Genomic DNA, 134,457 nt, shown 5'->3' on the forward strand with positions numbered 1-134,457 from the left:
TAATAGGAATAAGTGTAATAACCATAACATAACCAAAGAATGGCTAAAATGCCTCTTTTCTCCTACCCTGTGACCTACTGTTTGGGCCCCCATCAGTCTCAGGGGTATTTTTCTCCCCACCCCCAACTGAATAGGAAAAACATTTTTCTTTTGCAAACTCTTATTTTGCAAAGGTGACAAATTTGCTGTGTTCTTTTGTTCCCTTTTGGGAGTTTTGTGCCTGTTTCAAATGATGAAATCCTTCCTTTGTATCCCTCAGCCACTGGAACAGAAGCCACTTGATGCTGATAACTTTTAGAAAGGCAAGGCACTCAGAAGGGTGGGTGCTGCCATCACCTGCCCAGTTGCCCAGCATGGAAAGACCAAGTCAGGTGGAGGATTGGAAGCACAAGACAGAACAGTGCACTGCTGGAAGAGCTCCAGCTGGCTGTTAGTCCCTGCTTCAGGGCATCTTCCTGTCTGAAGGCAAAGAAGAAGTTATAAGGAAGCTGTGGTTTTAAGAAGTTCACTGCAGACCTCAAGAGAAGAAGGATGCTTTGAGAATAAATTTTATTATCAATAAGTAAAGGGATTTATTTTCCCTCTTACACTTAGTCCATGTTTTATATACCAATATTTCTAATTACATGGACATACACCACTAATGCTGACTTTTCAGAATGCTGGAAACTCACTGATTTTGCTGGAACATGTTCAGTAGTGAGGCGATTAAGCGTCCCTGCAATGAACAGATTTGCTCAACCACTGGCCTCAACCACTTGAGAGCCTCTACAACAGAAGCAAATACTGAGACCTGTTAAAATAATGCAACTTCAAGCAAACATAATTGCTTCAGTTACCAGGTTGGAGGTGTCACCAGCAATTCACTTTCAAAGGAGTAGAATTCTTTTAAAACCCTTCACTGGTTTGGCCTGGACAGATTGAAAACAAAGCCAGGAGAGAGATTACCTTTTGCACATGGCAAGACATTGCTGACTGCAAGAGTAACTCACAAGAGAAAAAACAATCCCACCCAGTCAAGTTTCATGAAAAATTTTTATTAAAAGAGCATTTTAAAACTAACTACAAAAATGTTCAGAGAAATGGTTTCACATTAAACTATTCCAGAAGAAAAGGACATAACATTTATTATTTTTATATATTACTTATATATATTATATATTTTACTCATACATTACTTATATATATATTATTATATATTACTATTGCATTACTTTATATTAAATAAAATCATTATATGTATATTTTATATATAAATATATATTAATATTTTTAACTACGTATTACTTATATTACTAACATGTATTACTATGATATGACATTATTACTATATAATAATGTATCATCAAGAGTGATCTACATGGTGGATTGCAGCTGGTTCCATAGTTTAACATTAAGCAATCATAGCATTTCAAACCCATCATAAAAGTCCTTATTTCAAAGCTTCCATTTCCTTTAGGAATCCAGACGAGTTCTTTTCCTTGGACGTGCCTCCTCCTCTTCATCCTCATCAGTAAAATTAAATATTTCAAATATACATTTCTGCCAGTTGGAAAAGGAAAAAAAAAGAAATGTATCATATTAAAAAAAATACAAATGAGCAATTGCAGTACACAACACCCAGCCAACCTGTGCAGGACACATAAGCCTGCCAGTAGCAAGTTTCTGGGTGATGCCTTTTGCATTCCAAGACCCTTTTGTCTGGAGAGTGGTTTTGAACCTCAACTTGAGCTTCCTTGCTCATCTGATCTGACCACAGAATTGTTTCAAAATCACTTTGTAAACTCCCAGCTTCAAATGCACAGATCCAATGTGCAGTTCTGCAGGAGAAGCAAGATTAACCTGTGCCCACCAGATTACCAAGAGACTCCAGTCCCACCTAAGCATTTCTTAAACCTTCCCCCAAATTAGTCAGAGTTTCACTAGGCAGATATTTGGCTGCATTTATCTCTAACTAAGACACCCTGCCCACAGGTCATTGCTGACCGTGCCACGTTATACCCGGCAAAGCACCATGAGGCTGCTGCGCTGTCCTACACGAGGGCAACAGCTTCCATACAAGTTCTCCCACCTTGACAGGTGACATCACTGTGGTCAGGGGTGTGGATGTTGCATTGGAGACATTGAAGGTTTGTGGTGATGTCGGAGCTGCCTCCTCTTCAACTTTACTGCCCCGGGGTCCTTCATCCGCCTCGGAGACTGTTTCATCTCTGACAAATATCTTGCCAGGCAACATGGAGAGGACACTGCAAGAAACAAAGGACGAGTGATTTGAGCTTTGCCTGATGCTTCAGACTTAGCCAGACTCAGAAATGGCTTCCAGAGCTTTCAAGGGAATTCAGCATGTTGCAGAAGGCAATCCAGCTTGATCTCCAGTTCCATCCTCACTGTAAACTTCACCAACCCAGCTGACAGTGAGGCAAATGGAATCCTAACTTGGAGGGACAGAGCAAGATCCTGCTCCACATAAAGGGCGAGTTTCTGAATGGAACACTTAATCTAGTGACCCATAGCAGCTCTACTACATGAGGCCACAAGAAAAGGCAGATGAGGGTTTACTGCAAATTAAGAGGGTTTTCATCAAAAATGAAACCCAACCCCAATCCCAGCCACCTTCTTCTGCTGCCCTTCTGGAAAAGAAAAACAACCAGCAGTCTTGTGCAATGGTAGTCACTGGCAGCCTCAGAAGACAGAAATTGGGCCATACCTGTTCAATGTCTGGCTTTGACAGTTTTTTTCTTGCTCGTATTTTGCCTTCAGTCCCTGGAACGTGCGAACATATTGGATGGAGTCCAGCTTGTCAGAGAAATTCTCAACTATATGTTCGATAAGAGACTGGATGTCTTCCTGCAGAAGAACAAAACAGGGTTTTAGTCTCCAATATTCACATTCATAAGGTCAGAAAGCTTTTGAGTTTTGTTTGGAAAGCAACTAAGCCCTTCTCCAGAGCCAAAATATTCTTGTCAAGAACAAATGGGAAACAGGCAGATTTATCCTTAAAAAAAAAGCTGAGATCTAGAAAGAGTTATTGAGCTTCCCATAGAAACAGACAATAGACTCAGCAATGTCCCAATTTTACTTGTGACCCTTCCACCAAACCAAGATGTTTCCTATCTGGGAGAGCTGCCTTTTGCCTCTCAACCTGAGAGTCCATGCATGTGTCAGTGCTGAGGCTGCTGCTGAACTTACCACCCGGATGAATTCAAACAGCTCCAGCAAGGCAGAGTTGAGCAAGTTGTACCTAGTCCCATTGTCCAACAGAGCATTTACAACTGGCTCAAAGAGGTTTCCCAGAATGATGTACCGGTTGTAAATATCGTCTTTCAGGCCAATCATCCTCCTCATAAAACGAAGAGCAGCTGTGTGAAGAAAGACATTCAAGCATTTACTAACCCCATGCCAGGGCTCCAATCCGCTCCTCGTGGAAGAACTGAAAATTCTGGTGTTATCCCAAGAGGAAAATGCACCCCTAAAGCAAGAGCATTAAGAAGCACTTGGGGAAAGTGCAGAAGCAGCATTTGCTGACAGATCCCCTTTTCTTTCCTTCTTGGACTTTGCTGGGTATTTGAAGGTCATCAGGGACCATTGATTTCTTTCTCAGGTCCAGCAGCAATACACTTAAGCATGTGTGAAGTTCAACTGTTCACTCCCTCCTGTGCTTTTCTCTGCTCCCCTCCCAGAACCAGCCCCAAGTCTTTAACTATCCTACTTCACAGAATTTCATTCCCTCTCCACAAGGAGCACCAGATTTAGGACCTTCTTAAAGAAGGACACAATTTCCATGGAAATGAGAAAAGACATCTCATCACTAAGGATCCTTATTGTCAGGAAGACCTGAAAAGATCCCTGAGGACTTCAAAAGAGACCACAATCCTCCTCCCACCAGGAACTGCAGTGGTCTACGCTCACAGACAGCTGCTACCTTTCTTGCCAAATTACTTCATGGTAGCCAGTAAAACACAGGAAATCAACAGGACTTCTAAGTTCAAGTGTAGACACTGGTACTCTGGTGCACCTTCCACACAGGACACACAAAGCCTTGATGAAGGAAATCACAACAGCTCCATACTCACACAAGGCCAGAAATTTGTGTTTGGATTTCAACAATACCAGGATTCTTCTTAGCAGATCTTTGCTTGTAACATACTTCTTCATGTGATACCTGTGCCGTCGCACACAAAAAGAAAGCACCTCCAAAACTAAAGCAAGTACTTCTGCTGTTTGATAATCATCTACAAGAAAAAGGAATGTATTCAGTTATACCAAAGAAAGAAATAATGTACTGTCGTGTACACTGAGCTCCGTTGATATTACAGTTTGTGATGTGTTTTTAGTGGATTTTTATCTTACTGGATTGCTTTAGGAAGCAGCACGTTGGGTCAGAACAAAACAACAAATACAACTGTGGCTTTTTTCCCCATTACAGCCAATATTCTTTAAAATCAGACTAGGAAAACTACTACATGACTCACAATAGACATCAAGAAAGTACATCTGTGCAAAGCACAGCATTCACAGCTGCAAGAAAGGGCAATGAAAACTCCTGCCAGTAGAACCACTGTCCTTGGAGGAACAACAGTTTGTAGCAGGAATATTCCCAGCTGGCATCAGGAGCCTATTGTTGTTCTCAGGACTATAACTCCCATCAAAACATTTCAGGATTAAAGGGGGAAAAAAATCGTCATTACCTTTGTCTGATGTATCAGCCAGAAGTGGGGCAGTAAGAACATGAATGCAACGGTCGTAGAAGAAATCGAGAAACTCAAATATTTCTAAATTCTAAAACAACAGTAACTGCATTAAACTCTGGCAATCACATATAATCTTTTAAATATGAAAGAGCAGTAGCAGAAGAAACAGCCTAGGAAGAATTCTACTGACTCCCTCAGTTCTGCCTGTATCTTTTATTTAGGCCTGCAGCACTGTCTTCACTCAAGCAAGATTGACTTATTTATTTTGGGAAAAATCTGTGAGACAGCCAACCAACCTAGCTATCACCAAAAGGCTCCCCAGCATGGATGTAAATATAAACACATCAAATGCAGAAACTCCTCAATGACTCAAAGTGCTTTACCAAGTGACCTTAAACCACTCTGACATGCAGTTTCTTCTGCAGCCAGAACAACCTGCAAACCTTTTGACTGGTATTCTGGGACATTACAATGTATTAAAACATTGATTTGGTTTCACACAGACTCTACTGGACTCTCTTCTTTCAGGATTTATCATCCAGCTAGATGGAGCTACAGTTAGACAAGAGCTATGGCACTGCCACAGGGGACTGCTTGGTTTCGTGCCTGCACAGTGCCCCAGACACACTAGGGCACACTTTCATTAAGCAAAATTCACTTCTGTTTTGCTTATTTAAACTCACTACCAGACCACACTCCACCTAATAAAAAAACCCCTAAAACTGTTTATTCTCTGCCCACGATAATAGCAATAGAGACTCTCAGGCTTTTAACTTTGCTGAGACAGTGATGTGTCTTCTGCCCTTCGTGTTCACTTACACTAACGCGTTCCCGCATATTCTCTGGATCAATCAGAATAAGCAAAATCTTCTTTAACTGATTATCTCCTCCAAGTCCAGCGTCAGAGTTGTTGATCAGCTGCTCAATGATCACAATGAGGAGTTGGTTGTTCTGCAAAAAACCAAACCAACCAACAAAGAAAACACAAAATAATTACTAGCAGGAATGGAATGAGTTCCCCAGTTTCTGTAATTTTTTAAAATAAAAATTAAAAGGAAACAGAGAAATTGAGACTTTGCCTCATTATTTCCCTGTTTGCCCTAAAACTAGTATGTTAACAATCTCCAAACCACTTTTACTTACATTGTCCCTCTGATGGGCCTCTTGCAGTACAAAGTCGTGGATCGTGAAAGGATTAAAGTATCCTACATAACACAATATATCTGCAGCAACAGATCTTACTTGCAGATCATTCATTCCCTAAGACAAAAGAGATTAATTTGCTAGAGTATATCACATTTGGTATTTATTATCAAGTGAAGATTCAAAGGAGAGGCACTTAAAAATCTGGACAATGTTTCATTACAAAAGTTTCTAGGAGAAACACAGTAAAACAGTTACAGAAGAACAACAAGAACCCAGACAAATCTTTTCCCACTCTTTCCCTCCTTTGGAAAGGACACAAGGTTTTCTGTGAACTTGAGAGCCCTAATTTAGGCCAGAAACATTCACATCAGCCTACTTGCTAAAATATCTCAGACACTGATCTTTTCTACCTGTTATCCACAATTCATTTGGTACAAAAGGACCAGCTGTACAAATCAAGGTGTACAACAATTTCTCTGCTCATTTGCAGGCAACAAGAATTCAGATAGGATTGTGTCTGACGAAAAAACCAATCAAGCTGCCACATCAAGAAGAGTCTCTTTCAAGGTTCACACCACCTTGTCCCAAGGACTGCACTGCCCACAGACTTCTCCATCATGCAAAGTAAAAATAATAAGAGCAATCAAGCCAGGCTACTCCAGAGTAGAACTGTGGGCAGCTTTTGGAGGCTGAACATCACAAGGAACTTCCACTCTCAGCAGAGCAAAGCTCTCCCATCAGACTTAGACGAGGTAGGTCCAAAACACTGGTGAAATCACTAAGACCTTTTCTAGTTTTATTAAAATCAGCTGTACATTTTCACTTACCATTAACCTTTCAAGAGTTGGAAGAATTTCAAACTTTGCCAAAGTGTTGAGAAATTCACCTCTATTCGCAGGTAATGCATAAGAAAAGGCAAAGAATTCCCTGAAAAACTTCACCTAGTGCACAAGAAAAAAATAAGGCCAGGTTTATTTGAGTCAGAAAACTCTCGGAAAGGAGGAAACAGTTCTGCGGTCTTGGAGGTGTTTCTGGAGAATCAGCCAGGACACCCTCCCTTTAACACAAACTGTAACTATCAGAACAGTTTCACTCTTTCTATTTCATCTCTTTCATTTAAAGCATTCAAGGAAACACCGAGAACACTGGCTTACCAATTCACGTAGTTGCTCATCAGCTGTAGCTTCATCATTCAATTTTGCAAAAATTTCAGAGAAAAATATCTCATCTTTCTGTGGAACACACAAAAAGAACACAACTTACACAGTGCCTCTGGAGAGTGAAAATAAGTCTTTCTAGGATCCTCCACTGCACAAAGTCAAACTCTCCACACTGCCATTATTTTTATCCCAAAGAAAGCAAATGCCAGAGTACACATTCAGCAGGATCATTTCCAGTGTATTGTTTCACCACTTCCCGTGTGCCCCACAAGCAGCTCTGGGAGACCAGAGCCACAGGTGAATCTGAGCAGAGGAGATGATCCCTTAAACTGACCCCTAAATTCGTCTCTACGGAGGGTGGCAATTCCTTTCCTTCTGTGCTGTTCCACCCCAGGGCTTTGCAGCTCTTTTCAACCTCATAGATTCCCTGTGGGATCTGCCACACACCCCACCCCCAGCAAAAGGACAGAAAAGGGCAGTCCAAAGCTGTGCCAGGCTCCCTCCTTGCACCTTGCATGGAACCTTCCAGGGAAGCAACCCATGCACTTCTGCACTAGAAAGTGCCCACCAAGAGACAACATTGACCTTGCTGCACCCACGCTGTTCACACTACACTATGAACAACCCACAGGATCAGTTTCCCTCTTTTGGATCTGTAGCATTGCAAGGCATCTTTTCAGTCCACCTCTGCAAGGGGGACAAGATTAACAGGTTACAAGTTGGCTGCAGACACGTCCTCCTTATCGTACTCACAATAAAACCTTCTCTCCCACTTGCAGGAGCTCTGCTTTGCCAAGATGGGAAACTTTTGGGACTATTCTTTGCTTCTCAGATTCATATCCTCTGCTGCCAAGGCTCACTTAAGGATATATAGGACAACATTTTATTTCTTGTAAAGCATTTTGGTTACCCCGTTGCTTCAGACTCCAAGAAAACCAGGGTGAACATCATCATCTCTCAAGTGTTTGGGTGCTCTCTGCCCTCTCTGCACATGTATTTCTTTGTACCCCTTCACACGGAAAACAGTGTAACAAATGCCCCTAACAGAGAATAACAAATGTTGCTTGTTCCTGAAATACCTACACAAAACCAGTTCCAAAGGTGTATGTTGCTTGGCAATCACAGAGAAGGACTTTAAACTCTTTACAACCCATTAAAAAGTATTAAGATACTCACTTGAAATCTACCGTTTTGAAAGTACAGAATGCAAGGCATCAGAAAGAAGGGGAAGCATTCAAACATTGTGCAAATGAAAGGGATTAACTTAGACAGTGTTCACCAGCTGTAACCCATTTCCAAACCACAGCCAGAGGGATCTATACAGATCCCATCTAGGCCACACTGAAACCCGCTTACCTGCAAGACTTTTAAAATCTCCTCTTCGCTGCGTCTGACGAATGCAGTGAGGGTAGAAAGAAAACCCTCTTCCAAGTCAGATGAATTCTGCGAGATGATGGCATGAATGTATTGTGCCCTGAATGTCTGGCGGATTTTGTGCCTGATTTCAGGGTCTCTTGTAGGAATAACTTCCTGAAGCTTTGCTGTTTTCATCAAGAACTCCCTGAGGCTTTCTGGCTGAGCCAAAGACGGATCATATTCAAGGCATCCAGCAACATTCAGAATACACTCGTCAGAAAACATCACCTCAAACAGAGCATCTTCATCCAGGTACAAGATTCCTCTCACAATGTCAAACAAAAGACGCAAGCCTTCAGTGTCCTTTAAATTCTCGCAGACTTGGAAAAGCTGCAGCAGTTTGGGAATATAGCCTTCCTTTTTCAAGGCCAGGGCTAGCTTTTCCTTACCAACGCGTGAGCGGCCAACAGAGCTCACGAGGTCTGCGATCTCTCCAAGTCTGTGGACTTCACAGCTGGGAAGGTCCATCAAAGGAATACTTGCACTCATTTCTTCAGGTGTTCCTCTTCCGACTCAAGAAGGTCCTAGGCGACTTCCACTGAACAACGCCAATGCCAAAAAAAGGGAATGGGAGGGAAGCAAGACAGGAGCAGATGCTGCACTGACCTGCTGCTGCGCTGGCCTCCCACTGCTCTGCCCCTCCAACTGCCACAGGTATTCCAAGGCCTTATGGTGTCAGCTGGACCAGAGCCTTCTGATTGGTCCATCCCTCAACATTCTGGATTACTGGGCTCATGACAGCCAACGGTCACAACCAACCGACTCCTTCTCGTTGTTGACCTTTTAGGAGTTCTACAGGAACTTCCAGTACCTTCAGGGGGTCAGTAAGGAAGCTGGAGAGGGACTTTTCCCAAGGCAGGCAGGGATAGGGGGAATGGCCTTAAGCTGTCTCTGGACTGCAAGGGTGGTAAGGCACTGGCACAGGTTGCCCAGAAAGGCTGTGGATTCCCCATCTCTGGAAGTGTTCAAGGCTAGGCTGGATGGGGCCCTGAGCAGTCTGGTCTAGTGAGTGCCATCCCTGCCCATGGCAGAGGGCTTAAAACCAGATGATCTTTAAGGTCCCTTCCCACCAAAACCATTCTATCATCCTATGATCTGGAAGAGAGATAGAAACAGTAGTAACTGTATCATGGCTCTTACCCCCTCCTGGCTCTGTAAGAGCAGCAGTTTTTATCTTTTCGGGGAGCACAAAGGGTAATTTGTGTTTGTGCAACATGTTAGAAATTTCAAATGCTATCCAGCAAAGGTAAGTGCTCTTTTTCCATCAGTTAATTTAATGCTGCCACGTGGCTCTTCATACCACACTCCCCAAGGGCCACACTGGCCCTTCCAGCACAGGGCACAGGCTGCTACACACAGAAACACCACCACCCAGGAAAAATCCCACCAGCCCATCAGGGCTGGAAAGCCTTTTGAAATCAGAGATGGCAATGAACAGGCCTAGTGTTTCCCCATTGAGGGTGTGTCCCAGCTTCTTCTACCCATGGAAAAATGCATCTAAAACATGCATGGAATAAGTCCTGTGGGAAACAAAGCAGAAGGTTTTGTGGAGGCCTTTGGAAAACAGGAAGCCATGCACAGGCACAAGTTGTGATACTTTTGCTGGCCAGCATCTTTTTAATAGAGAGTTTTTACTGGAAGATGTTGATCTATTTTTAGCAAATTAATCAGGACAGAAGTCATTTTTGAGGAATATCTCATTTGGACTTGAAGCTGTGAGGTTTCTCTTCATATTTCTGGTACCTTGCTTCCTTTCTCCTCTGGAAACACTTTTTCTTTAAAAAAAAAGAAAGGAATTAAATGTTAGAAATGAGAGAGAGCAGAATTAAAATGTTTCAAGCCTGGTCATTTATTTTTTTTTGTTTTCATTTTATGAAAATTCTCAGCACTGAATTTTCATCTCAATTAAAACTTCCTAAAACCAAGAAAAATGTTTCTACCTACTCTATTAAAAATGTTCAGTTTTGTTTGTTCTAACCCATCTTAACATGGTTAACAGAAGGAGGGTTGCAGAGTCCAGGCATACCACCCTGAGGAACTGAGGAGGGCACTAGAGAGCCCCTAAGCCTATTTGGGCTAAGCTTCAACACCATCATCAATACTAGCATTTCATTAGATATTTTCTCATGTTATCATTAGCTGTAGTACTGTAGCTGTACTATCATTACAATTAATTTGTTTTACCTAGAATAAGAAATTCCAAAAAAACACACATTCCAGCCTCAAAAAATCCATTTCCCCCCCCTCTTTTTAGTCATTGTGATCTATGTACCTTCTAGCTACAAACATTTCTACCCTGAAATCCCTATAGAGGAAATCTGCTAGATCCCAAGTTTCTCTCTTTGCATTTTTGCAAAATTATAACACAACAGGGTGGACAGAAAAAGCCCGAGGGAGCACATATTGGGCTGGGTGCCCAGAGAGCTTCACCTCTCCCTAGGCCTTTTGGACTGCTTTAATGCCCAGTACACTGAAGAAAAAAACCCTCTCACTCCAGTCGAACATAACTGCAAGCACAAAAACCTGTGGCAGGGCTGGTAAGACTAGTAAAGCTCATGATTTTGTACTAAGCTGCAGTGCAGTCAAGTGCATTTTGTTGCATAAGATAGAACACGTCAAGATCTTGAACTGGCACAGAAAAATGGGTGAAAGTTTCTGATTTAGTAGAAGCTAAGGAAGGTGCACGTTGCCAGAAAATTGTAGTTATCCATTTTGCTCCAGCCTCAATGACAGTGGTTAAAAGCCTTCCCAGGTCTTAGAGCAGCACTGTGTGCTACAGCCAAATGGCAGAAGAGCCTTTGGGTATTAAACAGATCAAGAAATTTTAAAGGTAGCACTTTTTGACAGTTTGCATGTCACATTTTCTGCCCTTTGCATTTAAATGGCACCTAGGAACAGACTAAAGATGAATATACTTAAATTTTACAATAACCTATTTCAGCCTTTATGCCTTCCTAGGAGCATCATCTTCCTTAGAAAGGGACTTATGCCATATATTTATTTCTGAGGGAAAAAATTTACTTTATGCTTGGTGAACATCAATCCTCCAGCGGGTCCCCTTCATACACACCTTGTTGTCAGTTTGCAGCCACTTAAGAGAAGAGCTGGGGAAGAGACTTGGGCATTTAATCAGTGGATGTGTAAGGTTACAGGAAAGCAATTTGTGAGAAAAGGAGAGCAGGCCAGGCTGACCAGCAGCCGCCAAAGGGACTGGCAGAGTGGGTGCCCTGATGGCAGAGAATCTGGAGCATAGCTGGGACATGAGCAGGACACCTGAAGGAAATTCATGTGGGATGCAGGGTGGTACTCAGCCTACATCAGTCCCAGCGAGCCAGTGTTTGGGGGGAAATTATCAGAACAAAGTAAACTCAGTCTTTTTACCTACATCACAAAACCCTTCCCAGAAGTACTAAAGCATTAATTAAATTGCTGTCTTCAGTCATTCGATTTTAAAGACAAACTTCTTTTCTGGGAATATTGTCTTTTAACATCCCTAGTATATCAGAGCAGCCTGCTTTATATAATTAAATCAATCTCACAGCAATTTCCAGACTGGCTGTGCAGCACAGCAGTCCCTGGGCAATCCACACCTTATTCAATGTCTGCTCTTCGCTTAGACTGCACTCAGTGATGGTGTAAGGAATGCTTTGACTCAGAGAAGAGACAGAAAATTGCAAAATGCATCCTTTCCTGACCATCTGACCTCCCTCCCTTCCCAGTGATGCAGCCTCAGGTTCAAAGGCCCCATGGCAAACATCATTCCCTCATCTGAGATGTGTGAGCAGGGTTTACTAAAATCCAGACACAAAAGGCAATCACATACACCTGAGGTAGCCCAGCTTTTCTGCAGCTGTTGCACAGCACAGTTGGAATAAATAAAAACTGCCTTGAAATTAGCTGGAAGTGTATCTGTGTACACACTAACAAGGGATCTTGCCTCTCTGACTTAAATAGTTTTCAGTTTATTTCCCTCACTTCTCAAATTCAGAGAGAGACCATTTAAATCAAATACTACACTTCAAATCATGTCCCTTCTTGAAACTAAAGAAAACAAATCCCTAGCTGTTATTTACTTCCCAATTCCTTTGCAGGTACTGCAGTCCTTGTTATTCAAACATAATCACAAGAGGAAAAACAAATCTTCTTCATGTAATTATATTTCAAACACTTCACTTTCAGGTCATTAAATCTCTGGTATCTTCCTCCCACTCTCCCAGCACCCTCTTCTGTTGTTGCTCTCCAATGGCTGCTGTCTATGTGGCAAGCCTTCCTGGCTGGGGAGCCATTAATACCGCAGATATCATTATATTGCCAGTAATGAAACACTCAGTAAGGTGCCCAAGCAGCTGAAATTATTTCTTCCAAACGGTAATCTCTTGAATTTATTGACTATGGACTTGAAATGACACTTGTTGTTGTGCTGTTTGCTCATTGCTCCCAAGAAAAACCATCACAGTCTTTTTTTAAACTTTTTTTCCTATAAAATCCTGTCAATTCTTTTTTCTTTTTCTTCCCCCCCCCCCCCCCACCATTCTACTGCTCCTTTTCTCCTCTCCTCTAGTCATTCATGAGCACCTCAAGGGAAGGTCAGATCAATGGTGAGAGTGAGAGTGCAACAATCTGACACCTGTCACTGCCCTATCACAACGAACTACAAACCAGCACAAGTCACCTGCATTCTTCCATAAAATGAGGGAAAATACCTCCAACCCCAGAGATCTTCTGAGAATTCCCCTGAAGGCATTAAACCAGTGCCTTAAAGAAAGTTTCAGTTCTAGATCATGAACTTTTTTTTTTTTAAAAAGCAATTTTTCAGAAGAAAACTCTGAAAACATGACCAGGGATAGAGATCAGGAGGATTACGATTATCAGGACCAAAACATGTGTACTTCCAGAGTTATTTTGCCAGAGGGCATTTATGTTCTTGTCCTGAGCTTTCATGGGTATCTTCCAACATGGTGCTGATGGCGGACAACACGGCATTCCTTACAAGCACAGAGCAGCTTCCCATAACTGAGTGACATCTGGTTCCTGCAGTGTCTTGCAAAAGCAAAAGGAGACTATTGTTACAGTGCTGATACTGCAACACTTGAGTGGCTTGTAAAACAAGGTGATTTAAAAGTGCCTGAATCCACAGTAACATATCAAACAAGGTGTTGGTTTGAAGGAGAACAGTATTCATGCAGGAGCAAATCCCCTGCCTGCTCGAGTGCACCATGGATTCTGGAGGAATTGCACAGGCTTCACTCGGACAATCCAGCTCCCAGTTTGTTTAAGTAAACACGCATTCAGCCCAAACAATAATGTTTTCTTCTTGACGTGGCTAAGCATCTTCGCAAAGTGGATTAATTAGGTAGTTAGCAGTTTTCCCTGATTGTTGATAAACTCCAAAGCTGAGAGGACAGTCAGCAGTTAAAGCACTGCGGCATGTTTGTGTGTGTGAAATGAGGGAGTATACAAACAACGTCTCCGAAATCAGGGGGATTGGTTTGATTTTTATTGAAGAATGGTGATGCTCAGAAGGATTTGCACAGGCAGCTCTGATGTTCTGGTTTTCTGACTGGAGTCAGCTCACTACCTCCATAACAGAGAATGTCACTGATTTCCATTCTTCAAAATTAAGGATTGACAAATGTGAAAGAAGTGAGCTGAAATACCCTCTGAAAGATGACAAAAACCAAGGCAAAGTCTACAAAAATCACTGTTCTGTACTTACTTTTTTCTTTTTTAAAACTGTGTATACTCGTAAAACATTGTGACCAGCTGTTGTTCTTAGACATAAAGTGCTTATCACTGTTATGATCAAAATGATAATGAGCACACTGACATCAACACAAGGCTAGAGAATCAATAGATAGAACACGATTGCCACAGTGAGTTTCCAAAACTCAATCCTACTATTTTCAAATCCTCTCTGCTTGAAAACAGAAGAACAGCACAGGCCTCAGAGAATGGCACAGGACTCCAGGATCTGGGCTGCTCTGGTTGACATTGTGAGAATCCATCCTAGGAAGTTAAAAAAAAAACAAACGAAACCAAACAAACCAACCAAAATCCTTCTTAATGACTACACAAATTTGAAGTTAAGAACAACGTTATCTTGAATTTACAGTGACTTAATTCCCATTAACAGCAGAACAAAATTGATTCTCCTTTACAGTCAAGCCTTTTTATGGTAATCCATCAAAATAATAGAATCATAGAATCAGCCGCGCTGGAAAGGACCTCCAAGATCATCAAGTCCAACCCTTGATCCACTACTACCGTGGTTACTAGACCACGGCACTAAGTGCCACATCTAGTCTCATCTTAAAAACCTCCAGGGACAGAGAATCCACCATTTCCCTGGGCAGCCCATTCCAATGTCTGATCATCTTCTCTATAAAGAATTTCTTCCTAATATCTAACCTAAACCTCCCCTGGGCAGAGCTTATGACCATGCCTTCTTGTCTTACTGATAGCTGCCTGGGAGAAGAGACCAACCCCCTTTCAGGTAGTTGCAGAGAGTGATGAGGTCTCCCCTGAGCCTCCTCTTCTCCAGGCTAAGCAAACCCAGCTCCCTCAGCCTCTCCTCATAGGACTTCTGTTCAAGTCCCTTCACCAGCCTTGTTGCTCTTCTCTAGACCTCCTCCAGCACCTCCACATCCTTCCTGAACTGAGGGGCCCAAAACTGGACACAGTACTCGAGGTGTGGCCTCACCAGTGCTGAGCACAGGGGAAGAATCACTTCCCTGGCCACACTGTTCCTGATCCAGGCCAGGATGCCATTGGCTTCTTGGCCACCTGGGCACACTGCTGGCTCATGTTCAGCTTCCTGTCAATCAGGTCCCTTTCTGCCTGGCTGCTCTCCAGCCACTCTGTCCCAGCCTGTAGCGCTGCAGGGGGTTGTTGTGACCAAAGTGCAGGACCCGGCACTTGGCCTTGTTGAACCTCATCCCGTTGGAATCAGCCCAACTCTCCAGCCTGAACAGGTCCCTCTGCAGAGCCCTTCTGCCTTCCAGCTGATTGACACTCCCCCCCCCAGCTTGGCGTCATATGCAAATTTGCTAATGGTGGACTCAATCCCATCATCTAAATCATTAATAAAAATGAGGTAGTAATATTTAAAGGCCCCTTTTACTACTGCAGTAGGAAAGAGTCTCTGGGGCTGAATAAAAATAAAACCATGGTCAGCCTATAGCTGTTCATCTGGTTCATGGTTTCTCATCAAGAAAGCAACTGAGGTGCCTGAGTATTTTAAGAACTGCAGCATAATCTTGATTTATGTGTGAGAATTGAGAGCAGAATTGGAGAAAACTTGAATTTTGGCAAAGCTGTTGGAAAGGAGAGGTGTTCAACAATGAAAAATGCAACATCTATAGACTTAAGGGTCATGGGTATATCTTTAGACTAAAGTATGCTATGGCCACACAAGTTGTGCTTTTTGAGAACCAGATACCACAACTGAAGTAGGGTTTCCATAGAAAGACAATGAATATATTTTCTTAAAGTATTAATCATAATGCTTTTGTTCAGCAACGCTTGTCCTACAGGGACATGTAAAATCTCCATCTGAGGCCAGGGCCCCTGTCTGGTATGTCATCAAAAGCAAGGGCAATGAGGATTTGTTCAAACTGTAGATGTCAATGCAGTGTTGAGGTATGTAAGCTGGTGCAGATGTTAGAAGTAAACTGACCATTGTAACGTGCAGCTTGTGAGAAGCTGAATAAAAGGTCCACGTGAGCTCATCCTGATAGTAATACAGAATTTATCCTACAGCAACCCATGATGACAGTCTTAAGTATATTTCAGCAAAAGTTCCATGTGCATCCCAACTAAAATAGAAAGAGATGAAAGCTGAAACAAGAGTGAGATGATCTCATACATGGACCCAGGAACTCAGATGACAGAATGCTTTCACCCAGCACAATCCCTCTTGGCTGCAGCTGAAATGGAATTAGCACTTCCTCCAGGAGCAAGGATGTCTCACACAGGTTTGAAGGCCGTGCTTCTCAGCGTAACTTTTCCCCCTCAGAAGAGTTATGTTCACAGAGATGTTCATTGAAAAAGTGTAATTAGTATTTCTATGTAAGCACTCTATTCACAATTATTTCTCAAACCTTTTGTTAAAACTATTATTCTTTCACTCCGAAGTAGAAATAGATTCAATCAAGCTATCTGATAATTCACAATATAAAATTTCAAGTCTTGGAAAGAAAAAAGGTACAGCCTGTGTCAGAAGTACAAATTTACAACCCTTGCAATAAACCTATTCACCCTGCAGCCAGCACACAGAAGCAGCATTTATTTACCCTTTTGATGTACAAATAAAGCCTGAGAACACTTCTCATATCCATTTTTATGTCTCTATACCTATTACTTGCAGTGATTCACATTGGCTGAAATGAGGTTGAATCAAAAGTTTCGTTGGTGCTTCTTTGACAAACATCTCACAGATTTCTCCCTTTCAATATCCTCAGCCTTAAAAAGACAACTGATGTTAAACAGATTGAGGACCACACCTGTTTCAGTACATTTCAGTATCATGTATAAAGAACACTCACACTCTAAGAAACCTCAAGAAAATGAGAAGTAACAAGTGTTTTGGACTAAAAAACTGGAAATTATAATTTTTTTGTTGATACTCGAGAATTTTTTTATAGAACAGTATGAACATTGAACCCCATCTTTACTCATCAGACAACATGCTTGCATTTTTCACTGGGAATAAAGACACTTCAGGAGACAATAAATTATTCACTTATAATCAAAGGGGAAAAACCCCAACAACCAGTCTTACCTTCTTTTCAAAGGATATGCCAACATTCCTGCCTGCAAATTCTGTTTTTTCAGTGCTTCCCACAACTGTTTCTTGAGTGACTTCTTCATTGGATGGATCTGCCTTCATCTTGGGTTGCTCTTTGCAGTGTTTCTGCTCTAACGCCACATGCACACAGTAGGAATTCCTCAATGCTGATTTTAAAATAACAGGTTGTCTTTTCCAGTGTTTTTTTCTGTATAGACACAATAGAAATATTGAACTGGTTAGTTGTGCTGCTGTCACTCAGACAATGGAGGTATCAGTGAGAAACACAATACCAATAATTAATGTTTGCAGTGGAAAAAGGCACATCAAATTGACTTGTAAAGGTCTGCAGTAGCATTACTAGCAATTGGCATCTTAATAAGTAATTAGATGATCATGCAGCATACTTAAGTGATAATGCAAAAATAGATAATTTATGGGAGAAAAAATACTAGGCTGGGTAATTGACACTGTGCAATACACATGGTCTGCACTGAAGTTTGCCACATTCATTCATTCTGAGGGTGCCCCCCAGAAACCACCAGACTTCCTGCATCTGCACTTCAACAGCTCCTGCCCTGAGGGACTCTTTTACATTGTGGCAGCTATTCAATGAAAATCCCCAAACAAATAAAAATTCATGTTTTATGAACACGTGGCCTGCCTCTGCCACAAAAAAACAACCAAACAAACAAACCCACCAAGGTTTCTTCAGCACAACCCTCTAAATGTTCAAGACTGATCTCTCACAAAGTAAATCTAATGGCAGCTGAAGGCTTCAAAAACAGGCCTTGCCCATATCTTTTCTGTACAGAATCTATCCAGGTGGATTTTTACCACATATGGATAGCACAGAACGACTTTAGCAAAACTGTAGGACTCCCTGGTTCCACTTTACAGTAACAGGTTTGTCAAGCTGTAAGTCAGACTTCTCCTGTGCAAAGAACTCCAGGCTGTCAAAATGCCTGCAGTGTTGTAAATATAAATGTCTGCTGAGAAATGAAACTACTGTATGAAAGTACCTATATTTTTTTTCCTGAGTTCCAACCTTCTCTCTGCCTTCCCACCCTCCCCCTGCATTTATCCCCCAGCTTGAGTTTAAAAATGTCATGAGCTGAGCAGAGGGCATAAGCTGTCTTCATCTAAATGCAAGAGGCAACTCCTCCTTTAGCACATGTGTGTTTCACAGATAGGAATTGCAGGGAAGACAAAAATTCAATAAAATAACCTTAAATGTTCTCATCATCATTATGGGGTAACTCTTTGTCATGATGATAAAAGGACATCAAGATTGAAATTCTTGGAAGTAGAATGACAGCTACAATAGAGTACATGCATCATTCCAACCTTAATAATTCCAAATTGTAAGAGTTTCAGACCAGGGTGCTTCAGCGTGTTGTTTGAAAGCACCCTCCCTATAAATCCAGACAAAAGCTTGGGATACGCTCCTTCCAATCTAAACTCATCAGTGACAATACAAAGAAGGAACTGAAGAGAAAAACAACTGTGGGAATAAAAAAAAAAACTAATAAAAAATTGTCCGTAGCACCAAAAATACTCAGTTTTTAAATCAAAATTCTGCTTATGATTAGAAAGCCACCAACAATTATGTTGTGTCACTGAGCCTTTCTAGCACAGGAGAGGCATTCCTAGGAAGAAGACTTTCCTCAGGACTAAGAATTCGTTCTTTACTGTCATCCTACCTAAAAAAGAAAACTGTTTTTAAGACCTAATGTGCAGCACAGCAGCCTGTGCTGTTTGGAAAATCCTCAGAAAGTTCAGACATGAACTTTTGACGGGTAAGACATGAAAAGTCTTGTCTGTCAGACAAATTCAGAGTTGATGGAGAGTGTTCTGTGCTTTACAGAAGAGCCTCACCAGTGCACAGGATCTGACCGGCGACAATCCGTGGGGCACAGTGACATCCCAGTAAACTGAACCATTTCAGCAGGTGTATTCCTAGGATTTATTCAGGGAGGACTACTCACATGACCTCTGAAATACCCACGGAAGAATCCTAAACACAAGTATGAAAGCTCAAGATTTCACTTATTTAAGGGTATATTTGAAAAGTTGATTTTTCTTTCCCTTCCCCTAAATAGAGAGAACCTACAGGAAGTTCAGGAATTCCTCCCAGTCTCCGTCATTAAACACGTCTTCCTCCCAATGTCTGCATGCACAGTATACACAATTTCAAAGCACAAATCCCAATTAGTCCAGCACAGATATAATTTCGATGCTCTCTGCTTCTGAATATCAGATTATGTGAAAATTTAAGCTGCTCTTCTGACCTCAGAGATAAACAGATTATCTTTTCCAAGTGCACAGGTTATGGCTATTCATATTCATGCCCTCTGCGACAATCACAAGTAATAACTGCAATCAGATCATTACAGGAGAGCGGGCTGGGGGACAGGATGTGCTGAAGTCCAGCCTCCTTGGGAAAAACAAAGTCACGTTACCATGTGCATAAGAAACGTTAAATTTTGATTGTCTAATAGCTGATGATAATTCTAGAAACTCTTTTCTCAGTTTTATAGCCTCTGTTTCCTCAGCCTCTCTCCCTGGATCCAGTTCTCAGCCCACACAGCGGTACCAGGCCTCACGCCTCAGGCGCAGAACTGATGTGAACACACTGGAAATCCGACTAGGTTTCCCATTAAGTTTTCAGCAAGAAAGAATGTCATAAACCTGTCCTTGCCAATGCTGCAAGGACTGACAAGAGCTGAGCACATGCGGAGGGCACTTTGCCGTCCGGGACCATTCGCTGTCTGGAAATCAGCTTCTGAGCATGTTAGAGGGGACTTGTCAGCCTGAAAAAAGTGTGCCAAAGTGTGATTTACTCGGGTCTGGCAGATAGCAAAAGCACTGTATATCATCCCTTGGTCCATGCACACTCTAAATTAGCTCAAGTGCTTAGAAAGTTATCTTACAGCTGCAGGAGTAGGTAAGTGAAAGCAGAGGAGCACTTAGACGATGACCATGAAAAAACATGTCTCAGACACTGCTTTATTGTGAACATGAATTACTGTGATGATCCATTCATTCTGGATGTTTTCTGTATGAAAACAAATTATTCACCACCAATATACAACATCTATATGGATTAAAGAGGAGTAAACACTGGATAACTAGCTTGTCTCTTCAGCACAATTCTTTGGAGACAAGAAGAGTGGCAAATAAACTCTCAAGATCATCTACTAAATAATGCATCTTTGTATAACTAAGTATATTTCAGTCAGAAGACTTCAGCTTTTCGACTTTTTAGACAACTTTCAGAATAATTATCTGAGAATTCCAATTTGGACATTGCACCCAGCATGATTTTTTATTTTGTTTATTTTAAACTTATGACTGGATAAATGAATTTCTATTGTCTGATCAGGGCAGAATGATTTCTGAAACTTATGAGTACTAAACTATCATGGTGTTCACTGTTATATATATATTTTCCTCATTGATTAAAACCTTACATTTCTACAGCCATAGGATCATTTATTTTACTAGGAAACTATCACCAACAATTCATTTTTCACTAGTTTTGTAGAGTGTGCACTTGGCAGCACTTGGAAATCACATTAGGTTAAAAATGACAAAACAGAGGCCTAGGGGCTTTGACAGGAAGGGAAAGACAAGAGAAACCATGGACATAATGCCCCTTAGGCAGGTGGTCTCCTGCTCCAAGGGCACTCACACATCCCACATTACCATGCTGATGTGGTTGCTGCCTCCTCTTCCACCTCACACTACTGCTGCCCCCTCAAATTGCAGGATTTTTCGTACTAACACCTCGTACTCCCTTCAGCAGTAACTGCACTGGTGAATATACAGTCACAGAAGCCAACCGTGGAAAAGGTGTTATTAAGAATGTTATTTACAGATTGAATTATTGTCTCTTACAGACATATCCCATCAACCCAGTTAAATTCACAGAGCCTAGCAGAAAACAGGGAATACTGGTGAGTCACAGGTGCTCCAGCATTAACTATCTCAGACCACAAGAACTGTGTTTCATAAACTTATTACCCTTGAAGTTTCAAAGCCAGGTAATAATTTGCTGGGCTTCCCAGGCATAAGGCACAAGCAATCCAGACCAGTCAGCTTCAAACAACATCTTCATTATAAAGCAGCAGAACAAATGAATGGTGAAAACATATGATTGCAACGAGACAAATACATAGCAGGCAGGAGAACAAAGAAAGTTCTTCCTGTTTTCATTACTTTTGTTACAAAACTGATTCTTTGGAGCACAATATGTTTGCATGCTCTGCTGAGCCAAGTGGAAAAGGCTTAGGAGAGGCTCCCAGAGCCCTGTCTAGGAGGCTGTGCAGAAGCATCACCTCACAAGTACCCATGTCATTATTTGGCCAGGATGCTGGGACTTCCCAGGTTCCTTCTGCAGGGCATGTCAGCCAGGTACAGTCACAGCCCGCAGGAGACACCACAGCTGCAGCTATGCCCTGTCCCAGGATACAGGAGCTGTTCTGCATTCTGCACAGAGGCAGAAATACTAACAGAGTGTGCTGTGCCTACATCCAGCTGTGAAAAGGTCCCATCTGTGCATCCTTCACAATTTTCCACATCAGAAGAAAAGCAGATTTTAAAGTACTATCAAAGCTGTTCATATAAATAACTCTTCTAACAGGCAGCCTGCCTGCAGTTTTATTTCACCTCCAGCTCGTAGCTGAAGCATTACCATAGTCACAGAACTGCTTTCTTGCTGTTCTGGTGTATGACAGTGACTGGAAACACAAGTGCTATTGAAAAGTGATGTTCTGTAAATCACCTGCATTACCAGTAAACCCTGAAACTTCTAAAACAACTGCAGAATAAGGAAGACATGTGCCCTTCATGTCTAAAGATCCAGCCAAGCTCCAATATTCTCCAATAAACCTGTTTTCCAAAGAAAACAAGAAGGCTCAGAAAACTCAGGCCTGCCTTGAGTGCTGGTGCCCAACAACCACAATACCCAGTGTTGTCACTCGATATCCCTGTGCTGAATCCAACCCCTGCCAGGCAGGTCCTGGCTGCAGAGGGAGAAGAGATGAAGCTAATTCAGTTTTCTGCACTGCATCTCTGCACGACACATCTCTCTACAAGACTTCTTCTTCTGTACAGACAGTGTATCTGCAAGGCAGATAGAAAAGAGCAAAAAAGCTGAGGATCTATAGATCTATAATTAATAGCCAGTAAGATCAGAAAGAAAGAGATACCCCAATATGATGACACTAAAGAAAAAGAAAAGTATATGTCAGCTGCTTAACAGGGAAAGTGAGCAAACATGTAAGAGAAAGCTGGAATGTTGAGCACTGAACTACTGAAATACAAACACTAGCCAGCCATCCTTAGGAAGCTGTGTTGGAGAGTGGGTAAGAATCTAGCCACAAAGACATTATTTCAGAGCCAGCTAGTTAAATAGCAGCTCAGCTATGTTTCCAGTGCTGTGTTTGAGATGACTCTGGTGTACCAGACACCCTTTGCCTTCCTGTCAGATGCACTCTGGCTTAGAGAACTTAGGAGTTAGAAATGAGTATTACTGGGACTGTTCTGTGGTCATGCAAGAAACTGAGAGATGCACTTGTCCTTAACGACCTTCCCTCAGCAGACTTACAAATACCAGCCTCTGACATGCTTATCCTTACAAGCATTTAGGAAATTTGGGGGCAAAATCACAGTCCTCCAGTGACTCTCCAGCTATTCCTTTCCTGCTCCTTCCCTACATCTCATAGAAGACAGCAGGCACAGATTTTCAGCCTTACTGTCTGGTGTCTGTCTGGCGGTGGAAAGACAAGGTAAAACCTAACCAGCAACTTTAAACTCCCCTTGCCAAGGAAACTGCTGTTCAGAAGGGATGGAAATTGCAATGAGAGCTTATCTGAAGCACAGCCAGTAACGGAAATGAAATTAAATATAACCGTTATGGGTTTGATCTTTGATTTTATTTTTAGGTAACATGGAACAGTATGCAAAACTAAACATGCTACTTTCAATTTGAATAAGGCTATAAAATCTGTATCATAACTTTAGGGAGGAAGAACAGAACACTAAAATAATCTATCACCAGTTATCTATTTAAATAAAGACTGCATTCCTAATTGTTTCCTACCATTTTATAGCAATTGGCCCTTCACTGAACTTAAACAAATGAGAGCATTGAAAATACAGCTATTAAGAGAGATTAATAACAGCTTCTTATCTCTTATCCCAGGAGCCCAAGACATTCTCCCATTATTGCTATTCCTCTCTTCATGCAGAATTAAAGAAAAGGGCATGAGAATGTGGGAAATGTAAGCAGTTTCCAATTGTAAAGATATGGCAAAACAGGCAATAACATTTTGTTTCAAAGCGTAGCTTGTTTAGTCCAGTGAAATTATTTTGGCCTTTAAAATTGTAATTCCACTTAAAACTAGAGGTCACTGAGCATCCAAGCTGCCATGCAGCAGTAGGACAATCAGGTGCCTTCCAGTGCTTGCAAAGCTCAGTGTTAGCAGATCCTCTGACTAGTGCTGATGTCTGGTTTCAATGTTCTCTTTCATCAATATTTATTATTAAAGAATATAATCCCTCTCTACGGCTTCTGTAGCCACAGTATTTTAGGTAGTTAGAATTTCCAACAAGTGAGATTTCTTCAGAGCAAGGTCAGAACAGTGCTAACAAAACTTAATTGCTCTGAATATAAATAACTGCCTTCCAAATCTGTACAACTTCCCTTTATTGAAGGAAATAAACAGTAAGCAGTTATCAAACAGATATCAGATGCTACCGTGTGAGATAAATGCTGAGACTTATATAGAGCCAACTATCTATTTTGGAGGTCACTTGATGTTTACCCGGAGAAATCTTGACAATTTTTCTATGAGGAGTACAGCTAATGCAATACAATACATCTAAAAAGGAGAATGTTCAAAGCAAATTAAATCTCTTTGCTGCTTATTATAAATCAAGACAAGGTTGTCACCCCTCTTGAATCAAGGTTAATCTACTCATAGCCATTAAATTCACACACATGCATTATCAAGGATCTATTTTACAGCTTCCCACTGCAATAATTTGAAGCATTACCAGCTGAAGTGGGAGCAGCATGACATTTCATATCACAGATGTGGAAAAGCCAGAAAGGATTTGTACTGTTATCTCTGGTTTTCAGGCTATGCTTTTAGCTGTACAGGAACAAGATCAGTAGGAATTGATTAGCAATACATAGCAAGGCAAAGCTGTAAAAGCATGGACAAACAAGACATTCTGGCACACTACTGGCTTTTTTTCTCAGATGATGGAGAATATTTCTGCACAGCAACAGAAGTGTTAACCTAGCTCCTCAAAAAGCATAGGTAAAAGGTGACCAAGCTAAGCTTCGCCATTTCCAAAGACTGGAAATTAGTGAATGCTGAAGCCAAGCCTGCATCATCCTTGCTAACAAGCTGAAATTTTATTCCATTTAGTAGATTTTGCTGCACTAACTGACACATCCCTAACTAAAAGAAGCCAAGTTTTCCTGTGAAAAATTCTGAACCGTAGAGGAAAATCAGAATCCTATTCCACTCTTCATATTTCCAGGAATCAACAACAAAATCCTAGCAGTAGTAAAAGGTATTTGTTTTGGGAAGAGAAGACAAACTACTATGTAGCTTTGCAAACTGAGTAAATCAACAGCAGTTTTACACCACTTGAAGATCTGCCCTTCTTCCTCTGCCTTGCAGGCTGCAAACAGCTGGGCAGTTTGTGAGAGCCTCGCAAATATCTGTCAATCTCAGAAATCTAAGGAAAAGCAATGGCAAACATAAGATAAATGCAGACTTAAAAACTGTCTCCTCCACAATCAAAGAGGATTGCTTTAAGGCGTCCAGGCTAAGTGCATTTAGTGACCTGCTAGCATTTGCTGCAAAAACCAGCTGCATTTGAAATATTAAGCCTCAACTTTGATTAACTACACAGTAATCTACGAGGGCAGCTGCTCTAAGACACTGAACAGATTTATCTTTAAAAAGAAAGCAAACTGTTTCCTCCAACGAAGTTTTTTAAAAAAGACCCTTGACATATATACCTTTGAAAACAGGTGGAGAAGTAGAAAATACACAGATCAGACTCATAGAGAGATGAGGCACTGTCTCTTCTTTTTTTTTGTAGCAGGAGTAAACAGTGTAAATTTGAGACTAATTGTCCTACTTTAATGTTACAAGAGGTATTGTTGGTGCCCAAGATTAAACTCAAAGCAGTGGCATGTTTAGCACACGCAGTGCATGACTGAATGGAAAGCCAAATTGGAGGCCAAGTTGTTTATCTTACATTTAACAAAACTCACAAGATCCTCCAAGATCCATCCTGCATGAAATGGCTGTACCGATTATGTGAACACTCCCTAGGAGCACTCACGTGGCTGCAGAGTGAACAGACAGGGACTGGATTCACAGCAGCAGGCACTCAGAAATTGAAATGCACCATTCACAAACAATCCACTAAATCAGTTTTAAAAGAAGCTGCAAAAGAGATTTCAGTGAACCGGAAGTTCAGTGAGTTCATCTATTGACACACACTTTCCAAAGCAGCATTTTCACAGATTAAAGCAGCACCACCCTCAGTATATTACAAAGGTGTAACTACTTGGCAGCAAATCACACATTTTTGCTAAGGAAGATGACTGAGGCTTTTTCTGAAGACCTGCATACTTTAAATGGGATGAAGATTAAGCTCCTTAAATTCACATTGAAGAACAATAGCACATTCAAACATCCCACATAATGTCTCAGCTCACACAGCCAAAGGACCCAGAGTTTCCTCACAGGGATCTGGTGAACACAAGGACCCCCAGGAGAGCTGAGGGAGGGGGACCCTGGGACAGAGCACACAGGAACACGCATGGCCTTGGCACAGCCAGGAGCTTCAGAAAGACTCTGCTTCCAAGGAGGCTCTGCCTCTACTTCTGTCCCCTCTGTCAGAAGACACTAAATGGACATGATTTGGAACTGCACTTTTAGCCAGACTCCAACATGTTTCAGCCCAGGTGAAATAACTGAAACTATATGGAAACATATGACCCACATACCTGGGCTCCTTTTTGTGGTAGCTTTCCTTAACCCATAACAGACACATCCCTGCTAAGAAGTCCTGCTGTTTTTGAACTAGAGAAGATTGGCATTGGTTCAAAAGACTCCCTCAGGCACTTTTTCCACAATTTCTCAATCCAAAATTTCACTGGCACATTTTCTCTGCCAATTGTGTGCTCACGGTACAGTCTTAACCTGCTCACACATTGGTGAAAGGACAACTGCAACAAGAACTATCCATCATTTAATGCAACAAGGCAGAGGTGACACCAAGACTATCAGATGTATACAGGTACTGTGGCCATGTCTGCTCTTGTACAGACTGAATCTCAAAAATTGGTGGTCTTTCCACCCACAGCTTTGCTGAGTGACTAATTAGGCTAAGTGGACTGCTGGGCTACAAGCAGAAATGCCAAACTAAAAAGAGGTTCATGGAGCTTTCCCTTCCAATGGCATTTCTCTTATAAATGAAGGGAGAATCTACTCAAACTGGAAGGGAACAGTGTCTAAATGTAAATACGGATAAAGACACATGGAACAAGAGGCAGCTGTCTGGAACTACTCAGCACCAACTCAGTCAACATGACAGGCTTCTGACTGTCTAACAAAGTGTAAAGAATGGCCAATTCTCTGCCAAGATTTACCTTTAAATGGATCTGAGTGTAGCCTGAAGTGAACTACACCATAACTCTACAGCAGTGATGAGGCTGAGGCAGGGAGGAGAGCAGCAAGCTTTTCAACCAGGAGGAAAGGACACAGCTGCACAGCCAGATGCCAGTTAGAAAACCACAGTGGCATGTGACATGGTCATTAGAGGCCAACCAGATGTCTAAACAGTATGAGAAGCACTACACAAAAAGAAACATGCTCTCGAAAGAGCCCAAATCATATTTGTTGTTTATCCCCATTTCTGCATGAAGCCTTCTGAGCTGGGATTTATGCACACCTGGTAAGGTGATAGTTAAAGCCACACAAAAGAAGAAAAAGGCTTCTGATGATTTCCTGGAAAAACCCAGCACCTGGGAAGACATTCCCAGAAACTGAAAAAAGGATTAAAATGAAGAAAGGAGTGATATGGATATAACACAGCCTTTTTCCATTAACATCCTGGTTGCCGGAAACTCGGGAAGTGGATCTTTGGGCCTATTTCATCTGTCTATCATCCCAAAAATTAGTTTATTGACTACAGCCACTCAAACTGCCTAAAGAAAAAGGTATAAGAAGATATTGGACATAAGCAAAAATGGGGGAGAAGTTCCATCAACATTGAGGAGGTAACCGAGGGACTACTTTTTCTCCTTCCACCTTCTTGGAATGCTGCAGGGTGAGCGATTGCCTTATACATATACACTAATTTTACTTTTGCTCCATAGTACTTTAAAATTTTTACTTATTCTTTGTTAGTTCTTTTGCTTTGGGGCGGGTGCTTAAGTTTTTGCTTTACTTATTATTTGTAAGATGTCTTACTTATTTGTAAGTTGCTTTTGCTTTAGGGTGAGCGCTTAAGGTTTTGCTTTAAGTTTGTAAGTTATTTGTAAGCTATTTTAGAGCATGTGCTTTGTGAGTGGCTTTGCTTGAGAGTTTTTTCCTTGGGTTTTGCAGTATTAATATTCTTTGGAAGTTGCTTTGCCTTAGAGCATGTGCTCCTGCCCGGCCTTGTTGTTGTTGCTACCTGGCTTTAGTATAACTTTGGCAGTTAAACGTTGTCACCGATGACACAAACCCTGTAAGTTGTCACAAACTTGTATTAATAAAGGTGTTATTTCGTGAACTGTTAGAGTGAGTCCATTTTTATGTGCTGACAGTTTCGTCGACTGCAAAATAACTCACAGGAGAAACCTGCTAAGGGGTTTTCCTACCACTGTTAAGTGCAACCCTTATATAACAAGGTATCAAATGCCCTGTCCGTCTAGGTGAATCTGTTAAGTGAAGGGTCTCATTAGGTGAGGCACTAACAGACTGTTTTGGACATTAAAGGCTTTGATATTCTGGGAAGGACACTGAGAGACAAAAAAATAAATTAATACAGGTTGGATAGAAAATTCTTTTTTTCTGCTGCTTTTCATATGACAACACCTTAACCTCTTTGAGGAACTGAGAGAATTTTAACCTTCCTTTCTGAAACAGGCAAAGGGAGATCAGGTCTTCAGCATCCTGAATATCCCCCTTATTCCCATAGTTCTACACCAACTCTTTCACTCAGTCAGGCCCAACTACAACATTCCTAATCCCCGCTGCCTGTTCAGAGTCACAGCGTGCTAATCCCAGAATCTGCAGTACTGAAGATAATACAAGTTGGAGAGAAGAAAAGTAATTCAAAAGACTAAAATACTGATGAGGTTTTAAATACCATTATCTGTCAACATTATCTTAATTTCACAGGGTGCACACGCAGGCACTGTAAGAATCTCTTTCCCCTTGGAAAAGGTTATAACTTGCTTTAACGTTACAGGGATTTTCTTAATCTTTCCTCAGTACATTGGAATGATCCTATAAATTTCCTGATTTATCTTGCAAATTAATTCTGCAAATATGGCTCTAGAGACTGATTCTCCCTATGCCTGCACTCTGTTTAATTATGCTCAAGGAAAAGCAGCAGCAGCTGAGGACAGAATGCTGCTGTTCCCTGTCAGAGAAGCGTTCACCATCCCTAGGAGCAGGAGTAAATGCACTGCAAGTGCCAGGGCACTGCAAGGGGAACAGCAGGTCCAGATACTTTAATGCTTTTGTTCTCTAGATATTTCCAAGTCTTGGAATAAATCATGGAGGAGAGGCAAATGCTGTTAGGTGCCCCAAACAGTTCGTCTGACATTTTGGAGCTTGGTAAAAACCCACATGACTAAAAGCTACAATCAGCAGCTTGGCATTGGGCCATCCAGCCATTACATTTGGTCCCATCAGACACTATCCCTGTAACAGAGCTATCTGCACCGTAGGAGCAAAACATCTTTTCTGGTGCAATTTTCAAAGTCACCGGAAGTTTTAATTGAAGAAAACTTCTGTTGCAGATCATCTGCTTTGGTGGGGTCCCAGGGTCTTCAGTCTGACCTGTAGCCTGCCCCCTTTCCCTCATACACAGAAGTTTCAATTGTTCACATTGATATTCTGTGCAATTCATCTGCTGACAAATCACCCTTTGATATTGCTGATGGTTAAACAACTTTGTCTCTACCTGCTCCCAGCAAAAGCAAACAACCGTTTTTCTTCCATGTGCTCAGGTTTTTTGGTTGTTTGGCTCCAATGAAGCCTTTCACAGTCACCTATAATTTTGCTTGTCCTGCAGTCCTGAAGGCACAAACTGAGTAGGTGCCATTCTGCTTTTGGGTTTGTTTTTTTTTTACTTGACTGAGTGGCTGTCTGAAAAATGTTTTTAGCTTATGTTCTTCTCCTGGGAAAAATGGGGCTCTGCGAGCATAAGATAAAACACTGAAGTGCACAGTTTGCTTTTTTTCCTCCCCCCTAAACATAAATCATTTCCTGTGAATACTCTTTCCCCAAAGGAAAAGACAGCCCAACAATGAATTAAGGTCTGACACGTGAAAGCACAGCAACACATTTTGGAAAGGCAGCTTCTGATGTTGAGCAAATTAATATGAGTGTAAAATTCAGAACAGAATCTGTCCCTGGTCACTAGCTCCTATTTGTTCAGTTTTGTCCTGAGGCTGATTGTAGTTCTCCTGTTCTGTGAGCCAAATTTCTACAGATCTTTTTCAGAAAATTAAGTAATTTGATTCCACAACATTTTAAAACAATAGGTGAATACTATTTTCACAAAGACTAATGGGGGGTTGCACAGAGGAAGATGGTCTTATGTATGGACAATGCAGTTGAACAATATTCTGCTAGATCAGTACATGCTTCTGCCACATTCTCATTCCTGCCTTTTAATTCACATATTTGTTGTCTTCTTCAATGACTGTTTAAGAAATATGTTGTCAAATCCTTGGCATTCACATCAGAGCATCTCAACAACTGGTCATGCTCCCAGGGTTGAACAATGTTGTCTCTCCAAGTATCTTGTCATTGCTTCATAATGCATTTACACTGATTGCTGAGGCCAGTCGTCATGTCCATAAAGAAATCTCTTTCAAGGGCTACTTCAACAGAAAAATATAATTTGAAGGACCATGAAGAAATTAAAGAAAATGGCTTCTGCAAATTGCCTTCCACAGTTTTTTGAAAGAAAAAGCAGTTGCTTCTGCATATTGTGGGAACTGAACTTGATTTCAAGGACAGAATTATGTGTGTTATTATCCCAGGTAACATAATTTTAGAAGGAAAAGTACTGAGACATTTAGAATCACAGAATATGCTGAGTTGGAAGGGACCCACAAGAATCACCAAGTCCAACTCCTGGCCTGCACAGGACCATACTCAAGAGTCACACCATGTGCCTGAGAACATTGTCCAAACACTTCTTGAGCTCTGTCAGGCTTGGTGCTGTGACCACTTCCCTGGGGAGCCTGTTCCAGCACCCAACCACCCTCTGGGGGAAAAACTTTTTTCTAATATCCAACCTAAACCTCCCCTGACACAACTTCAGGACATTCCTTCGGGTCCTATCACTGGTCACCACAGAGATCAGTGTCTGTCCCTCCTCTTCCTCTCACAAGGAAGTTGTAGACTGCAATGAGGTCTCCCATTTACAGTTTTCACAGTTACATTTAATAAATACATTAAAAAATTAGTAAGCATTCCACGAAGCCACGTAAGAACAACAGCTCCATACTGGACACTTGAAAATATTTGTTCCATACTCCAATTAGCAACTTCCCATGACGAAATTTTCCACTCCTAAAATCTGTAGTGAGAGGCTACTTCTGCTCATTTCTGAAAACCCCGAACGGATGTTTGTATTGCCAGGGACATAAGTGGGTATATTCCTTTAACTCCACATCTACTCTGGCAGCTTCCGCAGCTGCAAACAGCTGTGCATCCTCAGACACCCTGAGAGCTCCCTTCAACAGAGCTGTGAAACAAGAGTGAGCACAAACCAACCGACTACTGCAGCATAAGTAGGAGGGAAGTGTGCAGTTAGATGAATGCTCAAGATTTTCCACGTGTTTGGACCTGCTAACTGTGAAGCTGTAATCAGTAATTCTTCATGCTCCCAATGCTAATAGGCCTGCCTTCTGTGGTGCTTGCCATCTTCAGGTATCCAAACGTTATCTGGAAGACACTGGAGTGATCCTTGCATTTCACAGGGAGAAAGCAAGAAATTGTGCCAAATAACCACAATTACCCACTAAGTCAATAGCCAAGTAAAAAAAAAACCAAAAAAGACTTCTTCCTTAAATTCCAGTCCCAAACTTTACATATGAGAACCCAATGATTATTGGAAATACAATTTTTGTGACTTTTAAATTCTAATACTAACAGCAGAACTAACAGCATGGCCATCTGAGCCTCTGTTCCCTGCCCTTGGCCAGATATTGGATTCATACATCAAGACATATAGTGGCTGGTTACTGTAAACTTTCTCTCCTTGTTGTGCAGACTTCAGAACTGATTTGGGAGGAATTCTTGCCTCACAGCAAAATTACATGCCAGTTTACAATAACATCAAGTAAGTGTGCTTTATTGAGTTTCCTTCAGGATTTAGTCTTGGTTTTTTCTCATATCTATCTATCTAAAAGTAGCTATTAGCTTCCAAGCATGACAATTCTTCTGTCAGAGTTTTTTTACCTGCCTATTCTATTACCATTCCTAAACCCAGCACATGTATGTGACTTCACACTTGCTTAGACATTGTAGACATCAGACTAGAGAAGATAAGAAACTACTTTAAAACCAAGAAATACCTGAAATTTTCTTGAGCCTGCAGAAAATGGAATCTAAATAATCCTCTCCAAAGCACAGTTTTCAAAGTAAATGATCAGCAAGGGTGCTTTCCAGTCAAAAACTCAGGTTCATCTAGAGGAGGAAGAGACCCTGAAGCAAGGCAGGAAATTCATACTTGATGTATGTAGGAGGTGTGGAATTTTTCAGCCATTTGTATACAGTTCTATAGGCTCTATTGACCCCAATTCCATCTGATTCATGGAAATTATCTGTAAGGAACTAAGATGTATCATCACATCAAAAGTAAAATTTGACCTTCAGGAGGTAAATTGAACTTTTTGATCCAGTATTGACAACTTGCAGAAACTCACAGAGCATTCAAGGCTTTGGAGTTTTTTTCCCCTTTATGCATTTTGTCACATAATCTCACGCAGAACATCTCAGTCACTCGTGAAATCCATTGACTGATATTTGCTGGACAAAAGTAGAAAAAAATTTCCTTTAAATTCTGAAACACATCAGTGCTTTAAAGACAGATCTTGTCACTTCTTTGACAGGCACTGTGTGAAGCTGGCATTGATAGACAGCAAGAGTTTCAGTGTGGTTTCAAATATGTCACTCCATAATATAAAGTTAACTACAGCAGACTTTGTGGTGCTGGACCATCCACGGAGCTCTTTGAACAGAAGAGCCCCTTCCCATCTCCCTTTATCCCACCCAGCTTAGCAGTAACTCATTTGTCTGCCTGCATGACTTCTGGAGAGGTTTATCACCCAATCAGTGTGATTAATTTTTCACCTTTCCTGGATTACCTCTTTTCCAGTAGTTCACCTTTACAAAGCAACAAGCATTGGTTTTAATGACCAGCAAGTTGTGCTGCTGCCATTTTAATTGCAGAATTTGTTTCAGACTCTTGCCTATCATCACTGAGGCTCAAGCCTTAGACCACTCCACCAAAACCAGGAGACTTTCTTTTAAAACCTCGGGCAGGAGGACCTGTGTACCAGAGCTCAGCAGCAGTTTGGCTTTACATTAGTAATGTTTCAGGAAAAAAAACACTGCTGGAGCAATGCAGAGCAATGCAAGTAGAGGATTAAACTCCGATGCACTGCTGCAACCACCCTTAAAATGATCAACATTATCTTAGGGTGGCTTTGCTCTGAGCAGAACCCAAGTATAAGAAGTGACACTGGCTTTAGGACCTGTTCTTGGTAGAGATGAGGGTTCTCAATAATTTCTTGTCCATCTCCTGCTGCCTTGCCAGCCACATCTGCAGACTTTCCTGTGGCTGGTACAAACACAGCTGAGGAGAAGCTTCCATTCCAGGGAGCAGATTGGCACACTTCCATCTGCCTGATGTTAGACTTCCTGACTTAATCTCTTTAGTCAGGTGTACAGGGACTGGAAGATGACAAGTCTCACTGCAAAAAAATGCACACCCTGAAGACAACAGACAGTTGAAGTCTTCTGTGCAGCACTGGTCCCTTAACTTTCAGAGCATGTTTTGGAATTGCCCTTCCTTAGCAGGGGACAGAAGCAGGCTCTTTGCATCCCAAAGGTCCCCTTCACACACACTTTCACACCGTCACATCAGTGCCTCTCTCACTAAGTGGGCTGAAAAAAATATATAAATGGACTAGTTTTCTGTGGGCTTTAGCAAATGACCTCTTAACTCAATCAGTCAAATAGAAAAAAAAACCACAAGCGAAAAATGTTCCTTTGCCCAGGAAACCAGTGCAGAAAGCTCAGGAAAATCCATTTGCCCTGGCAGAAAGGCCATTGCCTCATGTCCCTGTGTAGTAGGGAGGGGGTTACTTTTCATCGTCTTTATTTTTGTCTAAAGGCTGTGTTAGCTTCAACAGGGAGCTACAGATCTGGAAGATGCAGCTGGCTCCAAAAGCAGCAAAAGGTAAAAAAACAGTAAGGTAGAAACCTCCAGTGAGAAGGGAATGAATAGTACTGGATAGAAATGAACCTGACATGATTTGAATGTTAGCAAGTCTGAAAGAGAAATGAGCCTTAAAAAAACCCTTCTGAATGGTATTCAAATATCCAATCTGTCATCCTTTTCTCTTCCAAATGAACTCCCTTCAGCAAAATTACCTAAACTGGAGTACCGGAAAACTGTAAATTTTTTATCTGCTGTCTTTACAAGTGAGTTTCCTGGTGGCTAATGACAACAAATTGGTTAATAAAGAATTTCATTTGAAAAGGTCAGCTGGGCTTAGATTAAATATTTCTTCTGGGAGAACTTTGGGCTTAAAATTTCAAGCTCATTTAAATAGAAGTTTGCTCAGAAGAATACTGTGGAAAAGAGCAGGCCATCAGCAGGCCATCCTCCTCCATCCTCCAGCCCAGGAGCTAACTCCCAGCCTGGAAGGTGTGATCTGCCCTGCCCCCCTCTGCAGTCACTTGGGCAGGAATTCTTCCAAAGGAACTCTCACAGCAGCTCAAGTAGGCTGTGGTTCACAAACAGCATTAGATCCACTATCCTGGCCTTTGTGCATTATATATCATGGGATGACATTTTCCACAGTGAACTCCAACCAATTTACTTTGGGATCAGTCATCACGAGACACAAATGACCTCTGAACAGCTAAATTTCTTTTTAAAAAATTCTAGAGATTGTATTCTAGCTGATTAATCCATTGTCCTGGTTTGGGCTGGGATAGAGCTCATTTTCATCTCAGTAGCTGGTACAGGCTGTGTTTTGGATTGGACTGGGAATAATGCTGATAACACTGTGATGTTTTGGTTGTTGCTGAGCAGTGCTTACCCTATGCCAAGGACTTCTCTGTGTCCCATGCTCTGCCAGAGAGGAGCTGCACAAGAAGCTGTGAGGGAGCATGGCCAGGACAGCTGACTAGAACTAGCCAAAGGGATATTTCATACCATAGAACATCATGCCCAGTATATAAACCGGGGAGAGTTGGCTGAGAGGACCTGATTCCTGCCTGGGGACTGGTTGAGCTTCAGCCAGTGGGTGGTCAGCAACTGTATTTCTTGGTTTATTTATCTATTCTTCTTCTTCTTGTTATTATTGTTATTATTATATTTTTCTTTGTTTAAATTGTTAAACTGTTGTTATCTCAAAAACCCACAAGGGTTTTCTTACTTTTTTTCTGATTCTACTCCCCATCCCATCGGGAGGGGGCAGGCAGTGAGCAAGTGTCTGGATGGTGCTTTATTTCCAGTTGGAGTTAAACCATGACATCCATGACACTGAGATGCTAGTTTGGGCTGAACAGCTCATTCTTCCAGAGTCAGTCTTGTGACTAAGTCATAGCTCCTGTACAGTAGGCCTTTTAAGATGCTCACAGCTAACGGGGTTTGATTTCAAAAGGACAATTTCCTGCATATATTGGTTTCTACCAAATAATAGGAATTTATAAATAAGTGCCTTAAAAAATTCTGGGACTTAGCTTACATTTTATTCCTCAAGGACTTGCAATCCTGGAACTGAGGGCTGCCCCTTCCCACACAGCTGAAGCCATGCCACATTCTCCTATTGCATCTAATTTGTCCACATCATTTCTGTACATTCTGGGAAAAGCAGACCAGCCCTGTTTTGAACCAGAAGATGATAATTTGTTGTGATCCCAGTAAGCAAGGCACTCAAACATTGTGAATTATAACGTAAAATGCCATTCATTAGAGTTAATATGACAAAAAGGAGAGTATAGATAGTCTTACCTCCCTCAGGTGGAACCCTTGAGCTGTGCTGTATTCACTGGTTGTCCAAGCACACCAAGCACCAAGGTCACCCCACTTTGGGCTTTCGAGCTTCAACAGCATGTTCTGAAAAGAAAACAATTCTGCTCATCATTCCTACTATCAAACAAAAAGGATGTTTACATGAGAACTTGTTGCTGCACTTTTAGTTAAAGACAAGGACACGCAGAGGTGTAATTGCCTGTACTGAGGGGAAACTGCCCACAGGCTCCTTGGTTGCAATCAGGCAATGGAGATCCTCTTGCAGCAGGGGATATGCACAGGACCACACAGGCAGGAAAGCCAAACTATACCTGGGGCATGGGGCAGCACAGAACAGCCTACACTTACACAGGTTATCTGGCTTGTGAATCCCTACCTGCTCCTTGACAATGTTCTTCCTGTCACAATCCCTGGTGACCACCATCAGAGAGAAGGGAAGGTTTGCCTTCTCAACACCACCAAATGGCAAAGAGATTCCTTTCTCTGGGGGCTTTGTCACTCCTGTTCCACAGCGTTTAACTCCATCTATGCACAACACCAGGAAGTGAGATGCTGAGCCCTTGGCTCTGACATTCATGCCCCTGAGCTGTCCCTCTCAGAAAAATCAGCATCTGTCTCCTTTTGACCCTAAATCACCTGTATTCCCACAGAGCCATGGATAGGCAGCCTGTTCCACCACACTGCCAGCCACAGCAGTCAGCCCTGTGGTGCCAGGGGGGCATAGCCATCAACCCCAACCATGGATGTGCACCTTCTGGCACGATTTGCTTCCTCTCCACCTAGTTTGGGGAGTATGGATATGCCTGTCATCTCTTGTCCCTTCAACAGTGTTACTCTCGGACTTCAGAAATGAGAAGGAGGTAGCTGATCAGGTCCTGCACTTTTGACACCACATCACAAAAACCACAAAGCCTTTTGTAAAGTCAGAAATGAGGTGTGACAGCATCTTTTCATGACTCATCCTGACACCAAGACTGTGGTTTCATGCTCTGAGTAGCTTCAAATGGAACTACCATTAGGCATTGTTCTGTTGAGTTAGAATTGGAATGTGTGCAGAAACAGCCGGCAATATCTGCAATAAGGGTTTCACAGAATATTAATCTCTTTCTCTGATTGATAGTGAACTCCAACAGCCCTTTAAATCTCAAATAACTTGTGAGAAATAAAGAACTATTAACTTTTAATGAAGCCCCAAAAACCATGTCAGGCTGTAGAATGAGGCATGAGCTTTAAATACTTCATGTATTTAAAGCTCAGGGAGAAGCCAAGGACCTGGAACAGAGGACTCCTCTCTCCATGTGCCTGAGCCAGCCAGACCTCCACAAATCACTGCTGGATGTAAAAGTGCTCATAGTGACGTGCTCTGCTCTGTCTGTTTATGCTGAGGGTAGAAATAAGGAAAAGGAGGGTGTCTTTTAGGTGAAAGTGGGATTATGGGAACTGCAGAGGGAAGTTCTTGGAACCATTCTGCCTGCCATCGTGAAATACCAAATCACCAGTGACAAATGGCAATGGCAAATGGCAATGGCAAACCCACCACAATATTCCAAAGGGGAGACATGATCCTGTCTGGGGCAAGTGAACAGGAAGCAATGATCACTCAATATGAAGAGCAGAAAAAAGAAGATGCTGAAGTGATGATAACACAAATTGCAGGGCTTTGTCAAAAGAGAATGGCAATAGCAAAGTGCTCACAATTGAGCATAAATTTGAGATTAGCTGAAATGGATGACAATTTAATCTTTTAAAAAATGCAGCATCCAACTTTGCCTATTTAGACCTCCAAAGAAGTCAGCAGGTTTTTGAAAGGATATATCTCCTATCAAGACACTTCAATTAAGGGGCTGCTTTGTTTCCAAAAGCATTCTTCAGCTCATAGCACCCCCTGAAAGAGAAGATCCACTAAGCGTATCTCTGAGTAAGATCCAAAATCAACAAGGCAGTCTCTGAAAATCCAAATGACTGACAAGCCTGACTGAGACATAGGACATACTAAGCTCCTTTTTGTTTCTAAATTCAAAGGCTTCTGAATATTGGTATGTATAAACCTGTTCTTGAGGAAAAGGCCAAATGCAGACTTCAGATCTCAATCAGAAATAGTAAAACGAGGAATTTAAAGTAGGTCCATTAAAATTCTATGTGGTGCAGCTGAAAAACATTTGATAGTCTCATACAGAAGACATGAGCCCTAGATTACAAAATTTCTTCACCAACAGGCCAGGAAAGCACTTGTCATAAATTATTTGGGTATATGTAGTGCAGCCCAGGAACAGCACTACAGATTAGATGATAATCCTGAGATCTCTTAACATCTGCCATTCAGAGGCCTTCTGCTCAAGAGAAGGGTTTGTGCTAACAGACATTTGCTCTAAGGAAGGCAGATTTAAGAAAAAACAACCAAACACACAAAGTCCAACAAATACATCCAAAAGAAAAGAAAAATCAAAGGAATAGTTAATAATTAAAAAAATGTTCGATGTTTAATGACTGAAATGTTTTTCTTGTGGTCATTCATGTCATCTACTGTTGGCATCAAAACTCATGCACAGTCCCTGGGCTGGTCCTTGCTTTCCAACCTGCCCCAAATACTGTCACTTTTGCTTCTCTAGTGAGGGTGACAAGTGCCAGTTAGGAACATCAGCTTCCTAGAGATATTTCTACATATTTCATAGACTGTTGTTGAGGCCAAGGGGGTGCTTCTCACAGGGGACTGCCACGCTAAACTGAACTGAGCAAAATAAATGCCATTTCTTACGCAATCACAAAAGGATGAACAAAGATGAAGAAAACTGTCAGAGAATTAAAAAGTTGAAAAAAAACCAGAGAGTGAAAACACAGAAGCTTCTACTTGGAAAAGAGTTGCTGATTGCCTCTGGGTCACCTTGCACATGAAGTGAGCTCTGGGCAGCTCAGCTAAACCTTGTGTCATTCGGCTGTGAGAGACACCTGAACAGCCCTGTCCAGAGAAACCTGTGCAGCTCTGAAAGGAAAAGACCTTTTTGGATGAAAGCGCCACATCTACTGTTCCAACAATGCTGACAACCATCCTAGCACAATGTCACTGTCTGCTGCTCCTTCAGATGTTTTGTCCCTTTTCCCAAGCCACAAAGTGATACTCTCAGTAAGGAATCAGAAGAAAGATGGTAACAGGAAAGTAACACGGTGGCATAATCCAGTAACAAAGTCAAACACTTCTCCGCTCACTCCTTCCCAGGATCTTTCCACATCCCATGTCACCACTCGAACAGCCAAGTAGGGTGCGATTACTCCTGTGTGCAGATTTTTGCCAAACTCTATCCAAAAGTCACTTTCCTCTTGTACCACACAGCATATTTCCATGTATTAAAAAATTTGGACCTAACTCTTTCTGCAGGCAACTGCAGAAATGTTCTGTCAAACATTAACATCAGCTACACACTCTCAGGTTGAGTACGAATGTCTGCTGGGAATTCTGAGCAGGAATACACATGGTTGTAACCCATGTGTGCTGGCACCTTTTGTCTGATTTCCCAGAAAATCACATGAGGTCTGATGCTTTGTCCCATTTCACCAACAGATTTCTATCAGCAACCTTCGTAAAACCCCAGACAGACTTTAAGCAAAGCTTAGGTCAGCTCCCTAGGATTAATTACCTCGGAGTCCAATTTATTTAGCAATTAGGAAAAATTAGACAGTAGCTGGTGAGTTGGCTCTTTTGAAACAAAGGGTCACAGTCCTTAGGTCTGTTCGCAGGCTAAATGCTGGGTTTAGAAATTCATTATTTGAAAGTCTCAAAACAAGTACTTCACATTGTAATTCTTTTTGCATCATTTAGCCTCCAAATAACTTCCCTGTTCAAACTGTGAGCATGCTAATGACAAAAACAAATAAACAGGAATGTAGATTGTTTACATGATAGTTTTCAGTACCAACTTTTCCTTCTAAGCCTGGCTTTGTCACACTCGTTAACACTGATCTCAGGAAACATCTCGTGATACTGCGTTAAATGTTGTGACACCATCGGGGAATTGCCAATAAACTTTATCAAGGAGAAACCTTGTCCTAGGCAGAAATCCTACAACAGAATCATGTGCATACACCTCCTGCATGTACTCCATGGCTTTAGAGCCCTTCTACTACTGCCCCAGCCCTGGATAAGGATACTGGGACATTTATTGAGGCTCTAGATCCACCTCTGCCCATGTGGCTGTAAGGGCAGCTCCCAGCACTGTTGGTTTCATTCCCTGTTTGATTCCCAGTCAACAACTACTGTCTTGCACAGCACATACAAAGCACATTATTTCACAGTCCTACTGGTGTTTCCCGAGAAACAGCTTGACACATACAGCACAATTCCTTGGATCACAGGAGGTGAACTCCTGCTGTGCAGAAGCTCCATACTGAGCTCATCTGGAGAGGCTGTAGTTATCAGGGCTCTGATGCCAACTTGCCCTGAGTCAATGGAGTGAGACAGTTCTGCAGCAGATGAGGTTTTGGCCTAAAGGAATATGAATATTTGGATATCATGTTGCTTGATTAACTCATTAGATAACTTCATGTGAGACAGCTGAACAAAGTCTGTTCAGCATTTGGATGTTCCAAATGTAAAGCTCCCTTTAGAGTATTGGCTTTTCCTCAGGGACATTGAAGGTTTATGTAGCCCATTTTAGGGATCTTTTTGATGTGGTTGTGATGTACACCCTGAGTTCACTTTGTCTTTCCCTATACTTACTCTATTTACATTTCTTGTGACAGAATTTGGAAAGTGGATCTGATTTCCTCACTATACATCTGGTTGCACCCTTTCAGGTTATTAAAAATCCCTTCATGGCTTTTCACCTATTCCACTGACTTCAAAACAAAGTCAAGCAAAGTATTTGCTATGAAATTCTTAATGCTGTCTGCTGGCTCCAGACAGTGGGGACTCTCTGGCCTTGCCTCAAGTTTCTGTAAGAAATGCCACAGCAGCAGCCCTTTCACCCCAGACACATTTTATATTAGCATATTTCTTTCCTCACTTATTTCTTCCAGAGCCCACTAGCTCACAAGAGCCCAGTCTTGCAAGTGCACATTGAGGGTCACATAGTTTAAGTTTTCTGCAAACCTTCTACACTTTTCATGACCCTCTACTGCCTCTGACAGTCTTATCCAGAAGGGACTATGCAATGTGTCCCAACTGTGTATCTTGGAAAATGTCAGCTAATGCGAATAAGTCTGGAGGTGAAGAAGAGGACTGGGCATGTGCTGCGTGTTTCCTTTCCTTCTGGAGAACTGGGAAGCAAAAGAACTGCTCCCTGGGGTGCAAGTGCTTCACAGATGTGAGGAGGCAGCATTAGCAAAGGACAAATCCTTAAGGATTCACTGCCACTTTCCTGCTCTGAGTAATTCCCTGAGAGGGCAAGGAAAGCTGTCAGGGGTCCTCTGATGTACAGCTATTCACTGTTTGACCCTCCGTCTGCAGGAGCTGCCGCAGCTGCAGTCCTAAAGACAATAGCCTAGAGAGAGATCCACAGAGAAAGGTCCCTGGGAAAGAGGATCACCGTCCTTCCTCCCCCGCCTCTCCACTGGGAGGTCTGTGTTTTGCCTCTGTGCCACATCAGGTGCAGGCAGCTGTTGCCCAGCACAGGCAAAAACCCAAAGAGCAAGTGCAGACCGGGGTTTACACCTTCTATGCTCAGGAGGGCTAACAAAGCAATTCCATGGCCAATTTCGTGCATTCGTGGGGTTTAAGGTTGTGCTCTATTGTCTGCGGATTGCGCTGCCTCTTTAAAATCAGAAATGCATGGACAGTTTCAAGGTGCCTCCCACTGAGCAAAGGCTTTGGATGCAAGCACAGAGGCAGAAGAGCCATCCTCCCCTGAGCACAGGGCAAACCAGCCTGGGAGAGAAATGAGCACTCAGCAGTCCTCCAGCTGCTTCCAGCTATCCTTTCTCTGCTCCGGTGACAGCAGCACAGGTGCAGGGAAGAAACCTGGAGGCTCTCCCAGGGTGCCTGAGAACTCCAAGAAGATGAGAGCAACTGCAGGTACACTTTCCTGATAGTGTTATGTCAGTTGTTGTGTTATGACAGATAGTTGTGTTGTCTGTATTTATTTTATAGCTCTCTTGGTATTTTGCAGCAAAACCTGTCTGAAACAGATAATGTTCCCTGCTCTGACAGAGAGATTTTGTGCCCCAGTGTTTGTTTAGTACTTCTCTTAAATGAATGTTCGCATTACCTAAAGCAGTCCCTTGTTGGAACTGTTCTTCAGTTTCAGGCTTTGGTTTTCTGTTATTCTCTTCTTCTGCAACCATCAGTTAGAAGAGCAATATGGAGACCAAAGTTGTACAAGAGAGTTTCTCTCGGAAATTTAAGTGTCAGTACATCAGGGGCTGAGGGTGGTTCCAGGGAAAGGGAGCAAGAGCTCCACTACAGAGACTGTCCTTTGTAGCCACGACCGCTATTGTTCAATAGCATTTAACACCCTGAAGACCTACTGCCTGAGTGCAGAAAAAGCAGCAATTCCCCCCAATCCTCTGCTGGGATGGGGTAGGACTGTCCTGACAGCTGAAAGTCTGGTGTGAGAATTCCTAGATGGGGCATGGGAAGATGCAAGAAGACAGCCCTCTCAGCATTTTGATACAGAGAGGCAAAATGGGGGGGGGCAGGTGAGAGGTTTTTTTCCCCTCTGTGTGGAAAAATAAATAATTTTTTAATATTTGGTACAACCAGCAGTACAAGGAGGGGAGCCTGCTCCTCCCCAGCATCAAAAATTCAAGGCACTCTGTCTCACTTAAGGAAGATTTTCCCTTTCATCTCAAGGGCCAGTTTGTGGGAGCACTCTCCCTGTGAAAGGCAGATTTGCCTTCACAGCAAAGCCCTACAAGCTGATTCACTGAACAAAATCTCGCCTCTGCAAATTGCCAGAGCTTCACCTGTTTGACAGAAGCAATAATGGATGATGCTGGCTGAAAATCTGGTCCTCATACTCAATTAATGGCTGCCAAAAGGAAAGTGCTGGCTTCACTATTTTCCTGCGTCTTTGCAACTCCTTCTTAATTAAGGAATGTATTTAGAAGCCAGGACATCAATTCTTTTTTCATTCTCACCTACCACATCTCTTTGAGACATCTAGAATAACACATAGACTTTGTCCAAAAGGCACATCAGATGCTTTTCAGTACATTGAGATGTCATTTTAGTTTCTTTTACGTTGCGCAGGGATGACAGCACCATAAGCTTGAAGGCTGGTGGAGGTTTAAACTGGATTTTACGCTCCCCCTATGTTGTCATTTCACTTTGTGTTGAAAATTTCATTGTTGGTAAATAAAACTGCCACTGTAACAACCAGTGTATGATGCAACTCAAGGCATTTATTTTATGAGAACAAAAGCATCCCTTCACAGGGTATTTCTTCCCACCATGCACAGGCACCAACAGAGCTGTGGGGCAGTAAGAAGACTATTGCTTTCCTTCAAGCTCAGCATTTTTGGTGTCACTTCATTTCAGGAAACATTTTCCTCTTTTTGTTCCCACAGGAGGAGATGAATGAGGCTGTTGCTCAATAGTCTTCCAGGGACAAAGACAAGGTGACTCACTGCTCAGAAGGAAACCTTGGATGAGGTCTCATGCCCTGCCACAGTGGGTAACTCTAACACAACACCAAGGGCCCTCCAAGACACATGTGTCACAAGAAAACAGACATGGCCACAGAGCGAGCTGAACGTAACCCAAACGCCTCCACCCACCTCAGCTTTGCTGCAATTTACAACCTCCACGACGGAGATTTCAGCTCCTTGCGGAACTTCTCCTTCCCTTTCAATTTCACTTACAGTGACTACGACCTGCCCCTGGACAGCGAAGACGACATGACCAAAACCCGCACCTTCTTTGCAGCCAAGATCGTGATTGGGGTGGCCCTGGTTGGCATTATGTTGGTCTGTGGCATCGGCAACCTCATCTTCATCGCTGCCCTCGTCCGCTACAAGAAGCTGCGGAACCTCACCAACCTGCTGATTGCCAACCTGGCAATCTCGGACTTCATCGTGGCCATCGTGTGCTGCCCCTTCGAGATGGACTATTACGTGGTGCGGCAGCTGTCCTGGGAGCACGGCCACATCCTCTGCGCCTTGGTCAACTACCTACGGACTGTCTCCCTTTATGTTTCCACCAATGCTCTCCTGGCTATAGCTGTCGACAGGTAAGTGGGGTGCTGTGACTGCACAAGGAGGTGGCCAGAGCTTCTGAGCCATGTTCACCACTAAACCACATCCTCGAGTGCCACATCCACATGTTTTTTTAACTATTACCTGGGCAGGTTGTTCCAATGCCTGACAACCCTTTCAGCAAAGAAATTTTTCCCTAACTATGCTGCAGTCCTGAGAGACTGCCTGCCTCTTACTCCAGGAATTTTAACAATATAATATAGTCATAATATAATTATTTCTTATGATTCCTCTTCTCTCAGTCTTGTGCACCATGGACTCCGACAGACCCGGGCTCTGAGGATCAGTCTCATGCTGACATATCTGACACAACTGACTCACAGAAAGATAGTGACCCACTCAGTAAACTCTTCATAGAAAGGTCACCATTAAAAGCCCTCTCTTGTGTACAAATGCAACATACATATATACATTGCATGATTCCCACCCTTCCTTCTCTTTTGCCCCCAGTTTCTCTCATGTGCCATTTCATGCTCTGGTCTAATGCTGCATGATTTTTGGCACCTGATCCAAAAGACAGCTTAGGAGCAGTGAGCTCTGATGATGGCTGCACAGATACAGCTCGTGTGTGGCTGATTCAGTTGTTCCTGATGTCAACAGAACTCTGTGGAAAGATTCTGGGGAAGTTCAGAGAGATTTTGCCTGGTGTGGGTGAGGGGACAATCAGCTCCTATGAAACAAATCCTTAACAAACATCTAACAAAATAGCATCTCAACTGCAGTTGAGGACTCGGAGTAAAGCTTCTAAACACTATCATGTATGTATTACCATTTTCTAACACTTTTTCAACCTCTACAAAATCTTCTTGGAATGCTTTGCTAGTGCATCCCAGGTTGATGAAGTAACATGGGTCATGGAGCTCTTATGTCTGCTAAGAAATCAGTTTTCTAGCATATCTCCCTACACATCTTTAAAAACAACTCTGGAAAAGATTAAACACTGAAGTTTGTTGTAAGAACACACTGTTTTTGGTTTCACTGCCCTTTTTTTTTGTGAGGTTTTGACTTGGTAAACAGAGAGAAACCTCATTTGTTTAACAATCACCTATTCCATGTTGGTTATGTCAAGTGGATTGTTGACTTCGGTCTCTAAAAAAGAATAGGCTCTAATAAAGTCTTCTCATGTTTAGATCACTTAGAAGGAATCACCTGTGTCAACAGGGTGAGTCTGTCCCACAGGATTTTCCTCAGGTAGGGCTCTCTTTCATCTTCACTGATGTCTGTTCACATGAAACGTAGGAATTTCACACATTTAAGGCCACACCTACACTAGAAGATAATACAATGTAAAAGGAGAGGATCTGAAGAGCAAGATCATGTGATAAGAGTCCACTGTAAATATGGGGGGGGGGGCAGGTAGCTTTAGCTGGGTCCCCTGGACTGAACGTCCATGGGCACTTGGTGTGTTTTACTTACACTTTTGGAGAACATCTACCAGGGCAGTTTCATCTGAATTCAGTTCACGTGCTGCAGGACCACTCCACAGTAAAAGACCAAGTGTGGTAAGCAATGACAATCAGGAAATCCACCACAAAAGCTCCGTCCTGACTCTCTTAGACAGACTGACTCCATTGAGTCACCGAGCAGATATGCATATTTATGAATTCATACACATACATCATCCCACGACCTGCTTTCATAGAAATAAAGTTAAAAATGTTCATTTATCAGCTCCACAGTGAGGTTGACTAATTCTGCTGGCCCCTGACACCTATCCTGCACTATTAAGAGCCATGAACAATTCATCTGCTTCCAAGATCTGGCTGGTGAAAAGCACTGCTGACCTTCCATTTTACTTCAGAATTAATTTATCCTGTGGATGCTACCTTTGTATAGAATATATACAGATGGAAAAGACTCCGCAGGAATGAGAAATTCTATTTTTTGAAGCAATCCTTTGGGTTAAATATAGTTGTATTGGGAGCTCTGGTGTGCCTCAAACATCTTCTTCTAGCAGGAATACCCCAAACTTGCAGCTGTACAGTCATAAGGAGTGCAAACATCTAACTCAAGTTTTCTGCTTTGCCACATTACTTAACACAGTACATTTAAGATTAATAAGCACCTCCAAAAAACACACACAAAAAAAGATTTGCATAGGCAGAAAACAGGTACACTGTCCTTTGTTGGTGGCTTGAAATCATGCTCACCTGTAACCACTCATTAACATCACCATCAGCTCTTTGCACTCCATGGAATAACCAAGGAAAGAAGAAAAACACTTTAATGTATATTTGACCTCTTTGTAAAAAAAGCATATTTAAGTAGCTCTGTGCCTAAGGAAAGTATTTTCCTGTTTCTACATGTTTGTAATTTCTTCCCTGCACCTGACTAGGTGTGTATTACTCCACATTTCAAACTCTCACTCCTTTTAAAAAGGAAAAGTGGTGATGCAAAACTGTAGCTCAGCTCCAGGCTGTTACTTCAGACCTCTAAGCTGTTCTTACAAACAAATATGTTCAGGAATGACAGCAATTTCCTCCTGCCAAGTTCTCCCCCTTTGTATTTTGAAGTGTATTTGGACTAACAGTGTTTTCGGGCTTCATTTTGAATGTATTTGTCTATTCCAGGTATCTGGCCATTGTTCACCCACTAAAACCACGCATGAATTACCAAACAGCAACCTTCCTCATCGCCTCGGTCTGGATTGTCTCCATACTTGTAGCTATCCCATCTGCATACTTTGCTACTGAAACGGTGTTATTTATAGTGAAAAACCAGGAGAAAATTTTCTGTGGCCAAATTTGGCCAGTTGACAAGCAAATATACTACAAATCGTACTTCCTCTTCATCTTTGGCATTGAATTCGTGGCACCCGTGATCACAATGACTTTGTGTTATGCCAGGATCTCTCAGGAGCTTTGGTTTAAAGCTGTCCCAGGATTCCAGACAGAACAGATCCGAAAAAGGCTTCGATGCAGAAGGAAAACTGTTATGGTCCTGATGTGCATCCTGACTGCCTATGTTCTCTGCTTGGCACCTTTCTACGGCTTCGCAATTGTCCGGGACTTCTTCCCCACCATCATCGTGAAAGAGAAGCATTATCTCACTGTCTTTTACATAGTTGAGTGCATTGCCATGAGTAATAGCATGATAAACACCATGTGTTTTGTAACTGTGAAAAACAACACCATGAAGTACTTCAAGAAGATCATGTTGCTTAGATGGAGATCAACGTATAATGGAAGCAAATCCAGCACAGATTTGGACCTGAGAACAAGTGCAATGCCAGTCACAGAGGAAGTAGACTGCATAAAACTGAAATAAATTTTCTGCAGTTCAAATCTCATCTGTTTTGGAGAGGGGGTTAAAGAAGAAATAATGTCTCCTCAGAAGCTTCTCCCTTGTCTGTGGGAATACCCACTATTGGTGAGATCCTTCAAAAAGCAGCCTGCATTCCCACCAGAACTCTTCTCAGTGGATTTCTAGATAATACCCCTAACTCTGTGTCTTACAACATCCCTAAGACTGATGCTGTGTTTCAGGTCACTCACCTGTAAATTTGAGATGTAGACACTCATTTTAGAGTTAAGAAGAACAATAAAGTCTATGAATGCATTAGACTGTAATACAACAACGGAAGAGTTGAGTGCTGATCCCAGCAGTGATGCCTCTCTTAAGAGAAACCTCTTAAACCCTTTGATCTTATCACTTGTCCCTTTAAGCTATTTAGTGTCCTTTTCCTTCTGCTCAGGAGAGGAAGGATGGCAAAAAAAGCCCATTTGTCACTCTTTAACCTCTAAATTTACCCCTCATCACAAAGGTCCTTGAAATCTACAGACCACCAGCTTCCTATTGTCTAATGCGCAGCATGCTCTCATGAAAGGCACATGCTCTACAAAGCTGAAACCTGCTTCACAGCCTAGTGAAAAACCTCAAGCCTCTTCCCGTGACACCTTGTTTAAGAATGTTTTATCACCATTCCACTCTGTAGTTTTATGAAGAGTGCTACTCTCTCATGCATTTGGAAATGGCACAGATACATATGGAGGAACCTGTTCCCTCACCTCCAGGCACCCTATGACCAGCTTTTGCTGCATTGAGATGCTGAGGTCATCACAGAATCCATCACAAAATTGTACAGGTGGGGAATAACATCTCCACATCGTCTAGCCCACCCCTCTGCTCAGGCAGGTTCAGCTAGAACAGGTTGCCCAGGATTGTGTCCAGTTGAGCTTTGCCTGATTCCAGGGAACGGGCCTCCACAGCCTCCCTGGACCACCAGTGTCAGTGTTCAACAGCCCCCACAGTGAAGAAGTGCTTTCTTATGTTCAGATGGAATTTCATGTATTTCAGCTTGTCTGTCACTGGGACCTATAAAAAAACATGTTAGGGAGGAAAATCCAGCTTGCTGAACCAGGCCCAGACATCCTACCAAGTCTGTGTGCACCTTCACCATGAAGTACAAGGGGGGCCAAAACACCAAGGAGATCCCAAGATGATCTGTCCTCCTGGGAGCAAGAGAGGCTTCAGCAAGTCAGTCTCTGGTTGAGTTGAATAGCTTATTGTCAGGTCAAATGTGAGGCACCAGCTCCAGATGAATTCTGCATTGCCTCCCCCAGTGCTCCTTTTACTGTTCTGATTTTGTGTGAATCCAGTTTGGGTGTTTTTAACTGATAATCTTGACAAAGCAGGTGACAGCAGCAGTAATACCTACACATTTCAACTGCACATAAGATATTGTGGACTTTTCTGTATTGAAATCAAATCTTTTCTATCGTGACGATAAATACTTCCTGTTTTAAAGTATGTGGCTGCACCTACTTTTGGAGTAAACAGCTTTTGTAAACAACTCTTGTCTATTCGTGGATTTAAGTGAGCAGCAAATCCTGCCAATAAAATAGTAAATATGGCCTCAATATCATCATTCTGAATTATTTTTTTATCTTTTTCCCTTAGCTGTCACTTTCCTATCCAACTGACTAAGTGAACATTCCCATTTCCGTTAAAGAAAAATTGACCAATTATATTTAAGGGCAAAAGGATATTCAAATCAATTAAAGTGCTCAAATCCTCTCATCATTAGCTGCTCTTAAATATACATTGGAGAGGATATCATCATTTGCTGTTAGGCAAAACAATTACTGAAATCATCCTTCAAAATGACAGTTTTAAACGGGGCTAAGTACTAAATCCATTTATTTCCCAGCTAGACAAAGAAACTTAAGGGACCAGAGAGCTGCCATATTTCACCATCAAAAGGCTTTTAACCTCTCCCGAAATGTCATGGTTCCTTCTGAAACTATGCTCCCATAGGTATCTCCTAAACCCTGCACTAGTTGTTGAGGATTAGCCAGGAATACTATTAGAGTGTCCTGATACTCCTTCCACCTGTTTTCCCTACACACTTTTGGTGCAAAACTCAAATAACTGACTATTTTCCACACCTGGAAATCCATCTCAGGCTGAGGTATTAAAAAAAACCTCTACCCCCACCAAGCAGTATAGTACTAAGCAAAAACTGGGGAAAAGAATAGCTTTAAAATTCTGGAAATCACTTTGAGAGCTCCAGGAGAGCTCTTCTGGTCCAGCCTGCCCACTGTTCTTATCCCTGTCCCTGCCAAGGGTAGCAAAGCAGCAGCAGCCACTGCAGGCTTAGGTTTTGGGGTCTGCAACATTGCCATGTTTTTGACATTTTGAGGTCTTCCCAGCAGCAAAGCAGTGTTTCAGCTGGAACCTCTGGATAGGGCAGGAGAATAAGCTTTGCTTTGCCCTCTACTGCATTTGTTGCAAGCAGCAACCCCAGAGAGAGGAGGGGTTCCCAATGAGGAAAGGCGGTGGTCCCCTGTTCCCTCATCAGAGCACTAAGCACTCATGTTGTCCTTAGCCTCTGACTGCACCAATTCCAAACAGCTCAAAACAGGTCCTACTTTCAGAGACATTTGCTCCTAAACTGAGCTCCAACAAGCAGGGGCTCAGAGCCTTGCATGCGGACTGACAGTCACTTAAAAACTCCTGTGAAAATTCCATAAATGTGCAGGCAGCAGGGACAGGCCATGACCTGAGCAGCTCCCTCAGGCAGGGGGGAGCAGGTAGGCCATGGTCCAAGGGAGGGGGCCAGACCCCACACTCCTTGAGCTTAGATGAGCCACGCAGGGAAAAAAAGAACAGAAGGGCTTTTTTTTACCCTTAGAACTCAGGCTAAGGGAAGGTGGATGCCAACACCTCAGCTCCCTGTCAGGTAGGGGACACCCTGCTGCCTCCTGCCTGGCCCCCCTCTGCAGAAACATTTTCTCACCTACACTGAAGGATATTTAGAGAAGGAACTGAATATGGACTGCACCTACACGGAGTTCTGCTTGCAAGAGCCATGCTTAAACAGAGAATGACAAGCACAAGCTGAGAGAAAGGCAGAACTTGTTCCAGAGGAGAAGCAGGCCTGTCCAGCAGAACTCCTGCCTCCTAGAAGGCAGGAAAAACTGCAGTGAGACCTCTGTGGCTGCCAGTTGCCCATTATTATCTCCAGGGACACAGATGCAATAAGGGCTTCATCATGCAGGAAGTGTGGGATGTATCATGGATGAGGTGCAGGTGAGGGTGAGGCATCCTCCTGGGAGCCCTTAATAGGGTTTAGATACCCATGTAGTAAATCAACCAGATACCACCATGTCTTGGTTGTAGCTAGATGCAATTTTTATTGCCAAAAGCAAAACTGTGGTGCTGCCACATCAGATTCCCGCTCAGCTGTCCTCCTGTGGCACAGCTCTAAAACCATAGGCTCACTTCCTACTGCAGCACCTTCCCCAGGGATAACTGAGGGTAAAATCCAGCCTCTGCTCCTTCACAATGAAAAACAAAAACCCATGTGTAACTGCGAGCTAAAATGGGGACCCCAAAAAACTAAGCGAGGATTAAGAGAAGAAAAAGCACTTATTCTCAGAAACGTGCACTAAGAAAACAAAGGCTGTATGACCTCCAGACCTCCAGGGTAGGTCAAAATAGCCAGCACGGTAAATTTTCCTGACAACTGACTGACTCACTCAGAAGCCCAGACTTGGTTGTGCTCCTTCCTGGAGCCTGTCAGCCTTTCCTGTGGCAACAGCACCCTCTGGCTGCTGCCTCTGCAGCACAGCGTCACTGAAAACTGCATCAGCTTACACCAAATGCCTTGGGAACACGGCCATGCAGATATTCCCAGGATTCCAACAAGTGGCAACACATACTTCAGCTTTTGTCATTAGGGCACCCAGGCACCTACCCAGTGCTTGTGGTGTCTGCATTCTCCCTCACCCCCTGTGTCAGCAGGGCTGTGACTCGTGCTTGGGGTGCTCCCCTCCAAACACTTTCAATGCCATATGTGCAGAAAAACAAACACCATTGAGCAGAAAAAAGCAGAATTGAGGCAAGAGAACACTACTCCCTCAGACTTATAGATCTCTCAGCCTCTGTTAGGATTCTGTTCCAGACTGCACCCTTACATACGTTGCCAGGAAAAGCCTCAAATCACAAAATCACAGAATCAATTAGGCTGGAAAAGACCTCTAAGATCACAGAGTCTGACTTTTGACCAAACACCACAATATCAACCAGCCCATAGCACTAAGTGCTACATCCAGTTGTTTCTTAAACACCTCCAGGGACGGTGACTCCACCACATCTATGGGCAGTCCATCCTAATGTTTAATCATCCTTTTTGTGAAGAAATTCTTCCTTATGTCCAACCTAAACCTCCCCTGGCACAGCTTGAGAACTATCTCCCTTTGTCCTGTCACTTGTTGCCTGGGTGGAGAGGATGAACCCCACCCAGCTACAACCTCCTTTCAGGTAGTTGTAGAGAGTGGTAAGATCACCCCTGAGCCTCCTCTTCTCCAGGCTAAACAACCCCAGCTCCCTCAGCTGCACCTCAAAATCACTGACGAGGCGGGGATCCCTGCAGCTTCTAAAGTGACCTTCGTAATACCACGCAGAAAAAAAGAACACAGGACAAACCCCGATGTAAAACCACCAGTAATCATGGATAGTAAGAAACATCACTGAGCACGTGGTTGCTCAAGGCACAAAGTCACCTTCCTCAAAACCAAGACTTGGTAAGCAACAGAAGACACATTAAGATGGCAATATTCCCTGGAAAAAGGCATCCCCAAGCTAAAAAGAATCATCAAAACCCCATTTAAACTTCTCTACCTGCTCATCTGCTGGTTCCAGAAGAAAAAATGTGGAAGTTAGCACATGGAAAGCATCACAGGAAGCAGGAAAGCACAGCAATAAAATCTGGGCATGCAGCACTCCAAAAAAGCCAGGGGTGAAGCACTGCTCCACAACAGCTCTGTAAAGTGCTCCAACATACACCAGTCACTGTAGAAGTCAAGAGAAAAGCCATAGGGTGAAACACCTCAAAAAGAGGTGGGAGCCTCTGAAAAGCCAAAGAAATAAAACAAAAAGGTCTGAAGGACTACTCCAGGACCACACTGGATGCACTCCACTCCACTCCAAAAAATACCAGGTGAGGAAGAAAACAAAAGAATCAGTGGGCAATGTGCTAAAGAAAGACAGTGAAGGACTTCTCTGTGAGGCTGTGATGAACGACTCCAATAAAAGTTGGGCAGTAAGGTGAAGGAAACCAACATAATACAACATGAGATTCCAAAGAGAGCTGGGCCTTGTGGCAAAGGGCTCCTGCAGAGGCAGCACAGCACAGCATAAAACTCTTCAGGGGTGGCACAGTGAAAGACTTTTGTGGGGCAGCTTCTCAGGGTGGACAAGGTGAAGGGCTCCAGAGGGTCCATGAGGTAAGGAGCTGGCTCCCGAGGTGGTCAGGAGCAACAACATGGTGGTCCAGCAGGTCTGGCCCATGGCTTCCAGACTGGCTCACCTGTCTCCTGGCCCTGAGGGCAACAGCCTTCCCACCCAACACAGCCCCAACACGGTGGGAGCAGGAGGGCTCAGGGCTGTAGGGAGGGGCTGAGGCCACACACAACTCGGTGCAGAAATGGCAAGGCCCAGGCACCACTGGATTTGGTTTCCCTTAGCAGTTTTTTCTTTAGGAGGAGCCTCATCACAACAAGAGGGGCGTGTGAGCCTGAGTCAAAAAACCCAGTATGGGTATTGTAGAGCACACTACATCCACAGAGTCCTCCTGAAAAGTCATAAAAACAGCTGGAGTGTATTTGGATGCCTATTTGCAGCCACACAAGAATGATTCCCCTGCTGAACTTTAGGACTGTGTCCAAAAAAGTGCCAAATTCATATGGCTCCAGTCAGCTGCCCCAAAACATACTAAAACTTTTTAATTTACTTTCTAGGAGGTTCAGGGAAGTGGTGAACACACTGAAGGCAAGATATTCCAACAATGTCTTTAGAAGTCACAGACACACAGTTACACATCTTTCCTACTGTATGTTACAAGTTTATTTGTGCAAAAATACAGTCAGTCATCAAGACTTCAGCTTTGCTGAGAACTGAACACAATTCCAGTGATATACGAGCATGGAAAGAAGTACTGTTGTAATCGGAGCAAATACACCATAACTGTTGTTGAGCCAACCAAATGGTTCAATACACTTGAGATACTGTTCTCAAGGGATTTAGACAATTTGTATTTAATTACTGTACCTCAAGACAACCAACAAAATGATACCTAAAAGGAAAACTGCAAGCAGAATAATGAAGTTTACAACTGCACTAACTCAAAGGAACATTAAGAAATGGTTTAGGCTTTCCTAATGCCAGTATTTCTTTCAAGCACAGGGAGATGAAGTTTTAACAACCTTTAAAATTGTATTTCATAATAAGAGACACCAAGGGCATTGTAAAACAAATAGATGAGGAAAAGAAAGAAAAAACAACCAAAATTTTCAGAGCTCTATCCTAGTGGGTCCACCACTTAACAAAAAAAGCACCACACCACCCCCAAAATAATACATATGGACAAAAAGGCATTGCTGAATCCCCCGACCCCAATAAAATCTTCCTGTAACTCCTACATCACTGAGAAAAAGTTTTCAAACAATTACTCTCCTCTGTCCAACAACGTCTTGACAGAACCACATTGGACACTCACAGCATCGCTCCAAGCAGCTATTTTTTGGTCTTAAGAAATCTACCTGCTTCTTGCACAAGTGTTTCAACATCCTCATTGTCCTTTTCTTCTGAACTTGGTTCCCAGTCTGAGTCCTCATCAGTAGGTTCGCACTCCTCTTCCTCATCATCTATAAAGCTGTCATTGAGGTCATACTCATTGGCTTCACCATCATTGGCACTGTCTTTCTCCACAGCCCTTTTTCCTGTAGGGACAAAAATGTCATGCATTCCTGAATCCAAGAGCAGAACCCAAGAGCCCTCCCCGAGCCCACCAAGTTAAGTCTCTCTCCTCGAGAAGAGAAGGAATCACCTAAACAGATCTATCTTCTGATTTACTTCCATGGTTACTTTGATCCTAGATCAAAGACGACTTCTTCATCCATCCATATATACTTAGGGCTATTTTATACTTTCAGTCTTTGGAATCTGACATGGCTTTTAATTCCTACTCACTTCTTTCCTGAGCTTCAGGTGAGAGAAGGGAGTCTTCTACATCACTTGCCTCGTATGTCCTCCATTTGGACCCATGCTGGATAGTCTGTGCTTCCTTTCTGAACATGGGTTAAGGAAATAACAAGTGCTGAACACTTTCCTCAGCTGAGGGCAGTGTACCCGTGTCCCAGTTCAGTCTGTTATATCGCACTGCTTTCCAAGAAATGGATGCCATTCACAGCATGCTCCAAAATTTTCTTACAGTTTGTCTTGCAGCAGTCTTTGCATTGCTTGAACATGTTGGCACATTTAAATTGATTCCCAGAGGCAGGATAATTCTGCTGTTTGAAGAAGCCTTATCTATCTGACTTGGCAGGTATCGATAGGTAGGTATCTATACATAACTGCTGCCATGGCAGCATTGACTTCTTTTATTTATCAGTAGTGAGCACCTTCAACAAAGTAATTTTCACTGCATTTTGGTAGGTATGTGTAACCTTTTCTCTGCAAGCCTATGACATCTCCCTTTTTCTTACATGTCCACAATTCCCATGGCCTGTTAATATTCCAATCATATCTTATTCTGCCATTAAGTCACACTTCTGAGTCTAAGCCTCCAATTTTGGCATTCTTCTCTCTCAATATAGGGACAGATAACTTATCTGTTGAGCAGTTATCATCAGCTTTCAAATGAAACCATAAACATGTATTTTTTTCTCAGCTACAGACCCCAGTCCAAATCCTCACATTTATATTAGCCATAAGCACTTTCCAGCAAACTCTTAAAGCTTTAGGTCAGAGTTCCAGGCACTCAAGCTGTGTGTGGTGAACAACCACCACCACTGTTACCTTGTGTAGTCAGACCACAGACTCTATCAATTACACTTTTTTATTACTGGGAATGGTACTGCTCCAGAATTATCTTCCTTTTTATGCTTGCTAGTTTATTGTTTAACAGATTTCAGTGGAAATTAATCATGGCCACGTCAGCCCATACCAGCAGAATTTCTTGTAAGATTCATCACAGACTATGGTTCTGCAGAGTGAGTTATGGCTTGAAGGGGAGGAACCAAAACAAAGATGTAGAAAGCCATAAGAACAAAATCCTACTCAGCTTATGAGAATAATAAACCCAAGAGCTGCTTAGCAAAGAAAAGCTCTTCTTCACTTTCACACAACTATGGGGACATTTTACAAGAGAAGCAGGAATTCTGGCACAATACTTATGACTTCTGTATTTTTTCTACAAATGCAGGACTAGCATACTATGTTCTCCCTCCCTGTACACCCATGCTTTTAGACTTCAGCAGGGAATGATGCACTTCCTTCCATGTCTTCCCCATCCATCTCTTTCCACTGTAGTTTAATTCAGCACCACAGTCCCCAACACTGCTCATTTCTGCCTCTTCCCCAGTGCTGTATTTATAAAGATGACCTTTAAACTTTCTCTGAAAGTATCTCCTTCATGTGGGGAGAAAAAGCTTGCTGACCACTCCTCCCAAAGAGTTCTACTTGGAAGTGAGCTGATCAGCTTCCTAGAAAACCTACAAAGAAGTGAGTAGGAGAATCCTGCATACTCTATGGTCACAGCAGGTCATTCATCTCAGTAGCAACAATACAATGAGGTCATTCAGTTGTGACAATTTAATGACAGCATAACTCTTGACATTTTTTTTTCTTCCTCCCTCACAACTACTCCCCCAGTAATTTGTCTCAGACTATTTCTTGGAACATTCTCTGCAGGCAATTCGTAAACCCTCTGGTAGCAATTAGACTAAAAATGTTAAAAACCAAACATGTCAAATGTCACGTAGAGCCTCTTCTCTTGGCTGGTGGAGTTTAAATACACATGTAGGCAAACTAATCCTGCTATGCTTAATGGTGCAGTTGTGCCAAAATAAAGGTTAAAGAAGCCCTGACTGTTTGTGTGACCCTGCTTGGTACAACTGTCTCAGGTGTGAACCTGCTGAGCATTACCTTTCAGAAGCTCTGCCCTCGAGAGAGAGCTAAGTAAGCCAGTCAAAAAGATATTTAAAAATTTTTAAAAATCCAGTAAATATGAAGAACACTTCAATGAATTAATTCCCTTCTTTCCCCCGTGCATGGAATATCAATTCTTCCCCAGTTCTTACTTAGCAACGAGAGTTGAATTTGATAGATTTAGACTTTTAGATATGCACACAGCCCAGCCCAGTTTCATTCCAAAATCTTCACCACTCACTGCTCTTACACTGCTGCCAACAGCTCTGACCACTTTGTAACACATTTTTACAAGGGATCTCTGATCAAGACGGGGCTGGTACTTGTATCACAGGATGCACCAAAGCACATAGGTAACAAATATGCCTCGGAGTATTCTGGTGCACAGATACAGTCATAGTAAGCATTTGGTGAGAGTCAAAGTGCACATGTTTGATAAGGAATTGGTATGGGAAAGAAATTTCTCAGCAGGAAGTTTAAAACAATCTCCTGGACCCACCCACAACAGAAATGAAAGCCAAACCACTTTGCCTAGAAAACTAACTACAACTATTTGCACTTTTATTTATTTTCTCTAGAAGGCAGATCTCATTTGAGGAATTCTTTAGGAAATGCCCAGCCACACCTTGGTGATCTCAAAGAAGACAAGCCAGTTCCCACTCCCGCTCAACATGCAGCAGTTCCACACCTTCCTGTCTTGCTCAGGCCAGTGAAAGCAAAGACTACATAGCATCACAATTTCACTGCTCTTTAAAGCTCACTTTTAAATTATTTTAGAAAGAATAAGAAGCTTCACATTTAGAAGCTGAGACACAAAAGAATCCTGGAAGCAGTCTTTAAGCGTATTTAAAACTATGCAACCACAATGTATAAACTTCTTTCACTTTAGTCCTAACAAGCCAGTATTTACCCTGAAATATCAATACCTAACTGCAAGTTTAAGAAAAGTTCATGTTCACGTGCACAGATTATCACTTGAAAGTTATTTCAAGGTCAATGGAATGCACAAGGAATATCTACATGTTTCAGGAGCAATCAATCTTTACAGGGAAAACCTTAACTAGGTTTGTATAAAATATTGGATTCTTTTCATCCTACTATGGCCCCTGTGTAAGGAAGGAAGAATTGATTTAGCCATGTGTGTTTCCCCTTAAAAAGCTTGTTTGTTTGCTTGCCTGCTTCCAGGGAAGTACAGAGATAATTATCCAGAAAGCCTGGCACAAATTCAATTGAAGCAGTATCACTTGTAAAAAAACAAGAAGGGTTTTTACTAAAATAAATAACAACTACTTTCTCCTCAGGTAAGTATTAGCAAGCATCTATAGTACTACTAAATGCCAAAAAACCCACAGCAGACTTGCTGTGCCCCATGCTGATATGCCCATTCATAACTTTAGAACACACTCACCGTTTTTTGAAGTTCGTTGTCGGGTTCTTCTTTCAGTTCCTAAAGAAAGGGAAGTTGTTAGTCAGGACAGAGTGAACCCTGACATAAGGGTTATGCTATTAAACAAATCCTGCAATGGTTGTGCTGCACTTACAAGTATAAAAGCTACTCTGCTGCCCAAACCCACATTTTTTGTCTTGAATCATTCCCAAGAGATTATCCAGACGAACTATTCTCAATGTTATGACCCCTTGCCATCTGTAGACAAATGTCACCAACAAAGGTTGGGGCTTTTTAAGAAGAAAGCTGGAGTATTTAAAAGCAGTTATATATTTTACCCTATTGTTTCCATAACTGCAGTTCCTTCCTTAGTAATGTCACAGTAAAATACATTATCATTACAATTCCATAACTGTTCTGCTCTAAACTACTGTTTATTGCATTGGGATTTCATGTGGAAAAAAGCCCCAGATTCAGTAATCTAGAAAAAGCACAAAAAAAATGTAAAGTATCTCTTTCAATTCTTTAAGAACAGACAAAATGTAAACAGCACATTCCTCTGTGTTTTTCAACAAGTCAAGATGCTGGAATATGAAAAGTCTACAAAGTGTTAGAATAGGAACTCAAATTCAGTTTTAGGCCTCAAGAGAACATATATTCAAAAATTAGTTCTCACAATATGGTCACCTCCCCCCCAAAAATACAGAAAGATGACAGATATGGTTGCAATGTTTGGTTCAGAGCATCAAAAAACTTTAAAATTGTAACTTATCAGAAGAAAAAAAATCCCAGAAAAAAATAATCCAAATATAGAGTAAGATGTAAATTTTATTCTCAAAGTAGATTAAAGCATTTTATTATAACTTTTGGGTATCCATCACTGGGTTTGGGGTTTTTTTCCTCACACTTTGAGCAGTATTGAAGAAGTTGGCTTACCTGGAGGCGCAGTGTGCTTGTATTCCAGCTTGTGCTGTGGGTTCTTCCTGCAAAGAAGAAAATAGTAAAAGCTTGATTCATCACCTTGTTCCACACTTAACAAGTCCAGAATTCCCTGGTATTTTATGGATAATTTTCAAGGCATAGCATTTATATCAGTTGATTATGCTCCCTTCAAGTAGTGGCCAACAAAGGAGGACAACAAAAATAACATGAAAAAACCTTCAAATTATATCTGTTGCTTTATCAAAAGAATTATCACTGTTTCATGGGAGCCTCTTTTCCTCTACACCCAAAGAATGAAGCAAATATTAAGAAATTACCAACTGACACAGCACAGAGGTTGTCTTATCTGGAAGGAGGGACAGTTTGGGGTTTAGATAAAGTATCCATTGTAGTCCTGAAAAGTACGTTGGCAATTTCATTACTGATATAAACCTACATTGCTCAGCCTGAGATGAAAAGTCTCATAGAATTTTATAAGAGAAACACTTTTTTTGCATTAGCTGAATAGAACCATGGCTTTTTCTTAACAGCTGCCCTCGTTTTGTTAAATTTCATGGAGAACATGCTCTTTAGGATCACCACACTTTCCAAGAGAAAAGGTTTCTCTGCAGGAAGAATCTTTATTAACAGCAGCCCTTAGTTTCAACATGGCCCCACAGAAGTCTTATTGCCTCAAAACATATCTTTTTATCCATTGTGGGAATTCCACAGCAGTGAAACTCTCCTAAATAAAAGTGTAAAACCTAGATACTGAAAAACAAATAGAATAAAACAGTATTTTGAGGAAAATCAACACTGCTTAAAAGAAAACAGCAGTCAGCCATAAACTGGTTTTTATTGTTACCTCAACTATGCTTTCTAACAACTCAAATACTGATTAAAATCGGTTTTGTACAAAATCTCAACAAACACTTTATCAAAATTTAAACTAAAAGTTACATATCAGGAACACCAGGTAACAATAAATTATATATTTATATAAAAGAACAGTTTACTGAATGCTGAAAAGAAGAAGTGTTGAACGTCAAGTCACTCAACAGGTTCCAAGAGTCAAGTTTTCATTTGCCAGCTGAAATTACTAACATATTAGTGATTTTTACTGTGTCACTATGCAAAATATGCACAGTCCCAAGTGCTTTAAAGGTAGCAGCCTGACAATGGTATGTTTCAGAAGTCAAGGTTTAACATCAAGAATTATTCTCATTATTCCACTGTCATTTTGCAACTGCAGGGGAGAACATTGTTAACCTGTAAACAAGAAGAGCCACTTTGTGCAGTGTTTCTCACCTATAACAAGCTGTTCCATACGGACACTCGGGCCGGTTGTCATTGTTATCCTGAGATATCATCTCCATGTCATGATAGTCGTCATCATTAGGGTGACTGAACTGCTGGAAGTGAATGGGATTCTTCCTGCAAAAGACAAATATACACGAAAATCTGACTGTTCTGCTTCAACACAAGAAGCAAAGACAAGAACGCTGTTACTGAATCAGCGACAGCTCATTTTTCTGTGATTACGCGAAGAGGAGCTTTTAATGTTTAACCTGATGCAGACCATAAGACCTGCTTTCAGGATAACAGAAGAAAAGTTTTGTCTCAGCTGCAACAGAGGTCAAAATAAGAATTTTCCTATTTGCCATCAGCTTTAAGTTTCAAGCCTCCAACACATACACAATAGGTTTTATTACAACAACACATCACCACGCTGACATGAAGTCACACCATAAGATGCAACAACTGCAAGTGCAGCTGAGTCACACCAATGTTAGTGATGAGAGCACATGACCAGCATCCACAATTTCCTGCTCTACAGCACTTGAATCCCAGGTGAGCAAGTAGGGAACACAAATATATGCATCACCGAAATGAAAGAACATTCCTGCTGCTTCTATGCAATAAATTTCCACACACCACACAAGACAAGGCAGCCATAAACAGCATCACTTTTATAGAAGAGTTTTTCTTTCATAGAACTGCTGTAAGTGATGTTAAAAAGAAGACAGAAAAACATGTTGTAACTTCAGGAGAAGTTCATGTGACAGATCAAAACATACTACAAAAAAAAAACATCAAAATGAACATACTGGTGCAAAAAGCAAATCTACCCTTTCCCCATGATTTCTTTTAGAGATGCTTTTTCTTCCGAGCATAATCTTTAAAAGCAAGAAATGTGAGACATTTTAATTTTTTTTTTTTCCAAAAGATATCCACAAAAGACTTCAGTGATTACCAAAATTATTCCCAGAGTACATAACCTGTAGTTTGTTTGTGCACTTCTCAAAGATCCAGTATCCCTTGGATCTACTTCCATAGCTGACAGGCTTCTTGTCCTAGTCTTTTCTGTTATTTCTGCAAACTGTAGGGTAAATAAAATAATGCTTCACTAGAAACCACTGATAGGTTGCATTTACCAATCTTTTATTCCACAAGTTCTCATGAAACATTACTTTATGCCAAATTCAGACTGACTGCCTAATTCTTTTCCCATTTAAAAATAAATGGGATGAAACCAAGTGATTTTAGAGCCTATTTGCTTTGTTTTCTCAACGAACAGAGCTAACAAACTAGCAATAATAGCAAGAATTCTCAGTCATTTGAAACACAATTCATCTTCTCAAAAGGATACAGCAGCAACTAATGTTCTTTGAAATAATTTTAATCTATATTCCTACAACAAGACACACGTAGCATCGCAGCCTCCAAGGAAAGAAGGCCTTGTAGCTGTCAATTAGCCAATTTATTGTATTTTAGGAGATATTCTTTTTCCTTTCAAAAATTTACTTCAAGATCTACACCAAACAGCCCTTATTGGAGAAGAGGAAAAAAAAAAAAGAAGTAAGGGAAGAGCAACAAACGGGTCGTGATGCACAAGACCTTGTCACCAGGCTTCAGGAGACTTTGGGCCAGTGGATGGTGCTCCTCAAATTATACATTTTTTGTGAAGCACCTTGAACATGTCCCATCGCAGAGGCTCAGGACTAGTAGAAACATCATATTTTATCTTACCTTTACCTGGAGAATTTGTACTTATTCTACTTCTCTGTGTAGTGCAATAATACCCAGCAAAATAAATGGAAGCAGAAAAGTGCATAGGTAATATTAAGCAAATATTTTCCCTTCTTGCGAAAAAACCCCTAAGGCTTCTTCCTTAAAAGTTTTGTTTGAGGTTTTTTTGTCACTTATTTTTAGACATAAGATATTTGAGTTACAAGAGCCCATTATCACACTGTAAGCTGCACAAAGTTAAGGTTCGTAACAAAGCCTCACTGCACAGGGATTTGTTATTCATTTGATCAAATCAAAACCATTAGGCCTTACTTGCACAAAAAGCAACCAATTAGAAACCTATTTTAAGAATAAAGTTTTATGACCATTGCCTTCATATAAACATACTGACACAGTAACTGCAGCTTTGCTTTCACAGAAGCTCTGAATTTGTATAGTCCCACTTCATGATGCAGGAAACTATGCAAACAAAAACTATGCAAATAAAACTTAAAAAGTTCTTCACCATCAATGCAGTCAACTCAAGCAGAAGTTGGGAAGTATTGCTCAGTGAAATATTTAAGACAGCTATTCATCTATGCAGCCACCAAAAGCAACTTTAAAAGCTTTTTCTAAAGCAACTTTAACTGACCACTTCAGAATCCCTGACTCCTCACAATCCCATGCAGAAGACCCACGGCCATCTCAAGGGCTTATTTTCTCAGCTACTGGAAAAACTAGTAGTGAAAATGTAATTAATTACCAGCACTATTAAGAAAGCTGTAGAATTCAAGCCTGCAGTTATGCCACAACTACACATAAGATGTTTCTAAGTTCTAAATTTTAAGTCTTGTTAGAAGACAGGACTCAAAAAAAAAAAAAAAAAAGACAGATGCAGGTCTTTAGCTGCCAGACTTATAAGCTTAAGGTGAAAGGAAAAATACTTTTATAAACAAACAAATAGCAAAGTATTTAGAAGAACACACAAATCTAAGGGTTGGTTGACCATCTCCTGCTTTGACAGGTACAGGAGAGATTTAAACACGCCCATTCTGCAGAGAACTGTATCCCAGGCTATGGTAAAAGGAATTGCGGACAAAATTTGTGAGTTCCAGTGTGAGAACAAAGTTCAGGTCTCCTGTACCCCTTCTATGTGGCCTTTGAAAAGGGGAGTGGTGGTGAATTTACTTTTATTTTTAATTTCCTATTCTTCTAACTTCAGAAAAACAAGCAACAGACAACAAAAAGAGCACACAACAGTATTCAGAGGGTGAGTTCCTTGACAACAAATATAGGCAGCTACAACACGTACAGAGCACTTTGTCTCTCAGTGGTAACAGCAGTTCCTTTCAGTTTGGTAAAGCTTCAGGCCACCTCAGAAAGAGAATATGGCACTGCAGGAAGGTGACAAGAAGATTCCCTGGGGTGAGAGGTTCCATCAAGCTTGGTTCTTTCAAAACCAGTGATTTCAAACTCATAAATGAAGAAACTGAACTGTGCGTGACAAAGTTATTTCCTAAACATTTAAGATATGTATAAGAGAGATCTAATCAAATGAATAGATTTAATTCTTAATCTGTGTTCTAACACAGCTCTGCACCAATGCAGAAACAGCTACTTGGGAGCCTTGAATTAAAAGCAAATACAAAGGCAGACAACAAAGCACATTTCTATTACTGCAAACAGGCAGGTTCAGTCTCATGACATTTCCTGAAGATCAAAGCTGACATTTTTGATACTCCCTATTTACAAATTTCTTTGACTAAGTAGGATTAATATGTGTTATTTCTGAACATTTTTTTCTTATAAAGCAATACTTTCCAAAAGTACTGCTGTCAAATGTTTTACAACCAAGAGAAGAAACCAAGAATAAATGTGCACATGTAGATTCCTACTCTCTATTACCTGTACCTAAGATTTGCCTTCCTAAAGATTAGGAATATTTCAGCATATCAGAGCATTAAATCACCTTAATACCCATACAGGGGAAAACTTGTCTGAGCAAAATTAAAAGTAGTTGGAGCAAAACAGAGGCTGCATTTGTAGTACTGAGTCAACCGAATTGTCTGATGAAATGTGTTTTCATCATAATCATTAAGGGAAAAAATGAGATACACGAAAACTGAAGCATGATGTGCTCATGAACACAACAGCTTTATGGTTTTGATATACACAGTTATCTCAGCATTAGGCTCACCAAACATACAGTCACTTGTGCTTAGTTGTTTTCTCCTCAAACTCAGTGTTTTTCTTATTGCTGAAGTCCCTTTGGGGAAGGAGAAAAAAAGTCACAGGACTCCCTGTTTCCTGGATTAGCCGCATCTTTTGTGTTTACAAAGCACACGAGTTTATCTAGAGCTTCTCCTAAATTTACTTCTCAGGTCACTGGGCATTTTCTAGTCTCAAGAGCACCTCCGGATTTCAACCTTCCCTTCAGTATTAGAACACAGGACACCACAGATCTTTTCTGGGCAGAAATAACTAGCAGGAGGCCAGGCACCCAGCACTGGTGTTCGGGAATTTCGCTGGAACATTTGTATGAGAAATCCTCCACTGTGAATTAAGAGGATATGAGTGGGAGAGAAAGAGAGGAAAAACCCCCAATTGTTGCAGTATTTCCAAAGACACTGACCAGTTAAGGGTTAACCTGGAGTTCCTAAGTATGCCTTGTTCTGGTTTTAGGAGGAAAATGAAAGCTTAAAAAAAAGCACCAAAAAGCAAAGTTATAATAAAAGAAATTCTTGATTATTTAAGGGTGACAAATAGTAAGCATTTTAAACACTCAGATCACAAAGCAGGCAATAAATAAAAAAAAATTAAAAAAAAACTTCAATAAATACAATCATCTTTCATATAAGTCTCGCCTGCTAATAAAATAAGGCTACAGGGTCTATGTTGGGCATTTCAACCTTTTACATCTCTTCTCCCTGCTGGTTCCTGGTATTGTACACATAGATCTTTTATTTCTTTTTAAAATGGACCTTTGTCTCTTACTTCCTACAACACTTCCATCTTTTAATTTGCTGCAGTACTTCATCTCTTGTTTGGGCTATATTAGCAGTTGCGAGACATCTTGGCTCCTCCTTTTACCCTTCTAAAATTATTGTTCTGCCATTTGTTTCTCATCAGCCCCCTGTTCACCAGAAGATCTTTTTTCAAATTAATACTTGTAATGAGTTTACAGTTTTCCACAGAGAAATGACACTAATACATTACTTCTAAATAGCAAGCTAGCCCAAGCTAGTTTTAATTTTGCTTTACCTGTAACAGGCACTTCCATACATGCAAGGTGTCCTCTTATGCTGGATCTTTTTGGAGCTTTCTGAAGCATCTGCACTTCTGGTTGAATCAGAAATCTCAGTCTCGCAATCCATACTTTCATCAGGCTCAAGAATCCCTTCCTGGGCACCACAATATTGGGAAGTCCCGCCCCAGTGAGCTTGTTGGCTTGTAGAATCAGTACTCTGCTCTTTGTTTTCTGTTTTCTCAGTTCTATTGTCTTTACTGGAGGTCTGACCTACTCTTCTAGAACATTTGCTATGCAGTTGCCTATCATTTTTTTCCAGAGAACTTCCGGGGTTTTTTGTTCCAGTCTTGCCATTTCCTTCCATATCTCTCGTGGTATTCTCAAGAGGAAATCCAGACGTATTCTGTGGAACAAGGTTACATTTTGAAGGACCTGAAAATGTACACTCCAGAATTCAAAGCTTTAAAAGTCAAACTGTGCCTCGTCATTCCTGCTTTCAAAATCAGAGAACCACAGAACAGTCCAGGTTGGAAAGGACCTCGAAAGACCATCTGGTCCAGCCTTTAAAATCTTCTAATCCACTTTCCAAGCTCAAGTTCACTGCTAAACAGAGCTGCTGAATGAAAGGCTGGAGTTAAGAAAACAACACACAACATACTTTAAAGAAAACTTATCCTAAAGCTCCCATTTTTGGTCTCAGTTCCCTCACAACACAAGCTCCTCTCTCACCACCTCAGTTTATGAACAGTCCAAGGACTTTAATTTGAATTAACTTCCAATCAAAAGTAGTCCTCTTGAAAAAATTAATGGGCATTATATAGATGAAGATACAGCAGACTCTGGAAGAACGTACACTCCTACAGTAGAATCAATTTTAGTCTGTTAAGTACCAAGATATATGGAATATATATATATTTATCCGTATATGGCAGATATATGGGAATTCATGATACACACCTTGAGCTTAAACCCACCCTGATACATCTTAAATGCTTCAGATCATGACTAAATCATAAAACAGTCTGTCATAGATACCATCAGAGAAATAGTTCAGCTTTGACACATACTGCATTTTAAAATTTTGGAACAAATGTACATTTAAAATGAGAGATGTGTTGTTTGGAAAAAGAACACAAGACAAGAACACTGTCCTGACAACTGAGACATTACCTGGAAGCATATCTACACTGAAGGCTGAACTACTGTGATACATCACAGAACTATTCTAAGATCTCTGCTCTCTACAGCTTATTACCCAAGTTTCCCCTCCAGTAAATTTATATACTTAGTTTACACAGATGTGTTTGGCAAAGCTTGAAAATCAGACGGTGGTTTCCTGTTTGATTTTGTTCCTTTCAATGCAAGCCTCATAAAATTTTATCCAAAACCAGAGACAATTACTTTTGAGCAGCAACGTGATTAAGAAAGGGCAAAGTCAGCATTAATATCAGATGATCCTGACAGCAGCACATTTAGTAACTCAACTCAGAGACAAAGATAACTCCCAAAATAAGGCTCAGCAAACAACTGCACCTTAGGAAATCAGCCTTCCTTTGCAAAGGGAGGCACAAATTACCCTAATTTGCCGCTCCCACTTGTGACTCTCTACCACATCCATTGCCTGGATGTGTATTGTATATTGTACTGTATATTGTACTTAAAGAGACTAAACACAATTATTAGGATCAGCTACACACCAGGCTGTGATCCAGGGAAAAAAAAGCCACCTGCACTCCAGCACTGGGATAACACGGATGGCCCCGCAGCGCTCTCTGGCGGCTGCTGCCGCTTACAACAATTTTCCCTACAGAACCTTTTCTCAATCGCCTTAAATAGGACAGCAGGACCGTGATTTGGCCTTTGATATCAAAATTACCGTCTTTCAGAGCTCTCCATGATTACTAATTTCGCTTGCCCCAACCCACTAGTTCTCCTGCAAAGTTACGAACGCAATTTCTTACACTGCGCTTGAGACTGAAATGATTTATGAAATTATTGGGTGAAAATAAGTAAGGTTTCCTACTTAAAAATCGAAAAATGGAATAATTCATTATGTAGTAACTCACCTTATAATCTGACGAAGAGAAAATAGCACAGCAGCTGTTATTAACGCACCTAATGAACAGCAAAGCTCACCACTTGGAACACTTTCCCAGATTGACCACCGTTACACCAAAACTACTCTGAAGGGTTTGCTCCCCATGAGCAGTTCATTTCAATCAGCTTTAAGATTTAATTAAAAGAAAAACCAAAATCAAAACCCCAATCTTTTTCAGCGTCAAAATCATACCAAATAATACTGCCTTAAGTGTTTTATCAGATCCTGGAACAGATCCATGCAATTCTAATGCTAGACATTAATAACACCTCCCCAGGCTTTTCACTTAGAGGATACAAGTGAGAGCCTCAGATTGCTCTCATCAGCACATGCTTTGTTTTTCTTTGGCAATGATCCTTCTCTTTTCCTCACTTGCAAGTTGTTGTCAGTAAGGATTTGGCAGCCTGTAAACTGCTGTGAGGTCGCACAGACAGTGACCAGCTGGACTGCAGGGTGTGTTCACTCATTGCCACAAATCGTTTGGGATTTCAGGTTATGGGGTTTTTTTTTTTTGCCCTTTCCTTTTTTTGACTCAGATTTTGAGACAGTGGCATAAGCACACTCCATGCTACCCTTCCTTTGAAACACAGCAGCTGTTGAGCCACACACCATCATTACCTGACCATAAAACTTCACCTACTAGAATGGCAATAGCTTGGGCAAAGCCCAGTGTCACACCATCACCTATCCCCTCACGGTTCTCAGGAAAAGAAACCACACACACCAAGCCACTCCTAGGACCTGTGCTTTGGCCCATGTCTTCCTGCCTCTTGCTGCAAAGTCTAGTATTTCTGTGGAACATTTCGGGTGTGATTCCCAGATTCTGAGGAGGAAATGCAGAAAACCAAGTCACTGAGGGTTTCCATGATCCTTGCTACAGAGCTGCCCAACAGACTGGTATTTCAAAACAACAAACCATGAGCAGAACACATAGTTATGTTGTAGATCTAACCTTCAACATGACACTGCCAACTACATTCTCAATTTTTTGCTCTTTCCCGAGCCAAAAAGTTACCTGAGATGAAGGAATAGGGATGGAAAAGCAGCTCCTTTTCCCTTGATCTTCACCTTCAAAGTGCTCCACAGTTTCTCCAGAAGCTAATCTTTTTTTCTGTTGCACATTTACTTCTGATTTCAATGACTCCATGACACTTTCTCCCCTTCTGTGGCCTTTTTTCTTTCTGTGACCTAAAAAAAAAAAATAAATAAATAAAAGTGTACTTTTGGAATGCAACTTCTTCAGTGAAATCCTGACCACGTTAGAAATCTATAGCTACATCAAAGCAGGACACGGGGCAAATGGCACGAGAAACAGCAGCAGTTGTGCCTGTGCTGTTTCAACAACACATTTTACACTTACTGCTTATAGGAGTAAAAAGTATGTTTGAGAATGAAACAGACACTTGAGGGGGAATTTGCAGGAAAACAGTAAATACGTGGCAAAGGATATTCTGGAGCGAATGTATCAGTATGAGTGACAATAACTCACTTTACACCTCAGAGGTGTAAGGATGGCTTACCACAGACCTTTGGTGTAACTGTCCCTTCAGACCACCTGTTTATACAGGCAGACATTAATTAGGGCACAGCAAAATCAGAGTGTGCCCATTTCCCTGGGCAACCACATCGTAGCTGATCATTTCATCAGCCAATAACCAACACAGAAAAAGACAGCGAAATAAAGTTCTGTCTCTCTGAAAAAGTTCACATCTCAGGAAACCTCAAGATCTCTGTACTGAAGCAGTATTTTCTGGATATACATCTGGGAGAGACCCAGGGCCACCCTCCTGATTTTGCTATAGCTTCATCTGCTGCAAAACACGCTCAGAAGGAAGATACTTGACGCCATTTTAAAAGACTCCAAAAACACTCTTCCTTCAAAAACAATGTGCCAGAGTGATGTGTATGAAGCAAGGAATTTTCCCAAATTTTAATGTCTGATTTAAAACTCACAGATCAGAGCTACTTTTCTAGGTAGAAGACAGAAAGGCATAAAAGGGCAGCTTTTTGGATTTCCTCTCTACCTTTCTACATTCCCATCCAAAATCACCCTAAAAAGATGCAAACCACTTCCCAGTTTTAAGAAAATATTTTTGATTTGCAGAAGAGATTGGCTATTTTATCAAAGCATCCCATTCTAAGCTGGAAAGACCTCATCTAATAACTTTATTAACAGCTCCAACAGAGTTTGCATGTAACCCCAGCTCCCTCAAGGTCAGGCCTTCAGATACCTCTCACCCACACAGCTCCAAATCTCAATACCAGCAGAATCACAGCATCCAGTCTTTGTAAAAAACATTATATTCACACGTATAACAAATGTTATAGTGCTTGTAGAGAAAAAAACCCCGAACCAAACAAACTCCACTCCCCAAAAAATACAAAACGAAACCACAAACATAAGAAAACAATCACACCAGTACAGGACTCAACATAACCAGCTGAAGTCCTCTGGTACATGCAATTTTTACATCTGAAGGAACAAGCCAGTGAGGAACAGTCAAGATTTGGAACAGGGGAAAAAAGAAAAAAAAAAACATCAAAACATAAATTTTCTTTTGCTTCTTATAATTTTCTCAAAACTAGCTTTTGAGGAAAGGAATAGGCAGAGGTGTGGATGGCACATGACTGAGGTGTTTAAAGCCACAGTTGCCCAGGTCAGTGCACACAGACACCTGCATTTACTACAGAAGAGAAGACACTGTATGAAACACTCCAGTTGGGCTGCTTGGGCATCAAGAACCAAATCCATCACAGCATCTCAGCAGAAACAGCAGCTGGAAAGTGAGACACTAAAGCAGAGCTGCTGCACACAGAGGAGTGGACACACACTCACCAGCCACAGTTCATAGCTTTGGATGATTAACAAAGGAAACTCAGCTGTTCACACCCGAATCATCTCATACCTCCCCACTGAAGGACAAGCAGGGTGGGTGGGGCGCGCTGCCTTCAGCACAGAGGAGGACAGAAGTGCCAGGGGAGCTTTGCCAAGTCATTTTCCTCCTCTTCTCTCACTTCTTTAGTCCTCCAGTTCCACCAGTTAAAGTCATTAGGGCAATAAACGCCGTGAAGTAAGTTTGTCTAATGGCAGCTTAAGTAAGAAGCGCCCAGAACCAAAGTTGGACATGCTATAAAATTTTCTTGAGGTTTTGCCAATGTGTGTCCTGCTGACAGTGACTGAACACAGCAGCAGCAGTTCAGTAATTTCCTTTTCCTGGAAGAACAGGAAGGAATGCAACACTATTTTAGCCTCATGTTGTTAAGAAAGTATTATACTGTGAACAACTGCTCCAAGCAAGTAACTTTGGACTAAATGATCAAGTTTGATTCATTCACAGTTGAAAAACTAACACCCAGCACCACTCAAAAAAACCCCTACTTTAAAAATCTGTGAAATTAGAATCTAAATTTAGAAGGGCAAAACATCACTAACAAGTGTGGAGAAGGACTGGAATTAAAGGTACAGAAATTACCTAGAATTTACACATGAAATAGACAACTTTATAGGAAAGGGCTACAGAATATCCGATGCTCAGATGTCCAAAGGGAGTTTATTATCTGGCATCAAAAAAAAAAAAGAACAGAAAGAAAATCAACTGATGATAAAGAGCTCTATCACACCCATAGGACTGATGACAAAGGAGACAACATAAGTCACTCTCCATCAGCTGCCCTGCACAAAAGACGGAAAGAGAAGTAACAAATTAACACTTTCAAGCACCATCATTGTAATGGAAGAATATTACATCAAAGCACAGAAATGCATATTGGAATGCAACTGTACCACACTGCAAACCTACCTGCTGTCATTACGGGCTCAGATACCCTCTGCACCAGGAGATCTCCTTCCAGCATCCAAGATGGAAGCACTCTCTTTCTTTGAATAGATTTTGACTGTTCACTGTCATTATCGTCAGAAAGAGGAACCTGAAACAATATTTACCTTTAATATTTAAAAGGTACTGTTTAGTACCTTTATCCAGTTACAAAAGAGGGGAAGGAAACCAGATCACAGTTTCTACACAGTTGCAGCCTGGGTGACCATTTACTTTTTTTTTTATAGTTCCTACTCACTCAGAAAAACAAAATCTATAGAAATCCTCTTGCAGTAGAAAATCCCCTCTCCTTAGACCTTTGGAATAAATATCTACAAGGCTACAAACTGAAAGTTTCATAGAAGAGCTTCACTAGCACCTTGCTCTAGAGTTTCCACACACAGACATAAGAGAAAGAGCAGGTTTAACAAATGTCTCTTTGTCCAAAAAAACCCCAAATAATACAAACAAAAAACCCACAAACAGAAAAGTCTTGCTATGAATTGTAGGAATGCTAGTTGCATTCCTGCAATTCCCTTCTCCAGAATGCAACCAGACTCTAAATCCCGTCTGCAAAAACAATGTAAATACATCAAAGTCGCATTCATTATTTACTGAAAGCAGCACTATCACACTGAACCTCCACTTACTGACAGAAGTAAGTGTCCACCTCAGGGATCTCAGCTACAGCAAAGGCTGACACTTCATTTGTCGTGTGCAGTTGTTACCTGCTGTACCCCAGTATTGACCAATGTGTGGCTTTAGCACTGGATACACAACAGATGGTGTTTAAAAAAAATCCCACCAGCTCCCCACACTATTTATCAGACTGCCTGAAAGCCACTGGACTTGGTAGTGTTTAAAAAAAAAAAAGACAAAAGATGCTCACTTTGAAAACTGTTTTACTGGACAGCCAGGGAAACACTGGGGGGTTGTTTATCCATGTGTTCGTATGGATCTTGACAACACAACTCAATCCCAGCTGACAATCCAAATGAAACAGGCTGCCAGGACACTACAAACAGATATTACTTATAGCCAGTCCAAGACATCCACAGTCTAACTCCAGGCTCTCCTCTCTCCTGTTTCAGAGGCTTTGGGGCTGGTTGGAACAGTCATTCATTCCCCCAGGCCTTCACAGGTACTCAGGGGCAGTTACTGATACGGACCAGAGACCAGAACTGGACTTTGTTCTGTAGTACTCAGCTCCAGCATCGAGTCCAAAACACTCCTGTAACACATTTATGCACTTGCACAGCACACAAATTTTGAGCAATCAATTTTGACTGCAGTAATTTACCTCTCAGGGGGAAAAAAGAGTATAGAAAGCATAACACCTTTGTAATTTTCAACACACATAAATAATGAATTTCATTAAAAAATTAAGCACCCACCAGATGTCTAGAGGCAGCATCATAATTTCTCATTTTTGCAGCTCCCTGTACCTCAGAGCTGGAACGTGATGGTTCCATTAACAATGGAATACAGGACATCTCAACAGCATGAACAGTTGGTGCTTCTTCTGCATCAGCCTCTTGAGTTTTTTCTGACAAAGCAAAATATATTTTAGGTACTCACACATCAGAAATATAAACATGCACTTTTGACTCAAACACAAAAGCTGGTCTGTATGTTTGTCACTAATAAATACACTTTGAAACTGAACATCAACATCTTATTACACCAACTTACAGAGGAAATAAACACACCTTTCTTTCACCTCACACCTAAAGTATTTTGAACAAAAGACTCTCTAACCACTGCTGGCCCCACTGCTGTAGTGTTTTAGGGTTTAAGGACAGAATTTACACTGGTCACTGCCATGACAAAACTTTGAGAAAGCTGAAATTACAGCTCAGAATTTGCTTTACTGTAAATTTGCACAATTCCCCAAACTCTGGTTCTACACTAAATGTCAGGCAATGATTTTAAGATCTGGTTTTCAGGGTTAGATGCTCAATTAATCCAGCACCTTCTGGCGAGTTCTCACTACAGGCTACAAGTCTGCAGCCCTCAGGTGCCACCAGCCACTTGGATGCTGGTTTCAAAAGCCCAGTTCAGAGCCACCACATCCAAAATGCTTTTTAAGTTGTGAAAATGCACCCAAACTGCAACTGTTTTTCCTTCAAGATTTTGCCCTTCCACTACTCAACTCACTGGCACAAAGCATTAGGGAAAAACAAGTCTTAATTGCTGCTGTATTCCCTGCACAGCCACGCTGGGGAGTCACTGCCACCTGTTCCTCAGCTCTCTGCACTCCAGGGAAGGCACCAGCTGAACTTTCTCTTCATTGCCTCAGGAAGAGAAGCGTGAGAGGCCAAGAGAAGACAGATCAGGCTCTGCCCAAAAAGGCCCCTCCAGGGGCTGCTCATAAGGTTTTGGCTCTCCAGGGGCTCACAGAATCACCAAAAGGGTCAGGATGGAAGGGACCACAGTGGGTCATCTGGTCCAACCCCCCTGCTCAAGCAGTGTTATCCCAGATGACGGGCACATGGCACAGGATTGCATCCAGACAGTTCTGGAACATCTCCAGTGAGGGAGACTCCACAACCTCTCTGGGCAACCTGTTCCACTCACACAGTAAAGACGAACTCACACCGTGAGTTCTTCCTCACTTTCACTTCCTGCGCATCAGTTTCTGTACTATCTTGTACTATCGCTCTGCGCCACCGAGCAGAGCCCGGCTCCATCCTCTTGGCACCCCCCGCCTTACAGTTATTTGTACACATTAATGAGGTCCCCTCCCAGCCGTCTCTTCTCGAGGCTGAACAGCCCCAGCTCCCTCATCCCTTCACCCTAAGAGAGACGCCCCATTCCCCCAGCCATCCTCGCTGCCCTCCGCTGGTCCCGAGCGCCCCCCGCCACGGACCCGGCGGTGCCCCGAGCCCGGACACGGGGCCGCGGTGCTGCCTCTCTAAACCCCAGCGGACACGACCCATCCCGGCCCTGCGAGGGGGGGTCGCTACCTCGGGCCCGCGGCTCCGCGGGGCCGGGACGGGGATGGGGACGGGTCCGATCCCGATCCCGGCAGGAGCCGCCGCCGCCGCCTCCTGATGACGCGCGGCCGCCCCGTGACGCGGCGAGGCGCCGGCTCCGCGGGCCCGAAACCGCGGAGATTCGCCCCCAAACAGGCGAGCCAGTACCCTCCCCACCCGGACGGCAGGGACATGGCAAGTGGACGCCCAGCCCCGGGCGCTGCCGCCCACGGCCGCCCCAACACACCGCGACAGCGGCCGCGGTGACGCCGCCCCGCCCCGGGGCCGCGGGGATGGACGCGGAGAGCGCCGGCGGCCGAGACAGCGCTGCAGGAGCAGGACCGGGAGGAGGAGGAGGAGGACAGGGGGACTTCGTGTCCGCCCTCCCTCCCGAGGTGAGCTCCCGGATTTTCGGCGGCCTGGACGTGGAGAGCCTGTGCCACGCGTCCGCGGCGTGCAAGGGCTGGCACCGCGTCATCGAGGGCAACGAGCGGCTGTGGCGGCACCACTGCCTGGCCGTGCGGGCCGTCTGCCGGCGGGAGATCGACTGCGACCGCGGGAACGGCTACTCCTGGAAGGTAAATCCCACCTCGGGGACACGGCGGGGCTTCCAGGTTGGGCGGTGGGAATGTGGAAGGGAATGACATCGGCGCGTCTCGCCCCATCCCAGGGTGATGGGGGCAGCGGTGTGGTGACAGCGCGGCTCCGTAGCCGGACACCTGGTAAAATGGACTGAGAAGGAAGGCAAGGCTGTATTCTTTTTCCTACTCAGGCTGGCCTTTTTCCTGCCCAAGCTGTCCTTTTTCTTGCCCAGGTCCACACCTGTCACATCCCGGTTGTTCCTCACCCTGCCCTGCACAGCCTCAGCGCTGACCCTCGTCCCAGCAAAGCCGTAACACGGGACAAAGCCCATGCAGACAGGGCTGGGAGGGAGAAGATAACGCTGACTAGGCAATGTGTGCTCTCTGTTTTTATTTCGTGGGAATAGGTGTGCTGGTTACGAATGGCTTCCTGGAAAATCATCCTCGATAGCTCTGCCTCGATACACCTTGAGCAACAGGCATCCAGGAGAAAAAAAAATTTGGGGTATGGAAAACAAGCAGGAGCTTTTAAAGGCTGTTTTGAAAATCTCCCCTAACACAGTCCCAGTTACAGGTGGTCTGACGAGTTAGGGGCAGGTTCAGCTCCAGAACATACTGGATGATTTCTCACTGTTGAATCCAGCCTGGAAGCTGAGGTAGATCAGGAAAGGATCTGGTAACAGATTCCACAGGGTACTCTGGGCCAGGTGATTCCCCCACCCTCAAATGAGCTGGTGTGTTTAAGAGTGGGGGGTCAGTGAAAGGGTGAAAGAGAAAGAAGCAGCAGCAAAAGAAACCAAGGAAGCCACAGTTCTGGGCTCTGACATTTCAGTAGAGTTGCTGCACTGTGAGGTAGTGGTTGCCCTTTTGGTGTACAGAACTTGATACTCTTGCACAGCAATTTCCGGAACTCCCTGCACTGATTGTCTGTTTTATCTGGAGGGGATTTGAAACAGAAGCAACAAACACACCAAGTCAGCATTTTCCTGCAATGAAAGGTTGACGGAAGAGAAGAATCCAGCCAACCTCCAGAGTTAAAGGTCACAGATAACCTAAACAGGAAGAGAAAGTGAAAGGTGTCTCTTTTAAAGAGTAAGATGAGTTCCTGGTTTAGGTTTTTCATCTTGACCATCAAAGAATTGAGGCAGGAATTGATTTTCCACCCAACTTTGAACAGAAAAGTTGGAAGTAGACAAAGGTCTGCTTCTCGACAGCACTACACCTTCCTGGGCTTAGTGTCTAGAGATCCAAAGGCACATTCCAAATCCTTTTTCTAGCCTTACTCTTCCAAGGCAAAACTTACTTGTATTGAATGCTGCTTAAATTGTTTCATTTCCAAGATCTGAGCAATTTGTTTTTCCACCAGATCACATTATTGAGGAACTACTGGAAAAGCAAAGTGAAGCAAGAATGGCTGAGTGGGAAATACAGCAATATTCCTTCGCAACACAGCTTGCCAGAGAAAAGCATGTATCCCATGGATGTCGACACATGGGGAGAAATCTTGGAAGCAGAACTTGAAAGATAAGAAACCAGTGCTGATTCTTGCAACTCAAAAACCTTTTGCCAATGACACACAAACTGTTTGGCAGTTGTCGAACTGATTTTGAGTGATTTTTAACTGATTTTCAACTGATGATGAAAGTTTCTCAAAAGAAGTTACAGGTGTCTTTTTTTATTTGCACTTTATCATATTAATTTTATGTAAAATTCTAAGTAAGACTAATGTTCAGTTGTAATTTATATTTATAAATTTAATGCTCTGCTGTATTGTCAAAAATATGTTGATTGTATTTCAATTTGCACTTTTTCTTTTGAAAGAGATGACTTTTATTTAAAAAAAGAAAGGTATGCTTGACTTGAAGTGTATCCTACCAGCAGCACATGAGAGCCCACAAAGGAAGGACAAATACAGACACTGGAAAGAAAAGAAGATGACAAGGTGGCCACCTCAGTATCAGCTGAACATTCCCAGTGACCATCTCAAGGGACAAAGTCCTCAAAAGGATCTCTGAACTTGCACCCCAATTTTTGGCACCAACTTGAAAAACTGCTGCTGGTAAAAGACGATGTACCTGTCACATTATCTAACATAAAAGTGACGACAAATCCAACTTATTCCAATTCTCTTTGAATATCATCTTTCCCTACCTTCTTTGCACTAAAGTAACTGGGGAAAATGCTGGGAAGGTCTCTGTTGCTCCAATTCCTGCAAAATTCAGTCACCAGTGTGGCACCAATTTTCTATAGGAAGACTTCTACCTTGGTTATGAAACTTGGTTATTTAACCCTTGCAGAATATCTGGTGAAAATATCTGGGCTCACAGGCTATTTGTTTTAGGTGCTCATATCTACAGATCAAGCAAAAGCCATAACAGCCAGGTGAAACAGGTAGCTCTAAAATGCTTCCAAGAACAGAATGTTGCCTGATCCTTTTTCTAGTTTAGAGCATTCAGCAGATTTCCTCAAAACTGATCCATGTCCCTCAGCTTCCTGCATGTTCCCCATTAGAACAGGTCTTCAGTCAATAAGCACTAGTACCTTTTCTGAATCATAAGTAACATATTTAAGTGAGAGCTTTCTCATCAACAGCACTGCATAACATGATGCAACTATTGGATAATGTTTTTTACACATCTTTTGCAATCTATTCTTTGTAGATAAGTGTTAGTTCTAGGAGCAGGAACCCATTGCACTAGGTTTTAAAGATCTCCTTTTAGTGCCAAAAGAGTTGATGCTGTTCTTGTGGGACAGTTACTGCATTAGCCAAAATGGATGCAGTACCCAAAATCCACTGAAGCTTCCACTGTCACCCTACTACCAAACATGACTGAGGTGTAGTTCAGAGGAAACAACCCTTGCTAAGTATAGGTGTGATGCAAAGCTCAGTGAATTGCCAACACTGCTTCCTCTATTATTAGCTATTCTGCTCTAAGATTATATCTAGTTAGCTCAAATTAAGAAAAGAAAAAAACACACCAAAACCCACACCCAGGCACATCAGTTTTTCACCAAAGCTGCTGCCTTGCTCCCTGCTCACAGCATTTATCACCCCAACTTTAAGAGCACTAGAAGTGAAAAAAGTGCATATGAATTCGTAAAGAAAATAACACTAACAGTACATTTTCACCACCTCAAAAGTACCCAATTTTTTTAGTCGTAAGATAGGGAAAGTGCATAATAATGGATCTAGTCCCTCACCCTTCTCACCCAGCCTCCTCTGTTGCCTTCAGTCTCTAACTCCCAGACATTTATCCCCTGTTCCTGCTCCTTTCATGCTCCTCAGCTGTCAGTTCTCATATATATCCCCTCAGGATACAGTTTTTAAATAGAATAATTATTCTGGCATAAGTCCTACCACAGTTATTTCACTGTGCACTCAACTGTAGCTTCTCCCCCTTCTCATATGAGTGTAGGAACCCACAGTATCTGTTGTACCTCTACCTCTGTTCAGATCAGGTGGCTGTGCCTCTTAAACATGAGGAATTAAACACTTGGCTATGTGATTAGACAAAGCCTGGATCTTTAAACCTGCAGTAACAGTGTTGTAAGTTTCCCATGGAAAATCTATTACTGAAAAAACCCCACAAATGTTTAAGTACAAGTTCTCATAAAAACAAAGGTTATTTCCCCTCTCCACCTTGACTCTTTCCTTTAAGGGTTTTAATTCCCCCTGGAGATGTCATTACATCAGTTCTGGTTATCTGTTCTATTCCTCTCTACCACTGCACCACCTACTCAGCCTCTCTGCTTCTCTGCAGGATGGATGTGTCCTCTTCCCTTTAAAGACACCCCAGCAGCATCCATTGCTCCAGACAATGGCACTCCCTACACCAGCAGGTTTGGGCTCAGCTCTTTCCCTTCCTACCTGCCAACACCAGCCACTGAAATGCCAGCAATAGGAAGATTGTAGCAGTGCCTAAATTAGCACTCATACGTGGGTATCCTTCCCTAGAGAGCATCCTCACCCCACCTGCACCCCAGGGCACACACCAGCTGCCCTCACACCTCGGTGGCTGGTGAAACCTTTTTTCCGCTCTAGTGCCCACCTCTTACCCACATGTTTTTGAGGAAGTGGAAAGTTCTACTTAAGCAAACCCCACCGACCTTCCTACTGCATTGACACGCCACTTCTACCCTCCCACTCAGACCCTGTCAGCTGCAGGAAGGTCCCCGAGGCATCCATTGCCCAGGCTTCCCATCAGCCCCCCGACCTTCCTGCTTCCCCAGCTTTCCTAGGACAGAGAGGCCCTTTGGAGAAAGCACGTGAAGCTTGTGTGGTGCAGAACAAATAGCAGATGTCCTCTTCCCACACACCCCAGCTGTGCAACATGGGCTTAAACCAGCCAGGCTTCTGTGGGGAAAATAGGTTTCCCTGCTGCACAGGATGTCCTGAGCTGCTGCACGCAGCTGGATGTCAAAAAGGCCAGCACTGAAGTTCAACATGAGGTCAGTATTTTACTTCTGCGTCTCCAAAACCACCTGAGTTATAACCTTCTTTGCAACTACTCAGTATTGCAGTGCTCTATTTCTGAAACAAGGAGCCACAGTGTGGCTTTATTTCATCACGGTGCAGGATGTGGCTTTGGGCCATTGCCATTAAAAACTAAATGAAAAAGCAAGCATGAGATATTTAATCACCACAGACTTTTCTTCATTAGACCACTCAAATTTCAAGGGTAATTTTGTCAAGTGTTTGTGCCAATAGGCAGATACATGCAGATAGGTACGTCCCTATGCTGGTCATCTTTGGAAGGTTCCGAGTAACAGAGTTATCGCAACTGAAGACAGAATAGTTGGGCTCAGGACTGGGATCAGCTGCTTCAGCTCACCAGGGCTGACAGAAGGCAAGAAAAGCATACAGCTAGGAGGATTTGGGCCGTGGGGGAGGGTTTTTTATTTTCTCTCCAAATGAACTTGGGTTGAGGCATATCAGATTCCCAAGAGCGTGCTGACACTTCGCAGTTGTTTTTCACCATATCGCTCATTCAGAAAAGTCTGTCTCAAAAACCACAGAAGAATTCACCTGCTGCACTTAATACCACAAGTCAGCAGCAGCTTCTGATCAGCACAACACTCAGAATTGGGGGTTGGGGGCAGATTCAGGCCTCAGTGCTAAGGGCAAGACCTACTTCTGCTATACTGGTAAACCAAAAAAACCAAGCTACAGCTGTGGGTAGAAAGGGAAGAAGGAGAGAGGTGATGCTCAGCAAACTCAGAGATCCCACAGGATCTACCAGGATGAAACCCAAGAGGACATTTCAGTGTATGGCCACAGTGAGCTGCAGCCTCCCCTAACTCCTCAGAATGACCCTGTCCAGCACCACCACCCATGTCCAGCAACTGTGGATTTACAAAGCCAGATGGGAATAAAAACCAGCCTGCTAGAGCATGCAAATTAGGTACAATATTAGCTTTTTTTACCCACATTTAAAAACGTTGTGAGCACAGCACAGGCTCATTTTGATGCACTGTCTTTAACAGGCAGAGGAGCTGCTGTGTGCCAATACAGAGTGTAACTGCACAGGCTGTTTTGTTGCTGAGACACCAGGCACTTCAAGCTGTACACAAAGGCTTCTCCAGATGCCACAGGACACCAGTGGCCATGAGATAATGTATCAGCCATAGCACTAAACATTGCTTTTAAACATCTTGGTGGTGTCAGAAATGAAAAACAAAAGACCCTAAAACGCTGCCAGCTGCCTATGGGAGGATTCAACTTGAAGACTGAATTGAAGGTTGAGCAAGTCAGGAACAGAGAGTAAACTTCCAGCAAACAAACCAACCACCTTAAGCCTTTAATTGTTATAGAGGGAAAAAAAGAAAAAATTAAAAAGGCAAAATGATTTTTTGCAGCAGTATCTTACAGCTAATAAGTGAGATATAACAGTACTCCATGAGAACTTTACTCATCTGTTCAATTGAGGGAATACTTTCAATAGCTTCTACTACTTTTCTATCACAATGCTAGAGAACAAGAGCACTGAACAAATGTAGCTAGGAGATCCTAACACCTAGATTTCACCAGGTACAGGATGCACTATTTGACAGCATAGCCAAGTATAGAAATGTCTCAAGTTTCCTTTAGTGTGGCTGACCAAATTAAATCAGCTTTTCTAATGCACCTTTATTTTTGAACACCCTAGTCTGTATTTTCTCACTAAATTAGACTGCTCTTTAAAGTCATTCCAACATGCAACTCGTCAACATATGTACTTAGAGATAACGACACTGGGGACTGCCCAAATATGGAGATTATAACAACACCCAATACACATAAAGGAACCCCACATGTAAGCATGAGGAGATGAGAACAGGTTTTTGCTGTTCTAAGGGGGTAACTAAAGATCACACAGTACGTTGTAGCCATTCTAAAATGTCACTAGGCATTAACGTTTACTTATCTGAGATCCACTTTATGATGCCTAATAAGCAGAGACAGAAGCTCTCTTTTAGGATGTTTAGGTCAAACTAGTTTTAAGAAAGAAAATACGGCATGCAGAAGGAGGAGAAAGGGGAAATTGAAGATGTAACTTGGGAAAGAAAGCCTTCTTTTAAGCAAAAATATTAATTAAAAAAAAAAAAAAAACCAACAAAACCAACCCCCAAACCACAAACTAACCTTATTTTACAACTTATATACCAAAATGATGAAATAGTTCCTTTTATTAATCAGAAGCCTGCATAAGGGGGTTATAAGTCTGATATAAACAACTCTTCCTGTTATTCAAAAATACCTCATAATGTTGATTTTGTTACTGTACTTTAACCATTATATACTTGGGAAACACAGCAATTTAAGCCTTCAAAAGCAGGACACCTACATACACATATAGCAGAAGCAGTGAAGGACAACAGTGGTTTCTTGCTTTTCTTTTGATATGCTTTGGTGCTTAAGGAAGGATTTTCATGCTTTTCCTTTTTATGTGGAAGAAGGTACATGAAAAGACTGATAATATATTGATTTATATAATTGATAGTCTATTAGTCTGCAATAGATTGTTCTACAGTATTTGCTAAAGAGAAGGGGGCTAATGGCAACACTTCGTAGAAGTGCTCAATGTCCTTTTGACATCTGAGTCTGAGGACATAGGAAGATTGGGGTTTTTAATGACACTAGTCAATCTCCAGTTCCTTCTCCTCTCCCTTGATCACTCTGGTTTATCAATATTCAAGATTTTGGTGAAAGACACACTGCGTGCAGATTTTAAAAAACAGTAACAATCTCTCTCCCTTTCAACTGCTGGAAGCAAAATTCCATCAGTTTCATCAGTGTTTCCCTTTGATTCTTTTCCTCCTTCCTGCTCAGCCATCTTTTAGCAAGTGGATGAAACAGAGGGAAAGGTATTGCCATCTTAAAAGAAAGGCAGAGTCTATGTAGGAGAATGAAGAGTTTTACTATAGCCCAGTGGAAGTCCAATGAAATAAAAAAAAAAAAGGCAGCATTTTACTCAGCTTTCATACAACCTTACTCTCCCTTTCACCAAACTGGGAGGAAACAAAAATTAAGCAATCTACAAGAGCCAGAAACAAAGCGTGGAAAGCCACAGTTTTGGTTCTAAATGCAAAGCAGGAAGTTTGTGTTCTAATCCAGAAAAAACCCCCAACCTTATTTTGAAGCCAAACGAGAAGCTCTATTTCAAGAAGTTTCATGAGTAACAACAAAAGAAGAACCTTGTTTTCAGTCAGAGTTCACAGTGAGCACAGAACAATCTCTATACATCAATGAGAAGACCACAGATCAGAAGCGAAAATATGTGCACTTTCCAAAACACAAACTGAAGGCACCCACAGAAATAGCAACAACCTGCAGAACAGTGTTATCTACTCATTTTGCTTTTTAAAGTTCCTCCTGTAGTCTCCTCCAGTTTTAAAAAGTACAAGCTGAAAAAGAACAACAAAAAACCCCAACCCATCCTCACCCCACTGCCCTCCCAAAAAACTCCCACCCTACTAAAATGTTCCTGGCCCCCACCAAAAAGGTTATTTAAGGAAATCTTTCTGGAATTTTAATGCTACCTAAGCCTGAATTCAGAACAAATAGAGTCACATTGCAAACAATGAAAAGCACTTATCAAGAGCCCTGTGGAGCAAGTTGTTTAAACTTAAAATAACTTATCAAGTATTTGAGAACAAATTAGGGGGAAAAAAGAAATAATTAGCATTTAACGTTTGTAATAAAGTGATCTCTAAGTCAAAGACAGAAGCAGTACTACTGCATTGAAGAGTTATCTGCAATATTGCAAGAAGAAATGAAAACAACAACTTTGTCTAAAATACAAGTTTGACAGTAAATGTTGGATCATACCTCAGAGACCCTAACTAGTTTTTTCCTCTTTATGAACACACTTTGATTATTACTCAATAAACCATTCTGTTGCTGAAGTATATTTTTAGTAGACCTTTAACACTGTTAACTATTCTTTCAAATAGAAAGTGAAGACAGAACGCTGCAAAGAACAGCACCAATATAACCACATTTAGCAGCAAAATAATACTGGCCTTACCTTTCAGAAGAAAGCTGCAGGGCAGGGAAAGTTCACAGCTCTTGGAAACCTCTGCCAGAGACTGTTAAGCCAGAACTAACTCCATATGTGGTGTTTGCTGGATTATAAGAAGCAGTAACACCTGTGGCTGAAAGCTTGTTGGGCTGTTGCAGTCCCCGTGGTTGTTATTTTTTTCAGTGCATGTGTGTGTGGTTTGCTTTGTCCTGTTTTCTTTTAAACCAGGGAATTAGGAGTGCTGTGTCTACATGGGTGTTTTTATGGGTGTGTGGTTAATAAAGGTTCCCAAAACCCTGACCCTAACTGCAGTAAGCACATAGTTGATATTCCAGGGGAGGGAAAGCTGCTCCCTCCAAGATGCGATAAATCAAACATTAACTTAAGAGGATATTTATAGTAGATTATATCATACAAGTCTTTCAGTAAGGGAAGATTATCAATATAGTCCTTATCCACAAGGGTTTATTTTGCTGTTCTCTATGAAAGAAAGTCTTAATTCGTATAAGTAAAATGAAAGTAAAGTAAAAATGAAACTGATGTTGCTGTAAAAATTGCTGAGGGTGTAGTAAAAGTGTGATTTAAATAGTTAGAGGGTGAAAGTTAGATGAAGCATGACACATGTAGGTCTGCTCTTCTGTTTTTCTCCTTTTGGTCAGTAGTTCCTTGCACTAGGCCTGCTCTCTCTTCTCTTGTGCTGGTATTCAGGATATGTGCCTCTTCCCTTCCATGCCTTCTAAATAACTAGGCTGGCTTCATCACCTCTGACAGACTTGTAGGTGCTTTTTAATACTGAATTCCCATGGCCAAGATCTTCCCCCTGCTGCCAAGAAGCAGAGGCACCTGCAAACCTTTGTTCAAAAGCACTGCCTATGAGATTAGAGACCCTATTAATATAGTCTGGTACAAACATCAGAGCTCTTCCATAAATACACTGATGAGCATCCTCTGCCTGAGAAAACACTGCTCACAGGTGGGCAGGGCACGAGGAAAAAGGACAAGGCCATAGACCATTAAAATATTTTAGTTTTATTAAAAAGTGGCAGTCACATCCTTCCATTGGTAAGCTGGACAAAGTTTCTGTTGTTTGCTTGTGAGGGGTGGGGTTTTTTCTATTTTCCTGTGCCCTTGGGTATTTTTGGGTCAGTGAGCTCTGAAAGCAGAAATAGGCAGTGACAAGCAGCAATTATCAAGAAAGCAGGCCGGGAAAAGCAGTGTATCTTTTCACCATGAGTCTTCCTTCCTCAGAAGGACACACCAGGCTTCAGCCACCCTGTCAACTTGCATAAGCGACAGGAAATCCCTGCCAGAAGCTGATTTCCACCAGCTGTCTTAGATGGACATGATGATCCACTGTCTCCCAGCCTGCTGTCCCTGAAAGGCTGTGTTTTCTTTGGGATAAATAACACAAGGCAACAGAGCTTCAGGCTCATTAGCTCAGCTACAGGTATGATTAAGCAAAATGGAAGAGAAACTTTGGCTCCAGGTTTATCATTAGACTGGAGAAATCCAAATAAGAACTTTTAAGGATAAGGTACCTTATTAGGTCTGCAAACTGAGGTTTAGAAGTTTTGAAGTTGCACTTGGAACAGTCTACATGCAAAATCTGACATTAACTTGACTTTCAACTCCTGCTTAGAGTTTAAGACTTGGAAGTTTGTTTGATATACAGTCAGACAAAAATACAAGGATAGATCAGGTAACCTGATCCTGTCAAATAATAACATTTATTTCAGTTACAGCAAGCACAAGGTTCCTCTTAAGGTACAGAATCAAGAACTGAGTATGTTGCTGGAGGTTAAAAAATAAAAAGCTGGTCAAACCCACTTCAATCAGTAGTTCAAATAACCAGTTCATGGATTGTTTCCCTTTTCCTGGAAGATTCTTAATTCAAGCATAGTACAGTACGTGACACCTTAGCAACTGCTTTGCAGACCTAAACAAAGGGATACAATGGTACTACTGCAGATTCTTGTGGAGAAATTTAGCAAAGAGCAAAGTTGGGTGATAAAGAAGTTGAAGTGCATTTGCTTCATGTTTGAAATATTGTGGGAAGAGACTTTTCCTCATACTGCTGTCATTGGGCTGTACTTGCTTTCCCCATGGTGATTCCGTAGTTGCTTGTGTTCTTCCCTCCCTCGGTGCTGACAGATTATAAAGGAGTGGATCAGGTGTCCAAGTGAGTTGATTTCTTTCCTTTAATCTATGACATTACTTGAATAGGTGAACGAGCAGGAAAAAAATCTGGTAAGGGAGAAAGTGTAAAGCTTGTCTGAAGAAGAATTTGAAATGCATGAAAATCCTGAAACACAATACAGGCTGAATGGAGGATGACTAATCGAGCTCCTGAGAGGCAGTGACATGACTGTCCTCTGTTAATGGTGAAATTCTCACTCTCAACTGTGGCGGCAGGGAAAGATACTTAGTACAACCTTCTCAAGGTAGGCTGATTAAGCAGCACACACTAATGTCCTATTTTATAATTCAGTGAAATATTACCATAACACAAGTGGAAAAATGTTAGTTTGTTAGTGCCCACTGTAGAATTGAAAATTTCTACCTGGCCTCACCCCCAACCCACAAGCCTTAGAACACCTCTCTGGATGATATTGCTTTCTCTCACTGAAATGCTGAAATTCCTGTTCTGTTTTGAGTAACCAATTTCAGTTGTCTGTCTTCCCACTGGCAGGTCATCTTCATTTTCCAGTCCTAGCAACTGTCTGGATTGCTTTGATCCACTCTGAACGCTCTGTGGATGAGGCTGCTTGCATGTAATAGTGGGTTTCGTTTGCTGTGATGATTTCAAAGAGGATGTTGTCAACATCATACTTCTTGGCTACAAGGAAGAAATAAAAAAGTCAGCTATGAGAGAATAAAGTCTTGTGCTTAAAATGTTTCCTCCTTTAAACACTGCAAGGGGATCTCCTTCCTTTCTGCAGCTGAGCCTGATCAGGCCGTCACAAAGATTGGGTCCAAGATTGCAAGACTGAGCCAAGAGATAGGTCTCTGTCTCAGAGAAACCACCCATGAATTCTGCACGTTTCAACTTCAGGAGTCTCTGGCTAGTTGTTCTCAAATCATGGAAGGATCTGCAATCCTGCAGACAAGTCACATTCCCCTCCCATGATCAAGCTCGACTTACTTTGTCTGAAGGCCAGTTATCCTAACACAGGGATGGCATCTTCCTTTTGACAAGCCTTCCCCAAAGAACTGACAAAACACAAAATTCCCTGTTGCTGCCTTTACCACAGTATCCTACCCCAGTAATTCAGACAGAAGAGTTATTAGAATTACCACTTATTAAAATTGCCAAATCACTGTACATATATTGCCTTTGAGTGAAAAACACTTGTGATTTCAGGCAGATTGAAAGGATGTACCAAAAACTTATTACACAGCTCGTTTGATATGGTTCCTTACTGTCTGGCATATCTTCCACTGCTGTCACCACACAGCCTCTCAAGTGAATTGCTCCCAGTGGTTCTTCTCCCTGGGGAGGACATGAAATCAAAATGAAATGCAACACTTCTGAAACTGTCCACATGTTCATATCTGGCTACAGTTCCAGAACAGAAACAAAACCATTTTAATTAGTATGTTGCCCAGGAAAACAGGAGGTTCTCAGTCTGTGTGTGACGCAGAGGGTGAGGGGTGTGGTAGGGGGAAGACTTGCAAATAAATAGGGAATCACTTTTGGGATTCAGAATTCAGGATCTGCAGAGTACTTAGCATGGGAACAGACACTCCTCAGTGTTGATTCTCTAGTGTGTCTAGGCTGCCTTTACCAAGGAGGACAGCACACATAAAGCATCCATAACCCACAACAGCACTGCTGCTGCACAGTGCAGGATGAGATAAAACTTGTGGGCTGAATCAACACAAATGCCAGTTTTTGAGGGGCACTCTTTGCCCATGGCACTACTTCATCCTTTCTTAGGGCAGGGTTTGGCCTGCTAGAATTACACAAGGAATGGAATGCCCTGTCTCAGCCTGACACAGGATATTTGCTCAACATTTGCTGAAATATAAGCTGCAAAATTACTGTTTTGAGGTCATTTGCACTGAGTTTGTTTTGATCAAGTGAGAGCGCACATTAATTCTAATTAATCACAGATAAGAGGTGGGAGTACTGTTCAGTATTACTTGTCCCCAGGTCTGGGTGGCATTTGCCGCACTGACTTGGAAGCCCAGAAACCATCCTTCACTCTGCTTTTTCAGAGAATGGCTAGCCCATAGGAGCACAGACAATCCCACTGTCCTACCTGGTACTCCCACATAAGTACTCCATTCAGATATTTCTATAAGGGACTGGCTTTAAAACAAACAGGGAAATAAACCAAGTATCTCTTACTCCAGCAGGATCATAGTAGTGAAGATATGCAGGATCATCTCTTAAAACAAACTTTCTCACTTTCCAGTTCTTCCTCCGATGTCCCTAGGAAAATTCCAAAATAGGAATGTCATTAACTGCTTTGCCTGCGCACAGAGTTTACCCACACATGAGAGAACATGCAAATACAAAAGGGAAAAAAGCTGAATATTTTGGACAGGAAATACTCACTGGACTAGGACTTGAACCTGGCTTTGCTACCTTCCAGTGTTTTGCACAACAACTGGACTATCACACTGTTCTCTTTTTATTATTTTTTTTTTTTTTTTTTGTACAAAGCAGAAGAGCTTCAACTTGGGAGATTCCCCTAAACATATCATGTAGTCTGGTAGTTATGACATTCACATGAGGTCTGTGAGAACTGGGTTTAAATGCCTGCCAGAAAACACAGCTGCTAAGTGCCTTGCAGGAAGGTACCTTGAACTACTGGCAAGAATGAACTGAAAGTCCTTCTCTCCCTGCAAAGATAACAACAAAAAAATGCTTATCTGGCTTAAGCACCCTGGAGGGCTCATGGCTGAGAAGCTCAAGCAGAAATAACACCACTCTCTGCTATAGACGTGGTGCCCAATTGCCTGTTTTCAAGACTGAAAAGATGGGTGTGGAAAGTCTAGATGTGCTGAAACCATTCTCAGCAGGAGCAGTGACCTTCCCAAGCAGTGACCCACAACCCACTGAGGGTGACCAAATGCAGATTAACACTGGTGGAAGATCGCCATGAATCACTTCCTCTCAGCATTTCAAAATACCAGTTTCTCCATTAGCTACACTGTTTGCAAGGAAGCTCTTGCTAACCAGGAAGATGTGAATGTGACAGGGTAAAAGAACAGCAAGATGTGGGTCTAATTTCTTCCATTGCTTTTGAGTAATCTGATTGAGCAAGAGAAATACACGTGAGCACCATCAAAAGGTTCTTAAGCTCTCAAGGACTATTCTAACAACAAAGGTTCAGATTCAATATTAGGAAATATTTTTTTAGAGAGAGGGTGCTCAAAGAGTGTAATACATCAGGTCAGTCCTGAAGCAGTCAGGCAGTTGGACCAGATGATTGTTGTAGAGTCCCTTCCACTTGAACCATTCTATTCATTGAAGCATCCTGGTTTTGCCTTCAGTTCACTAACATCTGCTTGCAATGGCCTTGGAAAGTAAGACACTTACCATGACATTCACTGATTGCTTAAAGTTTTGCTGGAAAGGAAGGTATACAGTTATCTTCTGTCTTACACATCAAATGTGCTTGAAAGCAACTCCTTTGCTCAGGTATGCTGAAAAAGCCTGTGAAAACCAGCAACTGAATCCAGTTGTGTGTCCAGAGGGACACAAGAGTGGCAGCCTTTTTACCCAAGTTCAGTTTTGCATTGTACCAATGACTTGTCACATCTCCTGCATTAGCACTCTTTCCTAATTAAAGCTGTCAATTGTTTTATTTTGTGGTAAGAGTAATGAACCTTGCAATGCTGGGCAAGGCTCCTGCTGTCATGCTACAGCAAGTGTTCTTTGTGCAAAGGCCAGAGGGACAGAGATGAAACTTGTCAACTGTGGAGATGACATAGGGTAGTTTCTCTTCTTTCTAAAGATTCTGGGTGTAAAAGAGTAATCTTGTACCCACGTAGCATCATCCTAGTGACAGGATGAAACACAGGCAATACTGACCTGTTTCAGCAAACATCCTTGTTTGACAATTGTGCCTCTGAATTCCTCTTTCAGGACCACATCATCATCACTGGAATACCCCTCGCAGAAAAACCCACTGTCTGGCTGCAAGGGCACAAGAGAAAATTCAGAAGTTACAAAGCCACTGAATGCTTATGTACATGTACCAATATGGCTTCTCTTTGGCTTCCCTCCACCCTGTTTTTTTGCCACCAAAAAAAAAAAAAAAAGAAGAAAAAAAGAAGAAAAAAAAAATCAACCCTTATACTGGAAAAACCTCCCAGTGAAGTTGAGGAGCAATCCAAATCACCGTGGCACCATTTCGGTGAGAGGTAGGAATACAGTTCTATGACACCAGCTCAGACATTGACCTGCTGTGGCCTCCTCACACCACATTGGTATTGAACCGAACTAGAAATAACCCAAAAGCAAGCAGAGCACACATGGGATGCCATCACAAACTGTGATGGCCAAAAGGCTGCCTTCACCAGCAGTGCTCTGCTTCCATTGCTGCACAGCTAAAGTCTCCCTACCACGGGCATATTCTAGGAAAATAATTGAAGTAAAGGAAGAGTCATTTTGTTGAAGCCAAGTGATTCTATGTGGTACATTTAAACAGAATTGTAGTATCAATTTAGTTGATTTTACTTGACAGAAGGCATACTTTTTTGTTAGCGTTAAGTCAATAAGCCAAACATCTTTAAAACAGTATTTGACTGTGATTGTGACATTGCAAGTTCTTCAAATCAACCCACAGAATATGAAGCAATAAATGGAAAAGGTTGGGTATGATAACAAGGACAGGTGTTACTGGGGGTTATTAAAAACTTTTGCTTCTTTGCTCATAGGCAAACTGGGTGTGTGTGCACACTCACATGGAGTCAGATTTGATGGCTCTGCACAAAAATGGGTTTGTAGCTTGTGTCACTCTGTGAAGCCCCATGATAATGAATAACTCTTCCCTTCCACTGAATCATCAGGGAAACCAATGGTTAAATTCTGACCACCAGTGCAATTACCAGGAACAGAGTCTAAGTTAAAAAGAACCCAGCTTGGTCTCAGCACTCAATTCGCACTTAGAAAGGTGTTAGAAAAAAAAAAAAAGTCCCAGATACAACTATTAAAGTGAGCCAGCTCATTTTGAACATCACAAACACAATTAACATGGATCTCTCCGTTTCTGAACAATCTTTCCTCCAGGATTTAAGAAGCCCAACAGGAAGCCTGAGAAAAGCAGGCTTCCTTTTTTTTTTTTTATTGTCTTGAGACAATAAAAAAAGCCACAGAATGCAATGCTCACAAAGTAATAGTAGGCATCACTGAGATCTAAGAAGGGGGTGTCTGACAGCCCCTCAGCAGCAGCCTTGGATGTATCCCCAGCAGGCTGGAGGTAACCTTCACTCAGGAGGGAAGAGGCGAGCAGGAGACCTTCTCTGCGGTTTCGGACAGAGTTGCTGGACACCAGCCAGTCAATCACACAGGTGCCTGGTTACAAAGCAACAAAATATCAGTCACAAACCAAGACAGACATGAAGAAGCCTGAAAATACAGAGGCAACAAGCCTACTCTGCCTGTGCATCAATCTCCTGAGAAAGGTTCTTAGCAGCAACGCAGGGAGCTAATCTGGGAAGGTTCCTGGGTCATCCAGCAAGGTACAGCCTCATTAAAGTTGGGAAAGACCTCCCAGATGATCAGTCCAACCATTAACCCAGCACTGCCATGTCCACCACTAAACCATGCCCCCAAGAGCTACATCTATGTGTTTTTTGAACACCCACAGATTTGACTTGGAGCAGAACAGGAATTACAATGTGACACTGTTTGGTGATGAAAAATTCAGAATGGAACAATTCTTCCGGAGTTAAGTGTTTCACACAACAATCTACTCAAATGATTTACTTCAATCTTCCTGACACTGGTTAAATTCCATTGCTTACCGTGGTCATAACTGAACACTTTGTCAAGATTCATCTTTTGAGCACTTCCTGGGTTGGTCAAGAAAATATCTGCCAGACTTTCTTCCCAACTTCTGCGTTCTACAGAGCTTAGAGCTATTTTATCTATCTTTAGCTTCTCAGTGCTGTGCTCCCTTTATTGTACGGAAAAGAGGGACAAGAGCTCCTTACCTGTAAAGCAGTGATTGTACACCCTTTTATCTTTTTCCAGCTTCAACTCCTTTATTCCCTTTTCAGGATCTTTCATTGAGATGTACAAAGCACTGTGTGTAAAAAGAACCACAGAAACTGTTAGCAAATGAAAAGGTTTTGCCGGTTTGTACAATGTCGTTGTCATTCACGGGGTCTTTGTGTTTGGCTGGCACATGGCTCCCTGCAGAGCTGGGGCATGGCTCATTTTCACCTCCTGAAAAAATTCAGGTTGAAAAGCCTGGAGGTATCACTACATCACTGTCACAGCTGTGGGAGCAGAGGGTGGAGGGCACAAATGGCTCACCACATCCCCCTATTTTGAGAATGCAACTGCTTGTGGTGACTGTACTGTGAAGAGAGGAACACCCACTGCTGAGGCACATTCCCAGGGTCCCACGGCCTCAGTGCAAGCAGGAGAGTTCACTGCTGTGCTCTGTGTTTCCCCCAAAGGTCCTGAGCTGAGCAGAAAACCTGTCACTCACTGTGACATTCCCAAAGCCTTCATGCTCTCAGAAGCCACAGGTAACATCAGTGAATATTAAATGTCACAGGCTAAGTTCTTTGGCCTGATCCTCTGATGAAACCTGTGAAGCCAGATTTAGTTGGATCTTGGCCCTGCAGTTTTACTGTCTTTTAAGGATCACTGCAGGTTTGTTGGTATCTTGGTATTTACTTCTCAGAGGCAGAAAATAACTTGTCCTTCCCTTTTTAAAGTACTAACAGATGGCTTCCTGTGTGTGCCCTTTATCTTGTCTTCTCCCTTTGCCAGTTCCATGTTCTCTGGCAGGCACTGCACTTCCCTCACCATCCAAAAACTAGGCCAACATCAGCATTTCTCTGGAAAACAAACAAAAGGGTCTAAAATATTTTTGGAATAAATTATATATTGTATAAAAATGCGTCTCCTGGAAGAATCACACTTTGGCTGGGGGGTCTCCGCTTGCACTGCAGTGTGCCCAGAAATCTCCTTATCAGCAAAATCCTTTGATAAATAATCATGTTCTGGGTAAACGGTGACATTTTAAAAATGAGCTGCCCAATTCTGATTTCTGGGTCATTTCTGCCACACTGTACACACTGAAACTTTTAGTCTTTCAGAAATCATGAGGTATCATGGACACACACGCTCATGGCTCTTCCAGACCAAAGTCACATATCTGCCAGCTGCCTGCAAAGGGAAGTACACAGGGGAGCAGAGCTGTGAGAACAAACCTCAGGTTGATTGTTTCAGGCAGTCTGATAGATTTTCTTGTGGATTTTCTGGCAAACCTTTGGCCCCCATCTATGCAGCGAATTGCTTTCTTGATATCCCGCACCCAGGCATCTCTCTCCTCCAGGTAGGCAGCTTGAAAGAAGTGGTCCTGCTGCTTGGCTGCAGTGAGCTTGAAGACAAACTGAAATGATAAATTATGTGGTTTTTTAAACAAAGTTACTTTGGTGTAGCCAGTTGGTCATGATTAACCAAGTACCTCCATGACACACAGCCTACCTGTGCCTAAGGGACTATGGAAAGTGCCTTAGAGCCACAGTTAAACTATAAAAGCTCTGAAGAAAAACATGAACAAGCACTGCAGGTAACTGAATCCTTTTGTTACTTCCATGGGAGTGATCCTGACACTGCCAGTACAGCCAAGGTGAGTGGCACTGATAAGGTGCTGATTGGAACTTTTGCTGGGAAGTTCAACACAGCTGAAAGGCTGAAGCACTCAGCCCTTGCAGAGTTACAATAGATGTAAATTTGTCTTAGTGTTTAGAGACGTGAACAGTCTGAAGGAGAAAAAATACCCCACATCAGGTTGCTCAGCTACTGACTCACAAGGAGAGAAAAGGTCACAGTCACACTGGAGAGTAGCTGAGTACATTTGCAGACTAGAAAACATTTAAGGGCTTAGTAGAGAGATGATACATCCAACCCTTGGCTAGATCTTGGGATCACTGCCTGTAAACACACTACCAACAATGAAAAGACTGTATTTCCCAAAAATGAGAAAAGATCTTTTAAAGATAGTTGTAAAGAGAAAAAATAACACCAACCTGAAAAAAATCCCAAACAAATGCAAAAAATACCCCATAAAGTTCACGCTGATTGAGCTCATTTCCATCCAGTGATCTTTTTGGATGGAAAATCTAGATCTAATTTCTAATTATTCAGGCAAGAGGGTTTCCACTTCTGAAATATAGTTCCCCCATAAGTGTAACTAATTTGTTATGTAGTTGTGCTAGAAAACCAGCCCACTGAATCATCCTACTGAAGCCCTCGTTTGTAAATAGTACATTTCTGAACATACCTAACATGCATCTTCCAGATTATGGCCAACAGGAAAAATTCTGACACCCTGAAATTGTGCATAAGTCCAACTGACTTTCATGGAAGAGATTTCAAACTTACAAAGCAGTGGTTAGTCAAAAATCCAATTCAGACAGAAAAGTAACCATTTTTTGTCTGACAATGCTCAGATTTCCAGCAACACCCATCTTTTCTATTATGCAGTAAACAGCTACATACTGAAAAACAATGTTCATGAGAAAAGCAAACAGATCTCTGTAAATCCCAATATCCAAGTCATGCTAACACACCAGATTAATGGAATGAAATGTGGAAGCATTAAGACATTTTTTACCAGAAGAAAAATTAGCCTTCTCAAGAGGCTGAGAAATAACATACCGTGAAACGCTAAAGGAGAGTTTTAATTTCCAGTACACAGAGGAGACTGGGAAAGCCCTTTCTCTTAACTTTAGCTTCTAGAAAGCTAGGCCAGTAAGCTGCACTTTCAGGCTTCTTCTGAAACTGGTGAAGAGGTTGAGTCTCCTATCCTAGAAGTGACCACGCCTCTCTCTGTTGATATGTATATGTTTGCACTTTTGAGAAAATTAGACCATACAGGATAACTCTATCCCAAGAAAAGCCATGGGGAAAACAGAGAAAGCTGAAGTATAGCAGAATTAACATTACGTTAAGCAATGATAAAACACCAAATCAAAAATAGTGAACAGTGGTGAATACATTTTGAAATATAGTCTCAAAAGATGGAGTTGCAGCCTCTTCTGGACAGGCTTTATCTCTGCTTAACAAATCCAGCATTGCTTCTTTTCCCCTCAGCACCTACATTTTGCAGCTGATTTACTAAACAAGGCATGTTGGTGATGTGCTCTGAGCTTTCAAGTGATGCTCTGGTGCAGGTACACAAGCTGATTCATAAAACTGAAATCTAACCAGAGAAATATAAAAGTCAGCTCGTGGCCCAATAGTCCATGCTCCAAACTGGGCCCAAGTGAGACTAGACTTAAAGCTTACCTAATGAAAATTATCCCACTTTTTGCCTTACAGAACTCCTGTCTTAAAAATATACTTTCATTTTTAGCCACATGAAATCAATGTATGGAAACCACCTAAGAACCAGAATTATTCCATTAAGAGGAATAACTGTATGCTTTGACCACATAACCAATGAGAAGCCAGGATGGAATGCAGAGGCACTGGATTCAGCTGTACAGTAAAGCTGCAAACTGTAAGATGCAAAAACGAAGATACTTTGTTTTCAAGAAATACATGTAGAAGAAGAATATATGTAGATGTTCTCAAGAATATATGTAGATGTTCTCAAGAACAATCCCAGCAATGGCTTTGCTCATGTGAATGAGCATGCTGAAGTTTTGACTGAGTGATGCAAATTTTAAGAGAAAATACATCTCCAGGGCTATTGGTCTATGGACTTCTGAAAAACGTCACCAACTCCATACGGAGGATTTGCTCTGACACCTGCTGAAGTTGTTTGGATTGTTCCCACTAACTTCAGCAAATCCTTCATCAGATCTTACTTATGAAAAGGTATTTCGGGTGCCTCAACCTCAGATTCTTCCTTTTGCCTTTATTCTCCCTCAGAAAAGACCCCAGCAACTAAAATGAAACATAATGTAAAGCTCATTAGGTGAACTTATAATGTCGAATGAAGCATAATGTTAAACTCATTGCAGCCAAGGGAATGATCCTCAAAGACTTTGTCACTTTTCCACACAGATGAAATGCATCTTCTGCAGACTGGCACATCAGCAGCCCCTTGGGCAGCTGAGGATCTCTCTCTCTTTGCCTTCAGCAGACATTGGATACTTCAGACCTCTCTGCCTATTTTACGGAATGCACATATGCTGGTGAATTATTTTGCCTTTATTGTTTAGTGTGTTACTGTTAGTGACATTTCCAAGCAACTATTATGGACCAGTACTGATGGCTGTGGCTTTCTGGGAGTTAAAGGGAAAAAACAAAACCTCAGACAAAATTGTTTGGAAATGAATGGTTTCTGAGAAAAACTTAATTTCTCCCATTACAATGTAGGATATGTGATACTCTTGAACATAGTACCCTTCTCCCCATGCCTCATACCTCATGTATAGAGTTAGGAGTGCTGTGCTGAGGGTTGTTAATTAGATAATTAGCACAGGATTAACAGCAATCTTTATTCTCTGTGCCATCCTTTTCTTGTACTACCTCAGTATAACTTAAGAGTCCCTTTCTCTCAATGGATGAGACTCATTAAGAATCAAGGTGGGGTTTTTCATATAAATCTGAGTTCTGCACAAAGGAAAAAAAAAGAAATAAGTTGAAGAAAGAAAAGAGGGTGAAAGGAAAGCCAGCAGGTTCAAATCTGACATGACTGATTCCACTTATCACAAAACCCAAGGACAGGTCTAATTCTCCTCTCTCAACTTAAATGAGAAGTGAAGTTTGCTGTTTCATGCAGTCTCTCAGACTTCTTTTCCTATTTTTCTAATGCTCTCAGAGACTTCTATCTTCAGTAAGGCATCCCTATGGTAAATTGCTTTAAACTGCAATTGGATAATTTTCCACATTCTGAGGGACCCCTTTGTCAGAGGAATTCCTGGGGATGTAATGCCTATTTGATGAAATCAAGTTGACAAAATAACAAATTACTGACTAAAGGTACGATTCTTTGCTCATACTAGAAATTCTGTTTTACCAACAACTATTTTTCACGAATAGCAAAATATGTGTGTCATAGCATTTATCTCCTTCCTGTCTAAGCAAGCCAGTTGTTGCTCCTGGACAATAAATGCTTCCACTGCTCATGAAATGGTTTCCCACAGCTTTATTCTGTGGCAGTTTGATTTATATTTAATACAGGAATTTGTTGACATTCAGCTGCAAAGTGTCCTCACACCAATAAAAATTAGCTCTGCTCTCTGACAGACCCAGAGATTGAAAAAAAATTCAAAATAATAAAAAATACCCAATGCTTTCTGAATCAGTCCTCTTAAATTGCCTTCAAGTCGAGCACTACACAAGTCCAAGCCTGCTTGTGACTTTCTGAGACAAGTGAGAGTCACCACTGGGATGAGTGCAAGGAATTTGTGACCACCAGCCTTTTGCCCCCTCAGTGCCTCCAGGGGCATAAATATACTGTCAAACCTTGTCACAAAATAAGTACTTACCATTCTTCTGCCAAAATCTTGGCATGGGCTATTTATAGAACTCCCTTTCAGTGGGATCATCCCTTTGGGACTGCTGTCAGCCTTCCGTTTGTAGAATTCAATTCCATCTTCTAAGAGCACGACCCACATCGGCTTCCAGGTATTAAACATGCTGCCCTGCAACAATAAATCACTGTGCATATTATGTTCAATTAATCACTCTTCACATGATATCCAATGAAGATATGACCTCCCAGGAAGTGTCTGGCTGATGCTGAAGTAACTACAGTCAGTGTCTCAAGGGAAACGTGCCACAACCACACCCATCTTACATGAAGATAAATGTTATTATCCGTCTTACCACCACTAATTTCCCCTTGCAGTCACCCCAGACACGAGTTTTTCCAAAATTGCATTGCAGATGTTTCTCATCAGTATCAATTAGCCCCAGCCACTGTGTTCAAGATGATGTACTATGAAGAACCCTCAAAATTGCTAAATGTGAACTGGCACATTAGGACTGCAAGCATACTCTGCTGTATTTAGGACTTGATGCTACAATAGTCAGTCATTGAGGCTTGGCTGTCTGATAAGAGAGCACACATCCCAGAGGATTTCTAGCCATTTAAGAACAAACTGTAAGAGTAATGAGTAGTTTAAGGGCCTGAGGCCTCAGACCTCCAACTGCAGTGGTGAGGAATGGAAGGGCTTCATTTCATCTTTTAAAGCTTTTGCTTCCTATTCCTGAAACACAGCTGTTAGGTGCAAGAAATACAGAAATGGAGACAGGTCTGGACTCTACATAGAGTGAAACACACAGCAAAACTCTCAGAGACTGAAACAACCTGTTTCTCTGTGTTGAGCACAATTAACTGCTAGAATTACTAAGACTTTTGCACTCCAGCCACACAACCTCTCTGGTCCTGCCTGCAGCCAGCTTCAACAGCAGTCACAATCCCAGATACCCAGGTGACTTAGTGCTCAGCCAAATGAACATTTAGATATTCTGAAAACCAACAGTTCCCCTGAAGACTTAACCAAAGCACAACTAGCATTGGTGGGCCCCAAAACAGAGGCCATTCATCAAAAATATTAGCTCCCCTTGCTCTTTCTGTTACAAAGAGAGACCCAAGTTTATCTTCCCTCTGCCACATCTCCATTCACAGCATCCCTGTCCTACTCAGACCATGGTGTCTGAGCAGTGCTAAAGCTGGAGGTAGAAGCCAGGCAGCCAGTGTTGTGCTGTGCAAACAGCTAGTTATGATTTCTTAAAACTGAGAGCTGGGCAGAGTTATTTACATCTGCATTTTGTATTTCTGCAGGAGTGAACGGGATAGAGACATGCCAAGTCGTTTTTGATTTATTCTCCAAATGAACCTGTTGCTTATCACATCCTTTTTTTCTGCTCTACCTTCCATGAGAAGCTTTTTTCACTCTAAATCAGACCTTACATTCAATTACAGGGTAGGGATGGAAAATAATCAGCCAAGATCTAATTAAAAGCAGGACCCGGACCTTCTTCCAGCCTCTGCAGCCCTCACTGGAAGCAGAAGATGCCTCACAAAGAAAAGTTGCTGTTCTGGGTGTTCTCTCAAAACTCAGCTGAAGGGAGAAACAACAAAAAGGAGTTTCATCTGGGTACCACATGTGGGTTGAGTGCTGTTTTCCTTTGATTATTTTTCTTTTTTTTTTTTAATAAACCATAAAAATTTACCATTTTTGAGAGTCCAAATTTACCCACTGGGTTGATTTTCTGCTAAAAAAATCAATTAAAATGACAAGAACTGTTGTGAATTCCTCTTGTTTGTGGGTTTACCACAGGTTACAGTATTTCTGCTCATAACCAGACAAGTCCAGTACTTCCTGAAGGCTGGACTCTGACATGCTCTGCCAGTGGAAGCCACTGCCAATTTCAATAAAAATTAAGACTTTATCCTATAGGCTGTACCACAAAAGACTACAGAGCAGTAGGGCAGCAACTGCCTTCCCAAAGAAGGGATGTGCCCATGACCCCATGCGCTGTCTCCAGGCCAAGGTGATCCAGCCTCTCTAATCTCACTATTCTTCCTTGATGTTTAACTCAGCTAAGTGCAATAAAGTAGGCTGTGGCTATTTCCAGCTGTTACCTGTTTTGCCAAACTTTCACAGCATGTTTCCCTACACCTCCCCAGCCTGTTCAGAGTTAGTTTTCTCTTCCACTCAGTCCAAAACTGCCCACTTACCTTCTTAACCAAGTAGCCCTCCCTTATGCGCGTCGGTTCTCGCTCCATGTCTTGGGCAGTCCTGCTCTCTAACAGTTAAAGTTCCTCTGGCAGCACAGTCTGTGGGCTGGGGCGTTTTTACAGTACAGCTGTGTCATTTCACAAGTTCCTCTGACTGCTAATCACAAGCCCATTTCCTCTTACAGACCAAGAGAGATAGGGAAATGCAAGAAGCACGTGTGTATTTATAGCCTGCCTCTGACAGCACAGGCAGCAGCCTGACAAAACACTCCATCGTATCAAACGCAGCCAGCCTTGATGACAGAATCCTGGGAAATTAAATAAGCACTTTGGTGCTCAGGCCCACTCTGCAAATACATGAACTCTACCAAAACAAAAACAGAGTACTGTGCTGATGCAGTGTGCGCCAAAAGTATCTCAGAGACAGGTTTCCAACTCACCAGTGCTCTCACATCATCCTCTCCTCAAAATCTCATTCCCAGCAGGTGAGCATGTGGAGTCTGCCAGCGAGTTGGAGGGTCCTCACCTGGTTAGTGAGGATGCACTCTCTGCTGACACAGGAAAAGTGTTTGTCAGACTTGATCAGTTTTGGAGGTCGGTGCTGAGGCCTCCCAGAGAGGTCAGCTGTCAAACAGGAGTAAATGGATTAGATCAGAGCATTATATAAAGCACCGACCGCAAAGTGTCACTTTCTACAAGCATCTCTTACTTGCTGCAGAGCTCCTTTGGCTATATTTGGGAAAAGACAAGGCAAATCCATAATTTTTTTATATATATCAGAGTCACAATCCCTCTTCCCCATACAGAAGGAAGTGGGGATGTATGGGAGCCAATAAGGAAAATGCTCCATTGGCAAGAGCAAAGTGTTCTCCCAAGCACAAGACTACAAATCACTTTTGCAGCTAAGCCCATTCAGATGAGGGTTGAGCCCAGGGTGACTCCATCTGTCACCTCTGCCACTTGTAAAGATCCCCAAAGAGGGACTTTTTTCAGACAGAATTCCGGTTGTCCATTTGCCTCTGTGTGTCTCAGCCTTTACTCAGAAGTACACAGAAGTTTGACAGGCCTTGTGATAGAGGATCAGAGGGATAGTAGAGCCCTCAGACACCTTTTCTAGACATTCCTCACTGATGCCTATGTAGTGGTTCTCCCACAGACGAGACTCCACTCCTTCCTTGATCATCTATATCAGTGCTTTACTATCCCAACTGCTGGATGTTTCTCCCCACTGCCTGAATAGAGATTTTCCTTTCCAGACCTTTCTCGACTAGTTGTTGCTCAAATTACACTTTTAGTCTCTCTGCAGGCAGAGCATCTGTCTGCACCACTTATCTCAGGGGAAACACTTTGAAGTGCATTCTGTCCAAAGCACACCTTTTTGTGATGATTTCATGTACCACTACATTGTTTGAGGTTTCTAAAACCTACAATCTCAGTAAATTGTTCCTTTGCTCATGTAAATCATGCTATTGTGAGGATCTGACTGCTTAAAGGCCCTGTTGCTGACCTAACCAATCATCCATTAGGCACTTTGCAAATCAAGGACTCCATATATGCTTTCCAATTCTCTGGCTGTCAAGTGTACTTGAAGTCAACAAACAGATTTTAAAATTATTAGAGACAGAAACTCACACAGAGCTAATAAAAGCTTCATGCTCTTTGGAGCTAAAAGTAAAAATTTACCATTAAAAAGTGATCAAAAAAGCTTGTGTCAGATTTAAAGTAGAGAATTTGCCTACCACTTCCAGAACTTGGAACGAAGATGCATTCCCAGAGAGGAGATGATCTAGCTGTATTCTGAGTTATATATGAAGGCTCCCTTCATTTCCCATAAGCCTTAAAATGATGTTTGATGGACTGAGGAGATTGTGGGCTCCTCCTGTATAATGCCACTGGTTCCTTTTGCTTAAGAAGGTGAATTATTTCCTTCATCTTCCCTTTCATTTCAGTGGTTTCATCTTTGGGAAAAGGTACTTTTTTTTCCCTGATTAGATAACCCAAAAACACAGGTCACAGGCAACAATTCAAATTAAATACCTTTCACAGTGTGGCTGGAAGCCTAAATATCCCTTTATTAGCTGCCTTGAGGCCATAATGCTACAGAGCCTGGAGCAAGGATTAGAGACCAAGAATGGGATCACAGTTAACTCCTTCTGTCTCTAGTTTGCTTCCCCCTTCAGGCCTGAGGAAAAGAAACCACTTCCCCAGCTGGAAGGGCTTATGGTGAGCAAAGTCAAAAGAATATGCTGGCATTTTCCTCCCTGCAGGCATCCTTTCCCCAGGTTTTCCTGCTCACCTGCTCCTGCTGACTCAGTATTTGTGCTGAGTCAGGATGAGTCAAGCCCACAGGATGCAGGGAGAGCCCTGCATGATAAACTGATGATATGAAATGACCAGGGAACCTCTCCAATAGAACGTCTATATGACCTTATACTAAAAAGGGGTTTAAAGCAAACAGAAGAGATTACTGACTCCTCAATTTCACAAAAGCTCCATTTCTCATTTACCTGCATGAAAAGCCCTTGGAGGTGTGCAATATAATTTTAAACACAGCCAAAGACTCAAGAATTTATCATTAACTACCTAAGCAACTCAGTGTCAAAGCACAAAATCACCTCCATCAAATATTAGCTGAAAGCAACCACTTTTATAACACTTTGCTCTATGTTGTTTCTATTTCATCTTCAAAGCTCAGCTCGTCCTTTTGCCCTTCTACCTTACACATCTGGAGCAATCCTTTTCTTTAAACGCTGAGGTTTGGTTTCATTTGTCACATGCCACCCCTGGGGAGTCAGCACTTATCTCCCCCCAGGCAGAAACATGCTGACAGCTAAATCACTCATGTGAGGCAAAATGGTCCTTAACCACCCGGTGGCCGTGGTGGGTACGAGGGACAGCTTGGGCTGTGGATGCAGATCATCTTTGTCCAGCCTTTCCTGAAAAGCAGCACCAGGCATAAGATAAAGGAAGAGCTGTATTTCTTCTAGCTCTCCACAGAGGGGAGGAAGAGCTTTGTCTGGCAGAAAGACAAAGTAACCTGCAACATGGAAACTGCTGTAACTTACCTTGCTCTCCCAATTTCTGTCTGAAGCAGGTAAAGGTGTGTAATGTTAGATGAGCAGCATTTGTCACAAAAGCACAATCTGCAACAGAGCTGAGTATCTTAGCTCAGTTTACTGGTGAGCAACCTGTTCTTGTACAGGAGATCTTGCTGCTGTATTTCCTCAGAATATTCTGCTTTGTTTCTGCTACTTCACAATCCAAGCTCCCTCAAGCATTAAAAAAAAAAAAAAAAAAGTGATCAAACACATTTATCTGAGCAAGGGATCTATCAGAGAGACCAGTGAGTGTTTATATAGAAAATTGAAACCATATCTCTTGCAAATAAATATGACAGCTGCAAGGAAGGCAGGCACTTCCTCAGTTTGTTACATCAGCTTCACTGCTCTCTCCATGAGCCCTTGCAGAGCTGGTTCAAACATGTTTGCTGTACTGTAAATGCCATAAGCTCACCCCATCTGTAACAGAGCACATGAGCTCTCCATAAATATTCAGCACTACAGCAAATCAAGCTGCATTTCCAGGGGAAATTATAACAAATGCTATATGTTCAAAATTATTGTCTGCACAAGAAAAATAATATACACAAGTGATTTGCAAAGGAGATAAAGACTGTCCATCTTATAGTTCAGTAAAGCTCTTTCTCACTTCTGCACAGAGACAGAGGGCTCAAAAGAATCACAGTATGAAATTAAGAGCTGACAGGTGCAAATCTCAGCACAATTCCCTTTACAGGGAATCACACATGGCTATTTTTAGTGAATGAAATATTGTGGCTTTGCATCCCCTACTTGAAAAGAAACCCCACATTGCAACATTTCCAAATGTAGTGTTATGTTAAGAAATTAATCAAAGATGGTATAGCCCATGTCACCTCAGAATCTAAATGCTGTGGTTTGACTGCCTTAAATGAACCATCTTGATTTGACCTCAAGGCACATTTTATTTATTTAATGATTGTGGAACTGTGCAGCAGGATTAATGTATTAGCAAGAAGGTCTGCCTGCATAAATGCTAATACTGAAAAGCTTATGCAGTCAACATATTATCATATCTAGAGAGATCATACTCAGTGGATGCACTCAAGAGACCAAACTGATTTCTCCAGAATGTTTTCTAGACAACTTGGACCAGCACAAAACATAGGTCAGGGCTTATCTGCACATTATCTCTGACCTTTCATTGAATGCATCCAACTCTACCCTACAGTAGTTCCTCATCAGTGATAAGTGCAGGTGATATTGACACAGCAGGGAAGGTCCAAGCACAAGAAAGAGGTCTTGGAGGACGTAGCTGCACTGTGAGAAGATTTTCCTAGCTTTAGGAAGACACAGAGAGATGAGAACTGCTGGCTACAGCTCACTCAAAAAAACATTCCCTTCAAAACCATTGAGGATTTTACCAGGGCACAGGTGAGTGCTGCAATCTTTCTGCTCTGAGGGGAGGGAATTAACTTAATGTACCTTGATGACACTACACAACAGGCTGGGAAATATCAGGTGCCAGAGGAAGAAAAAGTAGATTTGAAGGACTGAAAAACAAAAAACCCTAACATTCCCCCCACCCCGCAAAAAAAAAAAAAAAAAAAAAAAAAAAAGCACAAACCAGAAAAAGCAGTTTTGTAGTTTATAAAGACATTAAATATTCCAACCCCACCCCTCAAATGCAGGTGTAGAGAACAGAGGAACAGACACAAATTTATCTCTTGTTCCTGGAAGTAAGTTACTGCTGTGGCTTAGGAGAAATAGGACCTCCTCCTAAGTCTATGATACGTAATCTATTTAGAATTTTGTAAAAGTCAGCACATTTACTCTTCCACGACTCCTTCTTCCTGCCAGTATTTTCCTCTCTACACAATATCAAATAATTAATATCAAGTAACTATGTAGCAGCCTGGGGGCTGGAACCCAGAGAAAATCCCCAGGGAGACTGGAAGCACGTGGGTTTCTACAGCCAGTGCACATCCCACAGCATCAGGCACGTCCATGGAGATGGGCTGAGGTCAAGCTAGGTGGTCAGTCTGCAGGTCAGGATCCAGGGCATCCACAGCTGGATATGTCTGTAGCAGAGCTGGAGACCAGCAGCCCTAAGCATAATTCAAGAAGGAGCTAAAACTCAGGACTGAGCTAAAATAGGGCCCATGGGCAGCCCCAGGTGAGGCTGGTCAGGGCTGTTAAGGCATGCAGCAACAAAATGAACCTTGCTGAAATACTTACCAAAGGCAATCCCTCCCCTTGATCTACACTAATAAGGAGCATCTGGTAGGATCACATAAGTAAATGTAGTAACACATGTGAAGTTATTGGATCGATAAAAAGAAAGGTCTTGCCTAAATTTAAAGTTCCTTCTTCATAAGTGTTCTACCCTCACCACGTTTTACTTTCACATGGTAGAACAGTTGCTCAGCCTACACATACACAATCCATAATATGATGCTTTTTTTAGTTGTCCCTCATGTTTTCCACTTTTTCCCAATAGTGGTCTGGAATAAAGTCACAGCCTGAGCTGTGTCCATAGAAAGATGATCATTCAGGCAGAAATAATAAGTGAAAAAAACCCTCGTTATAGATCTGACCTCTCATGTACTTGGGAAACTAATTGCAATCAATGTCTTCAGCTACACACAATTTACTACAATATGATACGTCTGGCCCATGAGGCAAGTAAAGCTGATCCCTGGCAATGGCCATCACTCTTCACACACCACTTCAAGTGACACTATCAGGTTCCCCACGTGTGAGGCCCCTGTGATTTTGTACTGAATAACATCTAAACTTACAGAAGTGGGAATTGCTGCAAGCACAACTTCCAGGAAGCCACAAAGTGCAGTAGTTTCCACAGAATGTAACAAAATACGAGAATTCTCTGAGAGTCAGGAAATGAGGTAAGGAGAAATGCACATGTAGGCACTTTTTTTTTTTTTTTTTTTTTTTGTGGAGATGCAAAGTTCTGGGAGGCAGGGATCATGTCCTGCCCCTATCTTTGCAGAAACCTGTCTAGCTGAACACATTATGAAGCCTGTGTTTAGCTGGATACCTAAGTAAGGCAAACACAGTAGGACTTTTTTTTTTTTCAGAGGCTTTCAGCAGAATGTATTATTTTGCTTAGTGTTCATTAGAAAATTAATTCACTGAGTAACTTACACGCACAAGGGAATGCAGCTGGGCAATACTGTATCTTCCATTTGGCTTAGCAATACATTTCACCACCATGTGTACATCCTAGCCTTAGAAAAGCAAATACATCAGGTACAGTGCAACACATAGCTGTGAAATTCTCCTAACAAAATAATTAACTCTGACACGGGACTTGGACCATTTGGGCCATATTTTTTTGCTTGGACATTATGGCAGCCATAAGGATGCTGTAGTTTTAACAGCAAACAAGAACAAAAGCAAAAATGGAAAAGATGCATAAACATGCTCCCAGGTTAAAAGAAATCTCTAACTGTTAGATGGGAATGAGACGGATGGAGAGTTGAATTATTGCACAACTTTCAGTTTTCAGAGGTCTTTGTCCTTGAACAAACGGTACCAGCCATAGGTAAAGAGTAGCATTAAAGATATGAGATTCTCATCTGATACTGTAATTACAGTGGGATTTTTTTTCCCCCTCTTCATTTGAATAAGAAGATTGCAATTAAGTGATTAAAAAAATCCCGGCAGAAGCCCTGACCTGCTGATGTTGAGGCAGCAAGACACTGACCCTCAGCCGGGGGCATGGTGACTCTGACAGTCAAGAAAGTGACCCCTTAGTCCAGGCACGGTGACTCAACAAAACCCTTTTGCCGCACAGGGGGGAGAGAAGAGCCACAGAACTACAGAACCGCGTCTTTGCTCTCCGCCCTCCCCTCTCTCTCGGGCAGCTCCGGCTCCTGCGTATCGCTGCGCAGATGCTTCAGCAGGGCTCTGTCAGCCCAGAGGGCTCGATCAGCCCTCGGAACGCGTTTCCCTGAGTGACTTCGAGGGGGGGGGTTCATCCGGATGAAGGGATCTGCGGGATGATTTGGGCGCTCCCTTCGGCCGGAGGAGCGCTCGGGGCTCTCCCCTCCCGCGCCGCTGTCCGCGCCCGTGGTGCTGAACGGGCCCCTCGCGTTTCCTCCGCGACCAACCGCGGGATTAAGGCTGCAGTAATCGGGGCCGGATTAACTCCCTGGAAACCGCCTGCAATCCGAGCAGCTGCAAATGTCCCCCAAACCGGGATATGGGGCGGGGCGGGGCGGGGTGGGGTGGGAGGGTGGTGAGGGCATCCACCGCCCAGATGCTGCGCCGCGATTAGTGGGAGAGGAGAAAAAAAAAAAAAAAATAAATCTAGTATCTCATCCGCTGCTTTTGGGAAGGGCTGGGCTGGCTGGGATCCGGCAGCCCCTCCTCTTCCTCCTCCCTCCTCCTCTTCCTCTCCTTCGCTCCCGTCCAAGCCGCCTTTTCCGCGGAGGGGGCGAGACGCGCGCAGAGCCCGCAGCCCCCCCTCCGGCCGCAAGCGATGGGCGACATCCCCGGCCTCGTGAAAATCAGCGTCTCCCTCAAAATCCAGCCCAACGACGGGGCCGTGTACTTCAAGGTGGACGGGCAGCGCTTCGGCCAGAACCGCACCATCAAGCTGCTGACCGGGGCCAAGTACAAGATCGAGGTGTCCCTCCGGCCCGGCACCGTCCAGGCCACGTAAGTGCGGCCGCCCTGCCCGGGGCGGCTCCCCCGACCCTGCCCTGCCCTCCCCTCCCTCTCCTCCCCTTTATTTTTAGAGGTTTAATGTTTTTTCCTGGCAGGCTGACAGCGCGGGATTGCCGTGATTTCTGCCTCCCCGCCCTTTTTGCCTTGGTGGCCCCGTTTCTGTGTTCCCGGCCAGCTGTTCCCGGTGTTTGCCTGGCTGGCTCGGGAGGGAGGGAGGGAGGCTGCGTTTGGGAGTCGCTTCCTTCCCTCTCTCTCCCCACCTTCTCCCGGAGATTTTTTCGAGTCCAGCTCCTTTTCTCCCTCCTTCCCCGCGGTTTTTCCCGGAGGAAGAAGCCCCTGCAGCATGCCCAAGCCTCGCTGCAGCTTGGCAAAGCAGGGTCTGGGACCAGATGGGGAACCAGCTCTGGGTGGAGGGGCAGCCCTGCGGAAGAGATTCGACTGACCTCTCCCCAGCTACTGGAAATCAGATCCCTCCTGCCTTTCCTTGCTACTCCTTCCCTTTGTGCCTACAGAGCCCAGACATTTTTCAGGAGCCCCAGTGAGTCAGCAGCACATACAGGTCTGCTAAAAATCCCTGAAGCATCCCCCAGCACAGAGGCTGCCAGGCTGCAAGCCCACGTGCTGGCTCCAAGCTGCCAGGGAAGGGGACATACGGGGATGAAAGGCTGGATCCTGTCTCTTTGCAGGACGATGGGCATCGGGGGTGTCAATGTCCCCCTGGAGGAGACATCGCGGGATGCACAAGTGGCCTCTTACACAGGAATCTACGACACAGAAGGGGTGCCCCACACCAAGAGCGGGGAGAGACAGCCCATCCAGGTCAACATGGAGGTATGTATACCTCCCAGCCTGGCATGGGAGGGCAATGGAGGGCAGCAGGGGGTTGACTCCCAAAGAGGGTGTGGAGGTGAAATATTCCAGGGCAAAGTCTGATCGCTGCTGCAGCCTCCTCTTGCTTTGTGTCAATCAGGCTGCTGACCAGAATGTAGTCTTGCTTCCTTCTCTCCCCAGAGAGCAGGAAGGGCCAGGGAGGAGCAGGGGATTTTCGAGAGACCTGCAAAGCCCTTTGTGGTCCTGCGGCAGAAAGAATTGTGAGCTGAACCTCTCACCTCTTCTGAAGGACTTAACCAACTCCCACCAAGTTCCCTGGCTAGAAATCCAATCCCTTGGCATACAGGGACCCCTCTTCCTGCCAGCACTACCATTTTATTATGATGCAGAGCATACCCCAAGCACAAGGGGTGACTATTCTCCCCTTCCACCTGTCATCTGCAGGATGCCTTAGGACCTGCCAGAGACTGAAAACATGTGTGAGAACAAGGTCCCACAAGGGAGAAGACAAAGGCCATCTTCTCCCTTTTCCCATGTGCTTCCATTATCTGCATCCACAAACCTAAGTTCTTATTCAAGTGGCTCCTCACCCCAATCTTAAAGAGAGGATCCATGGCCCCAAAGTGAGATGACAAAGGCTCCAGCCCATAAGGCAGCAGAGCTGACAGAGGACAGGAAGAGCAGCAGGCAGATTTCCACACTACTCTTTGTGTGGTATGCTCGGCATGCAGAGGGAGATTTGTTTTGATTTGGTGGTTTGTTTTTTTTTCCCCTCTCCTGATTACAGTTTTGAGGGATTTCTGCTGTTTATTCCATGTCTTCTGTACCAAAAAGGGTAATCAGGGCAGTAAACCATCTTCACCTGAAGCTCTCTTAAGGGTCTGTTCCCACTTATACAAGTTTAGGACCTTTCCAAGCCCACCAGATTTCAGCATTTTCTCACATCTGCTGGCTGCACACAAGATTTCGTCTTGATCTTCACTGGTTTTTTTTCTGGAACCATCGCTTAGCATAGAAATCCCCTTCTGAATAAGAACTGTACCATCTCTGTTTGGTGTTTCTAATAATTACAGTGTGCCTAACTAAATTTTGGAGACCCACATCACATTAACAGTTACTACTTCATAGTCTTAGGTTGAAAGACTACCCTGAAGTATCTGTACACGTTAATCACTTTTCTACACAGCCACTTCTTTTTAACACCCAAGAAAACCAAACACGTGGTATTACTTCACAACAAGTTTAACAGGGCTGCTGGATGTCATTGTTGAGCACTGTAGTTATATTTCATAGTGTCCTTATATCAGGAAGTGGAAGGGCAACATTCCCAAAAAACCATCTGCTTTGACTAAGGCATCCCTATTTTGATAGTCACCTTTATCCTTAATGCAGCACTGATGTGAACTCTGAAAATCTGGAAGTTTAACTTTTCTTATGGAGAAAACTGAGTCCAATCACAACTGAAACGTAAGGAGGGTCTGATTTTCAGATACAAGCTCTCAGATGGTTTGTTGAAGCATCACAATGAGTAGCCACAATATTTGCCCAAAGAGTTGTTTTTACAGATCAAATCCCGGGATATTGACCATGAAGCTAATAGGATTTTCAAGCATTAAGCAGGTTCTCAATCCCTTGTAGGATCTGATCTCGATAGATAGGTTCCTCAGTACAGACTTAGATGTCCACAATTGATACTTCTAAGTATTAAATAAAGGCAACTCAACAGGGATTTACATGTTTAACTCATCATTTAGCTGCTTAGCCAAGCAGAGCCGTAACAGATTTAGGGAACCAACCTCAGATACCCCACTCTGAAAACTGCTTCGAATGCTTACTTCCTGAATCTTCAAAACTGGGCTTATTGCAAACAGCTTTAAATATTCCTGTTTCCTTCAACTATGAGGAACTTCTGCCTCTACTTCCTTTTCTAGAGCAGACAGGATCCTGATGCATCATAGGGAAGTAAGGACATTATTTAAGGCATAAAAACTGAATTCACATTAGAAATAGATTATGAAGGCAGTCCTGCAGTCAAAAAATGGTCTGATATTGGCAATCTAGTGCCTGAATGATTGAAGGTCCATAAAGATCCATAAGAATATATTTCCTTTCCACTTTAAAACTTTAAACAAATAATTCTTTCTGTTCCTGCTTTAACTGGCTAGTAGATATCTGATCTGTGACAGCCAGAGTTTATACATTTAAAACAACAATCCTGATTCGGAATTGTTTCTGTTACCTGAGTGCTCAAGTATGCACATTATCCAGCAACTGCTAAACTCTCTGGCAGATGGTGCAAACTAAGTCAGAAACCTCTCTGGGCCTCATTTTAGTCTTAATCAGACTGAGATTGAATAAAGAAACCAGACCTCTATCCCCCTATTTAGCCATCAAATCATCCCAGCAGGCAAATGCCAAGGGAGTGATTAAATAACTATTCAAACTTATAGCACTGGCTGACAGAGAAGAGCAGACAGGGAGCTACACTTCTAGGTCTGACCTGTGAAGAGTGGGGCCATCCCTCCTCCCTGGGGAAGGATATACAGGCCCAGTGGAGTAGCCAGGATTCAGCTGCAGGACCACAGGAATTCAGGGGAGCTCTGGTGACGAAGTACTGGGCTGGTGGGAGGCACACGGTAGTAGAAAAGCTCTGGAATTAATTCTTTCCTTCTCCTGGAAATCCACAGCAGTCAAACTACTCAGGGTAGCTCAACAAATTGGGTCATTGAAGGAAGATGGAATTTGTTTTCTTCCTCTGTATTGTTGAAATTCACATCCTCCATACATTAATGAAATTAATGCTGCTCTTGTGTTGTATCACCTCCTACAAATGTTATTAGAAATGCCTTTTTTTTCCTCAGTTTCCACACTGAGTGTGTGCATAGTAATAGCCAATGTGCTTAACCTTTACTATCTTGCATTATGAGTGAATCGGGACTATCAAAGATGATTAATGAAAAAAAGTCCTTACTTAGAATTTTAGTTGATAGGAGAGATAAAATAGCATGTACATCTGATTCTCTTTTTGTCAGAGGAAGTGGCAGAAATATTTCAGTTACTCTTTAAGGTAATTTTTGGAACTAGTGCCAAATAAAACCTTTCACTTACAGCACACAGCATTTCCTGCTGTTGTCAAGGCTAAATTTGTCTTACCACAGTGGGCTGAGGGAAGGTTTAAAATGATGTCCATTAAACAGCAGCAGTAGCTTACAAACTATATCTTGAATTAGAAAAAGAAAACAAACCAAATTTGTCTTTTTGAGAGAACTGGATACAGCAGGTTTTTCTTGGAACTCAGGAAGAGTCCCTGTGTGAAAGGGCTTTCATATTGACTTTGCAAGTATGATTGTAGCAGGCAGATGATAAAAGGTCAGCTCTCAGGCACATGATGGGAATGGAAAACAGTCAAGTGAAGAAGCTGTCACTAAAGTGAGTGATGGAAATATTTAAAGGGGAAAAATGTAAAGAACAGTGCTGTTCAGTAGCTGTGAATTCACCATCTACTATAATCTAACAACAGAACACTATCAACAAGCCATACCACTGGGACCAACAGCAATACACACACACAGGCTTCACACCCCCACTTCAGATTCTCTGCAATGTCTCAAGGCATAGGAACTCACATTTTCCATCACCATTAAAACTGAAATCATAATCTGTCCTTCAAGGCCTCGCTGAGGTTTTTGTGATGTTGTACAGGTGTCTAGCAGTGGTTTAAAGAAAAAAGCACCCTTTATTTTACAGAACTTGCTATAGGCATAGTCTCATTCACTTCGAGGCTGCAAGAACAGTCAGACAACTTGCAGTCATCTCACTACTTCTTCACTGTATTAGACACTTATGTGCTAAGCACACTGGTTATCTTCCTACCTTCTCTTACTCAGCTGCACTATTACAGTCCAACCAGCAGTTACAGAAATGCACAAAGAGCTTCTCTTACCTAAGTGTCACGTAAAACTGTCCAGCTGTCACGTAAAACTCCTTCCCTGGAATAGACTCCCAGGGAAGGAGTAAGTGGTGCAATAGCAGCACATTTCAGTCAAGGCACTGCAAACACAAGGCTCCAAAGTACAAAGGTATCAAAGGTTTCAGATGGAGCAAAAGAAGGAATCTTCCCAGTCCTAACTGCAGCCTCTAGGTATGGTATAAAGGTAAAGTGGTGGTCTGTGTCACTGCAGATCACTGGCATATGATCTACAGTATATACAAGCCACTTTGAGGTCATTGGGCCAGTTACTGCTGTGTCATTTTAAGAAAGGTTATAGCTTTGATTCCTGCTGTTAGCAACATTTATCTATATGAGAACTGGAATATTTTTACTCCCTTGCCTTGCCCAGATGTAAGTGCAAGAGGACAGTACATGCAGAATCTGATCCTTCATGTTTTATGTATGCCTAAGCATAAAAGACTCTCTGATTTCTTAAGCAGGCTGTACAGATCTTTGATTTATTGATTGGAGGAACAATAACCCCCACATCAGCTGTTTTATGTTCTGTTTCACAAGTGTTGTTTCTCATCAAGAGAGACAAACCAAGAAAAGAATCAGCTCACTAACACTGATATTCCCTCTTCCTCGCAGTTCAACGACATTGGCGTTTTTGAAACAGTCTGGCAAGTCAAATTCTACAACTACCACAAACGGGATCATTGCCAGTGGGGGAACAGCTTTGGCAGCATTGAGTATGAATGCAAACCAAACGAAACACGCAGTCTCATGTGGATCAACAAAGAGACCTTCCACTGAAGAGATGGGAAACCAAAACTGCTGGACAATCTCCCTAAAGAAAAATCTACCTTTTTAAACCAGCAAGAAGCCTTAACAAAGGCATACTGAAAGGTTGCTTTGTCCATAAGGTTCCAACAACTACATTGTATATACAGGTGGTGCCACTAAAATATTTTGCCTATTACTGTGTTTTAAGTTTACCATGGCATCTGCAACATTCTTTATCTGTCACCCTGAGAATACTGAAAAGTTTATGGTAAAGAATATCTGATATCTGGGTAGAAAGTCATACCACCATAATACTGTTGTAAGTATTTGGATTATTCCCCATAGATGTAACAACTTTTGTGAAGTGTTTTGCTTTATTGCTTAGGATTTGGATCAACATCACATTGGTGATTTCTGTATTTACATTTGTGTTTGCTCCTAAATCGGTGTGTTCCTTCAAGCATTTTGTTGTACATGTCATCCCAGTGGACAGCAAAAAATTCAAAATATGGATGTTTGTAGGTTTAGCTAAATGGCAGCTAATGCACTGTTGGTATTGTGCTTTCACACCAAGGAATTTGGAAACTCATTCTCCCTTTTGTTAAGTGCTGTAAGATATTCTGTGAAGTTTGCTAATTTACCACATCTCTCAAAATAGATTCTTTGTTGTTAAGTTTCCCAGTCTCTGAAATAGCTTTAGGAAATGGTATAAAGATGTGATGAAGGAAAAGCAATAAATCAATTGTGGTATCAAAGACATCTAACAACATGGCTAAGATCTATCTTAAGATCATGTAATATTCTTGAGAGATACAGCAGCCATACCTAGTTTAGTTCTTTAAGTTCTGATGGTAAAGTCAGTTTTTGTTTTAATGACACGTTGCTCAAATCAGTAAAATCCTACAAATCAACATTTTCAAGCCTGACCACTGTATTACACCAAAACTGACAGGATTTCTGACCAACAAACACTCAGCAGTGTGAAGGGTGCAGATCCCAGTGCACAATTTACACATGCACTGCACTCTTTCAAATAAAGATAAGCATGTAAGCATTTGCATGGTTATAACTAAAGGTGCTACATAAACACTAGATCAGTGTTTAACACAAACAGGCAACACAAAACAAATGTATGTTTTCTTTCAGTAAAGAAAGTAAAGCAAGAAAACAACTACACTTGTCCCTCCCCCAGCTTGGGTTGAAGTAAGCTGTCCACCAGTTCTTGCATATCCGTTTTCCCCTTTGTGAATAATTTGTAAATTGTGTATGTAAATGGTAACCATGACTTTTGATCTTTGTAATAAAGGACTTAAACAATTTCTTCTCTACTATGGCCACCTAAATGAGATTAAAATACTGTATTAAAAAAGTCTATAGCTTTAGAGAGTCAAACAGCAGAGATTGTGTAGCCAGTGCTTTCTAAGAATCCAGTTCAAAGTACCTCCTGTTGTTCACCCAAAGCTCCTATTTCTAATTAATGCAATAACACTCAGTAGAGCTTATTAACACGCAGCTTGTTGTAATAACATAGTGTGGAAAGTAGAGATTTAGGGCAAAAGTAAAAAAGCAAAGAAATATTTTATTCCATTGAATCAAAAAGCTTGACTGGCTGCAGGTTTCTACAGACAAAGGAGCCTGCCAGTAGGGCTGATGGAATACCCCACTGGAATGGTGAGCTATCCAGCTGCATCTCCACTCCAAGGCAACAGTACACAGGAAAATTTTATTGAAATTAAATTCTAGAAATAATCTTCTGCATTAACTTCTTTCCTAGACTCTTCCTAGGAAGAGTTCTTCAAAATGAAAAAACTGAACAAATTGAAATGAAATTTGCATTTCAGAGAGAAGTGCTACTGCCAGCACTTTAGCAGAAGTTTCCAGATAAAGTGCTTTAATGACTCCAGACTTCCAGTTGTCAATCAGTTCTATCTCTGCACTGCTAGAAAAGTGATTTTACTCTGCAACAATTGGCATATTTTGGTTTATTTTGTTTGTACATATGAATGGAAAGCACATTGACAAGAAATACATATCATACATAGTTAGCAGAGAAACTTCTGTCCTAGTAAAATTAAAACATTTAAGATGGACCTTTGAGCTCAGCTTCCATGAAATCCTTGGCCTGTTCTAGCTCTCCAGTATTTAAGAAATGCTACAATAAATAAATCCAGCCTATCCTGGCACAGTTGGACTGTTATTCTCAGCTAGCTGGAAGCACGCTCTTCCCAAGGCAAATACTCATTCCCATATTAATGACAAATAGGGAATGACTTTTCTCACATCCAGCAAGTCCTGTAGCAATTCAGTTCAGAGGGTGGTCAAGAAAGAGTCTGCAGATGGTGAGTTGTTTTTGAAAGGAAGGAGAGAACAGCAAGAGAAACTGTGTCTTGCAGGGTCCATGTCCTGAGGCTGAATATCACTGCCCAGGATTGCAGCACCCCTATTACAGACAATGGCAGTGATAGAATGGATGAGGACTGGTTAATGGCAGATTCAGGGAAGGTGTAAATGGAATTTATCAGGCATTATATCACTCTCCCCTAGATGAGGTTTAAGCATACAGAAATGTGATTTTCATTACTCTTAAACAGAAGATTGTTCACATCCACACCACCAGTGCTGATATTCCACACATGTAAAGCAAAATAATCCCATCAATTTCCCCTTGCTCATCAAGGCCTTTGCTAACAAAGCAAACATTTGCTCCTAGTAAAGGAGACCCAAGACTTTAGGAGTTCCCTGGAAAGTAATGTTTTGGATTTCTTTCATCCAGGACAACTCTGTTAAATATTCATAAAGCTTGAGTCACTAAAAAACTGTTGCTGTGACAGTTTGATGCATTATTCAATCATCAGCATTTAATATCCAGACGAGTTTGTTCTTTACACAGCTTTTTCTAATTAATACTTCCATTTTTGTATAGAACTCCAAAAATTCAGGACACAATACACTAAGCTTAAATATATATGTCAGAAAGTGCTGACAATCCAGCTGAAACCACTGAACACTCATAGCTGGAGGTTTCATACCTGAGAGACTTCACGATTTTTTCTCATGAAGTGTCCAGCTGTCAGTTTCATAAGAAAAAATTGAAACAAATATTCCAAATCTTTGTGTCACTTTTTCATCTATATTTAGAGGTAGCAAGTTAGCACTTTCAGACTGCTGACTAACAGAATTTGAGAGCAAGTTATTAGTCATGGTTGTTACTGCTGTGATCCTGCATAGGGCTTGTATGAGATCATTAGAGTTTGCACAAGGTTTAGAGCAGCTACTACAGGCTTTGGTATTTCCTACCATCTGACTGTTTATGAGAAAGAGATATTACTGCTTGAGTCTCCATGCCCTACTAACACATGGTAGGGAGGTTTCACTGGCTTCAGCTGAGGCTCTGTCCATCGGCTTGCAGGTGCAGTGACCGTCACTGATTCCAGACTAGCAGAGTTCCAGAAAACCTCATTTATAACATTCTTTGTATGTAAGATGTGAGCAGAACTTCTGTACAGTGAAGAGGTAAGTTTTGTAATACAAGGCTTTTGCATACCAGCAGAAGTTCTTTCTCACTTGGTTAAGAGCATCTCCCTAACTTGCTTTGTAAAATTTTGATGCATGGGCTATGCATTCTATTCTTTTAAAGTCTTCATGCAAAGCTTTGATGAAATAAGGATGTGGCACGTTGTAAATGCTGACCTCTTTCTGAGATGTGAAACAAGAGCTGTGACTTTCAAAATTCAAAGCATTGAACATTGCCTTAATATCTATGTCAACCCTGAAGCACAAAGAAGCAGTATAATGAGTTTACAACATTCATGTTTTCCCTTAGGTCCTCAAAGCAATGATTGGAAAGTCCCCTTAGTGGAACTACTCCAGACTTTTGGCTAGGAGAGGCAGGCACTCCTGCCTACAGGCCTTCCCTGCTGCATGCTTGGCAGCTTTCACCAGCATTCCTTGGACTGCTTCCTTTCCTCCTCTTCCTGACACCAGCATTTAAGACTTCAAATCCCTGTGAGCCTTGGCTTTCAGCCTTAGGAACACAAGGCTGCATCAACCTAGGAAGAACCAAACCAGTCCTCTCTGCCTTGTTTCTCTGTCTCTGCCATAGGGTTTTGTGAGTTCTCCCACTGCAGTCATTGGAGTTTATAATCTATTGACCTGCAGTGAGTTGCACAGTTCAGGTATGAGTACAAAGATACAAACAGATCTTCATTGGAGACAAGGCTCAAAAGCAATGACAACTTTTTCTTCAATTTTGATGCCAAAAATATTAAATTTAACAAAATAACTCATAGCAGCACATCTGCATTGACCAAGTGTATGGCTTTGATATTCTGTTTTCGCTCATTCAGACAAACTGGAGTCTCACTGCTGCCATCCATATACACATGCTTCATATGCTATCTGTAACACCTTTGTTTTCCTCTACCAGAGAACAGACACTCCTAATCCCTTTATCCCAAGTACCAAGGAACAGTCTGGTATTCAATCCAGTAACTTCTGCAGCCTTTGAACAATCCTTAGAGAAGCAACAATAAATTCTCAGTTGATAATGATGAAGACAAGAACCATTTGACTGTGCTGGAGGTAACCTGGACCTTCTGCTCATTCTCAGCATGGTAAAGACAAGGTCAGGAGCCTCCTGCTGTTACAGGAGTGACTGTGACAACACCGTCAGTAATATCTGAATTAAGCTACAGCGTATGTGCTACAGGGACCAAATGTTCTCAGAAGCTTGAACTGAATCTTTATGAGTTTAATGTGAACCACAGAAGGTCTGCAGAGAAGTGGCAGCAATGTGCAATATCACAACATACAGTCTTTTCTGACTGTGATGGATGGCACACTCTAAGTTTCTATGCCAACAGATTCACCTAAGGTACTTCCACACTTCAGACTTATTGTGGAGAACAAGCTGTGGCAAATTCTATGTATAGAATATATAGTCTAAAGTTGGTGCTTTTTTTTTTGTTTGTTTACTGGCTTGGGTTGGTTTTTTTTTTTTAAATTAACTATATAATTTTTAGTTCTGGCTTCTGAGACATCTACAGGCAAGCTGAGCAAATGCAAGAAGTACCAGGGTATGAAAATACAACTGAAGTCACACCTATTCTGTATGGAAAATATGTGACTGAACTCCACAGCTTTAAAAGCATTAAAACAAAAACAAACAAACAAACAAAAAGGCTTCATGCATCTACACTGTTTAAGAGGTTTTTAACATTTTGTTTATCTGAACAAGGCAATAGTCAGATATAAATGTGCTAATCACTCCGTTTTCAAATGCACAGTGCTTGCACTGAACTTTGCTATCCTCGAGGTGGATAGTTAAGAAACTAAAAGTCCACATGCACTCCTGGTACAAAGTTCCACCCAAACATATGGAGTTAACAGGAGAGAAAAATTTGCCCTAATATGCTAAAATGTGAATGAACTGCCCTTGCTTAAAACAGAACTGTAAGAACGTACACCCAACCATTCTAATACAAATTAATATACTTAATATTTCTCACTGAGGAAATACTTAGAGGGAGGTTGTTTATTTTAAATACAGTGAAAAAGATTTCCTCTACAGATCATTTACCCTATCATAGACAAAATGTTTATTTTTCTCCAGGGATCAAAAAAAAACCATTTTCTGCTTACAAACAGGTAGAGAATCAATTACATAATGCAGCAAAGGTCCCTCACTCAGCACTCTTTTCAGTGAGTGAATCCATGGGAGACAGACTTTGTCCAGGCAGAACTCTCTTGTAAGTTTATTACTCCATTTATATACAGAATAAGGTTCCGAGCTATCCAGCCAGGCCAGGTGTTACTTTTCTGGACACATTCCACACAGGCTTTAATATTTTCTTCTTCTTCTTCTTCTATCATCCAGATGGCTGGTGTTGTCTTGTTTAGCTGCTCCTACAACATAATGAGCTTACAGAGCTGAAAAATTTCTTGCAGGTTTTTTGTTTTATTTTAATAAAAAACTTTATCAATTCTTGCTTCTTTCTTCTTCAGCCCTGCAATGCCAGCAGCAGTAGCCCTCAAGCATAAATAAAGAAGCAAAGAAGGAATGCTGCCATATACATAGCTCCAGAACTGAGATTTGATGCAAACAGCACAAGATTATTAGCCACCTTGGAGTCCTCCTATAGCCTTTATTCTTGGAGAACCATAACTAGGAGAGCTAAGTACATGATTTTTTCCATACACTCCATTCTACAAATCCATGAAGTATCATGCATTATTTGAGACACCATCTCCTGTCCAGATATCTAAAGGGAAAACGTTGGAGGGGCATGAGCTTGGAGTCATGGTACAAGACAGAAACAGGAAAATATTGGTGTATTCAAAGATGCTGAGCTTTTGGCCCACAGAAAATGTGGGAAACACTCACTAGGAGCCTTCATATCAAAATATAGCAATACCAGAGAACTCCCCAAAAAATCTCTTTTGGTAGTCTCCATCTCAGTCACCTTTAATACTTCTTGGTCCTAGAACCACTTCTTGGTGCTAGAAAGACTGCTCCTAACCTTAAAAATCTCCTACAGAACTTCCCGTGGTTTTTATTGGTAAGTAGCTTCAAGCTTCTGGCTCACTAAGCTCAGTGTCAGTAACTTTCCACAGATTTCATACTAATCTCAAACTTCTCATCTTTCACTAGAACATTCTCCAGGCAGTCAGCAATTGCTAGTGAATCCTGTCATTGCTTACCTACCATCCCCCAGTGTCCTCTGTCTTGTCTTTCATCTGTGATGGAGAGACAGAAAAGGTTTTCTCTTCTCTCAACATGCTGCTGTTCAATCTATTACTCATTTGCCCTGCAGGCTCTGCAGTAAGAAGCTATTTACAGAATTTCTAAGGCCCCCAGTCATTCAATAACTCTTAATGTAATGAGGGTGGGAGAAGCAGCACTATATTCCATAGTATGGAATAAGTAAGGAAGGCCTTAAGCCTCTTACACAGAGGGCATACCAACTGAGCACATCCATACCCTGTGGAGCAGCACCACTCACGGGACACTAGGAAGTACTCTGAGTAGACACTGGCACAGCTCAGCCAAGCAGGATTCATTGCTGAACAAGATTCAGGCTTTTATATTTTATTTTATACCAGAGAACTTCAGTTGAGGAGAAAAAGAGGTGGAATCAGTTTTAGTTCATCTCTTTCTTACCTTCTAGGTTTTTATTAAAAACTCATGGCAATGAAAAATTAAATTACATAATGGTCCTTAGGATGCTGTGAAAAAAGTATGCTATCATATCTCAGAACAGCTTTGAATTACGTCCTGTGTAACTCCTTTGATGCAGAATTCCTGGAGGAAGACAAGGCTTTAATGCAATCCTCATCAGGTAATCCAAAACAGTGCTTTAAATTACTGCAAAAGCACCAGAACATCTCTCTGAAATTCTGTTTCATCCATGGTCTACAAATTTTCAAACAAGACTTCATTTAAAGTGAGCAGGTACAAATTATTAGTCATCACAGTCAAGAGTAAATGCTGAGCTCTTGTAAGTTTTCTCTGTATTTTTAGCATCATTTCAATTCCCACAGCTCCAGTAAAAGAAAATTAACTGTGGAGGACTCAGGGGTTCGAAGCAATGTTCTTCCAGCAATTGCTTCACAGAAATCACTGCCATGTGAATACTAAAAACATAGTAAAATTTTAATTTACTTTTGTTCCTGGTAGTACATCACAATGAACCGTGGAACTTACGGAGGTTAATTTCCTGTCCATCTCCTGTGGATTCCCTAGTGTTTTAATATTACTGTTCAACTCATGATGCACTTTCTCTGTCATTATGGACACTAATTTCATTCACTGTACTCTGTTCAGATATGCAATTTCATAAAACTCAAAGCAACTCAGCCTTTCTTTTGATTTTCGTGAAAAACATTTAACAGTGGTGGTGGAGGGGTGAAGAGAAAGGAGAAGAATAAGACAAAGTGTGCTCAACAAAAGCTTCAATTTCCTAAGAAACCAGACAAAACCTGCCAGAATGAAAAAAAAAAAGGAGCAATCAGAAATACTCCAGGCAATCACTAGATGGAGCTACTAAGAGGAAATATGGAATTGTAGAATCATTTAGGTCGGAAAAGACCTTTAAGATCGAGTCCAACCATTGACTCAGCACTGCCAAGTGCACCACTCAACCGCGTCCCCAAGTGCCACATCCACACGTCTTTTAAATCCCTCCAGGGAAGTGTGCCATGAAGGAACTTTATAATCCCAGGAGCTGTAAGCCACATGGAAAAGCCTCCCCATCCCATTTGTAACTGCACAGGCCACTTCTCCTCCCACGCAAACACACCGCAGTCTCACAGAACCCGGTGCAAGTGCTGATATGCAAAAGGGACTCCCCTTTGCTGTTGCCGAGTTTCTTTTAATCCAAACTGGCACCTGAAGAGCAGCAGCCAGCAAGTGCTCTGTGGTCCAGAAGGAGATCCAGGGAGCTCCAACGGCACTGAATCTCACTAATAGGGCATTTCTGCCAGTATCCCTCATGACCCTGACTCAAGCCTTCATTTCATGCAGCCTCCTGAGGATTTCTGCTTCCCCACAAGTTTAGGAGCTTGCATTTCTTGACATGCACGATCATAAGGACTGTTCTCCCAAAGTACAGAACTTTGACAGTTCTTATAAATGAGGATACTACTTCCTTAATAGTGCAACAATTCCCCACTTCCAAGATAACTCCAAACTGTATTGAAATGAGCAGGTACATCACCATAACATTTCTAAAGACAGAACCAAATCTCACTTCACCATCACATATCACTGCCAAATCACACAGTTCTGTAAGCAAAGTATTGTCCCTGCTGCTGTGTGCCACGAGCTAGAACTCAGGCAGCTCTGAACAGGATGGCAATTTCCCATTTTGCCAGTGAACAGGATCCCAGTACTCAATCTCAGTGCAGCAGTTTTCTGCAGCGGGTCAGTGCACTCTGTGCTGTCTCAGTCCTCTCCATCTGGCAATGAATTCGAGTTGGAAAATTAAAACTCCACTGTAATGCTAAAGATCTGTCTCCCTCCCTCCCCCTTCCCCCCCCCAAGTGCTTCATTCTCAGGGGAATAACATTAGCATTTATGGAAGTAAATGCCTCAAGGTTTTGCTAATGTGCTAATGAGCTAGAGCCTTCCACCTTCAGATCACAAGCATGAATCATATTCAGCTCAAAGGTAAAAATACTGTTTCTAGCAGAAATTTGATATTGAGTTCTAGTTGCAGCTCCTCCATCACAATTTCATCTTTATGCTTTCTGTGCAGTTGTATTTTCCAAGTCAGACAGGGCTTGGAGCTCAGCAGAGCCTTTTGCCAAGGATCACCGATCACAGCAAGATTCAAAATCATTTTGACACAGATCTTCAGAACAGAACATCAAACTTAAAGAAGGGAAAAATAAAAATAATTTTAAAAAATGTAACTTAGGTTCTACAAGCTGGAATTCACAGAAGTGACCAAAATACTGAGGTTTTTCATCAAAGAGCTACAGAAAGCAAAATCTGTATAAATGTCAGCTGCTTTAGACCCCTTTTAACACTAAAGATTCCACTTTGGCCACGTTATATTATTTAAACTATCCAATTTCGCTTACACACAGCCAACAGTTATAAATGAGATAAATTTTAAGAAAGAAGTCATAAAAATGTGAAAAATTTACTTCAGGAAAAAGAATAAGAGGAAGCAGGGGCTTCAATTCCAGTATTTGCAACCCCCTACTGTGCTTGTGGCCCTTTTTCCTCCTAATTTAAAATCACAGCATCATGCCCTTGTCGTTGCTCTGTCACAGCAGAGGTTCCTCTCTTCCACAGGAGGGAGCTTTTCTCTTGCAAAGATGACACTCTCACAGTTCTCAATTTGGAAATGTGTAGGAGCTCTAAACATTCTGGAGTGCCCCACGCCTGACAGCTTCCACCCAGGATTAGCAAAGAAGATTCAGAAAATGAAGGGGGAAAAAAAAAGCCCAGAAAACCAAAGATCAAACATTTATAAGCTAAACCATTCTCAGACCCTTGTGTTATGTTACGCTATTACTCCTTCCCACTTCTAATGCAATTATTTATACAGCAGAAAAACCTGAGCATGTCAAGTCCAACACCATTTATGTCCAGACCTATCTAATGTATATAAATGCCACTTATGTGACTGAAGGTATCAGGATCCAAATAGTACTGGAAGAGGAACAATAAATCCCTGTAATTCAAAGAACTTTACATCTCAAGATGAAATCTGGCGTAATAACTGAAAGAAACAAGTTTGAAAATATATCTTAATTAACACAAATGATAGCAATCCTCTCTGGACAACGATTTATTAATCCTGCAGGTGACAGTCAGCTTTTACCAGGTTCTTTTTCCAGAAAAACAGCTCACAGTCATCATTCAGAATTCTGTGCCACGCTTGATCTGCAGCTCTGAGCTGCAATTTGCATCAAGGTAGCACTGTGCTACCATTATGTTTGCCAGCTGCTACTTCCACTACCCTTTCCTTAGCAAAAATATCACAAAATGCAGAGGTGACAAGCCAAGTGGGAGTGATGCTTAAACTGTGCAGTTCTCCCCACCTAATAGCTGGAGAACTTCATATTCCCTGCTGTCTAAGTTTAGTCCAGTGGGTATATCCTCCTCCTCATGTGTATAGCTAATTCCCATCATCAACAGTGGGAATAACACATGCACACAAAGGGGACAAGGAGCCCTTGAGACCTGTTGTAGTAGTGATTTCAACATATCAGGGTAAACATATTTTGCATGTGATAGGTAATAAGCCTGTTTTTGTGTTTGAGACTGTGCTGTGGGTTTGCACACACAGAGCACTAGAGATACCCTACTCCCCTGTTTCCAGCTTCGTAGAAGCTTCAAGGAACAGTTCTGCCCTGAATAACTAACTGCCAGAGATACAGATCTAATCACAGTTCAAAGCCCTGAGGAGCAAAATGGGGTAGAAAGGATTCAGCAAAATAAATCTTCTACTCCAGCAGCCTTACATGCTGCTCAGAACTCTTTCCTCCACTTCCATAAGTGAAAAAAAATACTACAAGTCTTCCCTGTCTTCAATACCTGTTATTATTTCAAATCCAACTATGGTATAATCATGCAGGCTGTTTTGGCTTGCACATAATCAATGCTAATAAAGACAGATTCAGCTGCAGGCCGTGGTCAGCTCCACAGAAGGCTAAATGTTAAGTAAGAAAAGCCAGTTCTGATGTGATAGCTCTCTTATATTTTCTTTAATCAGTCTTATCTAACACATCTGCAATCTGCAGAGCACATCGGATCACACTCTATGCTCAGGGTAATTTTTCAGAACAAACTGTTCCTTTCCACAGGTAATTAACCCTGCAAAATTATCATGCTACATGGTAAATGTAAGTTGCTGAAAAAAAATATTAACAATGAAACAAAACTGATAGCATATTTTGAAAAAAGACTGCAAGTCCCAATACAAGCAAAGGCAGCCAGAGAGTCTTGTTTGTATAACACTTAATAAGTCCCAGAGGGAAAAGGCACAGTTGTTAAAAGCCACCTCAGTTGTCCCTTTTTTTATCATAATTACATCTGTTGTTGATATTTCATACAATGAGCTGTCCAGAGAGTCTCCTCAAAGTTCAGTGTAAGTATTGACAAAGCTTGAACATAGAAAGTAGATTAAAAAACACCCTCAGTGATACATTTTGGATGGTAGCTGAGATCACCCTGGAAGGTTAAATCTCCTTAGGTCAAGTAGAAATCTTTACTGAGTTACAGGGCATTTTCAGCACTCATTTGACTTCTTGTGAGTGCAAGGACTTAAAGTGAACTTGACATAAATTTTCCCAGTAGGACTTGTAGCTTACAATGACAGCATATCAATATTTACACTCATTGTATGACTTCTGTTCTGTTTCTTTAATTAGGGTTTTGGGGGGGTTTTTTGTTACATTTGAAAAGAAATTGTGGACTTTTTGAAGATTCTGAAAAGAATCATTCTCTTACAATTTGAAACTGCCACTGAGGAACACAAAATGCTGGAGTCAATTTTACTCTAAGATAAAAAGGCAAAAGACAGAGTACAAGGTAGTTAATCAGAACTCAAGTCTGGGAAACAGGAGTTACTTGGTTTCACTCTGGTTCCAATAATCACTCACAAAGTGATCCACAATGTTTTAACCAAAGCTAGATACATATATATATAGCTTCAATATCAGAGTTGCTAAGCATCTACCTGCTTTACTTGACTTCAAAGAAAAAAGAACATTAGAATCTCTGTAAGAAACAGAAAACTCTCACACCATTCTGAAAAAGGAAAATTGTCCCTGGTTATGTAAAACATTTCATAATATTAACAATCATTAAAAAATGACTTTTCAAATAAAGACTGGCAAAACACAAACCTTACAAAAAACTTTCCATTTTCAAGCTTATTTAGTGGAAATTAAATATACAGACACAAAGAATTAACTGGAAGTTTGGGATGCCTAATTTATTTGATCTAGTAGCTGCAAATTTTGTAACAGAAGATTTTCTGCAAAAACCCGCTTTGTTCTGAAGATCTCTGTAAGTAGCATTTCATAACTAAGACTGTATATAACTAAGTAATATTATAAACTACTTACCTCTCTATCAAGACTGTAAAATTAACACTCCAAATCAGCAAAAATAAATGGTAGGGCACAATCCTTCCTAAGTTACATATATACTTCACCCTGAATATTAATGAGTACCAGGTCTTTCATCCCAATATGGTTCCTTTTTGTGCTACTCTGGCATGGGAGGCAAACCAGGATTTTAACTCAAGAAAAGGGGATGTGACTGGGGAGTTGAACCACAGTCTCCAGAGGGCATGACGTAACTCCAGCCTGGCAAAGCAAGCTCAAGAAGCAAGCACAGAAAAACAGAAGCGTTATCAGGACTCTTTGATTAGGTTGGTGTTTGAGGGTGAAACCTGAGCTTGGGCAACTACAGCGCCTCCAGCTCAGGAGTGAAGTTAATACATTGATTTGGAAGCTCACTTTTACAGGACATGAAATACTCACAAGATCCCTGGACATCATTACAACATGCATTAAGCTTTACAGAAGTCACTCAATGATTTTTAAAAGTTTTACAGTCCAGAATGGCTATATTTAATGTATTTGACCTATCTGGTAAAAGAGAGCAGTTGCAGCATTCTATGTGATGCACTACCATTTCTGAGTAATTTGCATCTGTGAAATAGCGATGGACACAAAAGTGTTCTTACTTTCCACACTTTGAATATGACAAATCAGAGCAGGAGACTGCAAAAATGCCTGCATTTCAGGAATTCGGGAGTAAAGTTAAGCCTGGGAGAAGGGAGTGTGGGGGGGAAGGCTTTTAAGATTTGGTTTTTATTTCTCATTATTCCACTCTGATTTAATCGGTAATAAATTAAACTGATTTCCCCCAAGTCGAGTCTGCCTCTGACAGTAACCAGTAAGTGATCTTTCCCTGTCCTTACCTAGACCTATAAGCCTTTGGTTATATTTTCACTCCCATGTCCAGCTGAGGAGGGGAGTGATAGAGCAGGTGGCATCCAGCCAAGGCAAACCCACCACAACAAATACTGGAATTATTCCAAATTGCTTTTAATCATGTCTATAAAAAGAAATAATACTAAAACAAAAATAGATCAGCAAAACTAATTGACAGTAGAAAAAAAAAAAAGGCTGAGGCCAGGTGTGATAAAAAGGCTTCAGATCCCATCCAGGTTCACTGGAATTTGAGAGCACGCAAACTGTACTGAGTCAGGCCAAAACTCATTATATCTCCAATTCTAACACTGTTCTGTGAAGTTTTGCACATTTAGTTGCAACACAAGATCAAGTTAGTATGGATCATGCCCCCAAGGACCAGTTGCCTCAACTTTTCAGGAACTGAAAACTGGGGGGGGGGGGGGGTGGTGTGTGTGGAAATCTGCTCATAATACCAGAAAGAAAGAATTTTGGTTTCTTGTATTTGATTGCCTAGTGTTTAAAAAGTTGAGACCTTCAGCTGAAGCTTTGATACAAGTGGGGAAATAAGGTGTTGGTGCTCTATGGATTTTTGGTGTTTAACAAAAGTTAGGTTTATATCTCTCCCCTTACGTAAGGATAATACAAAAATCTTTCTCCTCTGCTCTGTGGCCTATTTTCACACAGGGAACTTAGTATTTTGAAGAATTTTTGCTTGTCAAACTCATCTGATCATCACTGCATACACCTTGTTCCTTAAAGCTAAAATAGGCTTGTCAAAATGTCAGTGGCAGTCATATTCCTTCTCCTGGCCATGTTTTTTGTTGTTGTTTTTTTGGGGGGCTTTTTTTAAGCTAAAAGCATTATTGGCATTCAAACCAGCAAAGATGCATCTACCTACAAGATTTTAAACCAAAAAGGGGCGCGTGGGTGTGAATGTCTAATCCAGAACAGTTACAGTCATGATGGAAGCCCCACTGGATGTCACTTGTAGAACACCTTATACCTCATCTAGGAGGGCCACATTTAGCCTTTGCAGCCATTCTCTGGAAGAGTAACAGGAACTCAAATGTTCAAACAGCATTCTTTTCATCAGTAGTGCCAGAAATTTGATGTGCACAGGGTTTTTAGGAGGCTACCATATCACTCAGTTTGGCTAATGGATGAAAAACTTGCACTGTACTAACACCACATATGGAGAGCTGCAGATCCCAGCTTTCTTACATCTATACTCTTTTTTAAACAGTGCTCAGAACACTCATAAGATGTTTTTATTAGAGCTGCAGTCAAGAACACATCAGCTATAATGAAACTAAAATTTAACTGCTGCCAACAGCATTCTGCTTTGGTCTACAGTCAGTTTGAGCTTCTGCCTAACATCCACTTGCTCTCCACTCCCACAGAGTGACACTAAGCTGCTTCACAAAGAGTCCTCAAGTTTATTTTGCTTTCACTGCAACTCTTCACCATGCAGCTGCGCAGTAGTAAACATGACCTTAACATCGAGTGGAAGTTTGGCAACAACTTGATTGCAAATGTAATCTACAACAGCCACAGAAGGTAACCAAGCCAAAAGCAGAGCTACAGCTCTTAAAAACTCAGACTATAAATGGCTATACAAGATCACACTGCAGTTTGCTGGTGTGATTAACTGTAGTGCTGTGCTGCACCTGCAAATCATTTCTCTGCTTGCAAATACTGCAGAAATAATGCAGATGCCCCAGTACCTGTCTGTCTTCAAATCAGGCAACAGCACAGGAAGAGTAATAAATCAGTGGTACCCTTTTAAGCATGCATTGTTAAACAAGTGTGCAAATCTCCATGGGATCAAGACCTTGGATGGTGAAGTGATGACCTAAAGTGTGCTGGAAAATAAAATAGCACTGTAATTTTAAAGGCTCAAAATGATGGCCCGGTAAATGTAGCAGATAAAAAGTAAAAGCCTTCATCAAGTTTTTCACTTCTTTTAAAATCTGAGTTTCTAAAGCTTTGTAGTTATAAAACACATACTATTGCAATGTTTTATAAGACAGAGGGAGCATCTGAAAAAGGAATACATTTGAGAGTTACTTACAAATAGGTTACAGAAATAGCTAGTACTAACCTTGCTGCTGTTAAAATGCAAGCTGAATTAAAAAGAAGAGGCTTTTCTGACAGCAATTGTCTAAGTAGAGATAAAAATAAGATAAAACTGAAAATAAAGAGATGCAGTAAGTTCATTGTAACAGAGACCCTGAAGTGAACATTCTCATTAAATTCTGTGGCCAGTTTTCAGAGATCAGAATATGAGAAGAGACATCGACTTTCAATCCTGTTAGCATTTTCTTTTCTCAGAACAGCACCAAGTAGATATACTTGGCTCAGGAATATACTTCCAAAGTCACAAAAATCACTTCAAAATTAATATGGGTTAGATCATTTCCTCACTGGCTTAACTCCCAACCCAATACCTGTTTTTCAACAATTTCAGCTACAGCACAGTCAGGCTCTAAACAAGTGGCTTCTGCAGCAGCTTTGTAATCAGCTTAATTTGTAGCTGTTTCTCCCCACATTCATTACAGTCACAAATTCCTGACTCTTCCCAGTGCCTCACTGGGGCTCATGAAATCACTTGCTCAGGCAGATCAGAAGGATGATCTGGTGAACACTAATTTTCAGGAGGTTAATTTTCAGTCACTCCCAGGTTTCCGCCACGCTCGCAGCCCCAGGAATATAAATAGTGGCACAAGGTCAAAAAGGTGTAGCTGGGACTGGCTGTGCCTCAACCAAATGTGAAACTGCATTTTCTTACAGAAGTTCAGGCCTTGGCTCACTACAGCATTTGCAATCTTGCTCAGCAAAGCACATCGACTTGAGGCCTCAGTTACTATGGTGATGAGCATGGAAAAATGTTTATATATAATTAGATAAATTCTCCCTTCGAGGAAGCAGTTGTCCTTCTCACAGGCAGCTACTCATATTTTTTTAACTAAGTAGATGTAAAAAAAAGTATTAAAATTTTAAAAGCTTAAGGCTCACTATTATTCATCCTCAAGTTAATGACAATTTCATCCTCAAGTTAATGACAATTTACATCTATAGCAAGAATTTTATAAAGCACATGAAAAATTAGTCAATGAGAAAGCCATCTCTTCTGAAAACTAAACTGTAAATGCCCTAGGAATTAAGCTAATGCTTGGGTTTATATATTTCAGGGTTTTGCTTAAGAAAAACAGGAATGATTAATAGAACTATCTTGTTGTTTAATAAAGCTTAAAAAACACTTATTGAATAAAAAATAAATGTCTGAGTCCTTTTCATCTATGCAATCATTAAACTAAATCAACCCTACTCATAAAATAAGCAGTACTGCTTGTAGAGATAGAAGCAGTATTTCCTTACTCTAAACTTACTGTAAAAGCAATATGCTCACATAAATAGGTTAATTTAGTTGAAATGCTTAGTTCATAAACTCACGAGTAGCTTACTTCCTTTTTCAAAAGATTATGAATCAGCAAGTACTGTAGAACCATCTGCCACAAAGATGAATATTCTTCTCAGAGTTTTGGGGAACACTTTGCCAAAGCACTTACATATAACTTAGGCTTTTTTTTTAATTAAGAAAATCCAGTCCTATAATGTGAGAACTAGTATCATTCCTTAGGATCTAAAATTGCTTTAAATTTAAGGAATGCTAAATTCAGAGTAGACCAGATGATTTTTTTAGGATCAATAACTATAAAAACTAATGACAAAACTTAACCAAACACTAAATTCTTCCCTGAAGAAAAAGAAACAATTGCCAAAGCGCAGCAGAAGTACTGCCAGCTGATGAGCTGCCTCATTCTTCCCACTATGATGCCATCTGTTTCCAGTTCTTCCCTGTCCACATGGACTACACTCCTTCCAACTCTCAGCCTGACCCAGATCCAGCCCTGGTCTCAAGTCTGATAATGAAATCCAGCTTTACCCACCCAGTGTGTGTCAATAACTATACTAGTGGTTAGAGGTGGTGCTTTGGTGACAGCAGGCAAGTAAAGAGGCTGCTACTCCCAGGCACCTTTTTCTTTCACTGAAATTTTTCCCCCTTCTCCACAGTCTGCCAACATGTGTATTCTCTCCCCAGCCCAACTGTTGGAGTAATTAACTTTAGAGAAACTTCAACTGCATGAAGTGTTTAAGCTAAGTGGGATAATATTTTAAGAACTGAGTTAGGAAGCAGCCACTGGTTCATGCAAGTAGATCATATGTGGGAAACCTCCAGTAAGAAGGGCAAAACTAATGGTATATTCTCTTTTCTTGCAGCATGGCAGGAGCCAATGTACACACCTGGTACCCAGCCACATGCTATAACCTAATGTTAACCCTAATAAAATCATTTAATAACATTTAGTTATCCTTTACATTTAGGCTGCAGGTTCCTGCAAGGCAAAGATTTTCTTCAGTGCCCTGCATTTGTTGATGCACAAGAGATAAAAGGAAGATGTGAAGCTGATCATGAAGAAGCAGAGTGTAATTTTGACTTGCTCTAAGAATAGGCCAAACGCCTTCCTCCAGTTCGCATGAAAATTTATTACTGAAGACAATGCTGGTATTTGAGGGAAGAAACTCAGCTTAGAATCTGCATATCTCATCAGGAACCATCCAAATTTAAAGCATACTTTCTCAAACACCAAGGCTTACAGCTTTAGCATCTTCTATCAAAGGAGTTCTAAGTGACAAACAGTTACATATTTATAGAAGTGACCTTTGTTTCAACTGAGTACTTAGCCATAGCTGCAGAAAGCAGTGTGTTATTGCACTAACTAGATAATTAGGTCAAACTAAATGTCCTGTTATCCTTAAAAACTATTACTGTGTTACTATTAATTCACAAAGCATTCACTTACATCTACAAGATAATCCATAGCAAGGCACCAGATAGCCCCAAACACAGACACTAGAGTGAGCTCTCAGTTGTGCTGAGAGCCAGGTAAATTGCTTATTGTACAACTAAGTAAGTTCAAAGTGGATTTTCTCATATTTTGAGTTGTTTTCCAACTTCTATAGTACACTGTCTCTCATTTTAGTTTTCATTTAAATATAAACATTAGTTAAGTATCTTTGCTGGATTCACCTTGAATTTAGACAGTAGCGCCAAAACAAAGAAAATATGAAGCTTTTAAGATTTGTCTCACTCTTAAGACCTGAGATTTTGTTAGTGAGCTATTCTGTTTATCTTCTTCATGCAGATTTTTGCAGATACAAAATTTCCCCTAACACTGCTGAGATTATAATTTGAAACTTTTATAAGCCAGGAAGAATCCTTTTTTTTCCTCTATTTTTCTTCTACAAAAAAGTATTTGGGCTGGACATGTCAAGCAATGTTGAATTTACCATATTTTAATGTCCTGTACTTTTTAGTAAGTAGTTATAGAATATATTATGTAAATATCAGTGTACATATAAATACATTACATATTTGTATGAGGATTTCTGAATCCTCCAAAAAGTAGTGCTATTGTCTTTCAAAGAGGACATTTCAAAAGAGGCCTTAAAGTTTACATGTCCACCTGAGACACCTGGTGTGTAAAGTCATACAGCAAATGAATGACCAACTTGGTGTTAAAAATCCTCTACTTAAGTCACGTAAACAGAGTATTAATAGAGGTGTTCCCAAAGTGACATCCAGAAAAGTGTGCACATTAGAAAACTTGTCATAGATGTTAGGGTTATCACTTATCCACCTCACTGATGTTTAAGTAATTGATTTGTTCATAGCTGTAGCAAAGAATCTCTGTGATCCTGAGCCAGATTTGGCATCCCCAGCTCCACAGGAAACTTAGCATACAAGTGCTTAGTGATCCCACAAAACAGAACAGAAGTAATAGGGTGTAAGCTAAACCTTGTGCAGATAAGAATGTCTGGACCTGTTCTCTGGTCTTCATCACCACAGCAGCAGGCAGGAGCACATTACTACAAGTGAGGACACATTTGACCAAGGTGTGGTTCCTGAACATGACCACACACCACATGGGGACATTAAGGATGCTGGAGAGCCTATATGTTGGCACTAAAGGAGTGGGCAAGAGGGGCTGCACACAGCAATAGCTTTTCACTGGTCTGCTCAGGGATTCAGCATGCTTCCAGCTCAGCCTCACTGCTCAGAGAAACTAGACTATCCCTGGGAAACTTTTTATATCTTAACTGGAAGTTATCTGCAGAGTTACCTCAACCCAAACACTCTCAAAATATAATTATCCCAGCTCTCAGGAGATACACAGGAGAAGACTCAAAGCTAGCTAATCATGAATGGAGATCTTAAGCAAACACTTAAACTGGCTACTATGATGCCAAGAACCGAGTATTTTAAGCTTTCATCATGTTCTACAGTACAGATCTACAGATGTATGGATTCAGAAAGAATGAACACCCATGTGTTCTAAACAAGATAAAAACCCATCTTCACTAACAGCAGTAAAATGTTACTAAAATACCAGTAAACTAAAGGACTTACACTGTGAGATGAGTTCTTCCTTAATGATTATACAAACCAGATACATAATTAAGATAAATCCTTAAACCTATAGTTACAGTACTGCAAGTTCTTTTTTTCTGGTATCGTTTTTTGTTTTTCTTTAAATTCTTATACACATTTCTCTCCGCATTAACATGAATTAAAAGATAGTGTAGTCGCTAGTTAAGTTGTATTTTATTTCAGTTAAAGAACTCCCAAGAATGTACTGCTTTATCCACAGATCCCGAGCGCTTTAGAAGATTCCAGCCCTGACTGCTTCAATGATGGATGATTTTTATCTTAGTACCACAAGCTTTACTGGCTTTAGACATTCTCTGCTCTTTTTCAGCACCTTCAGGGGCCTTGAACAGGTAGCAGCAGTTCCCCTTTAAAAAGTCCATTTGCAGGGTCATTCAGACTTTGCAGGATCTGGAAGGCTCTGAAAGCAGCTCAGCTCAGATCATGGGAAGTTTTTTGCTTTGTTTTGTTTTTAAAACACTGCTTACTCCACACAGCTATTTCAAAGGCTCTTACCTCCCAGGGTTTGCAACAGCTTTAGGCTACATCCAAAGGCTTTTGAATGTTGAAAACCAGGTTATACTGAAAATTATTTCCCTGGAGAATTAATCTAAAATATGCTCTATTTATTGCACTCAGAGCAGAGTGCTTAAAAAAACCCCTAAGAGCCCACACAAGAAGGGCTGCAGGTTGTTAATTGTGAAAGGTAGATCTCCATTAATGTGTGTAAGAAAAAGAAGAAGCCTCCACACACACCAGACAAATTCTCACTGTATAAGTGAGATCTCACTGTGCTACTGATATAGACTGACCTGGTCAGCAGAGGGAGATTGAGTTTCACTACCAAGAGGATTACAGACATGCTCCTCCTTCACCCTAACAGCATCCCTTCCCTCTTCCCTGACCCTAAGCCAAATCCAGCAATAACTAACAGCAACTGCATTTGATCAGGAGAAAACTGGGTATGTATTCCCTGCTGCTGGGGCATTCATTAGTCCCTTCCATCCCAGGGATGATTACAGGATGCGGACACAGGGAATGAAAGCTTTCAGTTGCTTGCTCCTGAGGTCTTAGTCAAAGTATTGCTAGAGCTGGAGAGGTTGCGTCCAGCAAGGCAAGGGAGTATTTATTGATGACCCATGTTTATTGTCTGCTACATATGTCAAAATTGAGAAGTAGCCTTCTGCCTCACCATGCCGTGAGAGTGTTTCTCAGCATGGTTTCTATTTGCAAGAGGGACAGAACATAAACATTTCCCAGACACATCCTACACTTTTAGCTCTGGGAAGGTAGCAAAATACTCCTGTGCACACAACTCAGCCAGAAAACTGCAAATTACATTGACCAAAAAGCCACTACAGCGTTGTTTATTCTAGTCCAAAATTGGTGTGAGCTATAACAGGAAAAAGACACTGACTGCAATGCCACTAAGAAGGTTTACTAGAATGGCAGCGTTGTCTCATCCACAGGCTGCTGTTACCCTTGGAAATAGTGGGTCCCGATGGAACTGTATACACCTCAGTAAATATTTGTCAGTTTTAACCCATGCAGTTGTAGCATTAGTAACATGCTTATTACAACACTAAAAACATTTCCATATTGGTTTTAATACCAAGATTTGCCTGCATTACAGAGCTTTCAGAGTATTGTGAGGTACAGATGTGTACCTCAAGTCCCTGGGCATTAACTGTCCACTGATATTTTACCAGCTGTTCCTAAGTCTCCAGAAAGGGTCATGTAACAACTTCAGCTGAATGGGAAAAGACAAAGCTGAAGCTGACTTTTTTTTCAACACAAATAGTCTCACCTCATTAGTACTATCCTGAAAACTAATAGTCTATTCTGGTTTTGTGTTATACTGTTCTTTTAAAACTCTGTTTGGTTACTTATGCATAAACACATGCACCCAAGTCACAAAATGTTCTGTTGAGTTCCCCATCAGCCGGAAAGCATCAGAATTACTACTGGTCTTATTCATCCTGCCACAGACAAGGCTTACAGAACTGGGTTTTTTGAAACTAGATTTCACATTGAGGACAGCCTGGAGTATCTCTTGTTATGTACGTACATTATGTATGTATGCATCTATGTATGTACAGTATGATATTACGTATGTTATGTATGTACAGTATGATACATTCTGCATAACCTAGGGATAGTACATGTGAGGAGATTATCTTCCAATGGTAAAATTGTTTGGGCTGGAGCAAAATTCCAATGGTATTGCTTTACAGTACAAAATCTGAAGTTGCTTTCACTGTGCAAAGCAGGCTGCAAAATAAAATGCACAATTTTCAGAGAGCAGAATTCTTCCCTATTGACAGAGGGAAGAAAAATGGTACTGTATGACTAAGTCACCAAAAATTTCATGGTATTTACTTAGGAATTTCACTGTCATTATACATACCTTTTGTCTGCAAGGAAACAGAAGTAGCAGGGGGAAGTCTGATATGAAAATATCAGAAAATGTCTTTATTCTGACTTTTGAAATAACCTCTGGGAACATTGCAGGCCCTTCTGGA

At 41.8% G+C, this 134,457-nt stretch overlaps 5 protein-coding genes across 10 annotated transcripts; 2 read left to right on the forward strand and 3 right to left on the reverse strand.

Moving 5' to 3' along the window:
- Nucleotides 1–1,058: 1,058 nt before the first annotated feature.
- LOC135410803 (serine/threonine-protein phosphatase 4 regulatory subunit 3-like) lies at nt 1,059–35,768 on the reverse strand. The gene is made up of 14 exons (XM_064647594.1): nt 35,718–35,768; nt 32,044–32,173; nt 17,193–17,406; nt 8,354–10,188; nt 6,992–7,069; nt 6,665–6,778; nt 5,835–5,951; nt 5,511–5,642; nt 4,689–4,779; nt 4,074–4,232; nt 3,190–3,359; nt 2,708–2,847; nt 2,072–2,246; nt 1,059–1,542 (listed from the first exon to the last, which is right to left on the reverse strand). The coding sequence occupies exons 4-14, from the start codon at nt 8,900–8,902 to the stop codon at nt 1,456–1,458; spliced, it is 1,812 nt and encodes a 603-aa protein (XP_064503664.1). The 5' UTR covers nt 8,903–10,188; nt 17,193–17,406; nt 32,044–32,173; nt 35,718–35,768; the 3' UTR covers nt 1,059–1,455.
- On the reverse strand, nt 35,447–74,661 carry APLF (aprataxin and PNKP like factor). 5 transcript variants are annotated; one of them, XM_064647596.1, is made up of 10 exons: nt 73,798–74,381; nt 72,226–72,377; nt 70,817–70,943; nt 68,032–68,204; nt 64,933–65,321; nt 59,971–60,096; nt 58,678–58,724; nt 57,763–57,801; nt 53,966–54,145; nt 35,447–35,587 (listed from the first exon to the last, which is right to left on the reverse strand). In XM_064647596.1, the coding sequence occupies exons 1-10, from the start codon at nt 74,282–74,284 to the stop codon at nt 35,553–35,555; spliced, it is 1,755 nt and encodes a 584-aa protein (XP_064503666.1). In that variant the 5' UTR covers nt 74,285–74,381; the 3' UTR covers nt 35,447–35,552. The 5 variants fall into 5 exon arrangements, with proteins under 5 accessions (XP_064503666.1, XP_064503667.1, XP_064503665.1 ...); XM_064647597.1 differs by lacking the exons at nt 35,447–35,587; nt 73,798–74,381 and adding exons at nt 35,718–35,822; nt 74,396–74,661; XM_064647595.1 differs by lacking the exon at nt 35,447–35,587 and adding an exon at nt 35,718–35,822.
- PROKR1 (prokineticin receptor 1) lies at nt 41,084–47,529 on the forward strand. The gene is made up of 3 exons (XM_064647591.1): nt 41,084–41,742; nt 43,236–43,897; nt 46,493–47,529. The coding sequence occupies exons 2-3, from the start codon at nt 43,380–43,382 to the stop codon at nt 47,187–47,189; spliced, it is 1,215 nt and encodes a 404-aa protein (XP_064503661.1). The 5' UTR covers nt 41,084–41,742; nt 43,236–43,379; the 3' UTR covers nt 47,190–47,529.
- A 9,233-nt stretch (nt 74,662–83,894) lies between the features above and the next one.
- On the reverse strand, nt 83,895–99,385 carry PLEK (pleckstrin). 2 transcript variants are annotated; one of them, XM_064647601.1, is made up of 9 exons: nt 99,168–99,385; nt 96,527–96,682; nt 92,291–92,472; nt 91,058–91,149; nt 90,232–90,416; nt 88,932–89,036; nt 87,240–87,323; nt 86,309–86,378; nt 83,895–85,724 (listed from the first exon to the last, which is right to left on the reverse strand). In XM_064647601.1, exons 2-9 carry the CDS (start codon nt 96,674–96,676, stop codon nt 85,585–85,587), a joined length of 1,008 nt encoding a protein of 335 aa, XP_064503671.1. In that variant the 5' UTR covers nt 96,677–96,682; nt 99,168–99,385; the 3' UTR covers nt 83,895–85,584. The 2 variants fall into 2 exon arrangements, with proteins under 2 accessions (XP_064503671.1, XP_064503670.1); XM_064647600.1 differs by lacking the exon at nt 99,168–99,385 and adding an exon at nt 98,728–98,912.
- A 6,779-nt stretch (nt 99,386–106,164) lies between these two features.
- CNRIP1 (cannabinoid receptor interacting protein 1) lies at nt 106,165–113,324 on the forward strand. Its single transcript, XM_064647604.1, has 3 exons — nt 106,165–106,448; nt 107,144–107,288; nt 111,871–113,324. The coding sequence occupies exons 1-3, from the start codon at nt 106,270–106,272 to the stop codon at nt 112,033–112,035; spliced, it is 489 nt and encodes a 162-aa protein (XP_064503674.1). The 5' UTR covers nt 106,165–106,269; the 3' UTR covers nt 112,036–113,324.
- The last annotated feature ends 21,133 nt before the right edge of the window (nt 113,325–134,457 follow it).

Source organism: Pseudopipra pipra, chromosome 3, assembly GCF_036250125.1.
Source record: "Pseudopipra pipra isolate bDixPip1 chromosome 3, bDixPip1.hap1, whole genome shotgun sequence".
Classification (NCBI taxonomy): domain Eukaryota; kingdom Metazoa; phylum Chordata; class Aves; order Passeriformes; family Pipridae; genus Pseudopipra; species Pseudopipra pipra.

Coding starts and splice junctions, on each gene's coding strand:
- LOC135410803 (XM_064647594.1), bottom strand. CDS start 8,902: ATGAGTGCAAGTATTCCTTTGATGGACCTTCCCAGCTGTGAAGTCCAC. Junction 5,952..6,664: donor CAACTCTTGAAAGGTTAATG/GTAAGTGAAAAT, acceptor CTTTTGTCTTAG/GGAATGAATGATCTGCAAGT. Junction 2,247..2,707: donor CAAAGCCAGACATTGAACAG/GTATGGCCCAAT, acceptor TGTTTCTTGCAG/TGTCCTCTCCATGTTGCCTG.
- PROKR1 (XM_064647591.1), top strand. CDS start 43,380: ATGTGTCACAAGAAAACAGACATGGCCACAGAGCGAGCTGAACGTAAC. Junction 43,898..46,492: donor CTGGCTATAGCTGTCGACAG/GTAAGTGGGGTG, acceptor TGTCTATTCCAG/GTATCTGGCCATTGTTCACC.
- APLF (XM_064647595.1), bottom strand. CDS start 74,284: ATGACGCGGTGCCAGCCCTTGCACGCCGCGGACGCGTGGCACAGGCTC. Junction 72,378..73,797: donor CGCGGAGCCGCGGGCCCGAG/GTAGCGACCCCC, acceptor TTGCTTTGTCAG/AAAAAACTCAAGAGGCTGAT. Junction 35,823..53,965: donor AACACTTGTGCAAGAAGCAG/GTAGATTTCTTA, acceptor TTTTCTTTTCAG/AACATGCTGTTGAAGCTCGA.
- PLEK (XM_064647600.1), bottom strand. CDS start 98,775: ATGGAGCGAGAACCGACGCGCATAAGGGAGGGCTACTTGGTTAAGAAG. Junction 91,150..92,290: donor CCTGAAACAATCAACCTGAG/GTTTGTTCTCAC, acceptor TTTTACACACAG/TGCTTTGTACATCTCAATGA. Junction 90,417..91,057: donor GTACAATCACTGCTTTACAG/GTAAGGAGCTCT, acceptor CTTTGTAACCAG/GCACCTGTGTGATTGACTGG.
- CNRIP1 (XM_064647604.1), top strand. CDS start 106,270: ATGGGCGACATCCCCGGCCTCGTGAAAATCAGCGTCTCCCTCAAAATC. Junction 106,449..107,143: donor CCCGGCACCGTCCAGGCCAC/GTAAGTGCGGCC, acceptor GTCTCTTTGCAG/GACGATGGGCATCGGGGGTG. Junction 107,289..111,870: donor CCATCCAGGTCAACATGGAG/GTATGTATACCT, acceptor TCTTCCTCGCAG/TTCAACGACATTGGCGTTTT.